Here is a 144,179-nt window from a genome sequence, read left to right as displayed (position 1 = left end):
AGTCTTTTTCACTCCTTTTTTCTCTTGACAACAGAATAAACACGTGAAACAGACGAAACCGACCCCCACACACACATATGCCATCTGATTCTTCTGACACTTGGGTGTACTTGTAACATTCACAAAAACATCAACAGACACATGAAGAATTCTCACTGCTCTCACTTTGCAGGTTTAAATGCAGGCCACACTTTGAGAAGGAACCATAATATTCACATGCAAATGCGATATCATGGGCAACCTTGAACTTACCTAATTTGGAAACTTTCATAACCTGTTTAAAAACCCTCCTCCTCCCAACTGGGGTACCCACAGACCCCAGAGGTATACTTTTTTTATATATATATATATATTTTTTTTATCATATCTCATATGTGCTTTCTTCTATCATTGATATTTTTCATGACTTTCAATAAATCTGTTCATGACTTCATATCAGTTTTCTATTTTAAGTTTTAAAAATATTAATGTATTCCGCCAATGCAGTTTTGAAAGATGGAACAATTCATTGAGTTCCTGTTTTGAGTTTGTGCCATGGGTCCTAATATAAGGTATCACACACTATCGTGGGTCATTTTGAAGGAGCCAGACAAAGATTTCCTCATGTGCTGTCTATCTTCGTTTTGCTTGTGCATTTGATTTAGTTTTTTCGCACTGTACCAAACTCGTACCAAACCATGAGTCCGAAAACATTGTGTAAGGTAAATTTGGTATATTGGGTGACCAATTTTAGCATTTTAATTAAATTTGTTTTTTATCTGTCATGGAGCATACTTTAGAAGCACAGACTGGCTAAAGCTACAGTGCTTGTTTGAATATGCTATGTCATTAATAAGAAGCCTCCGCACATGCAGCTCACCTGCTGTTGCAGTTGTGAAAACGAAATCACAAATGAAAAGGTTTTTATTTTGGGGTGACTATAAAACATACTGAGTGTAGGAGCACTAACCAAGCGGCAGTATTTGACGAGCTGGGAGTAAGTGTAGGCTCGACGGGGAGACAGGATCAGAAAGAGGCGGGGTGGGGAAAGATGGTATGTGTGATGCACTTTAAAATACAAGGACGTCACTCCCGATGGAATTTCAATTACAGGAGGAGCAGTGAGGTCACCAAAAAGGTAATTGGGGCTGTAAATTATTACTAAGGTGGGGGTGAAAAGTTACCCACATACATACAGGATTAAAATCACTGACCAGGTGTTAAATGTTAAAATCTCCAATCATCTTATTATCTTTGGCTTTTCAATACATGTGTGTGCAATACTTATGGCAACCAACCTCATTACGTTCATATAAGGTGATGGTGTAATGTTATTGGCACAGGTGGCCCAGAAAATGGAAGCCTTGTTGTTTTTTTTTTGTCTATGTATGTATATGGCTTAGATATGTCAAACCCCTGTCTTTGTGTATGTTTCTGAGACACCTATAAATCATCTGTGGTAAAAAAAAAATTATACACAGTGAGTGTTGTCAAATGCATGAGAGCTCAAACTGTTGTTTAGTTTGATATTGTAGTAATTTTACGAGCCAGGATGAGGATGATGTAATGGGTGTCTGAGTGAGTGAATGAATGAGATGTCATGTTAGAGTGATACAAAGTAAAGCGCCAACATCAGTTTCACTTCTGTAAAAAGAGAGCGACATAACAAAAGTAACAAAAGTGTTAATGAAAACATATTGTGTGACTCTTGAAGCTCTTACTAATATTACAGAAATCAAACATGAACACGGCAGTATCACACTGTGTCACCATTACAGGTTGTTTCGCTCTTTTACAGCTGTTATCTAAGCACCTTATATATACTGTCAATGCTCAACACCCACCCATAGAGACCCATAATTTAATACCTAAAGAACACTATAAGTATGTATTACAAAATGGAAGGTTAGGTGATGACCATATAAGCATGTATGTAGGTCAGTAAATCAAGAGTGCACAGACAGCACACAGTCTAACATGTCTAAAGATCTCCTACTGTACTGTATACCTAGTACAGTACGGTACAATTCAAAGTCTGTTCTGTTCTGGTCTGCTGTTTTAGAGTGACAGTATAAATAGTAATGTGTTGGATGATTGTTTTCTCTGTAGAGTAATGGCTTTAATCATCACATTATGATTTGAAACTTTCAGTTTCCACCTGTGAGTACACATCTCACCTCATGCTGACTGTGAGAGAGAGTGAAACGGCAAGGTTTTTTTTAAATTCTTTTCCCGTTGTTAGACTCACCAATCATTTGAAAAGACACGACTTTGCCGGTCTAGTTTCAGCGAGGTATGAGTATATTTTTTTTCCCACAGGGCTTTGGATGAATGAATTACTTGATAAATTATATTTTATTTCCATAAATCTCATTCTGGCTGCATCATGCATTTGTTAGTGCCATTAATGTAACATTACCCAGAATGGGTCTGTGACAATACTACTTTGGTTGAAGAAATTAGAGCATTTTTTTTACATTTCCCAGAATATTGTTTACCGCTTTAAAAAAACCCTCATGTGTTATCCCCCAACTATGATTCTGAGAAACAAATCTGAAACCACATTTTCTAAAGACAGGGACTGATCCTGCCAGCAGGGTTCATCACGATCTGGTCCACTGAACAGATTTCAAGGTGATACAGGTTGCTGACGGAAGTTAAGTCAAGGTTTTTCATCTTTAATCAACGGTAAGTTGATGAAATAGTCATGATGTCAGCGGAGCAGTATCTGTGACGTGTCTCTCTGCACGTTAGAACCAGACACCAATCTCTCCCCCCCCCACCGTCAGGCAATGTGTTTTCTGGCTTCCCGCAGTACTACATTACCCAGAAGTCACCAGACAAAACAGCTAATTTAAACACATGCCTTACCCCTGAGTAATGGTGTCAATTCACCAGGGAAAGCCATGTAGTTTGTCAACAAGAGCAACAGGTAGATAGTGAGTTCATCTTAAAAAAAAAGAAAATCCTGTATTTGTTTCTGCTACTGACTGTATTTCTGTTTCTTTAAAAATAGAGTAGGGATGAACACACTGATCTCTGCAGGAATATTTTTGTCTTGTGACTGACAGCCTCTAAAGCATTACTACCTATGGTTACCATGATATGTCACCACATACGCAAACAACTCATAGTGGAAAAAAAAAATGCATACCATTAAAGCCCACGTCCGACACAGAGATTTGCTCACCTGGGGGCAATAGAGAATTGTGACGGTAGTGGTAGTCAACGTGAAGGATGAGATGAAAAACACTCACAGGTGGAGGGATGGAGAGGTTGAAGGGGAAAAGATCCATGCACAGCTTCATGTCCCTACGTTTTGTAACAGCAGTGGGATTCATTAACTCAGTCTAATAAGAACTAATAAAGTTGCTTTGCCATTGTTTGGTATCGATTTTTTTTTTTTTTTGCTCCTCTTGATCACTGTTACGCCAGCCCTTAGAGAGGTGTGTAGATCCATATGTTGGTTCATATGTCTGTCACAGCCTTTGCGGCTTTCATTGGTTTTTCATGGTGAGTTATTGAATGTGACGTGCAAGGCTTTTATTAAGGCACCTGTGTGTTTGGGGAGATCTTGTCTCAATTGACCTGTGGTAAGTTGAAGTTATTAAAACAGTCGCTCCTTGCCTTTTTCTCACCAACCTTGTCCCTTCATTCCCCTACCTCCCTCAGAGCCGCACACCTACTTGATCACTTTCTTTCTGGTTTGACAGTTCCCTCCCACTTGCTCTCATTCTTCATTATTACTCTTCTCTAAGTCTATCTCTCACCCTTCTTCTCTCCTGACTACCCACTACCCACACTCTCCCCTGGGTGTTTTCTAACTCTGTAAACTGCTTTCAACTCATTCTCTATCCACTGTCCTGTCAATTTACCTGTCTTTTGTTGGCTGAACTTGCCACCGCCTTGTAACAAGGGATCGTTTCCCTGGGTCTTGTGACAGCAAAAGTGAACACTTGTCATATTACTTTCGTGACAGAGTGGCTCTTTCGGGCTCAGAAGTGTCTAGGCTTGCTTGTCTTTGTTCTGTTTCCCATGGTATACCTGTCCAACTCCAAAGACTGCACCTGAATTCACAAACACAGACCTGTACACAAAGATCAACTGCATGTTCCCAGAGAGTATCAGCCTCTGGTTAAAATACTTTTAATATATTCATTGCTTTGGAGTTGAATCATCAGCATGACTGGATTGAGAAATCAAAGATTTTCTATGCTTCAAGTACAACTGAAAGACTTAAATTTAAGAGGCTTAGTATGTCATTTGCAGAGACGTGACTCAGCCGTATTGGACTAGCTTTGTATAGAAGACAAAGAAAACAAAAACAACTTTTGGGGGGTTTCAAATTTTCAGGTAAGTTACAGAAATATTCTGAAGGTTTTGAGGAGAATAAAAGCGCAGTGAAACGTAGGCAGCAAAGGGTTAAAAAAAGCCCTAAACAATAGATACATTAAGTAGCAGGAGTGCTATTAAATGGATCCAAATATAGTAGGCAGGCATCATGTTGCCAAAATTATAAATGCTTCTCCATGTGTAAGCAGATATGTAAAGAAACAGAGTGCAGTACTGTTTTAGAGACTGGGGAGAATAAGATTACTCTCACCAAATATATTGTTCTGCTTAAGAGTGAGCTCTAGTGGCAACATGCTGAACCACAAAAATGGCAAAAAAAGAAGTGCCATGCTGTACATCCCCAGCTATGGGCAGTAAAATGCATCATAAGACCACAGCAAAACTGGCTTCATATTGCTCAAAACTGTTGCTTTTGCTCCTAATATACTGTAGCCAGAATCACTTAGTGTTGGTATCAAAGTGTTTTTGCCATTGCCATAATCAAGAATGATATACAATACAATCAAGATGATTGTATGTGTTTATATAAAACAAACTCATCAGCATGCCAAATGCTTGGATCCACATCTATAAAATAAGATATATGCCTTCAATAACTGCTAAAGCTGTTAAGGTTGCTTATGGTGAGAAAAACTACCACCATTCCACACATAAAGGAAAATTCACTGCCTTCCTCAGCACCAAAACAAACACTTCATTCTCTGACTATAAACATAAAAACATCCAGCAACCAGAAAATACTCATTCAAAATGACTTGAAGAGGGATTCTGGTAAAGGAAATGGTACTTTAATGGCTCTTGCAAAGTGCTTAGGAGATCACAATCTTCCAAAACAAAACAATAATCTGCAATGTGGTAGCCTGGAGATTTCACTAATGAGGAGAGATAGGGAGATAAACTATTGACTTATATTACAGTCGCAGCTGAAAGCTCTTTAACTGCTTTTCACTTGGCGAAGACACCAGATTCAATAACTAAGTGCGACATAAGTTATGATGTGAACTCTGCGCTGTTGCCTGTTCGTTTAAAAGACAGACTCAGGAGCAATACTTGATAATGATCAACATAAATTAAATAAGCTTAATGAGAAGTGCAGTTTTATGCATTTTATGTGTCACATTTAGGTGATTACTAAATCAAAATTAAGAGTTTGTTTGAAAAACATCACAAAACACTTTGATTTTGGCTCTCTGTTGCCCCTTTGCTTTGAGAATATGGAGGTTTTCTTTCAGGTGACTGAAGGCAATCCAGCAATAAATCTCCCGCCAATACGATGCTGTATGCATCTTGATTAAAAAGCAAAGCTATTCTATTACACCACCGCTTGTTCACCTTCAGTGGATGGTCCATCCCCACATACAAATCACTGTGGATGCACGGCTCTCGCTCCCCCTGTGTCTCTCCCGACACTGCCTCTGCAAAAACCCTGTTTATTATTCATGTTTATCATCACACCATGTCTTCTGTTTGCTACCAGTTTCATGGATGGACTGGCAGCAATTTAGAGTTGCTACATGAAACCCGGCTTTACCGTCAACACTGAAACGGATCCCACTTAGTTTAACACAGCCAACCACATTGATGTGTGCTCACAGAAAGACACGCGCACACACTTATTCCAACTGCCACTGCAACCACCCACACACCAAACATTCACATACAAACACACACACACACACACACACACACTGTCAGATCATCATTTGGGTTCATGTGTTTTCTCAACACCATGGGCTCTGGCTTCTCAGATGCAGCGATCATTCAACACAGTAGAGGGAAGAGAAATGAGAGTAATACTGCAGTAATTGCAAATCTATTGGGATGGTGGATAATTACCTCACAATGACTTCCTTTCTTATTAAAAACCTATTGAGGGTCTAATATTCTATTCTGGGTGCTGATACTGCATGTGAAGAGATGATAGAAACACAGGCAGATGTGCTCCGTTATCCGTACCCCTTCTTAACTCCATGTTTTCTGAACATACTGTGAGCCACGTATAAGCATTGATTTATAGTTTTATTTACAGCCAGCCGTTGTCAGCTTCCCAAACTTTTTCTTCACTTTCAGACTTCTGTGATCAAAAAACACAGAAGATACAAGGTACTAACTTTTTCAATGAGATGCAGCAGCATGAAAAAGTCAAGGTCTAGTCCAGGATCCAAACATAATCAAAAAGAGCCCTAATAACAAAAGCCAAATGCAGAACAGGAGATATATTTCATCCTGACATTGATGAGGAGAAGTCTGTACACAATGACTAACAGGATGTGACCAGTGCATGAGATCATTAGATCTGATATTTCAAAACAAGGACAAAGAAACAGTCTAACGATTTTGACTAATGAAGATTTTATAAATCTACAATACATTTTCTTAGAGAGTTCTACACTAAAAACTTTCTCAACCTTTCCCAACCTTGGTGTCAGGACCAGACGTGGGGATGCTTGACAAGCAAATAAGGTGTCAAGAAAATTGCTAAAAATAGAAATTTTGCAAACTAAATATTAAGTTCAATTTAAATTGAGTTAATAAAAAAAGTTAGCTTTCAATTAGAAACCATAAAAACATGTTAGAAAAAATAAATAGCTCGAATTATGTTGTATGAGCTTTGAAATGTATGAAGCCTGACCTTCACAAGACTACACATCGACATGAGCCGACATTCAGCAGGGTTGGGTAATGATGGAAGAACATTTCTATTGCAATGCCATTAAGACAGCCATTATTATGATATTAATCCAAATCTTTTTCCAAATAACCTTGACATGTTACAAAGAAATGGGCACAGACTATTCATACAATATTAATACAATACAATATTTAACATGAATGTGAACAAAACTCATTTGAATATTGAATATAAGTGCATCAATTGCCAAATTTGTACTGTGACTGTTAAAAATTGCTAGTAAAATAACAACTTGCCTGTTGAAAACATCTAAATAGTACACAAGAAAGGAAATACTTCTGAAATATAGACTTGGATTCTTTTTTTTACAATAAGTTGATGATCACTTGTTTTTAAGATGTGGAAAAATCCTTTTCATTGACCCCACTGGAAGTTTAATCCATGAGGCAGATCTGTGGTTGTGTGTGCCACAACCTTCTTCCCTTTCAAAAGCTGTCTCCCTACTGTAGTTAGATGTTATCTGTTATTGCAAAGTGTACCAATTAAAATCAGTCAGACAAAAATTTAGAGAAATGAAGAAACAACTCTGTGCGTCAAAAGAACCACTACGCTAGAAGAAACCAGAAATTAAAAAAATAAAGCAAATGATTGTATTTATTTGTCTATGTATTACTTAGATGACCATCTTAGACTCCCATGATGCAATGTAATCCACAGTCATTTTCTGGAAAGAGTGCAGTATTATACTTGGTGAAATACAGTTAGTACCTGTAGAAATGTCACAGTGAATGTTGGGACTTGTGTGGTCAAAATGGTGTCATACTGGACAACATTTGCTACTTACACAGCTTGAAATTGTGACATTTAAATTTGGTGGCGAGCTATTGTATTATATTTATTGAACTGGACAGAGACAGCATTACGATTTTATACTATCGAATCCACATGAATGCTTGTAGGCTCACCGAGGACCAGCCTCTGCCAGGAATCATCAAAACAAAACATATTCTAGGTTGACTACCACCACCACCACCATCATCATCATCATCATCATCATCAGAGAAGATATGGGAGTGATAACAGCATTACGCTTTTCAAAACAAAATAGGGTTGTCAAAGCTATAGCTGTAACCCACGCTTGACCAATCGTGCCACAGCCTGGGAGCTCAAAATAACCAGAGTAAATGGGTTGACCCTGTACGCACCGTGGTTTAATAACAATGCCACCTCTCACTTTTCCTACGTATAATAGGAAGCAAAATATCCCACACACGTCTCTGTTCAGCAGCCTACAGTCATTTCCTATTGAAAGTTATAACTATTCAGTGAAAGTACTTTCACATAGATAATATCAAGCCAAATTAAAACAGGTCATGGTCACTCAGTGAAAGGATGTTTTCACAGTGTGAAGAAATCCTGTTCTGAGTGCTTAAAGCCAGAGCACATCCATGCCCGGACCAGAGCACCAGCATCAGACCTTTAAACCGATCTTCTGATGGGGAATGATTTCATTTTGAATCGCACATATTTATTTCATGATGCCTTAAGCATTCATGTTTCACCTAGCTGATGCAGACCCACAGCCCACATGTCTACCTGCAATTACAATTCACAGCACACCAGCCCATCCAGAACGAAATGAGGGCCTGTAATTCCTAACAAGCATGGCGTCTTACCAGCATCCTCTGATTCTGAGAACTTATCCACCCATCTTTCCTTCATCTGTCTATTTCTGTTCTTTTCTATCTGGTTATCAAACGGCCTAACAGCTAAATCTCTAAAGCCGCAGAATGCTCTCACTCCACAGAGGAGTGTTAAATCCGACCACTCTCCATCACTCCACTGACGGGAAATGAGATAGTGTCATGATGAATGTGGTCGATTCCTATTTTACACTGATGAGCTCAAGGGTGACTGTGGCTTTACTGTTTCCCAGATGTTGAGTATGATGATGTCTGAAAATTGACCTCGTAGCAAATAAAGTGGCAGTGAAAGAGAGAGAAAGGGTTATTTAATAGAACTACAGACAATAAACAATAAACATGACTCTCAAGGTTCAGCTTTTTCCTCTTTTCACAATCTGGAACTTGCTGAGAACATGTGTGAAGAGGCTAAAATTCAAATACTGTCTCTGTCTCATTTTCAGAGTAACACCTAAACACACCTCCACACTCACATATGCATCCAAAAAGAAATAGTGCAATTCTTCCATTTTTGTTTCCACAGAATTTGTATGTGTATCTGTATGAACCTGTACACAGTGGTGGAAGAAAAGCAAAACGGTGGACGGATGAATCAATAGGAGTCACTAACAGAGTGACATGAACAAGATCCCTCTCGCTTCCCGACCAAATACACTTTCAAATGGAAACTGTCCTTTCAACAAAAGGAGGATTTAAACATAAAATGTGTGCATGCTGCTCAGTGCTGGAAATGATTTTGACGGTCCAGATGTCAAAGATATTCTGTTTAATATTGTGGTGTCTATACAATCCCGTGTGGTGAAGAAAGCACGTTAGCAGAGTAGCAACACGATGCATTCAGGCACAGTACAAAGTGTAGGTTACGCGCTCAATTTGGGAGTGTGATATAAACTTGTTTATCAAATCATTTGCCCAATAATCTTATGATGAAGGAAAGATACCCAACGATGTTCTGGAAAGAAAGTATGATATCCTAAAGAAGAATGAGACATGTTCCATTTTGGTGGATTTGTACTAAAACCCACACTGCACCTCCCTGTGTGTGGATTCTCAGAGATAGAAACTGTTTCCTAAAGGTAACTATACCTCAAGGGCCATATAAATCATTTTTGGAAGGCACTGACAAACATCCCACTTTGTTCCTTAAGTATAAGAACTTGTTGGCCAGTTGGCCAGTTGTCTGCAATGGGGCCAATCAAAGAGCACCACTACTGTGGATTGAACTGTGGTCTGTGTGATGATGGGTGAAGGAATCGCACATGTTCTTTGCAGGTGCACGAATCAGTGCGCTACCTTAACTGACTTTAGTAACTTTCCTTTTTGTTCAGGCTGAACTGGAACAAATTTGTACCTTATATTGTCAGAAAACTACTTTAAACCTTGTGAGCGAAAATATGCAGTATGTAAGTCAGGTTATATCTGTGAAAAATTTACTTTTCAGTACAAAATGTACTTAACCTGTGCCTCTGAGTTTTCTGAGTTCACACAACTACACACTCATGAAGAGGTGTGGATAATGATCTACATGCACAACCCTCTCCATTGTAAGAATGTCAACCACAACACTACTGTCTTAGAGAATTTCTAATCGATAAAAAGCCTGGTCTGCTCAGAATACATACATTTCCTCTGCAGAGATGTGGGTACATAGCTTATGGCTCTCTGTGTTAATTATGTACATTAACACACAAACACAGCACATTGTGATTCTAGATATGACAGTCACACATTGCACTGATGTGCTAAAACACACCATCATCTACATTTACAGGCACAGAGACAGACATTTACAGAGGCCATCTGAGAGCCGCCTTCAGTAAATTATTTTATGATTAGAATTCTATTTAGTGAGTCAATATCTGTGAACTTGCTCCCGAAAATGAATTTGTAATGGACATACATGTGCAAACACATTAGTGCAACCATCCTCTTCTCTTTCCCTTGCCAACAACTTGGTTTTCTATTGGAGTGTCATGGCATAAAAAATGCATTGGCAAGCGTACCCTGCAGACCCATCCACCATGACACAACAGCTCGACACTATTCTGAGCAAATCGGCTGCAATCGCATCAGGAGGTGAAGCAACTTTCATTCAACCCATCATCCTTTAATCTTTCTATCGTAATGATCTATACAAATCCTCACGGAACACTGCGGCAGGCTGGACAAGTTTTCAATGACCTGACAAAGTGAAGCGGGGACTTTTTAAGCACAAATCCTCTTAATGCCACTGTTCGCTGTGGAGGAACATTGCTGCCATGTTCTTTGACTCTAACCACTGACTCAATTAACAAGAGAAGGAAGCCACCCTTTTCCTAATGTCAGCCTAAAAACCTTTCCCCAGAAAGCAATTACTGGCAAGTGAGTTTGCCTAATTCCTCGTGACATGTCTGGCTGTGCAAAAAAACACAAGACCACCGAGAGAGAGTTGTGATGAGGGATCAGAGGTTCAGGTTACGATGAGATGAATTGTCTTTTTTTTTCTTCTTCTTTCTCCCTATTCCCATTTCTGTCACTGCGTGGTGACCTTAAGCTATAAGCCAACAGGGGCCAGTGCCTAACTTAGTATTCTGCATTCAACCCTGTCATCCATCACACTTTTAAGGTCAGCTTCTATTTCCAGTCACTCTATCAAAAGATACACCGGTAACATTCATACATGCACAAACTCACGCACGCGCACACACGACCAGAACATGTAAGCATGGTCAGGCACGCACGTAGAAAAAAATAAAATACAAAAGTGTAAAAGCCACATACTCAACCATATAACACCATATAAAATATAGTACATTCACAGTAATAAAATGGTTTAAATTGCTTTCAAAAGACGCCAAGTAAATGAGGAAATGTTCCCATCACATATTGAATATAGCACCTCCACCTTTTTATGTGTTACTGAAAGCATCATCTCTGTGCCTTAAGAGAATAATGAGATGTTTTATCAAGAAGATATTTTGATGAAGAAAAAAAAAAAGGTATGATTCCGTTATATCAAGTCAAAATTAAACTATCCACTGGAGTATTCTTGTAGGATTGAAGACATGGCAGGATATGATACTTATGACACCCCTTCTCAGGTGGTTTCACACCCATTCACACCATAATTCATGTGACTAACAACTCTCAGGATGTCCCTGTGACCTCAAACTACTCTCATGTGGCATCATGGTGGTTAAATGGCTGGGGCTCCCGACAAAACAGCCCAACCGATCAGTCATCTTGGATGAGAAATGAAATGACTTCAATTATACGACGATTCTACCACCTCCAGGCTAGTAGTCACTAAGGGCTTCTTTCACCTTTTGGTTGGACAAATATAAAAACAATAAAAACATAATTCAAAATATTTCATGACATCAGTTTGTGAGGGCTTTTTTTCTGAAATTGTATATATAAAACAATTAATTTATTAGTCAAGAATAGAATCTGTTGTCTTTCCTAAAACTGTTTGATCCCTACCTGTCTTGTATGGGGGTATTTTCCTATCTTAATTCCAGGGTGTGCAGCAAAACTATTTATAAATGTGAGTAGAAAGTTGTGTAACTGTATCACAATCTGTGTGTGTGTAATCAGATTTGTAAATATGTACTGAGATTTGTGAACGTGTACAGGAATCCTCAAAGGTGTGTTCAAAAGCCATTTGCGTGTAATCAGATTATTAAATGTGTAAAAACAAAATCTACAAATCTGTGCTCAATAAAATGTTTAAATGTATTGAGCTTTGTAAATGTGAAGACAAATCTGAAAATGCGTATATAGATCCAAATACATACATATTAATGTTTGAGAAGTATTGGAAATACATTAAATTAATTAGTTACCTCTCAGTCAGGACTCTCAATTGGCTCTTTATACACATGCTTTTTGCTACACTTCTGCAGTGGCAGAGATCTGCAAATTTGTGTGGCAATTTGTGCATGTAGACAGATTTGTCTGTGTGCGTCAATAGCTATACATCCTACATACCACCAGTAGGCGGTAACGTGACATTGCTGCTCTGTCTATCATTTTTCAACCTACTTTAGAAATCAGGAAAATAGCGATTTGATGAATTTACTGTTTATAAGACTAGAAATGAGCCTTGCTGATTATTGGCCTTGAACAGCCTCCAAGTCCAATGGAGCCAAGGTGGTTTTCTTGCCCGGTTTGACATCTGGCACCCCGAGCTGACCCCGCCGTAACCCCCGCTCAGGCCTTTGGACCTGTCAGCACCGACCTCCCTCTCTCTCTATCCACTTCATGTCTTTCCTGATTATACACACATGGATTCTGAACACATATTTGGAGTTTTCTGTACACATTCACAACTCTCGGTACATATTTACAGATACCTTTACACATTTACTAATGTGATTACGCACACACGGATTGAGATACAGTTACACAACTCTTCCTTCACACTTGTTAATAGTTTGGCTCTTGAATAAAGATAGGAAAATACCCCCATAGTCTTGCTATTGTTATCTTATTTTTTGATGGTGAGCTGGTGATGTTCAACTCACAAAAGCTATTGGCGGCAGTGGCTTAGAGGCAGAGTGGGTTGTCCACTAATCAGAAGATCGGTGGTCCAATCCCTGGCTTCCTCCAGTCTGCATGTAAAAGTGTCCTTGGGCAAGATATTGAACTCCAAATATGCACTAGTTATTCCTTCTGATGAGCAGTTGGCACCTTGTATCAGTGTAGGATCGTATGACTGAATATGGAGTGAACCATTTTTTTAAAAATCTGAATTTTTTAATACATTCTCTGAAGTGTCAATTCAACTGACAGTTTAGGTGTCACTTGGGCTCTATTTTGGTATATCTTTATAATGTATGCATCTCAGCATTGTCAGGCTGTGATCTTACATGTATATGGCATACATAGCAGTAAGGGTGCATGGGATTCTTTTGAAATCGCATAATTCAATTTGGAATCAATTTCCAACTAAAAACCAATTATTGATTCAATAAATAAAGGGGACACTAGTTTCCAGTTCTTTCTCCAGTTCACCTTGTGCCAAAACCTTCACTCCTGTCCTTAGTCCATTGAATTGCAATTATAATTGCACTTAAACATAATTGGGTTTGACTAAACTCAATGTCTGACAAAGAAAAGTGAACTCTTTCATTAGAGAGAAACTTTCTTTTTTATTTAAAAGAAAGTCCAAAACGCCATTAATAATTTGGAAGTGTGTTACAGTTTTCTGTACTGACGCAATCACTGGCTAAACAGTAGAAGTTAGTGTATATGTTCTGGAGAAAAGGGGGGGGGCAGAGGGCTCTGTTTTGCTGTTACTAACATAATGTCCTTAGCACTGCAAAACACCCTCTCTGCAACACTATTGTTCCAGGGAAACCCATCATTATCCACAACTCTGTACGGGAACAGATCTTATTGAAACAGACTGCAGACAGAGTCTTTTTCACCACTCAACCAGAGTTACTTGAAGGTTTGTAAATTTGTTATTGTACAGTTCACAATACGGGGTTCACGATCCGATTTTCTCACAATTTTTTTAACAAAATGAGATTGAAGACCAATGACAATAAAATTTCCTAATCAAATTATAGAAACTGTTTTTATTTCTGAAGTAGGGTATTAACTGCGAAACAAGGCATATTTACATTTGTGACATGAAACTGATGTCTTCGCGCCTTCACGATTGATATCACAATTCATTTTTCCTCCCACCGATTTTTATCTTTACATATTTGCATTGCGGTTTAACTATCTCCCAATATATCTTTGCATTCCTAACAGTTATTCAATCCAAAATGTGCGCAAACGCTTACTCCTCTGAAGTAACTTGCGCGTTCCCACACTCTACACCATAGAGGCTGTAGGAGGCTGCACTGTGCTCTCACTGTTGACCTCCGCCTTTTTCATTCCATCAAGATGATGTCATTCATGACTAATCTGTTTTTTGTATGTCAAATCAATTGTGAATCAATATTTTTTCCCACTATTAATAAAGAGGACTACAAAAGTTTCTACTGCAAATATTTCAAGGGGGATGCACTGATACCACTTTTTGCTGTTGCTTCTCCCCAACCTACCTGCTCAATTAACAAGCCGCCACAAAGTGGTATTGAGTGCAGTATTAGAGAAGTTTTATTATTACTAGTGCTGTCAGTTAAACGCGTTAACGGTGTTAACATAAACCCATTTTAACAGCGTCAATTTTTTTATCGCAAGATTGACATTCTTTTTGGCCTAGCACACTTTGTAGTTTTTTTCACATGCTGTTGCAACAACAACTAGTAAAGTTAGAAAAACTATCGGATCTAGCTAGACAAGAAACAAAACAACAGGCACGCCGCACACACTTGTTTAAGAGTAGTAGACGTTACGTTTAGAGTGGATGGCGAGCGCGAGATGCCGAAATGGATGCCAATAATATTCTGAATGGAAAGTTTACTTTTAAAAAGTTGCCAAATGGTTCCATTGACAAGACCAAAGTGATCTGTGTGTTTTGTCGTTGTGAACTGAGCTATCATCGCAGCACGTCCAGTCTGAAATACCACTTGATGGCCAAGCACACAGCTGATGCGAATTCTCCGCCCCCTCGTCAAAGCCAGGCGACAATGGATGATTTCAGACAGAAGCACATGGATACCACAACTAAGAACAAACTTACTGCAGCCATATGGAAGGCTACTGCATGTAGGCCTGTTAACGTTGTGGAGGACGAGGGTCTAGTATTTCTTTCACCCTTTTATTGATGGACAGTGTTACATTGTGTGAGAGATTATTTGCTCCAAGTGTGAATGTTAGTGTGAAATTGAACACTACAGTACATTCAATAAAAACAACATTTGCACAAAGCAAGCCGATCCACATCAGAATTAAAATGAGAGAAAATAATGGGACAAAAAGAAATCAAGGGACATTTAGAATAGATAAAAATGTGCGATTAATTGCGAGTTAACTATGACATTAAAGCGATTAATCGAGATTAAATATTTTAATCGTTTGACAGCACTTATTATTACAATTACATGAGCACGGTATCAGACCCAATACCAGATACTAGTATCTGTGCATCTCTATATTTCATCAAGTTCAATCCAATAACATTTAGATGTAGACCTGAAAACTGCTGACATAAAAATCTTGTGAACACAAATTGGTTTAGTTTTTGTTTCTGAGCATTACTTTGTAGACGCTGCAAAACAGTTCCATGTTTCTCCTTGATATTTACTCGGAAGTGGCAGGGGAAGCTTCATCCTTACTTTGCCTCAATCTTACCCCAGAGACGCCCACAGGATATGCAAACAAAATAAGATGCCCAGATTTCTAGACTCAATCTGCGTGTCCCTGCTGCTGGGGCTTCATCCGTCAAAACGAGCATGCATAGATGCAACAGGGTGAAATAGCTGTTTACTACATCTCAAAAGTAGAGGAGGAGACATCAAAGAAATGACTGCATGTCAGCAGAAAGATTCTCTCAGATGTATGTAATGGATGAAGATGCATTGTTTTGCTGTAATCATTTGATTTTACAACATTTTCAAAATAATATACTGCAATCTATAACTGCATTACACTGTTGTCTGAAGCAAAGCAGGATAAGGCTGGTCTCATTAACAACAAATCAACATGCTTGGAGGCGGAAATGTCCAGATTAGTGCTCCATTACAGAGCATTGTCATCCTGGTTATGTCCCTGTAATAAAACTAGCTATTCAACCTGCTAGCCAAATGTGTGTGTGTGTGTGTGTGTGTGTGTGTGTGTGTGTGTGTGTGTGTGTGTGTGTGTGTCTGTGTGTCTGTGACATAACAGGCGGTACACACAACTGCCATCCATCACCCACACACTGTCAGCAGGGGAGCAAAAGAGTACACACATATATGTGCACGCACACGCACAAACACACACATACACACACACACACACACACACACACACACACACACACACACACACACACACACAGCCCTCAGTGTGTGCTCCAGCTTGGCACATATTAGAGACAAATACACAAACACACACGCAAAAACACACACACACTCACAGTTAGGAGAAAAAAGTTCTCATCATTTCTCAAGAAATTTTCCTCCTCTCAGTCTGAGACCTGATATTTGTTATTTATTACCAGCCACTGACTTCCAACTCTAAAAGCCCTGAAGTTTGAATAATCAATAACAAAATTAATACAGCACATATCCCATTATGTGCAATAGAATAAGAAATAAAGTGGCATTAAGCAAAGAGAAGCTCTGAGCATTATTATTTTTGTCATACTGAGCTGGCAATCCCAAAAGATGAAGCCTGTATTTACTATAAGCAGTGGTGAGTGTTTACTCTCCATCCAGCCATAACATGATAATTTTTCATTTCCCTCCTTTTAATTGGATACACCTTGTCACCTTTTCCCCGCACTGGCTGGTAATTTACTGGAAGGGATCTCTCTTTATTTGGAGGTTTGTTGTTTCCTGTGCTAAAACTTTGCCGCTGAAAAATAAACAGGTAAATAAATTGATATAAGTATCATGCCATTGCTGCCAAAACGTCTCTTGGTAGCACACAGTGGGAGCCATTGTTAGCATTGCGTGGCTCTAATTAGACTCATGAGTTGATTCTTTGTGGTTGTTGTTTTCTAGGAAGCAGACAGGCATGAAAACGTTGGGACGGTAAAAGGTTCCCTTCATACTTCTGCTCAATGACAGGACGTGCTTTGTTTGGGCTTATCAAATGGCCATATAAAGCAAACAGATGCTCAGTTATATTGACAATGCATGTCAGGAAGGGGTGATGTGGAATGGATTACACTGAAATGTCAGGCTCACATGCAGTTTTATCTGAAATGCTGGGATGATAATAGTGTTGTCAGGCAATCAGCTGTGTCTAAACTGTGAGATATTATGGGCATGATTTAATTGATGAGGAAGAACTGAATCTACCTCAGTGGTATAAGGAATAATCTCTCCCTCTGAGAATCTTTATTCTACAGCAGGCCTTCAAGTAATAAGAACACAATGCTAAGAAACGGAGGAGCATCATACTTCAGTTGACAGCACTTGCTGCTTCCAGACAGAAAATCACATTTTCCACTTGTGCTTAGGTCTCATCATCTTCAGATAAAAGGTTAACTCTTGTTACAGTGTGACAAAGTGGAATTTTACCTATACACGCATAAGTGAAGAGCACTGATCCATGGGAGGTGTCATTAAAAATAAAATAAATAAATCTGTGCACACAATTTAATAATTTGTGCTCTCGAATTAATCATTTGTCCACACAAAAAGCTAATGATTCAATATTGTATTATATGTTTTGCCTCCTCAACCTTTGTAGAGGTCAGAAAAGAACAAATCCATATTCAAAGTCTTGAAACTCCCCTTTCCATTGTCAGCAGGTCTAACAGGTCCTTCTTATCAGTGTTAAAGACCTTGGTTTCTTGTTTCCAATTCCTTTTTTCATTATTGTGCCTATTTTTGAGCTAAGCAAAAACATTCTGGGACATGGTTTTCAAATCCATCTGCCTGAAATTGCTTTAGGAAATGAACCGTCTCAACTATCAATGTACCCCCTAAAAGCAGAGTTTCTTCAGTATTAGTCTTGCTATACCAGACGATCAGAGATCTCAGCGCTTATCAATCGTCTGGGGATTTGTAAATGCAAAATAGTTGTTTGTAAGGGGGCAAGAACAGCCGCTAACAAATGCACGCCCCTTACTTCAAGGACACGACTTTCAATGCTCTCTTCCTTTTCTCCTCCACCGTGAAACAAACTGGAGAATATATCGAATTGTCTCTTTGTAACACAGAGAGAGCTTTCAAAACAAAATAGACAAAATAGCAACATTATATGGTACGACAGTGTTTACAAACACACAACTTCCGCATGTTAGCGCTCTACAGACTTTGGATTAGTTCTGCAATACAGGTTTTTTTGAAAAAAAAACTTGTTTTAACAATAACAGCTAAGATATATAACACGGCTTCAGTCTCTATTGAGCAAAGCATTTAGAGACTGGCTTGTTGAATCTACTTCAGTATGCACAGTGTAAATAAAGTCCTGTGTATTGTTTTTAGATCTTTCGGTAAAGGACAAGACAATGTTACAGAGTCATAAAGAGGAATTTTACCCATAAAAAAACATCAATGAAGAGACAGCTGCCTGTTATGACACAAATGTTATTTTCAAATGTGAAATATGATTTCTGATTATGACTTATGTTGTGCATTAAATAATCCCAAGTACTGACAATATCGCACTAATAAAATAACTGTTAAATCTTCCCTTTCCTGCCATAAAAACACAGCCTTCTGTGAAAATGTACCTTATTGCAGTTGAAGGTGAAAGGAGTGCAGTACAGTGCCCTTGCTGAGGATGTAACCGGGCACTCTGACACCTGTCAGAGTTGGCTGTCTGACTTTTAGCCTTGCCGTAGCAACAGTCTCGTTTTAAATGAGCTCATTTGTGGCTACCTATCTACACGGGGGTGGACTGTCAAGAGGCCATGGCAGGGCATCAGAATGTGGTGGATTTCTCTAGCCAGGCTCAGCCTTATCGAGACACAAAAATGATTTGTCCTGTGCAGGTTCATCTTTAAATGCTTTAAATCCTCTAAGCAGTTGTTTAAATTCTGTCCTTATTAGTGCTTGAATAGATTTGCATTTAACAGGGACACTGCACTGCAGCTAAGAACAAACCTGCAGGCCATTTTTGTGGGAGAAAAAAAAATCCCCCAAAAAGTTTCATTTAATTATTTGGATTCTAATTAAAATTTGCAGACGTATTCATCGTCTGATCTGATCGTGAATTCTTCCTGCAATAGTAATGAGTAGTCATGACAACAATCTCTGACAGCCTGGATTCCAGCAGTGCATCCTGGTGGAGTTATGATTGACGACAGGCTCTGGTGCTTCTCTCTCTATCAGTGTTTCTTTGGTGTTTGATGTCTCAGCCCTGCCCCAGGCCCTTCCCCAAGCTCTTGCCTCAAGCAAATCATCTCATCACCCAAGCTGGCCGAACTCAGGCCAAGGGGAGCCTGAAATAAGAACCACTAGATACAAAGATAGATAGATAAAGCCCACTGCTCACAGAGATAATTGTCTTCAGGTGCATGTTTATGTAGAAATATCTAGAATATGTCATTAAACCAGCTGTGGACAAAGAGGAGATGTGCTTTAGGGGTCAGAGCATAAGGGATGAGCTACAGCCACTTGAGTGTTTTGAGGAAAACACAGCATAGTGAAGGTAAATGTTGGCATTATTTCATTGTTTTCCAAAAGATAGTGTGCTCTTTAATCTTTCTTGCCTGGAGGATGGAGTGCACACTCATTTGCTGCCCTCTTGCTGCACACTACAAATATGTGCATGAGCAATAGTAGGTAGGTAGGTAGTAAAAAAAAACAAAAAAACACAACACCTTATTTATATAATACTGTTTTTTTGTTTTGTTTTCCTACTGTACACACACTTATACATTAATAGAAGTATTATTAGATTGTACAATGTACCATTTTATGTCCACCTGATGAGGACAAAGCAAAATGTGCATCACCAAGGAAATACTTTTGGATACTTACCTTGAATCTATAGCCAAGGTTATATCTAAATTATATTTCCCGTGCTTTCAGGCAGACAGACATGAGAGCAGACAGACAGACGGAGCTCTTTACCACACACTGAAAGAGTTGAGATTTTTTGAAGGTCAAGCTTTCTTGCCTTACAGGGAAGTCTTTGTCCGCAATTTCAATAGCAAAGTATTGACTTGACAACATGTGGTTCTGTATTCAGATGGATCATTTCTTCCCCGGGAGCTCTAAGTGGCTCTGGCCAAATGACAGGCAACAGCTTGGCTTATGAATAAACCCCACTATGGTGCATGTGAGAATCTTTGATTATTTTATTTCTAAACACACAACACACTAGATCACTCGCTTGCTTCTTCTTCTCTTCATTTTCTAGTGTTTTATTTGTCAGTATCTCAACCACGTATATATATATATATATATATTTACTGACTACTACAAAACAATGACATACTTGACACTCAAAATATTAGCTTGCCGCTTTTGCCATTTAGTTAATATAGGTTTATACTCTGGAGGGCCCGGAAATGGCAATAAACTTCAAAATGGCATGAAAGGCGAGTTGTCATCATAGGTGGAAATGTTCTTGTATGGCAATTGATCTGATTACTGTGATTTGTCATAATGCCAAGACTGACATTTCATCATCCATTAGGGAACATAAAATTGTAGGGAAGCAGCTTCGTGGAATTTAATTAAAAAACAACAAATACCGCAATCGTTTATGTTTTGGCAGAAGCTCTCAGTATTTGCAGGAGACACAGAGTCAACACAAAGGGAACTGTTTATTGTTGAGAGTCATATGAAACCAGAAAAGGAAAACATTAGTCATATTGCACTCTGGAAATAATTTTGTCTGGGTATATGAAAGATGCCATTACCTATATAAAATAACTTTTTGATTGTGGAATACTGGTAGAAACTAAATTCATTTAAGAAGATGAAACAATTCATTAATCTACGAACAGAAAACATATTTGTTTGGGAGTCATATCTTTGGAAAAAAAAAAACACCATCCACTTACTGGTTACAGCTTCTTGCGCAATGTGCATATTTGTTAAACAATTAAAAGGATAAGGCTGGTGTTATTTTATGTTTTCTTATTACTTAACAAATCTCATGAGCACCGATCTCAATCTCAACAACTGATCCCACTAACAAGTATTACCTGAGGTAACGGCAGCAAAGATATGCAATTAGCAGAACGGGATAAATGCTTTCTAATCGTCATTCATGAAAACAATGACACAAAAACTTCCAATTCTCAGCTGAGTTGAGCTCTTTTCCCATATGAACTCCAGACAAGGTCCACGGGCATTGTCACATGTAGCACACAACAGGAGATTGTCCGTGTCAGACGTGTCCTCACATGTTGAAAATATTCTGATTTAAGCAAGGAATAGCGCTTTAAAGCATGCAAGAGGAGGACTCTTCCATAATGATGACTGTAACCTTTGCAAACCAAGTCCCAAAATGACCACAAACCCCAAAACCAACTGTGCTGGAAGCAGAGAAAGGCGATAGAAGTGGAGGGTGGCGGCTGCTGCGGCACTCTCTGCTCAGGTGATGACTGTCAATAAGGTCAGCTTGGTGTCATTGCCGCATGCTAACTAACCTAAAGGAGAATTTCACTCCCCAAATTATTTGTTTATCGATTACTCACCCCGTGTCTTTAAACTATATATTTTGTACATCTTCAGTAGGAAAACAATGGGATTAAGTGTCATAGACAGGTTAGTGAATTCAGAGACAGACTTGTTGGTTTGGTCTTTCTATGGCATTTGTTGACATTAAGAAAAACACCAGTATTATCTTTTGAACAATTAACTGAAATATATAGGATTTGATATTGAAAATAATCATTGGTTCCACCCAAGTGTGTCTGCTGTCCAAGCATAAGTCCTCTACTGTTGTCCTTGTACAACATTTAGGTATGCATCAGTATGCAGTGTGAAACTCTTCAATTTGTCAATATGTCTGTAGACCAATGTCACCAAGACAAATCTATCACTTATTTCCTCTTGGTGATTAAAGCACATCAATACAGGCTTAGAAATGAGAAGACACTGTACACTCTAATGTGTGTTTGACACCTCCACAGCAGATTTCTCCTTTTGGGTCAGCACCCACATCTTCTTAGTGTTCTATTGTGTTTGGCGTGGGAACTTTACTCAACACAGTAACAGCACAGCCACAATCAGTGTGTAATTCGCACATTTGACACCTATGACTCACTCACAACAAAGAACAATGATCACTTTTGTGATCTGAAGCGAGAGCAAATTACACCCTAGTCAACCTTTATGCTTGCCAGGTTACACCTCGGCACTACAGATATGATTGTTGACCTATGGCTCTCTTAACTCCGCTACAACAAGCACTTAAATGAGAGCGGAAGAAAGTTTCACAAGAAGATTAAATAAATGAAAAATAAAATCCCTTTCTCTCCTTCCTTCTTGCTTTTTGTTTGGCTCCAGTTGAGAGAGCGGACTCACCTGTGTGTGCGTACGCTATTAAACTAGCAAAAGATATTGGCGTTTTGAGCCTGGCCGTTCAATGAATCTCAGCACCAGCCGATGAGTGCTAAAAAACAAACGAGACCGAGCTGCAGCCTTCATGCCCTCTTGTCCCTCTGGCTCACACTGACCAGACCTGAGTGCTGAGAGGTAGCCTGCTAATCCAGCTGACCATAATGCTTTCAATCAGCCCTCTCACTCAGCCTCATTTTCCTCCCTTCCCTCCCCATCGTGGATCCCTCCCCTCCCTTTCTCTCCGTTTCTTTACTTGGCTCCTTCTCTCCTGCCATCACTCCCACTTAAACCCAGTACGCAGGGGGCCTGACCGAGCGGATTGATTTCCAGTAAGGCGGTGTCTGGAGCGCATTCTGGAGCTTTCCGGATGCGTTCATCCTCCTTTATTGCACTCTAATCTCAAGGGGCGACCATGTCTGCTCCTTAGGCTTTGCTGTAGACGCACGCACACGCACACGCACATGCACACACACACACACACACACACACACACACACACACACACACACACACACACAAAATACATAAAAGCTTACACACAGAAGCACAGTCACATACACATCCACGTGGAGCCCACAGTACAGTAATTTTAGCATTTGGCTCTTCCCTCCAAAGGCTCCTGCTTAATAGCTAAGCATTGTTATTGCCTTCTTTGTCTTAATGAATTTTATTGGCCTTTCACAAGCGAGTCAGTCTTATTGAAGAATAAATAGGCATTTCATTTGTAGTAATAAATGCTACCTATATCAGTATTAGTGCTCCAATACAGGAGGCTCATACTCCTGTTGCACAGATTGGGTAACCAAAGTGTGAAAGAGAATGTACTGCATTCATGAACCCTCACCCCTCTCCCCCCGATGCTCTGCCCACACTGTCCACCAGCTGCTGAGGGAAGAGGATCCCTCGCAGTGAAAATCCCTCAGCCTGTGCAGGCACCCAACAAGTCATGCCCAATTAATGCCGGGGTCAAAGTTTTAATACACTAGCCGAACATGGTTGCTATTCAGTCCGGTGTGTCGAGATCAGGACCCTGGATAATGAGATTTCTTTGCACCTGGTTGATTACAACAAGCAGCCAACCACAAACAAAAACAGATCAGGGCTGCAGGATATGCCCACTGATGGGCCTGTTGCTTAGATCGACCCTCACAGCTCCGGACTATTCTTAGCCGCGTTCTGCTTGCCATTTCCTCCTGGGTCAGGGTTTTGGGGGAGTATCACAGAAGTCCTGTGGTTTTTTTTATACACACTCTGAACAACAATTACGAAGAAGGCTAAAAAAGGAGAATTAACCCTTACTTCCCTTATTGAACAAACTGTTGATTGCTGTTGGTAACAGATTCATCGATTCTTCATTTGGACAATTCAATGTTAAAAAAATGGTCCTTACAAGTTCCCAAAAAATGTTTTTGCAATCATCATTGTCAATTATTCTCACCATTATTTTCTCAAATTAATAGATTGATTGTTTGATAAATTAAAAGTATTTGTTGTTTAAATAGTCAAAAATGACCATTGCAGTTTCCCAAAGCCTCTTCAAGTGTCTGAAGTTGTCAAACCAACAGTTGAATCCCAATTTATATATAGAATATATATAGAATATAGTATATTTGTATAGCACAACAAGGCAATTAAAAGTACTTTACATATGACATAAAAAGAATGCAATTAGGGCTGCAACTTCCAATAATTATCATTGATTAATGATAATTGTTGAATGACGCTAATTATTTTCTTAACCAATGGATTAATCTATTAAATATTTGGTCTAAAGGTGCCCAGAGCCCAAGTAAACATATTCATATTGCTTGTGTTGTCCAAATCCAAAGATAAGAAAAGAACACTGAATATTTGGCAGGGTTGTAAAATAAACTATTTAAACAAATTAATAGATTACCAAAATGGTTGTTGATTATTTTTGATCACCGAATAATTAATTGATTGGCTCATGATTTCAGCTCTTATGCACATGAAGGCCTATGCCGTTATCTGATCGGCTGAAGTGTCAAAAATAATAACAGTTAAACAACAATACCTCTTCTCACTACCTGTAAGGCGACTTTAACAAACAAAACCTACACGTGCTGCTGACCAAACTCCAAACCTGGGAGAACAACCTCTTGTTAGGATTCCAAACACATTGTGAAGAGGCTCTCATCTATTGTCGTTGTGTCAGATCGTACGGACCGCGGTTGAATGAAAATGCTGGCAGTGTGACTGGCTGATGGGGTGCCGGTCCCCAGCAGCTCAATAATGATGAGATAGACGTATGACAGCCACTCACAAGAGAGTGTCAGCCTATTTGTCTTTCTGTCTCCACAGAAAGATGGATGACCCTTCAACCTCGTGCCGGTGGAAATATTCACAAAGCTGCCATGTCACGAGAAGCCTATCATCATCCCTCACCCTCATGCCGGTCACCCTTCAAGACTTCACATCTTGTTTAGACTGGTTTTGACGTTTACTGTGTTAACTAGTCTGTGAGCTGCTGGCATCCAATGGATAGCGATTTGTCATGTTGGAATGGGTGTGCTTGTGAGCCAATTAAAACATAATGAAGACTTGTGATTATTACTGATTGAAAAGTTAAAAACTGTTAATGGTGTGACTGTTTTACAAAATTATAAAGAAAATGGTCAGTGTTTATTTCTATTAATTTAAAAAAAATTCCATTTATGATATTGATTTGTAGAAGATAAAAAAGCCATTTAATATATGATTTTATTTTCTCTGATGTTTTCCTGATGATTTTTCAATCTCACTATTTCTTTGTCGAGCCTACTGTTTCTCCTATCTGTAATGCCTCTTTATGAATAGAAGATACTGTACTAAAGGGGAGACCTCACTGGCCAGCTCCCTACCTATTTAACTTAATTAAGCACTGAAGTCTGTATAAGTCTAAAATTCGAGTTGTCTCATTTATTCATACGGCTCCCTGGTAGACAACTGAACAACATCAACTCAAGGCTTTAGGCCTGCACCAAGAATGGACTGACTGTTCATAAACAAATGTATAATGATCATATCCTCCATTACAAATACTCATTAGCCAACACCTCCTATTATTCAAATGTCATCACTACAAGTGAAGGGAATGCCGAACTCTTTTCTCTACTGTGAAAAGGTTACTTAAACCACCGAAAACTACCATGTACAGTAACCTCTCCAATGAGCACTGCTCTGCTTTTTTTAATATTTTAAACTCAAAAATGACCACTATTCATGGACAGCTGGCTTCGCAGACCAGCCACGATCAACTATCCTATGTGATTCAGTCATCCCAGTGAAAAACAGATTTTTAAACTTATCACAAACTCAAAACAATGCCACATGCCAGCTGGATCCAATCCCCACAACCCTGGTTTAAGCATGCTTGCCCTCTTATAGTCTTTCTGATAACCACCATTATACACTCCTCTTTGTCCTCTGGTACAGTGGAAAAGATAGATAGATACATCTTAACTACAGACCCACCTTGATGACAATAATCTCTTTGAACCATTTCCATCAGGTTTCTGCTCCAAACATAGCACAGAAACAGCCTTGGTTAATTTTTGAGAGTGGTGATAGTGAACCAGAACCACGAAGTTGCAAGTTGTTAAACCAATACAAAGAGCTGAAAGCTGCTAAAATATTCTGCAGAGCAACACCTTTGCTGCTGTTAATGTGTTTGGTTTTGTTGGTCGGGAGGGGTTAGCTGATTTCAGGACATTTTAGAGACTTTAGTGATGATAGTGAGCTCTCTGAAATGATAGAAGAGAAATGGGGGCTGACATCCAACAAAAAGGTCCCCAGCTTGACTCCAGGCTACATTGCCATTACAATGTCTGCACTAAACCCTCAGGGCCAACATTTGACCCACTGTTTATATAAAAATATTGATGGCAATGATTTGATAGGAGCCAAAGACAGTTGAACTGAAGTCGGACAGCGTACCTTGTATCTTAAGCATAAACTGCCAAAACACTGCAAGACATGGATACACAAATAGCCCAATTAACTGTACATACCTTTTAAAATGTAATTTTACTAATGAGTTTTCACAATTTAAAATGGACAAGCAAAGAGGACTGACAAGTTAAATCAATATTTAATTATTATCAGTGACAGTACTAGCATCACACATACAATTTACACTTGCTACTTTGGGTTATACATCCGTTGTTAATCAGTAATGATCAATTACTGAACAAGAATATTTAGACATGTCCTGTCTCTCACACACAGACACACACACTCTCTCTGGGGAGTGGCAGAGGTCAGTCACAGATGGGGCACAGAGGACCAGGGCAGGGGGCAGGCCGGAAGATTGGAGGAAATAATTATCTCCATACATTTCAGTTCCTCGTTTCCCTCGGGAAATGCATCACTGATGTTCCCCAGCCTTCATTTCCCAAGATCACATCAGCTGTATAGCCTTTCTACAGCGCGCAATCTTGTCCGAATGAAATTCACACTCATTTAAAGACAATTCACTCCTCCTCAACTTTTCACATGTGCAGCTATTGTCACTACAAGCCTGAACCTCTGACTCAGTCGTGTGATCGGCTTCAAGGACTTGCGGCACAGACTGCTCTGATGGTGCATTACACTCCGATGACTCCCGTGGTTACCTTGGTAACAGCAGGTTGTGCTGGGGAGTTCAGAGAAGGTGCGAATTGGGTTTGTTAATGCAACAGTTGTTAATGAGAAAATGTGTATGGGTGGATGGGTTTCCTTTTCACATCTCTGTGGATGGAGTCTTGAGATGGCCTCATGGCATCAAGTACCATATTCCATACTGTTGCTTCATGAGGACACTGGCATGAACAGTTTATAGTATTTCCATTGCTAGATTTACTGAGGAAATACTACCCTCCCCTGTGGTTAGAATTAAAACCTTCATGAATCATTTAAAAAAGTATCCATCCAATTTGCATTTCAAAAGGATAAACTGTGGCACACTTAAGGGTAAAATTTGTCGATTTTCAACCAAGACTTACAGCACCAAGGCCATTTAATTCCCCTTAAAATTCACAACCCAGTTTATTATGCACACCTCAATCCCTTAACACCAACACTTGAAGAACTATGCAAAAATTGATACTTTAAATTCTTGCACATATCAATAAAAACCTTTAGTCATTAATTTTTACAGGTGTGGATGATTGATGTTTATGGTCAAATTAACTACGGCGTATTACATTTTTAATCTCTATTGGTTAGTGTATGATGAAAATCCATTGTGTTTCTGTCCTCATCCAACTTACTTTTGTGGATGATTTTTTTTTTACACCACTGTGAGCTGAGAGACAGCTTCCACAGAGACCTTTCTTCATTTTTTCAGCTTGGCAAACTATGTATGTAACAGTATAATGTTACTGTGTTTCAAGCCTTCAAGCTGTTGCTTTAGTAATCTATTTTTTTGACTTTTGACTCAATTTTTAACACTTACAAAAATTCTATTCGAGCAAACGAAAACATCAATAACACAAACTGACACTAAAATCTTGATTTTAGTTTTTGTAACAGCCATAAGCTAGGTAACAGCAACTCCAGTGCAGTGTTTTGAATGTTTCTGTATTTTGTTGTGGTGATTTTAATGTTTTGTGGATCCACTGGAGCTACTCCACCATCCTCACAGTGACAGCTTGATGGATGCTGTTGTACAGAATTAATTGGATTTTCTTAAGAGACTATGTGTTATTGTTTGTGCAGCAAGAAGTAAAGTTGTGGGCACAGTGGGCCGTTGTCATCCAGGCCCTCCCAACAACAACAGCAACAACACATATAATAATAAATTAGCTTATTACATTTCGCTGTTGTTGATGCATTTGTATGACTTACAAACCTACGTATTTTGCAGACATTCAGGATTTCTGAGGCAGAAAGTAGGCTGCAAATTAAACCCATTTTTCAAACTCTTATGGCCAAATTTTTTCATCAAGTATGACCTTCAGATGACCAACTAAACATATTGACAGTGAGTAGCTTTAAAAAAGGACCAGTGAAACAAATCATTCTGAAATGTTAGTAGTAGAAAAATGCCAAGAATGTACCACTGGTGCCATCAGGGTTTAAGACACTGCCCATTAAATTGCGACATCTTCAGCTTGAGTCCAGCTGGGGACCTTTGTTGTATGTCCTTCCCCTCTGTCTCCCCTCACTCCTGGGTCCTTTGTCACTTGTCACTTGTCTACTGTAAGCTATCTAATAAAAGGAAAACATCAAAGTCACAGCAAAAAGTCTTGGCCAACTTACTGCTAAAAAAAACCCAAAGAAAAATAACTTACTCATCGACCATTACCACCATAAATGCTGTGTATAATGTAAGTTAAAGCCTCTTTTACACTGAACAAATAAACACACTAACAGACTTATAAAGGAGACAGGTCACTGGCACTTTCTCCAGCACTGACACAGTGCTGTGGAGATAAGTCTGGCTATGTCAGACTACTGGCACTGTCCGATATACAACAACATATTGTTGACGCATTGCTTGCAGCACAAAGGCAAGTAACAAAATGCTGCTCTCTACAGTTTACTAACCCCAAGACCCTATACTGTACACACACAACATCAATACTGAATGGTTCTTCTGAGCAAAACAATGGGTTGCATTCAAACACACAAACCAATTTACAATATCTGTGCATTGTAGCTACAGTATAGTATGGTGAAGGTCGGAGAAATATCATGATTTTTGCAAATAAAATATGGTCAAAGTACAGTTAAAGACAATGGTTACGTTGGTTAATAAAGAGGCAAACATGCAAGGTCTGCAGTGGCACATAACATCGGCATCATGAGGTGGTAATCATCCAATATGAAATTCCTAGGGATAATGAGCTGTAATTTATTGATAAGACACACGTCTACTTTAAGGTTGAACAAATTCTGTAGCTATTATAGAAATTAAGTCTCCCCAAAGCAAGCAGGGAATCAGTATTAAACCTGGTTCAGGAGCCGGGTTATGATGACATGTCAACCCATATACACAACCATTAAACGTGCTTTATTCTGGATCTTTTCTGAGAGGTCTGAGACGACCATTGCTGCCTTCATTGAGCACTTCTTTTTCCTTTTGTACAATTTTCAAAAGGCAATATTACTGCCTCTACACAGTGCCTCTCATATTGATTAGAGCTCAGGAGAATACACTGCCTATTTAAATGCATAAAAAACAAACTTTTACACAAGTGAAAGAACTTCAGATGAATCCTTCCATGCCACTGCCATATGGAAACTCACTCTTAAGAGCCTTTGTGCATGTAAATCATGATACTTTGAAAAAATGGCCCAGTAAAGATGAAAACTATCTTTAGCATGAGAAATGACTGCTTTGACATATTGCTTCACTATATTAGAAGGGTTCTAGGCTACAATGCTGCTTTGAACTCCAGGGAAATTAAATTATCATATGTCCACTTGATTGCTTGCAGTAGGAATTCAAAAGGAACAAGTGACGTGATAGATCTGCTCTCTAATATGAACCTGGGTATCTGAAAGTAAAGAACTATAATTTCTTACAGCTCTTAGTGACAACGAATCTCATTATTCGAACATCAAAGTGATTAAATACTTGAATAATACCACCACATAACGAATCGAAGCAACAGCACCCACCAACAAACTACATTCATTCTTGTGAGAAAAGATGACATCAAGAGTTTTTTGGTAGGTAATAGCAGCGTCTCACACATAAATCTGCAGCAGCTTGTGATTTTCTAATGAGTGTAGACGTCCACGGTCTTCCTATCACCTGCATCTCCACTGTGGTGATGCAACACAAGTGTTTCACAGTAGCTAATCGACTTGTGAGGGAATCTTGGGCATCTCTTCGGGCTGAACGTTGAAGTTCTAGGTAACAGCATGTGACAAGACATCCATCTAGCCGGCAGCCAACATTGTCTCATTTCTAAAGCCCGATTGATTTTTTTTTTTGTACAATTTTTTTCTTTTTCTCTGAAAAGATAAATAGATAAATGCCAGCTGGGGAACGCAATCTCCCACCCAAGTGTTTGATCACAGGCTAACTGGGCAATTCAATAAAAGATTTTGCCCCAGCTGGAGTCTTGCCAGACTTTTGTATTAAAATGCAATCCCTCTGAGTCAGAGGTATTTCTGTCCTTGTTGCTCCAATATCTATCACACATCATACAGCCCATACAGCTAAACCAGCCCTGCTGGAAGATATGAAACTATTGTTGGCAACCTGAAAGGACATCACTGATCACTAACTCAACAGAATATTCATTTTACATTAACATTTACCAGCCTTATTGAATGGATCGTCACTCGTCAGAAGGAAGGCAAACACAAAAATAATTGGTTAGGTTGGTTTAATAAAGTTTCTAAAAGTACAGCTTGGATCTGCTTTCACACTCTGGGGAAATATTGTCTCATTACGCCCGGTGTGGGGAAGGAGGGAGGCAGCAATAAGATAGATTTCATCGGAGGCTCAGGAGAAAATGAAACCTTCCGATGACAGTAGAGCATGTAATGTTTTCATCTGGTTCCACCCATGGAGGAAAATTAAACGAAAATTACTGTTGCATTTTTTTTTTTTTTACTCACTCTGTAAGTCATTGTTTCCTTCACAACAGATACAACGAATGATGGTATTCTGTCTTGATCTTGTACTGTAATACACTTGTCTGACTACTATCCGGACTTCTGCCTTGGTGCAGGACATATGATAACAGTCTTACAGTTTCCATCCTCGTGGCAGTCAATGCAATAAAGTATGAACCTCACTGAGTAGCTAATGTCGGTAATAGTGATTTCAATGGATTACTTTGACCTTTTGAAAACTTTAAATTTGCAACCATCCATTTTAAAGTGTTTCTTTTTTTACTGTCCTTTAGACCAAAAAAAGGGCCAAAACAATCCCAATTGCTGGAGACTGTAAGCTGATTATGAATGATCCAATAGGATTTATTGCTCTGCAAACAATGATTATTTTCATTATCCTCCCTTCTTTTGACCAATAAAAAAGGACTTGCTTGTTTGTTCGTTCTAGGCTACACTAGAAACATGGCTGACTCCTCTAAAAGGCGACCAGTGGCATCTATAGATAAATTCCTTTATTCAGGTGATTATACACTAATAAAAACATATCTGAATATTATGTTCCTGTCTAAATGCCTGAAAGTAGGAACCATAAAGATCAGCCTCAAGATCATAAACCACAAAGCACTGTGCGCTCCTCTGATTTAAATGCCTTCGTCACAGCGGAGTAAAGTGTCCAAAGGGTTGGGGAATTTGTCACTGTGACCGTTTCAGAGATCAGAGCAAGACACAGTTCTTCTTGACAAGATCAGTTTCTCAGGATACAATGAAACCGTGTTTTACCGAGTAATCCTCAATAGAGAAGGGAAAGTCATTATACTCCTAGTGAGCCAAGAAGGGGAAATGTGAAATAATGAGAAGATACCTGCGCAATATCTGGGGAGTTAAGCAATTATATTTTCTGAAATATTCTACCGGAAGAGCTAAAACATCACTGTCATTTCTGAGAATTAACCAAACTTTGGAGCTGCAACATTTAGTCAATTAATTTATTAGTCAATCAACAAAAAATAATTTTTGACTTTCTTTATGTAAAAATGTCAAACCTGCTCGTTTCAGCTTTTATTTATGTTTTTCTTTGTCATACACCACCGTAAACCGAACATCTTCAAATATCACGGTCGGTTATTTGGAAAAGCGAAACATTTGAAGAGGTCACCCTGGGACATCTGGAATTATGTCATAGTATTTTTTGCTTGTTTTTAGAAAACATTTTCTTGACTAATTGAGAAAATAACTGGCAGATAATGAAAAATTCGTCCAAGTTTCCAATTCAAAGTAAGTGAGAAGCCAGTAGATAGAACTTTTTTATGTCTTTCATAGTGAAAACTGAAAGTTACATCTTAAGAAATAAAAGCATCTTCAGTGCTTAAATGGCAAGAGTTATCTACTTCTAACATTGCTTTACTGCAAAACAGATTTATGAACTTGAAGCTGCACTGTGGTTTCTTGTGCACCAATTTTGAGAAATATACAGTATAATTGATTTAGGTTTGAAACACCCTGGAAGAGAAATCAATCTCATACACATCTTAAATAAAACTGAATGCCAGATTAATATTTTTCCTCCTTTTCAAAATGTCCTCTCTCAGTCCATCTCCATTAGCATAGTTTTATTCTGGCATACGCAGATCAAACCAGTCCAAGGCATCATCACATGGCTTCCACTGGCTCCCAATGTTTCCATCTGATCCAACTGAAAGGTTTTTTTTAACCATATTTTGCATATCAATATAGGCGTCCTCAAATTGAAATCCCTTTCTATTTTAGGAGATGGCTTTTTGATGGCTTCTCATTACAGGGATGTTGGCTATGGGTCAAATGAAAATGTCATCACAGGCTCAGCAGAGGCTGTTCAGGGGTATTCCGCTCCAACACAGACAAACGTCCCTTTACAGTTTAACCTCCTTCGCCTGGGAGATGATGAATCATAGAACCCAGCAGAGAGAGCGCATGCTGATGGGAGGGTGAATAAGCGTTTGATGAGGTGCCAGTCAGCCTGTTTGTGACAACCTTACACACTTCCTCCAGCGTTACTCACAAGCCATAATCACTTTAAGCCGGAGAGTTAAGCTGAGGGTTGTCACACTTGCTACTGTAGTTGCCTCCAACAAGTAAAGGAAATCTGGAATGACACATTGCCCCAGAAACTGAACCTGTTTTACATGGTGGTAAAATGATTAGCTGATGACCAGACACAAAATTATTCAGTTTGAACCTCACTGGCCAGTCACTGGTGGGTCAGTAATTACAAATATTGCCTCACCAATACCGGATGAGGCTGATACTGCTAGAAGTGTATAGAATGTCACCCTTGTGATACTTCAGCTGGCATAACAGCCCTTAAATGTATTTTTTAAAGAATTGTGACTAAGATATGTACTAAGTGTGACGCTACACAACAGGAAAGCTGTTTTGTGCTGTGTGTGTATGTTTTAAATTTCATTTTAATAAAACAAAAAGGCCAAAGATGAATTTTCCACCTTGGTAGACAATAAAACGGCATTGTCATTGTCAGCGCTCTCTGGTGGACAACCTACGTAATGGAGACAATAATTGTAAATAAACATATCTTTGGCATTTCTGTACCATCATTTTTGTTGTTATAAGCTGACACATAATATCTGCAAAAGGCTAATGTTGACCGATATTGGCTAGAACCAGATGATTTATCTCTAAATTATAAACTCATGAGCTTTACTCTAACTTCTAGTAGACATCCCAAAGTTTCCAAAAATACCAAATATGTCTCTCTGAATGTGGGGAAAATGTTTCCATTTCATGGAATGGTACGGCTATAAGAATGGTTGAAATTATTCTCATTAGTTGATTAGTCAATTGACAGAAAATCTTCATAATCCGGTTCCACATTTTAAAATGTGAGGATTTGCTGCTTTCATCTGTTTTCTATCACTGTAATTGAAGTATTTTTGGAGTGTAGGCTGAACAGAAGTAATTTGAGGGGGTTAACAATTACCAGTACAAAGCAAAAAAGCCACAAAGTTTGTTGTCTCTTTTTCTGTTCTTTGTAAATTCAGGTTTTTTGACTGTTGTCACACAAAACAAGCAATGTGAAGACATCACAGCTTGGGCTTTGGGAAATTGTGATGGGCATTTTCCCCTATTTTCTTACATATAGACAATACAGCCATGAATGACAATAACTGTTAATTGCAGCCTTAAATACTTGTACGTATGTGATTTTGTTCGTCTGTCAGAGTTTGTTCCTGTGCATTCACTTTACCTCCTATGTGCTTCTCTCTCTGCGCTATACTTTCTGAAATGCTGGTCTTATAAACTCCCCTCACACTTGATGGCATTGAGCTTTTTCAACGAGCTGAACAGGGACACAAATCACTGACATGCACTCGCTCTTTGTCAATAGAGCACTGAATATGAAATTCAGCTTTTTATGTCTCGTCAGCTTCACATTAGCAACATCCAAGTTGAGGTTAAGAGTCACAACATTTCTGTAATTTCCCGTGTCTCCGTGGTAACGCTATTACTTCAACATACACTCCTCCAAGCCCCCATCCTGCTCAATACCATTGTCTGCATCCTCCACGATATAGACATTCAACAGCCAAACGCCACACTTTATCAGACAAAAAGTACAAAGTTTGTATATTTGCTTGATGAGTCATTGCTTTGCCATGTTTGTGCCACGATGTGCAGGAGGTCACAGGCAGCGACGTTGAACGGGAGAGCTAACAGAGCCTGGTTTGCCGCTGCAGAGGCTCAAGCTGCGAAGAGAAAGTCAAGCAGTAACGAGCAACCTGTGGCGTCGTGGTGCAGGAGTCTGCTTCTGGAGAGTCAATTCAGTAATGAGGTTTTTATTCAGACAGAAGCTGTGTCAGGACATCGGCCCCTTCGTGCGGACAAATATCTCTCTGTCTGAATCTGTAAACTATGTTTGTGTTTTTGAATTTGTAGCCTAATGATGAGCAGTCCTGGAAATGAGACGGAGAGGTGGGGGTGTAATGAAGAGGGAGCAAGGTGGGGGCAGGAGTATGCTGTGTGTGTGTGTGTGTGTGTGTGTGTGTGTGTGTGTGTGTGTGTGTGTGTGTGTGTGTGTGCGTGCGTGCGGGGGAGGGTGGCATTCAAGAGAAAGCATGCAGTTGTTCCAATCACTGATTAATTAGATCATCATTCACTTGTACCTCTCATCTTCTCGTGTGTGTGTGTGTGTGTGTGTGTGTGTGTGTTCGTGTTCATCTAGTATTTCTGGAGCTGAGGTCAGCTGGCTGGCGTGGTGCTAGTGTGCTAATGCAGAAGAGGCATTAACCCCAATCTCTCTGGATGAGAGACCGCTTGGCGAGCATCCGTCCCCTGAGACTGGTGGCATGCTTCTGTCTGCCTGCCAATCTTATTTCCCGGATAGCTTGCACACTTATTTCATTTTGGCCTGTTTCACAGCCCCATATTGATTTTTTAAACATCATGTCGACATGAGGATGAAGGGCCCTCTTTTGAACAATCCTGTAATAAGCTTGTTGTGTTTGTCTGCCGCCGGTTGCTTTTCTTCCCATGTAGTCCAAGAAATTCCTTCGTGATCATATGATTTGGGGATTAAAGGAAATTATTAATTAAACAAAATGTGATTTTAAATTTGAGTCTCCTCATTCTTCAGTTTACTTTCCTCTCCCACGTTCTGTTTCTGTGCTTTCAAACTCTTTTATCTCTATTTGTCTAACCTTTCTCTTCCCCAGCTTTTATTTCCCCTGTTGCTTTTCATATCTCATGTGCTTGCTCTGTCTGGCTTTTTGTGTCGAAACCAGCGGATATGAGATGGCGGGGTGGGTATCGGAGACGTCGCTGTCTGTCTGACAGTCCCCGTGGTACATTAGCCGTCCCTTACCATGTATTATTGATTCCCTCTCTCTAATCACTGTCTCCAGTGTTACAGATGAGCCTTTACTGCCAGCAGCGCCTGCACTCCGAGGAGTTTCTGGCAGCCAAAGTCTGAAGCACAACTCTGTAAGATACTGCGGTTCTCGAGTAGCAGCAGCAGCAACAACAACAACAACAACAACAACAACAGGTGAGGTATCCTGAGCTCATGGCTACCACTTAACACTGAAAGGGAAAATCTGGTATTTTTCAACCTGGGTCACATTCTCATTTTCATTGTGGCCACTTAACGGGTCTCTACAACAGAGGTGGTGACTCAGGCTGAACAATATACACTGAACAAAATTATACACGCAACACTTTTGTTTTTGCTTTCTCTATGTACACAAAAGGCCTATTTCTCTTAAATATTGTTCAAAAATCTGTCCAAATCTGTGTTAGTGAGCACTTCTCCTTTGCCGAGATAATCCATCATGTAATAAAAAAAACTATGCCGACAGTACAGAATAGCTTGCGTTTTGGTGTAATTTTCTGCCGTGCTGCTCTATATTGCTGTCGGAGTTTAACAATCTCACACACACACACACACACACACTAATTAGACAACATTAGTTTTGTATGTATGTACGTACGTACGTATGTATGAGGCCAGACTTCCTAGAGAGTGACAAGTCTAATGAGGAGGTTTAAGTTGGTTAAAATGATTCAGCATCCATATTAAGATATTGTAGAATTTAGAGGGTGTACTCAGACTTGAATGAATTAACAGTTGATAAAGATATTAAAATAATTTTGCTTGAAATTTCACTCTGGCTTCTTCTTTACATTTGTACTGAACATAATATCATCTCAATGAAATGTACTAAAACTATGTGTGACACAAAAAAGCCATTTGTTAACTTGGCCGGTATAAAATATGCCTGGCTGGTGGATTCAAAAGATGTTTCTAATATTCTTCCCACATTATGTTTGCAAATGGCGTGGGCAAAATATTAGAAAGACTGCTAAATATAACACAGAGTTATAGTTCCACACCACTGTAAAGTTGAACCTCAATAATAAATCACATTTAGTTAAACTAATACCTCTCTGACGGTGTCAAAAAACTGAGCATTTGGAAAGGTAGAATTTATGCCTGAGCCGCTGTATTGGATTGCATTAGATTTTACAGGTGTACCTGATAAAAAAGCCACTAAGTGTATGTAACCCACACTGCATGGCACTCGTAGGGATCAATTTTTGGTAATATGAAGCCAGAGATTGTTAAAGAATGAACAACTGAGTTGGCGGGCCGCCCTTTTCTGAATGATAGTAGATAAGAGTGGAAACGATTATTTTCATAATAAAATTGATGACAAAACACATCATTCCCAATCCAAGATCAGCTTAACAAGGTCTGTACTGGTGCATTGATATACTGTTCCCACAGATCAGAGCATCTGTAAGTAGACCTATCCACAAATAAATAACCAGGCTCCTGAGGTGTTCGGGGACATGGTGAAACCTCTGGGAGTTTCTGACTCAATAAACAAAAGTGCCCTATCAGAAGTCTTCTTTTGGATAAACAACTTTCGATGTTCAGGGAATCAATATGCGAAACTCAGACCTCAGGACATTGACCCTTTCAGTTGTATACCCAGAAATGATCAGGCACTTATTAAAAAAGTCTTTATGATATTTAAATTGTAAGGTTTTATATTGTCCAGTATGTCTTTTCCTGTTGTCCTGATATAGCTTATGCTATAAAACGCTGTGATATGTGGCATTGGTCCATGTATCTCTCCCTATAAACATGAATGCTTTACAAGTTTCACAAAGAGACAGCTGTAATGAAGCCATGATAGCCGCATGAAGGCCATGTGTGGTATACTTTGCCTGTGCATTTGACTGGGATAAAACGGATGTAGACAGAGATGTGAGATAAAGCCCAGATTTTCTCTGCCCTTTCAACTATTCAGTCAGCGTTTGTTCCCCCCCCCCCACTTATCACTCTTGCTGTCTCGCTGAAGAACAGATTTCTAAATTTTTAAAGAGATGACTACTTTTGTGTGAATCTCTGCTGGGTGCTTTGGCACAGAGTGAAACACTGCACACGACGGGGGGGGTGCAGTATGTGGGAGGAAGAGTAGGGACACTGTGGGAATATGTACAGTACAGGGAGTGCGGGGGGGGGGGCTTACAAAGTGGGTCAATTAACTCATGGCATTGCCGGTCCCTTCTGATGTCATGCTGACATCATCACGCCCCAGCCCCACCCACCATGCACTCAACACACAAGAAAACATGTACATCACTCTGAGTCATACTGCAGCATCGTAGGTCAATACTCCTCTAAAGTTGCTGGAAGAAATGGGGAACTTGTATCTGTAAATTACATTAACCCTCAACCTGAAATTAACAGTTCCACATTTTAATGAAAGCCTCGTCTCTGACAGCAACGTAAGCACTACAAGAATCCAAACCCTGCTAAAGTTTGAGGTGAAATTAAACTTGAGAAAGTGCGTCAGATTTTTGGAAGAAAATGGACCCTTTTCCAACAAATGCTGTGGCATTCAAGCCGAAGCTCAGGGTTACTGCTTTCTTCACACTTCAAAACACAGACGTCACAAAAGAAGTGTTTGTTCACTCTGAACAACAAAAGGGCAAAAATCTGAAAGAGAGTTACATGACTTACATCTGATTCTGACTTGTCCTTGGCTAAATAGCGTTAAAATGGAAGCAAGCATTTGACTGACAAAGGACTGAATAGACACATAAAGAAATAAAAAAAAAAGATTGAAATGAAAAGAGAAAATGCAGAGGATGAAACATGGAAGGTTGACAGTGACTAATGAAGTGCATTTTCTATTGATAATAACTTGAATTCGAATCGATAATAACACTTGAAAGTTGAAGAAATGTATAAAAGGCAGTACAGGTATTCGTGTGAGAAGAAGAGAGTGGCTCTCTGTAGAAGTGTGTGTGTGCGTGTGAGAGAGAGACACAAGATGAACTTGACCAACCGAGCTAAAGCATACGCTATGACTCCATTTAGAGTGCTAGAGAAATAGCTGTGTTGTATATTTTATTTTTACTAAGAAAAATCAGGTGGGTATAGTACATAATTTAAATCTATTTAGTATTAGATCCTTGAATTTCCCCGTTCAGAGTTTCCTTGATGGATGCAGCAGAGGGCAACAACTAATACTTCCTTTCATCACAGATTATTTGGTCTATAAAATGCTGTGAAATAGTGAAAATGGCCATCACAATTGTGTAAAGCCCAAGGTGAAGTCGTTAAATTACATCCTTTTTCCGACCAACAGTCCTCATATTCCTAGGTCAAACCTAAAGACATTTTGTTCACTGTAGCAGAGACAAAAAGTAGTAAATCCTGGTAAGCTGGAAGAAGGAAATTCTCACACTGCTAGTCAACTTTAACACCAAGTGGGGCATCACAGGTCAAAGGAATCTAATTTATCATTTGTATGGAGAGGAGCAACCACTCTTTGAATGTAAATATGGGTATGTGAGTACTGTCTTGCTACAACATACATATCTGCTTTGTAAATCACTTGTCCTGTGTTCTCCTTTGAGAAGACATTTATATTTAATATTTTTTTATGCTGGAATACTGGTAGGTATCTGTCTGCGTAGATGGAGCCTGTATTTCTTATTAAAGCAGTAACGTCAGCGCTCTGGCAGCAAACAGTCACACTGAGCCAGAGAGCCACAGACTCTGAACAACAACCCACATTAGTTTTTGTGCTAAAGTGTCCTTCCTACCGAACTTGCAGACACGAACACACATCTTGACCTGAGCCTTGACTTGTTGAATGAGCAACCAACCAAACATCCGACTGGGAAAAGTGCACCGCTAACATCGGTTTGGAGGCTGTATAGCTAATTAGCTGCTCAGCACATGTAAACATACCTGTAAATGTCACTTTTGTCCTACGGCGTTTCACCGGCACTCAGCTGTCAATCAAATACAGACTGGTACACACCCCTCCAGTCTGCTTACACAATATAAAAGGAGCATTACTCCCCTTTTTTCTTCCATTTAATAATAAAAACAGTATATTTACTGACATTATTTTTTGACTACAAAAGATGACTAAATGTGATTTCAGTTGGACTTTAAAAAAAAGAATCTAAAACTGTCCTTTAATACTTCTAAATGTCCATATACATACTGAGAGTAAAAGGTATTGCTATTACGCGATACGGTTACAGTGTGGTTAAAACTGTATGAGATGGACAGATCCACATTCATTTTTTTCCACTTCTAGCCGAAGCCCTGAACCCGTCAGACACTAACACCAAGATCAGCACAGACTGAGGAGTGATGAGAACAATCCCAAAACTGCACTACATTCAAATCCTAATGCCAACCCATCTCTGATGGCTGAGCACCAGCTTCTGTGGGCACTACTAGACATCTCTGACCAAAATGCGACTACCGGAGTTATCTAGTAAGCACCTTCTATTTGAGGGCAGCTACTGTGTGAAACAGAGTGCAGACAATGATGTCCAAAACAAATTTTATATGTCTGGATCACAAAATTAACTATGATTGCATTTTTTCCCCCTTTATGGTTAATCCATGCCTCTCCCAGGAGTGAACACCTCTTAATGTTTCCCCATGTTACCATTTTGTTGGCATTAATATTAGGAGTACACTGGACTTGACAAATTATGACAAAAAAATCTGCAAAATATATTTTCTCTTATATTTCTTTATCAAATTAAAGAATCATTTTTATTTAGTATAAACTATACAAAACAATTCCTATTTCCTTTTATTTGTAAAAGAAACTGGTGTCTTTGCGCCTTGATACAGCTACTGACGCTATTGACGCAGAACGTCAAAACAAGCAATGTCCAAAGTAGATAGTGCCCTCTGCTGTTTAAAAAGAGTATCACAATGCATTTGTATTGAGATTGAGCTGTCTTGCAAAATGTTTTTGCATTAATATTTAATATTAATCCTGGAAGAGTGCTAGTACTCGTACTTCTTTTTGCCATTCAAATCCTTTTTGTGGCAAGTGACGTATTAAAGCTGCAACAATTAGTCGACAGATCGATTAGTTGCGACTATTTTGACAATCGATTAACTGCTTTAGTCGTTTTTCAAGCAAAAGGACCAAACATTTGTTGGTCCCAGCTTTTCTTTGTATTATCCGTTAGTCGAGGAGACATCATTACAAATGGCTTTTTTAAAATCAATGAATCAATAATAAAATGCATCATCCAATAATGTATACAACAACAATTTTCCTCTAATATTTTCATGTTAATTGTGTCTTGGATCATTTTGTTACGATTCATATGTTTTACTGAATTCAATATTTGTTTGTGTTTTTTTCCAGTCCGGCACTCTAAACCATGCAAGTCACAACCACCTTAGTAATGTGTGTGTGTGTGCATACATCTAATATAGTATTTGTTCATCTCTGTTGACTTGACAATACCTGATGAAGATCTGTGTTAAATTTAAACAATGCTTTGTTAGAATTAAATGAAAATTGAATGTATTTGGAGCTACCACTACAGCGTACTGATCTTTCTGTCTGACTTTTGCCTTCAGCAGCCATCATATGGTCATTTCCCCAACACAAAACCTCCAACTACTGCGGGTAATACTATATAGTGAACAAATTGAAACCCAGCAATCCACCTGAGAGTAGCAGCAGGCAAAGACACGTCAGCTATGCGGCAGATTATTCACTTACACATCGCACAATCACAGTCATTGCTCGAGGCAGACGGCCTCTTCTTATGAAATGTTCGCCGATAAGCAGCAGTTGACCATCAGTGCATGATACAGGCTTAATGTGGCCACTGAGTGAAGCTGAGTGAACAAGAGCTCAGCAGTTTAGATGTGATTGTGATATGAAACAGCAAAGAGTCCCATATCCCACATCTCTGAGTGGAGATTGCTGTACTGCCTGGCTGAATGTCAAGTGTGTGGAGTAAAATGTGATTGTGATCATTCATCTTGAAAGTGACAAAAGCCGTGCCGAGTTTTCAATGAAGCCATTATTCCATAGAAAGCATTATGAGAACAGTCTTGTTTACATCACTGAAGCCAATATACAAAATGCACGGTTGCCAAGGCAACACGTTGGCCTCCATATTGTCCATTAATTAATCATAATGGACACCTGGTTGGGCATTCACCCGCTTATACCATGGTCACTTGCCAAAGAATTGAGATTATTATTTTATATAATTTGTTTTAGTTTGTTTTCCAAGCTAAAACTCCATTTCCCCTGGTAACACCTGTGGGTCCGACTAATACCCGGAACAATCCATAACCTCCCATAAGGTTCTAATGTAATGGAAACGTTTCGACTTCCAGTAAATAGGACGAACCTTAGATACGACTTGGCAACAGGGAGATATTTCTAGAGAGCTAACATTATGCTAGCCGGATTCAAAGTCAATAACTTATATTGACGAATATAATTTGACAATATGTTTAACAAAGGACTGGCTATCTCTCCAGCCATGTCATTATGCCCAATATCAAGATTTACACGAAAGAATTGATAGGGCGTTTGTTTTGTTTTTTTGCAGCATATTTCACCAACATGTAAATATAAGCATCATGAAAACATTCAATTAAAAGTGACAACAGCCAAGATAAAAGCCACTCCAAAGCAGGGACTCACAATTAACTAATGCCAATGCAAATACTGTCCACAGAGGCACAATTAGCAAACCAGCAAACACCAAAACACAGTTCAGCCACAAGCGAAACAACAGCAGATCATCCCTGACAAACAGTCTGTGCTTAGCTTACCTGAGCTAGGTGAAGTTAAACAATGCTCCCAAAGCTACAGACCGCAGGAAAACTCTGGTTTCATGTTATTCCTCATTATTATTCCTCATTATTATTCCTCATTATTATTCCTCGTTATTATTCCTCATTATTATTCCTCATTATTATTCCTCCACAAACACCGTCCTGGAGCGACATCACTTAACTTTTGGCAGGGCAGCTTGCTTATGGGAAGCTACATTGTGGTAGCATTAAATTAGCACAAGCATGCCAATCAAAACCAGTGCCAGTGTTAAACAGTCCACCTGCGTTGGTTATAGCAGTGGTTCTCAACCTGGGAGTCAGGACCCCCCACTAGGGGTCGCCAAAAGCTTCACAAGGGGGTCATGAGGCCTTCCTGATTTTAAGGGGAGAAAGAAATGTTAATGCACAGTTGGCCTATATCTCAGTGTTTTGTTCAGTTTTTGAAGACAATGTACATTAAATAGTTATTTTTAAAGTTTATATTATTTAAGATCTAAACTCTGAAGATCTGAACACAAGCTATATTCACAGAGCCTTCACTCTCTGATAAACAGCCTCGTCCTGCAAGGTTAACAACCAAAGAGCAAACAGAACCATGAGAAGAAAAGACTGAATCTGTCCAAAAAAAAATTTTAATTTAAAAAATAAATATTACGGACAGATAATTGTATATAAAGTTCCTAAAAATATCTGGAAAACTTCTCCTCCTGCAGGTATTGCATTCAGTGTTTAAGTTCATTGTACAGTTTATCAGTTAGTTAGTCATTTAGTTAGGGGTCGTCAGTTTACTCAATGATTGAAAAGAGGTCTCTTAAAGAAAGAGATTGGGAACTATTGGAATATAGGGTGTGTTTGATATATATGCCTGTCTCAATTACATTCTACATACTAATTCTCTTTACATTATTATTATCTAATATATGTACACTGAAACTCACAAACATGAGAGGATGTTGGATTTTGAATTATGCTGTTGATGTACACCGTTGGCCAGCAATGTAGGCTAATATGGTGGGTTTTAAAACTGTGGTTCGGGGACCCACAGGGGGTCCTTCAGTGAGTTGCAGTGGGTCCCCAGCAAAAGAAGGAATATTTTAACTTATATCACATTATTTGGAAGTTGTAATAGGGTTGGCCGTTTTGACTGATTCATTTACAGTGTTCCTTTATTGATCATTGATTGACTGTGAAGAGTTTATTACCATAAAACCGTGGTCCAACATACATCTGTGGGGGCTCGCTGACATGAAAAAGTTTGGGAACCCTTGGGCTAATGTATAAAATGCAGGGGGCAAAATAAATTGCAGATGGTGGAGAGACTCTAGGAGGACTCTAGAAAGAACAAATGAATAAAATATGAAATATTTGGAAAACTATTTGCTATTATTTGTTACATTGGCAGCAGCCTTCTGAAGTCATTGTAACTTACTTTACTGCCAGTAGGTATGTTGATTTCTTGTTGTTGAGAAAACAGCACACTAAGATAAATATTGTACATAAATAGTATTTATGGAATTTATGGGACACAAGCTACGTGCGGCCCAGAGCAACCCCACTTGTCTGTTTGGTTGCAGGTTCTCTATACTGCTTTGTACTGTGCTTAATTAAGGCGCCACATTGTGCAATTTCATCCACAATCTAGCTGTAGTTAGCTGTCAAATAGAAGTGCAGTAACTATTGTGTACTTCACAGATTTTATATTCAGAACACATTATGAGGATTTGAGACGGTGTGTTTTATAGATAAAGTACCCAATAGTATAAAAAGTAGTTAAAATAAAATTAACTTCCAAATTGACCTGCTACAATATTAAGTATTATTAAATGAATAGGCCTGTCTCTTTGACTTAACACAAGTGTCTCTAATTAACAATTAACTGGATCATGTACCTGTATGGCTCACTGCCACACTAAAATGGAAACTAGCATCATTAATGTTTTCGGTTATACCTGAGGTGTTTTAGCCGTGGCAAGTCAAATGTGTATTTTATTAAAGGCATCGAAATAAAAGTTCAAATATTATTAAAGTGGATCAGCCAGGGTGGAAACTCTATCACTAATAAGGTGCACCACTAAACACCAAAGGAGATCCTTCCTCCCAGTAGTCATCAGTCTGTGCTACTATTATTATGATGATGATTATTATTATTATTATTATTATTATTATGCACTTTTATCATAAACCTTCTAACTTCTTATCATATATTAGATATAAAGATAGGCTAAATCCCTTTTTCCAGCACCAGTGAGTCAGTTTGAACAAGACAGTCTAGATATAGGCTGGGAGAGGGTAAAAATGGATCATATCTATCATTCCCTTTCACTATCACAGCGGTTAATTCACACACTGCCATTCATTAATTTAATTACTCCATGGCCGAATGGGCACGACCCATCTCAGGTGCCCTCAGCGTTACTTATTATAGCGCGTGGGGGGTCTTGTGGATTCAGCTCATCTGTTGTATTTGCTCAGTAGCTCACAGAGACCTCTCGGCCCCGACGCAATCTCACCTCATTAACATTTTAGGTGACGAGTCTGTCAAGGCCTTAATTAACAATTCATGAGCAAGGCTTATAGCTATATTAACATTTTACAACCAATAAATCAGCTTTCCTAATCTGCCGTGTGTGTCTGCATGCATATGTGTGTGTGTGTGTGTGTGTGTGTGTGTGTGTGTGTGTGTGTGCATGTGTGCTAGAGTCAGAGGGGAGACTTTGTGTGTGGGTGTGTTATTTGTGCACATCCGCAACAGGCAACTATATCTCTCCCTTTGTCTGCCAGTCTGTCTCCCTGTCTGTCTCTGACCATGACATTTGTTTGTGCTTTCTCTTAATCTTATGTTCTGATCATGACATTACAGTGAATCATACGCATTGTGCTTTTTTCCTCAGCAAAACAAGAAAAAGCCAACCTACAACTTGATCCAGAGGAGGTCATTCACAGTGTTATGCCAATTAATATCCTAAAAAAGACAAATCCGGGTACGAGCCTACAAATGCAAGTGCCACCCATAATGGAAAGGTCGACTAATTAGGGAGCTATTTTCGATCAGTCGACTATTACAAAGTGACAGCGATACAAGTTGGTCTCTGTCAAGACTTCTCCTGTGGGGGGCAAAATGAACGAGAAGGGAGAGGAGAGACGAGGAGACAAGAGGGGTAAATCTGAAATAATGATGGAAGACAATCTGGTGGAGTCGATTCTCTGAGGTATCATCATTTCAGCTTCTTTTACACCTAACACTTATTCAAAAAAGCTCTGAGAGTGTAACAGCATGCAGTGAGACAGAGGAGTCTTCAGCTGTTTCATCTAGCTATATAAAATGTGTATGCGATGTGTTCATGCAATATGGTATGTATCTAAAAGGGACAACTAATCCAGCATCCTCTCATCAGTCGTGATGCACAGGCCCCATAAATCTGTAGAATATAGTGAGGCTTCGGAATAAGATCATCTCTGAATTTACTTCGTCTCAAAAATGCCTTGCAAGGCAGACTGAATAAAATGCAATATGTGATCAAAACACCATGTCTCATACTCTCTGTTTCACTTCGTAGAGCTAAAGGAGAGAAAAGTGAAATTGAAGTAACAATCCCACCGCAGCAACCATAGGCAGCCCCTTGACCCCACTTTGAAGAGTACCTGTTTAGGCAGTGTTTGCGTGCCTTGGCTCTCCCACTGAGTCACCCAGTGTAAGTGCAGCACTATCCTGGTGTAATGCGTGTGGTGCATAGCTGTTGCTTGCCAAATGAAAGCGATCTCTGCAGCACTGCTCACTCTCCCTGGGTTTACAAGGGCATGTTTGCTGTTAGGAAGCCACGATGCCCACAAAATCCACAGTGCACCTACATGAACTTAATTTGATCCCCAGTGTGGCTCTGCAACACAGAACAAAACTGGACCTGAAAGAAAAACCTGTTTTGTGTTGCCCCAGTAGCAGCCTTGAACACCATCAAGGTGCACATGCACATTTATTATAAGTTAACATAAAGATCAAGGTCACTGCTTCAGTGGGAGTACATAGAATTTAAAGGATTCAAAAGCAGTCTGTGGTGAAGGGTGGCCTTGCAAAATGCATGTCTCAGTGACAAATGCATTGTATGCTGCAAAGAATCCACCCTGGTTCAATGCAGGCTATTCCAATTCCAATCAGTCCTCCAACTTCTGCAATGTCGAAAAATAAGAAATCGATCCCAGAGAGGTGAAACGAGGACGTGTCCCCTGGATTTATGACTGAAATCATGGCGTGTGGTTTATTTTTTTTAAGTGAAAGATATGGCCGGGTATTTCCTTTCAATCGTGACTCCTCTTACATCCCATTCAGCATGAATGTCATGGCATATATGAAGTTAATGACTATTTTTAACTTGAGCAGCGCACATAGGTGTGAGGTGTGTTGCTTGATAATGTCATCACGGCAAAGCAAAGTAAGTAAAGAGCGAGGGCTTTAATCCAGCTGCAATTAGAGTAGTGAAAACAGACTGTGTAGCTTTTATAACCAAAGACAGAAATAGAGCTGATACTGATTTAGTCTGAGAGACATGATTCTAATAAAATGTAGAGTGATAAATAAGATACAGTGAATTCAGAGTGCATAACACAGATAATTGACATGAGCATGGCAAAGTGATGGAGAAATGTGACTGGAGAAATTTGGGCACTCATACTGCCTCAGTAATGAAATGTCCTTTTCTCACGCCAACACTTTTGGAAAGGAATTGCCATGACTACAGGAAAGAGTTTTTGCTTCCTTAACTGCTGCTGTGCTGCCCTCTTCTGGTGACTAAACAAACAATGCTCCCATTAACAGTCTACTTTTTTCCTTTCTGAACAGCCTTCAGTTGATGTCGAGGTTTACTGAATTATAATTTGGGTTAACATGGGTTAGAATTATGTGTAAATATAATAAAGTGAGAGGAAATGAACAAAGGAAATCAATAAAGATGTCAATAATCTCATTAAAGGATCATGTGGGTGAGCATATTGCGGGTCTTAATGACATGTCAAGTTTACCCGATGCTCATGTTGGCAAAACACTTAAAATCCAATCCCTGCAAACATCATTCACTTACATAACCTTTTTCAGCATCTCTCACTGGGCGCGACCTGGTGCACACTGCCTGATGAAATAGTGTAGTCTTATTTTAGGAAGGGCTATCTCTGGGTCTGACAGCAATCTAGAAAGAGAGCTTGTTCAATGGTGAGAGGTTATTTTTGGGAGGGGGGAGAGAGAGAGTAGTTGTGTAGATGAGTGTGTGTCTACATGTGGGCTTATACATCTCCTCTTTCCATAATGCTTCTCAGCATCCCTCTGAATCTTTATTCCACGTCGAGAACTTGAATTCTCACCATGTCTTTGTTTAACTCCCTGTCTCCCTTGGTTACGTCTCTCCTTCTGTCTCCCCCTCTGTTTTTCTTTCCCCCCATAATCATTTCTGTGTTAACTGGCAGCATCTGTCTGATCAGAAAAAAGTCATTCAGTATGGCCCATGACAGCAGCCTGGGAAACTGCATGTAAATTGCTTAAGGCCATCTCACGAAAATAAATTTCACAGCACCACTGTGTGTGTGTGAAAACTCTCCTCTTTCTCACACTTTCACACAGCACTAAAGCACTGACAATGAATTCCTGCCTCAAGTGCTGTGAATTGAAGCTCTTGTGTAACTAATGTGCTACTTTCTGTCTCCCTCCACATTAAGATACTGCTCAGTTTGGCTTAAAATGTTAGAATTTGCTCAGCGAATTGCAGCAGAAAAGAACACACTGCACAATGTATCCCCCATTCACCAAGGCAGACAGAATGTAAATTACTACTGTTATCCCTGGCCATGAATATCATCCACGTTACCACTACACACACCTCTTTCAACGCTGGATGTTGCATTCAAAAGACATCATCCTATTACGTTCATCAGTGAGGTGTGAATATTGGCTGTTGGCAGACAAAGAAGTAATCAACTGGTATCCCAACTCCTTTTCTGTTGCAGCATCCTCTGAGTCTCTTATTAATTAATGATTTCATGAGTTCACCAGTGAAGACTTAAAAAGAATAACTTAATTAAAGGACATTACCACATACAAAAACACCTCCTTGGCTATAAAACTTTTACAAAATGCTAGGGGAAGTTTTTCCCCTCAGCTGAAATTTTTTAGGGGGAGGGTGTGGGCCCTAAACGTCATTCCAAGGGAGTTGCAGTGAAACTGGACTTCCCCAAACTTGAGTTATTGGAGTTGGATCAGTCACTGTGGCAATGTGACTTTGGTGTTTGGGACCAGAGTTCAAGATAATAACAGAGCAGCCCTCTTTTTCTATGTTAGGAATATTTATTTTAAGGCGTCTGTAAAGTATGAGTTACAGGAACGGAGAGATGGACTGGCGGTGGACAGTTTTCACACTGTTTTTGAACTTTCATTTCATTTACGGGTCTCCCTCCTCTTATGACTTGTTCCAGGGGTCTGCATACACTGGAGTGGTGCACAGACACAGAAATAGGTAAGGAGATGGTTTTATACTTATATGGCGAAACATTTGAACTTTTCTGCTTCTGTGAAAGTCATAACAACTAGTTGAACACCACCGTTTCTTTAATCCCACTTTTCCTTAAAGTGGAGGCTGTGCGCTTTTGTTGCGCAGTTGCCAACATAAAGGCGATAACGCCCATAGTTCTCATTGATCGGAATGACCTCAGATCGGCGAACATTTAGCCTCTTATGGTCATGTGTAGCCTGTTAACATCCACTGTGCTTTTTATCAGCTTGCGTCTAAATTTGGCTCGTGTTTGCCAGTGTTGCCAAAGGTGATAAGATCCAGATAAACGCTGGAATGCCAGTGATTACTCCAATCAGTGTACAAGAGACCATTAGTCTATTTGCAACCTTTTCCTGATAAACTCAAATAAGCTTGCGGAGAAAAATGATGAACAATCTTACTGAAATACCGCAACCTTCAGGGAAAGCTCAGTGAAGCATTAAGGACCTAATTGAGATGTTTTTATTATTCAAATCATAAAAAATCCTAAATCCTAATCACAAATCCTAAGATATTTGCACTAAAATGTTTCTTAGAGTTTCTTGGTATACATATATATCCATCTTGAAGCTCTTGTTTATTCCTGCCTCTCTTCTCAGGAACTGGTGTGCCTATGTGGTGCGCAGGAACGTGAGTTGCGCCGTGCAGGGGAGTGTGGAGAGCTTCCAGGAGCCCGTAGTGGCCCCATGCCCAGCCTACCAGCCCGACTGCCAGCAACAAGTGACGTGAGCATCCAGGGAGCAAAGGGAACGGGTTGAAGGGGTGCATCATGTTTAGATGTATGAGATAGTTCTGATAGAAATGTTTCTCTGAGCGAGACCTGGAGGCAGAAGATATTCACAGTGGCTGATGAAACTCCACTGGCAGAACCAAAAGCACAGCATTTCTAGCAAGTTAGAAAGCCCACTGAAAAGGCAAAGGGTTACCCAGGAGATGCAGCCTAAAGCTAATGAGAGCTCTCCCTGTAGCTGAATGGAAATAGAAATAGAATGGTTAAAGTCACAAGCTTGTTTTAATAGCCAATAGCAACTAGTGATCACCTGTGGACACACTTACATCAGCACTACTTCCAGTGCAGAACACAGTATATATATAGAGTGTATAACACTGATTATTCCATTATCATAGCACATGTCAGTGGGTGGGATATATCAGGCAGCAAGTTAACATTTTGTCTTAAAGTTAATGTGTTAGAAGCAGCAAAAATGGTGATGGCTAGACGACTGGGTCAGAGCATCTCCAAAACTGCAGCTCTTGTGGGGTGTTCCCGGTCTGCAGTGGTCAGTACTGATCGGTGTATATAGGACATATAGGCCGTTAATCAAAGACAGACGCATAGTCATTGAATTTAATTAGCTCCTGAGATATGTGTGATAACACTTGCCTTTTATAATCCTATCCTCAAAAGAAAACAAATAGAAGCTACACTAATACAGTAGACTGTAAACAATGTTCTTCCTGCCTGTTAACATGCTTGTGGTGTTCAGAATCACAGCAGCCTCCAGTCTATTACAGTATGCAGCAGATGGAAATAAGCATACACCTGGGACACATAGCCTTTCTATTAGAAAATTGGGTCAAAAATTGCACCGATAGCTGTAAGCTAAAGGAGACTTTGGACCTTCCCAGATTATGAAGGGCATGTTCAAAATAAATGGAAAAGTTAGACATTGGCTTTCATTCTGAATATTTACTTCCATTCAGGCAGTTCTCTTTGGCCTTTGTGATTTACCACTTTGTTAACTTGTACTCAGGAACATTTCTTTGGCTCCATGAATTTAAGCTCCACTAAAGCAAATAATGTTCTCCTCCAAAACAGGTCTGGCTCTGACACATTTTTATAAATCTCTCATTTGTGCATTAAATGTGTTAACATGCACTTACAGATGTTTCACAACTGTTTACTTGTCATAAGCAGGTATATGGCTCTCAACATAACATAACGTGATGTCCTATTGTACCTTTTATCATCATAATGCAAAAATAATTGACTTATCAATGACTTTGAAAAGCATGTCAAAAAGACATTGGATTTATGAGCTGTGTTCACTTCTTGGTGGAATTTAAATCCCTGCAGCTAGACAGTAGTGAACAGTGCATACGGTTTATATTCAAAGTGAAAAATACATTTAAAATGTGTCATCCAAATATTTGAAAATTTGTGTTTATTGTGTTTATTTTAAGATGTCACGGTTATAGAATTGACTAAATCTATTCTCTCACACTCTAATAACAAATACTCTAATGATTTGATTAAAGCCCATGTCTAAACAAAAAGAGGTTTTAGATAAACACAACAATCTGTTTCTCTTATGGTGATTAATTGTTGTAAATGGGAGTATCTACACCAGTAATTGGTGAGTAGTCATTGTCATTAATTATGTTCTGGAAGATGTCGTGTTGCAATTTGATATTTTTTCCTTTGAGAGTCATTATTAGTTGTGAAACAACACACGCTGTCTGTGGTTTAGCTTTGTGATCCACTTACAAAAACACATGCGCAAGACCTACTGTGTTGTGGAAAAGATCCTGGAAACAGATCATTCTTGGGTCACAAGAGCACAAATCCAAGTTTCACAGTAAAGCAAGAAGGGCTGGCAGTGAGAATAGATACCATGGGTTTTTCCATTTCTAAGTCATGACATATAGTATTGGCTTCACATTATCTCACATTAGTATGACATTTAAGCGCACAAAGTTGATTACAGCCATAATGTTAAGTGTTAATGTCCTTTTTCCCCTTTGTCTATTTGTCAAGCTAGGACAGTGTTATCAGTGAGGGTGAAAGTTGGGAAATGTGCAAAGATGATTATTTCAGTCATCAACTTTCCAGATGTTCTGCATGACATGACCCCTGCCTTCAGGGAAGTGATGTCATCCATTGTTTCTTTGGGAACTGTTTGCCTTGGCTAGAAAGATGAAACTTTCATGTAATAGGGAACAGAAGAGCAGCTCAAAAAGTGTCCATGTCCAAATAAAAAAAACAGACGTTTTGGTGATTGCAGGTGTCAACTGCTCCAAAAAAGGAAAAAAGAAAAAAGACGATATTATGGGAACAGTTACATTTTTTGGAATGGTAGAATAGCTGTAGTGTGGACAAGCAAAACATGTTGTCAGAAAAAGACAGCAATATTATGCCAAATAATGGTCAGTGTTGCCAATTGTAATTGTAATAAATTTGTTTGAGATTTTAAAAAACGTATTAATTACTCTGCCCTTGATTACAGATACCAAAATCGGTTTCGACCCACATACAAGATTGCCTTCAAGACAGTCACAGAATTACAGTGGAGATGCTGTCCTGGTTACCAAGGTCTCGACTGTAAAGATTTAAAACCACCACCAGACAGACAAACAGTTCAGGGAATACAGCCATACCTCCCACCAAATCCTGGACATACAACCAGACACACACAGCGTAAGACACCATTTTCTTTTCTGCCCTTGTTGTAAATTTATGCTAAATATCTATGTATTTTATTAAAGTTAAATACCACTGAACCGCTAAATTAAGCTATCTTAGTGCTATTCTTCTTAAAGAGGAGAGACACGTTCATTTGTATATATTAATAGAAATCTAATAACTCATTCTCTGATCATAGGGCCAGAACGGAGAGAGACAGGGCACCATGAGGCAAGGCATGGAGGGACTGATAAGGTACATCTTCTGGAAGGTGAAGTTCAGCGCCTGTCTCAGACTGTATTGGATCTCCAGTCAGCTTTGACAGGATTAACTGGCAACCTTCGCACAGACCTGCAGGAAGACACAAAGAAGATGCTGGTGACACTTCTCAACAACATGCAACCGCCAGACAGTGCTACAGCTGCAGGCACAGAGGAGAACCCAGCAGTGCTGGATGGTCACCAAGCTACTAGAGGTGGGATTGCTGGAGACAAGGCTATAGAAAAAATAATGGCCCGGTTGGATGATATCAACAATGCATTGAAAAGCAAGGATGAAGCTTTGGAAGACCTAAAAGGAACAATGACAAGTCATGAGGGGCAGATTCGTGTCCTGATGGATGCCTCTCAATCTCAGACTCCCGCCATTGCAGAGTTTGATGTTATACAGACCTACATTGATGGAAAATTTGAAAAGCTGAAGAAAGAGCTAGATCAGAATGTGGAGGAACAGATGGCCAAGCTACAAAACTCATGCAATGACAAGATCCACACCTTGCAGAAGACCTGTGAAGACAGCCGTGACCAAGGTTTGGTCAGCCTGACCAAACTGGTTGACACCAAAGAGGATGATCTGAGAAAAGAGATCCGAGCACTACGTCTGGACATGGCTGCTGCAGATGGACCTATTCGAACTCAAAGGCAGACAGATCCAACCAAGGCAGAAGAGGATCATAGTGACCACAAAGACCTGTGGCGTGAGATTGACCGTATTGCAGATGCTCACCGGATCCTGAATGCCCGCTTTGACAACGAGCTGGTGCACCTATCTGAGCCTCCACAAGACAATGATTTCAGCCTACTGATTGAAGAGATGGAGGCACGCATTAATATCACAGAACAAAACGCAGAGACTCACTGTTTCTATATTGAAGAGAAGCTGACCCGTACAATTGCAGACGAAGTGGCAGCATTGCGGAAGCTTCTGGATGAGCGTCTGAATAGCATGGAGGACCAGTTTACGACCATGCTGGTGGAAATGAGCAACAGCTCCTTCCCGGGGATGTTTGGAGACTCCATGGATGCCATCCAGACAGAAGTCAACAATAATAAGTTCCTCCTTCAAGGTTTGGATGATAAGGTCAATGCTGTTGGAGAGCTGTGCTCTGCAGGATGTTCAGGCTCAGGAATTTCGGTCGGTGCAGTGAGTTCATCACCCACACCTAAAGTCCTAGAAAACATTTTGAAGGACCTGAGTCGGTATAGGAATGACTTGGATGTTCTTCACACAGATGTCATTACCAACAAAGACAAGCTCAGGTACCTAGAAGAATTTGTTGAAAGGCAGTCAGTTGCAAGTGAGAGACGTGCTACGACGATGGAGGACTTCAAGAAGGGACTCATTAATCTTCAAGATAATGTGCTTGGTCTGGCTGGTGCTGTTACTGGGTTGAGTGACTCCTTAAGCAAATACAATCAGGATATGCACAGAATAAACTCAACATGCTGCCAGGCAGAGCACAGTGGCACTGGGATTCCAGCACAGAATAACTGGGCATCAGTCATTGCAGAGCCCAGTAGTCAGGCAGAAGACACCAGACGTCAGGTGGAGGAGCTGAAGAACAGGCTTGATACACTCAGTACAGAGGTGTCATCTGAATTGAGTCAATGTAAACAAAACACACAGGGTGTTTCTGATGGCATTTCTGCTGTGGATGGACGTGTGACCAGACTTGAAAAAGTGTGTGGAAGGTTAGATGGCGTTTCTGCTAATATCAAAGAGCTGAAAGATGGATTGGAGAGGCATATTGGTGGTCTGCGGGAGTGTGTATACAGGATGAACATCACCTGTGGAAATCATGGCGCAGACATCGTCGCACTGCAGAAGTCATTGCAGAAGTTCCAGGGACAGCTGTCTGCGATGGCCAAACATGTTTTGAAAGACATCAGTCCCAATGGGCCAGGTGAGTTGGTGGTTTGGTGATGGTTTCATGACATTGTTGGCTATCGGTGGTAATATCTTACTTAGAAATGACAGGGATGTTTATCAATATTTATTTAATTATTTTATATAATTAGAAGATCCCTGAATTTTGGGCCAATATTCAAAGGCTTTATCACTACAGAACTTTAGTCCGCCAATACACATTGAATGGATTATGTGCAGCATTGGTATTTGGCTTATAGAACCTGACAATCAAAACCCAAAAGGAAGCAGCAAGCTCAACACAGCAGGGAGTGATAATGATAACTTCCAACCTAAGGGAATGTAGACTCAAAGTCTGCAGGTGAATGCTAGGGTGTAGGTGAGGCTTATGAAACTCTGGGAGGGACAGATAGCTTTCAGGTAGTCTGGCTCACAGGAAGTATGCTGTTGGTATAAGTCTGCCAGAGGGCGATTATTTCAGTCGACATTCTCCTCTCTTTCCGCTATCTTCCGACACTGTTTTGCAAGGGCACCGTCGCTGCATCCTTGGTTTAAACCAGGCGTCTTAAACTCAAATTGGCTCGGGGCCACTGCTGGTATTGCCGTCTCATAGGAGGGCCACTTCAATGTTCGAGTTCTATAAGAAACCTCAATATTCTGAAAATATTTCCAACATCATACTTAATAACAACATGCAAACAGCAGTCTCTATACATTTTTATATCACTATTTTATATAATCTTTGTTGTTCACAGCCAGACAACAAAAGAAGGCCTGTTCTCTTCTTAACAATCCAATTTATTATTTTGCGCCAAACAAAATATATTTTTTTAATCATTTTAATTGTACATAAAAGAGAAGTTTAAATTTATATGAAACACCTAGAAGAAATAAAATAAATGAATGATCTTGCAGGCCGGATTACATATAGTTTTTTGCATCATGTCAAAGGGAGGGGGATTGAGGGCTGCTAAAGGACACCAGGCCAAAAGTTTGAGACCTCTGGTTTAAAGAAAAACAAGCCAGTGTCTTTACACCCTATACCAGAACAATAATGGTTTCATCCAGACCTTTTTCCAGCACTGGCAGTGTTAAAACAAAATGTTGAGATAAGTCTGGCTATGCTAGACTAGCTCTCAGCTTTACAGTGTGGCAGCAGGCATGGCAGCTAAGTGAGTGAGTGCGCAGAATCCTGCTTAAGTACAATATAATGAAAAGAGCGCACTGCATGTATGTTGCAATGAGAAGAGTATGCCATGAGAGCGTAACAGGGGACTGACTGCTTTAACTATGTTGCAAGCTTTGCTTCATTGGTGAATTTGAAGGACAAGTTAAACATTTTGGGAGTTGGATAAGAAGCCCGATACCACACTGCCTATTTAGTATCAAAACAAAATCCGTCAGCACTGAACTAGAAGTTCCGATTAAAAGTGTAAAAGCTCTAGTTATAGTTTATGGGGGGTTATGTGCTGGACTTTTGCTACTTTTGGACACTGCCAGGCTAGCTGTTTCCCCTCATTTCCAGTCTTTTTATTCGAAGCAAAACTAACCAGGTTCTGGCTCTAGACAAGACCACTAAATATTGACAAGACACTGTATGACAGTAATCAAACATAGTTTATGACTTAATTTTATTGTTAAAAGATTCCATGGATTCTCACATAACCGCTGTCAGACACTGAAATAAGCCAAAAAAGCTGGGTAAAAAAAATACTGACTAAACATACTCCTTTGCAGCTTCCTCTTTAACTTCCAACATATGAGTTTATCAAGTCTGATTAACATCTGTGTAAACACAAACTTTTCCTGAAGATAATCCTCCATATAATGCATTTTGCTTGGTTGGCTTACATGGAGGCTTGGAGGGAAGGATCAAATCCCATGAATGGCCACAGGGTATTTCCCGGAGAGGGAGGACACGGGTTCACTGGGCCTCCCGTGCTTGCCTCGAGTGTGTCATTCAATATGTCCCGGCACCGAGGCAGAGGCCCACATTGGAAACTTCCCTGACTTAGATTCATGTTGTCCTAAGAATTCCCCAGTTTTTATATAAGGAATTGGATAGGTAAATAGGATCTTAAATTTGTACATGCCGAGCTCAGCCCCTCCTAACTATGATTTACTCTCACTGTTTAGTGCCTCATTGCTCCCTTATGTAGATGTCAGAACATCCGAGCAGACTGTTCCATCTGTCCCACTCCTTTTATGAACATGTTGACTTGTGAGGTCTTCTTTCTTACACCATGACATTGCTTTTTTTTACTCATACCACAGAACTGCAGACCTCGATCCTATTTCCTAGTCTCTCTCTCTCTCACACACACACAGGCTCATACACAATACACCTCCCTCCCTGTCTTTCTCCTTACACATGTACACATACCAACCTCTAGAGATTCCCGTAGGGTGACCTCAGCCCTGATGTGTGGAGTCTGGTCCTCATTAAGGGCCCTGACTCACTGCTGGAGCCAGTCTTGATGGAGAGGGGAGAAGCAGGCTCCACACCCAGGACCAGATGCTTCGACTACCCTCAGCTGTGATGTCATGACTGGGGCCCCATCTCTGGTGCCTCCCTTTCTTACACCATAGTCCAAAACAATGGTATGATAGGGACTTAGGAGGGTGGATGGATAAATGGTTGTGATGTAGAGAAACAAAGAGTGTGAAGGCATTTGGTATTTCACTCTTTGCCAAATATGGTCGGCTTCTTCCAGACTTTGATTTGATTTCATTAGCGTACATGTAACGTTATACTGTACCTCTGCCAGCGTTAAATCAAACAGAGCCGTGTATACTGCAGCAGGATTGTGAAACATTTTTGTCAGGGCTCTTACTTTATGATTATTAGTTGTTTATAGATCCCAAAAAGAAAACAGTTTCTAGCTTTTATTTATATGAGAGAGCAAAAGTTCGACATTTTGAGAAATATTTATTTATTTTGGTTTTTGTATGGAGTAAACAAACGAGATGCACCTTTCTTGTTAACAAATTGGTTGTAACGGTGCTGGTGGGTGGATTTGGTTATCTTTCGAAAGAGCCAGTCTAGTTAGTTTCTCCTGTTTACTGCCTTTGTGCTAAGCTAAGCTAGCAGGCTGCTGGTGGTAACTTCACATTACGACAGGAGAGTGGTTTCAATCTCATTATCTAACTCTTGGCAAGAAAGTGAATAAACTTATTTCCCAAAATGTTGATAATTTCCTTTAAGGGCAAATATCATCATATTCTGTCACTTCGTGCAGATATCTGTATCCTAAATCCCACGAGAGAGGGAGTTGGACCGTGTGGCTGAGGTAGCATGAAGATTTAATGTTTTCCTCAAGTTTGGCAAAGAGAGAAATAGTCTAAATAGAGATAAAAATTTCCATGAAAAATCCCAGCTCTGTGGGTGTGGTGGTGGTGGTGGTGGTTGAGAGACTACTGAAACGTTTCCTCTCTCTGTTTGAGCTCATATTCTCCACTCAGTCATATGAAGACCCCGAGGAGGCCATGAACAGATGAGATGTTGTAATAACATAACTGAAAGATTAAGTGGAATTGCTTTGCCCTTACTCAATGTGACTGCTGAGAGGAATTGTGTGACTTCAGTTGCAAAATGTTGGCACTGCTTCGCCCAGAGCAGCTGCTGTAGCAAAGGTCTGCCACTACAGCGTGTATGTGTTTGTTTCTGGCTGTTTTCTTTTCCGATAGGGAGTTGTGGTTAAGCAGCAGTGACTCTGTTGCATCATTTAAAAGTCTAACGACAGTGTGTTATGTTGAAATTAGGCAATAGAGTGGGTCCAAAAGTTAGGAAATGTAGAAATATGGAAAATGCTTCTGTTTTCAAAGAGCTTGAGCATGCTGTTCCTAATTCAGATGATGACTAACCAACCTTCTTGCGCTGAATTTTCTAATTCGATTCTCAAGCTGTTTTTTTTTTTTCAAACTCCTCCTGTTTTTTGGAAGTTGTCCCAGTCTGGCTCAAATCACTTCCCTGTCGTTTTTTTCTCTCTCCCTTATCTCTGAATTTCTCTCTTTACTCCCTCGGTGCTCTCTCCTTCTGTCCAGTGTTTTTTCCTCCAATTTGTCCTTCCAAGAATGCCAGAGGACTTCTTTTTCTCCTCTCCCTCCACCCTGTCCTGTAAGTGTCTATTGACAGGCGAGGCCTTCAGAAAAAAAAGTGCTTGTATTAAAGTCAGGATAAAATAAAGGCTTTGATTTCACGGATCAATGCTTTGCAATTGATCATTCTAACTTCATATTGGAGAGACAGGCAGTAAGATTAACTGTCTACCGTGATGAGGGAATACAAGAAAAACAAGATATCAAAGGCTTTTTTGAAGTCAAAGGGTGTCTGTTGAGAAAGAATGGAAAATTGTACCCGACACCGCCACAGACACACACTGTATATATTTAGTCAGCATTTTGAAGGGGTGCTTTAACTGCAGCAGCTTCCCCAGAGAGATTTCTGAAGCTACGAGGTGAGGTGTTTCCATCTTTGACCAGGGAGCCCATCTGGAAGTCTTCAGAGGAGAATGGACCCAGATACACAATGGGAGTCCCTGAGGTCTGCCATGCAGTGCACAATTTGAACCTCCCATCATTAATATCGCTGGAGGAAAATGGGGTGGAGGGTGAAATTGTGTCCATGCGCATAGCAAGAAAAGGAAAAAGAAAAAAATGTCAGAGTGGCAGTGATCCATTATATTATATGTGCGTGTAACCACCACACCCTGCTCTGTGCCCCCTGACACCATTTTCCATCACATGATCAGCTTGTCTGCTGCAATACTCCTTGACGGTTTCAGACACTTTTGATCACTCACACACTGTCACACACCCGAATCTGCGCAAGCAGCAGTGACTAAAGCATCCCTCCCCCTGCAGTGTCTCAATCTGCTTGTAAGCAATAACATCTGGTTTTGGTGATGGTCATGGTTGCACCAGTACTCATGTGCGCCTTTTCTGTGTTTTTTTTTTTTTCTGACTTTGCGGTTGCCCCCTTACTGAGACACAGGCTGAGAGCTCATGGGAAATATGCACTCAGGCAACCGGCGTCCTGAAGGAGGCATAGGGAGGAAATGAAGAAGAGATTTCTGATTATCTCAGTACAACATGATTGCCGGGTTTAATTTATTTTTAATTATACATGCGGTTTCTGAGTAGCTGGTGGTATCCCTGGCAGTAAAAAGGAAGAATTTGGTTGATGGTTGATGATGTTTTATTTGATAAGACCAGAGTGGTTGATTACTTTCATAATCCAGAGTAACAGGCTGCTTTCATTTGGACTGATCACTTCAGTGCAAGACTGAATGTATAATTGAATTAACAGTTGGATTCATTGAAATATTGTTGGCTATGGCAGAATTTACAGTTTATTATTTTTGTTTCAAGATGCTAAGTCATTTAATGGTACCTGGTGGATTTGAGCATGAAGGTTCATTCTTGACATTTATGTGCTTTGATAAAATGATCTTAACTTATGGTCCACTGACCAGCTTCTCTCCAGAGCTTTTAACTACATTCTGCGGCCATCAGCGAATAGAGTTTGAGCAAACTCCATATGGCTGTAATCTAATAAGTGGACTTTGATTTAAGATTAATTTATTACAAGCGCCCTCATTTTCATCGAGAGCATGGCGCATGCTGACAATAGCATCTAGCTATCATACAGCCTCACAGAGCTATTAGCATGGCTGCATACTTTTAGTCTTGTTGTAAATAGAGGTTTTTTGTTAGTTCAAGCAAAACGCTGAAGAGGCATTTGCATCAGCTGATCGGCTATCAGCTGTATTCTCCATGCTTCAGCATCTGTGGCCTTTTATTACAACAGCTGATCAGCTACCAGCGGACCAGTAGCACCCAATCAGATTCACGCAGATGTACAAGTGGCCTTTATAACCTGACACTCACTTTTTCGCTTTCACACTGCTTCCTTCATATCTACACCTCTGCTGCTGTAGCACTAGCACTGTAGCTTTTTTATGTATTGAAGCTTGTTCGGTACCATTGGATTTGATAAGATTTAACATTCATGTATGTTTACAGAATATACCAGATGATATATTTATTTATTCTCTCTGCAGAATCTCTGTTGTTTGTATTCCTTGAGCACTTCCTCAAAGAGCAGATTCTTTTCCGCCAAATCTAACTGTATAATCATTTGGAATAAGTGGTCATTTCCTTAAGTGTCTTTGGCTGAATGACATTACTGTAATCGGGTTACATGCACTCCATTTATGCCCAACCTCGCCCACAAGGTTTAAACAACACTGCAGATACAGATACAGGAAGCATCAAACAAGCCATTTAATGTAGAAACCCACTGAATCTTAAATACGGCATGACACAATGCGTCTGCCACCTGGCTGTGAGAAGGGGCTGACACAAAGCAGGTACTGTAATTATTGTTGTTATTTGTCCCCAGGACACTCTCCCAGCATCTCTAAGCTCAGGCCCAGGTGATATCTGTTCCCTCAAGGGGTCTGGCAAGTGGCCAACTGGTTTCTGTTCAGATGGTTCTCGTTGTCTAAAACTCACACAGACCGCCTGCTTTGCTTTTACGAAGGGTAATAATGGTACTGGAAAAAAAAAAAAGCTCGGAGGTGCAGTGAAAGCCAGGTTTAATTTGGCCTGTCATCAGAATATAAGCTGTAAAAAGGAGAATTCACAAGAGAAGGGAGGGATGTGGTCTGAGTGTGAGAGAGGAAGTAAATAACAAAGTAAATTGGAGGCTTGTGCGATTGCAGTTACAGCATTTTCCATAACCTTGAATTGGATTATAAGAGTTGTTTTGACCAGCGTTTTAATGCTCGATTCTAACACTGATCATATGGTTAGAAAATTAACTGTAAAATTAATGTGTTTCCCATTCTACCACTGTTTTTCTTTTTGCTTTCTAAGGAGTGGCCTTGGCACCAGAGAGGCCTGCTACCATGCCAGAGTCGAGTCCGACCAGAACCAGAATCCAACAAATCCACATCCCTCTCATCCTCCCCCCACCGCCGTCCAACCGCAGGCAGCCGTACAATCCCAGCCAACCAGTGCAGCCCAACACACACACGATCAGGATCAGCCCGCCAAGCCAGCCGTCCAGCCCCCAGCAACCAGGCCACCCCACTATCCCTCTGGTTCCCATAAGGCCAGTGGTGGAGACCGGCGAGGCTGGACCTCCAGGGTACATCCGCAGGGTGACTGTGCGGAGAGGGTCCGAGGACTCGTCTAGCATGCCTGTCAAAGGATTTGCTGGAGCACCAGGTGAGTAGAGCTAATGGTGATGATGACCTTTACTGTTCTAGACCACCTTCACTGTTCTAGACCACCTTCACTGTTCTAGACCACCTTCACTTTGCAGCTGAAAACACACTCAGAAATTATATTTTCTAATCAGTCTGAACATTAATCTGCATTAAATCTCATTTTTGTTTCACTGCACTATTACTTATAAGTAACATATTCACCTTTATAAATATAAAATATGATATATTGACTTTTGTTGTGCACACACCTAAAAGGGGAATACTTATTATACTACACAATATTCCTCATACTGTACTATATGTTTTCCAATAAGCCACAATAAAGGTTTGTTACTCCATAGTTGTCTGCAATCTGATAAAATTACAGTTAAAAGAAAGTTGTTCCAAGTTGTTCTCGAACATCTATTTTGATTGTGAGATGGATCCTTAAACTCCCCAGCATTTTATCATAATTTTAAAAACACAAACAAAACTATTTTGTAGTTACAGCTGCAGAGCAACAACTTTAAATTTTAAAAAACATTTTCCATATTTAAAAAGTACATGTACATCATAATTTTAATATAAATAATACCAAAACTAATTTTATTTCAATATGCTTGTCTCTATTTACATGTCTTGTTACCTAGTAATTATATTACTGTGCCCTGTAATTATTAAATATGTAGTCAGTATTGCCAAACGTCTTGTCCTCTTCCCTTGTATTTGTCTCAGTATATGCAGACAGTAAGAGTCTGCTTATATAAATGAATGCTGAGACAGGAATCTGTCATCACTGCAGTGACAAGAAGGACATTTTATGACTGTGTCATAAATCTGGCATCCTGAAGAACTGAGCCAGCATTACCGCATATGTGACATAATATATGTATGTTTGCCTTTTCAACAGGGCTGTCAGTTCATAGTTACATAAGATATTCTCATCTAAAATAATCAGCAATGACAAAATCTGGAATTCTTTTTAGCCCTTTTCACACATGGAACCCATAACAAAGGTTTAATTATCCATGTACTTTGTTTTGTTTTTTTTTCATCCACACATAACAATGCTACACATAAAAGGCTTTAAACGGAGGCCAACTCAAATTGGACGGAAGAGACAACAGATAGTCACAGAGCCAGTTCTGGATGGAATTAACTGCACTGCGTATAGGATGATTGAGGAAAATATCAAACAACATGACAAAGCCTTTGTTGTAGCCTCCACATGGGCATGTTTTGGCAGCAAAGGAATAGAGAATAGTTTTGCAATACATCTTGTTAGACAAGAATCCGAATGAGAATGTGCAAAAATCCATGCAAATCTTCCGGCTTTAGTATAGAGCCCTCACCACTTTTAACATTATCTTTTGGGTTGGTCTTGTTTCTGTTTTATGGTTGTTGCTTTCGTTTGGAACTCAAACAACACAAATTCAAAAAGCCAAACACAAATTATGTAGTCGAGATTCTAACCTTTTTTGTTTTAATTTATACCATCTATTTAAACCTATCGAACAGTGTGTTGCCATAATGGTCAGATGGAAAACAAACAGACAGACAGACAACTGTCTCTGGCAAGAATATTCGCTAACTCTTGTCCTCAGATGATGATAAAACATGATGTGTTTGTCATCTGTTTCTTTTGCAGGCTATCCTCCTCTGCAGCCTGTGTCTTTTAAGCCTCGACCAACCCGCCGCCAAGGTATTTTAGCAGTTCATTATCAGGTTACATTGCATGCATCTGCAGGCTTTGCCATTCTACTACATCAGTGTAAGAAACTGGAAAGGCTGTGAATAATTTGTAGCCTGAGAGTGCGAGGGAGTGGGAACTGGATGTGTTTAGTTTAAGGAGGTGTGGGCGGACTGTGCAAAGATTTTAGCTCGTCCGCAGGCACTTACCAGAAAGTTTTACCCTGTTACATTTGGTGATGATTAAGAAAATGGCATTACTGAAGTAGATAATGGCTATATTCACTAATGCAAAGATGCACATTTTCTTTTTAGTCACTTACCGACCCAGGAAAGAACACAAAGACTGAATGAATGAATTGATTCTGTATATTCATTTTAAACAACTAGAGACTCAATTAAACATCTATAAAAAATAAAGATGTCAAGCCTGATGCTTGCATCCATGACTGTTAGAATACATAATATTCTATTCTATACTTATTTGTACCTTGTAGTTCCTGTAGCAGCAAAGGTGCCCTGGAACCCGATGTATCAAGCTCCAGTTCAATCACCAGGTAAAATCCATCTTGAAATCTCTCAATTTTAACTGCATTGATTAAAAAGAAATAAATAAATCAATAGTTCAAATATGAGGATTTAGAGGGATATGGATTTAATGTGTTTTTTTCCATTTATTGTATATAAAGTGAGAAACACACTGTAATTCATCTTTGAAATGAGACTTACATGCATGTCTGTTATTTCAGTTTCAGCTGTCAACAGCGCCTTTGCAGATCCCTTCTCCTTCTCTGCCGGCCTAACACAGCAGCTCTCCGGAGACTCTGGCATCATCCGCTTCAACAGAGTTCTAGTCAATGATGGTGGACACTATGATCCCCACACAGGTACGCAACAGCAACAACAACAACAAAGATTATTGTATAGCCTATTTTTACTGTTATCCTGTAAATGTAATTTAAAGCTGCACTAGCCAATATTATGACATAAACAATAGGTCAATGATGTAATGTGAAAAAGGTCAGTTGTAGTAAAGAACAAGAGAATTACCTCCCAACTCTGCAGTTCTCCTCAGCTCTATGGAGTGTTTAGCGTCTTTAAGCTCATTGTTTTGTTTTTACGACCCACAAATTGACAGTCGAGGTTCACTCACATAGCTCTCACAAGTGGGCAGTTGTTTTCAGCAATCTCCACTGTATGGTAGCTGCCCAACACCAGACGTCAGACAATGTTAGGGACTAGCTGGTGAACGTAACACAATACCAGGGAAGTGTTCCTTAGGAGCTGGTTGGGACTGAAACAAAGCTAAAAGGAGAGTGAATATTAGACTTAAAATGAATGCTCACATTGCCTCGTGTTTGCCATTTCAGTTTAATAGGGTGATAAAATCTGTAAATAGCATCTATGGTACCTCTTTATTGTTTGTCGCAGCTTAAATTGTGATAATTATATCAATGGATTGTGATAATTTATTATAATAATTAGCATAATTATGCACAGGCACCAAAAACAAATGTGTTATTAATATCTGAAAATGAATGAATGTATTGAGATCACCTTGAGCTTTAGTCGTGATCTGTAGCAGTGGCTTTCAAACTGGGATCCGGGAACGAACAGGTGACATGAAGAAGTTTAGAGACATGTTGCCTCAACAACAGCTTCAGATACATTTTAAGCCAGCTTTTAAAAACTGACAAATCCAGGCTCGAGTCAAACGGGTTGTAACTTCGAAAGATATCCACTTGACTAATTCAGACCTCAGCTTTTGAATACATTTTTGTACAGACTGTGGCTTTTGTCCCCCCTCTCTTACATTGGAAGCACATTAGGAAGTTCTCACTATTTTTCACTTTTCTAGGACATTTTCCAGGAGTTTGTCTTGACAATATAGCACAGCACTTGCTTAAAAACAGTCATATAAGCTGCAGTTTCGGTCACGTGTGTACATTCATTTGGCCACAGCCCGTCAGTAACAGTTCAAATCAAGTAGAATTTATCTTATTTTACAGAAAACTAATCTTCTAGAAAGTAAAAGTGTAAAATTAACTTCAGTATGTACGTATTATCAACCACCACATCAGGAAAATTGTTGTTCATGCAGAAAGGATCACTGCAAGGTTTTCCAGAACGTGAGGGAACCCAGTTTAAGAAATATTTGAAAAAACGTCAACCTATAAATGTCACTCCTGTAAGCTTTGAGGAACAAATAACCAACATTAGTAAACATCTGACTCTGTTCCACAAACATAACACACTTTATTGATCTTACCGGCACTTTCCCTTCCTCATCTCTACAGGGATCTTCACTGTACCTCTGGATGGCCGATACCTGATTTCAGGTCTGCTGACTGCAAAGGAGGGTGACCGAGTACAAGCCGTTCTATCTGTGTCTAACCGCAGCGTCCAAAGGCTGCAGAGCTCAGCTGGGCCTGTGGCTGGTCAACATGGAGGCTCAGCTGGTGGTAACTGTGGCTGCGGAGGCTCGGTGTCCTTCAGTCTGATCCTGCCCCTGAGGAAAGGAGACCGCGTGGGCCTGGTGAGGACCGGAGGCAAACTGGCCACCACCGAGGCCAGGGAGATCCTCTCCACGTACAGCGCCATCTTCCTGTACGCACCACAGACCAAAAGATAGCTGGAGCTCAGCTGGGCAGTAACGGAAAGGACTAGGTTGTTCCCAGATAGTTGGACTGGAGGAAATGTTGAAGAAGAGTTTTCACTGATTGGCTGTGATGCAGCTGTTTCACCACACAATGCCACAGTGTGAAGATCCTCAGTTATAAATTCAGTTAAGTCGTCATTACATTGTAATTTGTAAGCCCTTTGCCAAATATACCTGAATACAAGAAGCAGAATTTGTTTCTAATATATTTGATTATCAAGTTGCCTTTTTGTACCAACTGTTAAAGTCTTGTGTATATAAGTGTTTATAAATTAACAATAAAATTCATAGAATTTAATTATTTTAACAAAACCATCTCAGACACTCATTATACAGTACGTTGTTTTAAGACAAAAACAGTAATTTTACCTGGTAGAACACAGGAGTTGCTGGTCCACCACTGCCTTGATCCACAGAATTCAACCCTAGTTCAAGGTAACTTTATTTGTACCCACAGGTAGATTTGGTTTGCAGTAAAAGAGGCATTCCTCTTGACAAAAATATAAAAACAACAAACAAGGATAAAGATGAAAGTGCTCCAAGCTCTAAAAATCAGGACTTACAAAGAGAGATCAATAAAAAATAAATAAAAAAAAAAAGTAAAAATGCAGGTAAAAAGAAGAACAATTCTGTGCCATGTTACCACAACTTGTTGATCTGAATGATAGCTGCTGGAACAAAACTATTTTTATACCGCTTCGTTCTTCATCTTGGGCCCATAAACCTCCTTCCAGAAGGAATAAGTCACTGTGCTGAGGGCAGGAGTCGTCATTTAAAAACTGTAACTGCCTACTGTACAGGGATTCTGGGTTAAGATGTGACTCACCAATCATCCTACTATTACTACCATTTAACAGTTTGACTGAGGGAGTTTCCTGTTCTTTAAAGCCATGATAACTGAGGCACTGTTAGACCAGCAACTCCTGTGTTCTGCAAGGTGAAATGAGTCTTGTGGCTTTGAAGAGAGTGATATTAAAAGGTTCAGTAATTTGTTGGAAAGAACTGTCTGACGGCAAAGTAAAGAAGTAAAGAGGTGAAAATATTCTAAATCTAATCGTACACTTAAACCCCTCCCCCCCTCCTTTCATTATTATAGGTGGCTAAAATCTGTTTTGTTGCTGCCCCAATCTACAGCAGTACATTCCTTAGCGTCTGTGCTCCTGTCTGCTTCCCCAAACTGGGGGGCGTGCTGAGCGCCATCTACTGTAGGTAATACACTGACTGGTACCTCATACAACCCCCACTTCATAAAATCTGAACTGATCCTTTAATATCACAAGTTCTACTGGCTCAGAAACGGCAGTCCTAGGCTAGAAGGCAAAAACCCCACATGGGTCATTACATGAAGTGGGTGTGGGTGAAAAATAAAATTCCCTTCTCCTCACTTGTGACTTATAATTCTAAAACTTAAAATATTCCAACAGCAAACTCTTAAGAAGCAGGAGGAGCGTATTTAGCCTTCAGTTCGGCCTCTGTTGACCTTTAAAAAGAGAAAATACTGTTTTATATACAATTTACCAAATAGCAGTCCACTGAATTACTGTCTCTATAACTCTTTAAGGTTTGTGTTATTCAATAAAAGAAACCGAAACATGGAAATGCTTGAGGGATTTTAACTGCAATAAACTCATTCATGAATTTTCACTTAAAAAGCAGGGTAAAAGTTACTCGCCCGTGGTTACTGTTGAACTTTCTGACTCAGACTGGAGCACACACGCAAATGTATTCAGTTAGAAACTTTATTTAATACAAATATGACCACAAGCCACACTTTGTTAGCTTCATTAGGCCTTTTTTTTTCTTCATACAATGTATTTTGTTCTTTAAACATACTTTAAACCACATTTCTATACAAATCAAACACAGCATACACTTAAGGTATTCCTGTTGGTCAGACACAATCAAATAGCAAGCATTACCTCCAAACAGAATGACACAAACATAGTCCCACAAAAGATCATACACTTTATATGAAATAATAAAAACAAAAAAAAAGGCATCAAAGACAGAAGAATGTGATGATCAGCATATATACTGGATCATTTTCCACAGCAGTTGAGTGAGAACAAACAATATTATATACCATGTATCCCAGGATCATAGAGGATGAAGTGTGATTCTTCCACACAAGATGCTTTACTTTCATAGAAAGAATGGAATTCATTTTGTTAATCATAAGATATATCTATTTGACTTCACCAAACTTCGTAGAGAACAAGCAAACAAATCAAAGAAAAACACGCATCTTAAATCATCACAGAACATCTGAGCTACAGAGTGAATGCGGAAACACTTCAGCGAAATAATAACAGGCTGATAGCGACAAATCTGGATGTACGGAATTGTATTGTAAATTGTGCTTTTTTTTTTTCATTAAATGGTTCTGTCTGTCAAGTCTCCCTCTGACTCTTCTGATTTTTAATCCTCACTAACACATATTAGCATGTTACTATTACACTTGTGCTGGAGGTATGATCCATGTCAGTGGAGTGGCACATCTTGCCACAAGTCCTTTCCTAAAAACATACACACATAATGCCAATGAAGCGCTTCAAAAAGGTTTTCTGTACACAGTCAAGTATTTCCTGTTTATCTCTTTCTTCTCCGGGCACCAGAGGCATGGGAAAAGTCTTTCCTCTTTATCACACACACACACACACACACACACACACACACACACACACACACACACACACACACACACACACACACACACACACACACACACACACACACACACACACACACACACACACACACACACACACACACACACACACACACACACACACACACACACACACACACACCGGGTAGCTCTGTTCAGCACCCAAAATAAACATTATTTTGTTTTTATCTCCACATTTACTCATATTGGCATATTTCAGAATAGCTGATTTGTCGGTGGTGTCAGAAGGTCACTCACACAAAAAAGAGGTAAAACTAGAAACTCTTCATCCTGAACTAGTTGCATTCGCTGGTCTATTCCCTATGAAGCCCTTCAGTGAAGTGCATGTGGGTGAGAGGTGTTTTGAGTTGCGTCTCTGGGTGCAGCTTAGACAAAGTGCGTTGGATAAGTCTCAGTAAAGCCACTGAGGGAACATAAGCAAAGGGTGAACAATCTGGTCACCCCCAACAGCAGCAACACGCAGTGATTAGGTATGCAGCACGCACGCACGCACGCACGCACACATACACACACACTTACATCATCCCGTAGTCGTCCTACAGAGGACCTCACAAATTTTTTCTCCAGATCTTCTTCTTTCCACTGTTCCCACTCAAGCGTTATCTTTTACATTTAGACACATATTTTAATACTAAAGCTGCAGATTCTGAGGTTTGCTAAGGAATGTGTATTAACCTTACATGTTTCACTGTAAAATAAGGAATACAGATTGCTGTGAAAATGGGATACCAGACTTAAAAAAAAAAAAAAAGAAAAAGATCGTACAAGGCCGAGCAGTTACTGTTAAGTGCATATTAACCTGTGACCAACCACATTGCATTGGTGATAAATTACTTTTTCAGACAAGCAAAGGCATCACGATAGAAATCAATAACTTAAACATATCAATTATCATAAATAATGACTGCATTGTTAACAAAACACACTTGATTCGCCAGAGCTTGTATAACAGAATAAACATTAAAATAACAGCAAGACAATATACCACGAAGCTGCTTCATTTTGTTTTTAAGTCACATCTAAGTGTGTATCTTCACATACATGTTGGCAATAGTATGTCCCTGGTTGACCTTCAACATTAACAATACCAAATATGACTCATTCGGTACGAACGCCGTAAGCTCTCCAGGGAAAAGGTGGCAATCTGAAATCTGTTCCACCAGCAGTGAACCAATGACCACAGTCGAGAGAGTCAGGGACAATACTGAACACCTACAGTAGCTTTCAACTAACCACTGTGTATGGTTCGTAGGTGGTGTAGCAGTTATTGGTCACTATCACTATATTACTTGATGTTTTAGAACAGAATACAGCCTCCAGATAAAGGCTGGACACCTGCGTATAGGCAAACATAGTAGCCACAGCAAAATATTACCAGCCCATGAGCAGCGGCCAGTGTTAATTGCCTATCCTGTTTTAATTAACAGTGTGCCCCCCCTAGGAACGTTTAATTTAACTTCTTCAGGGCTTTCAGAATCATTTTTAAAGGTGACGGGGAAAAAAAAGTCAATGTCATTTCCTTCTGCACGGCTCAGACTCTAGTGCTGAGGGCTAATGCCTCGTGTCTTTGCTTCAGTCGCTTCCCTGATGACAAATGCAGATCGTCCTGTTTGCTGGAAGTTTCAGAAAGAAAAGATGGTCTCAGATCTTTATCCCCGGACAGTGATGGGGACTAAAGACTGGTCATTGGGTTAGGATGAGGAATGATGACAATCTAGTTGGTGATTAGTCTCTTGTCTCTCTGGGATGACATTTTTCAGGGATTATTCACCAGGATTTACTGTTCAGAAGATAACTCCCACTCATGTCTAATGGGTAATTACAGTTTACGAGCTTTTTTGTGTTTATGGTCATAACCCTGTTACTGTTTCACACTCATTGTAGATTTGAGAGGATGCCTGTCTGTATAGGAAAGTTTGAGTTTCAGTCCATGTGTTTCCTGGAGACGCATTCAAGTGCACAGTCCAATTGCATGTATATGAATACCTGGGTGTCCTTGTCCATGTGTTGGATCAGAGCATTTCATCGGGGTTGATGACTGGTATGGGCTGTCTCCAGTAACAGAAAGAACTGTACTCTGGCATAACAAAGGCCTCGTTCTGCTCTTTACTCAACAGAGGGAACACATGCTCCACCAGCTCACTGAGCCTGCCGTAACTGTGGAGAAAGAGACAAGGTCAGCACTCAGCAACATTAACATTTATTTTAGATTCTGTTTGTGGCCAGGAGACAGATTAAAGTCCAATATTCACTCTCCTTTTAGCTCCGTTTTGTCCTCCACCAACTCCTGAGGGAAATACCTAACTCTTTAGCTGAGACATGCTCCAATGTATTCAACAGCTAGCCGCTAACTTTGTCTGAGAGTAAACCAAAACAAAAGTTGGGGGCTGTAAAACCAAAACAATGACCTTAAAGACGCTAACAAGCTCCAAATGAGCCACATGACAAATGTCTGTAGGTACCTCACTATGACTGAACATTTCAATCTATTGTAGTAGATCATAAAAATATTGATCCCTTTAAGCTAATATTTTTATCTCTTGAGTTTTCTATCAGATATTATCCCCACTTGTAGTATAAATTCTGATTGGACCAATGTCTTATCCTTACTATTGGTAATCTTTACAGTGAGACGGACAGAACCAGTCCGTTAATATACTTACGAGGACTTGTTTCCCTTGGTCTGCTCCTGGATCAGCTCTCCCTTGGGGTTGACTGTGAAGATCCTACACACTGGAACCCCCACCTCCTTATAGGCAAACACATCCTGTGTGAAGACAAATGGTTAAAGTCAATCCGTGATGCGAATGTAAACAAAATGAGTGCAACTGAAATGTAAAACACAGGATATGCAACACTCCTACATTGAAGTTTTCAGATGTTAATGTTTATATGCAAAACACAGGCTATTGTTTTCAATTATGAATGCAAAACTAAAAAAAAATTTAAAAATCATCTTAGGTAAAAGTTTGTGAATACAACTTAAATGTATTTGGTTAAAATTTAGAGACTGGGCCTTTAAAAGCCATTTGAAAACACTCTTGATTATGTAATATTCAGAAAGTAGCTCTCATACACAACACACACTGGTACAAACTGACATAAGCACATTAATGACATTAACCACAAATTTCCTGTTTGTGTTCCACCTAATGCACGTAATGGTAACATTTCTAGACTAAATGTTTTGGTGGGCAAATGCAAGACTGCGTGTGTTTGTGTATGTTATTTTTTTGTTTTCTTTTCTTTGGCGAGCATTAGAGACAGACAGAGGACTGAAAGCTGACACAGTGCTTCATCTGGGTGTTGGTGTTTATGCAGCTGAAGATCGGCTGCTGTGCCCAGCTTGAGCTCCCTTCCACAGACGATGTCACATGGGACCGTACTCCGCCAGTGACCTCAGCTTAAGTTCAGCCCAGTACTGATTTCATATGTTTGTGTCTGCTAATTGATAGCCAAAGTGTCATACCGATCTCACAAAGCATCATGACTGCATCGACTTCTGGAAAACACAGCTCTCTCACAGAAAAATGAGCGCTTTAATGTCTGACATGTTCAAACGCCCATTAACTCACATTAGTCCTATTCCCAAAGGCGGCGTAGAATGGCTGCTTGTTATGCTGGAACAGGTTCTTGATATCTGTAAGGCATTCAATCTTGAAGATCTCTGGTTTCTTCTCAATGACCTCCCTAAAGCAAACAGGCAGTTTGATTAGAATTACACACATATGCATGTTCTTAACATGGGTCAAGTCATAATTTGAGTTGGCCAAATACATGGTTACTTTGTCTCAATATTCTTTCTTTTAATCTTTTTAGTTTCGATTTGAGTTGTTTTCCCCCTGTACACACAGAACAGTAGGGGTATATGTGATATACTGTGCTAAGCATCTAAAAAAAATGCAGTTTGGTCCAAATAGTCCAAATGTGGGGATGGTAGGGATGTTTCTGTTATATGCAAATTACATCAAGAGAGCCATGTAAATAATGCAAATGTTTCAACTTTAAGGCATCTCACAAAAATCCATGCTGTTGGTTGCTATGGTTGCATATTAACCATGATGTACAAAGTAAAGGTCACAGAAAGAAATCCCATTGCCGATGAATGATTAAGACGAAAATACAACAGAGCAACATCTCAACTAATCTAGTAACTAAAGGTTTGTGCTAGCCTTTGACAGAGCACAGGTAAAACTGAGAAAAAACAGTGGCCATGCTACGTGCAGGACTTTGATAATGAGCCTATAAAGCATGATAAGGCTTGTTTTTTTGCTGTTTGAATGTTGTGTGCATACAGCATTTAAGCGAGAGGGTAGGAGATGAGAACAATGATTTACCCAATGCCAACGAGCCACTGACATTTATGTCATCGGAAAGCTACAGATCTAACAATATATGTAGTTTTATAGTTGTTCATTTACTTGACATGAACTGTTGCAGAACTCTATAAAAGACTAACTATGGATCAGTTACATCTACTATGGTAAATCTTGTTACCCAAGACCAATTATTTTAGCATCAATTCTCAGCTCAATTGTGCAATAAATACAAAAACCGTATGTCAGCGTCGCTTAAATTCTTTATGGTCAGAATGTAGACAAATGACAATCTTTGCCTGTAATATTTCTTCCACAGCTCAATGATACAGATATCAATTGCCATTCTCTTAAGTCTACCTAGGTAATAAATAAACATATTAATCACACATCGAAGGCGACGCCTTGAAGGTTTTCCCCCAAAAAAAGAAATAATTCACCAGTGTTCAGAACTGACTGTGTAAACTATTCCTATTCCGGAGGATATGGTACGAGTTTTCTGCAGTTTTAACAACCCTAGCATATGAAAGGTTAATTACAATGAAGGAGGATTTGGAGAGGATTTGAAAACAGAGAAATCTGTGGATATTTAATGAGAAATTAAGTTTGCAGACAAAATAGATTACAGTTTGAAGGAAGACAAATATGGGGTTGGTTTGAAATCAGAATTAACCTTTGGTGATAAGGAGGATTTCATGTATACGACTTTGGGAATAAGAAGTACTTGGCTTTATGATACTGAAAACTGTAGCCATTTATAATGTATATTACTGTACCTGTGGAAGGCTGAGAAGAGGCTGCTGGGAGACAGCATGAGAGGTCCCCGGGGGAGAATGGTGCCTCCATCATTGACCCACTGCAGGTAACCTCTTGTCATGTCCGCCATTCCAATAGCCCTTGCTGAGCAGTACAAGAACTTGTAGCCGTTCCTGCCAATGGGGAGAGTGGGGCTCATTAATGGTTGTTCCAATACAGTTAAATGTTATGACCATCATTAGTAACTACTAAGAATAGCACTTTAATTAGATCAGTTAAATTAATTGCTTTCATAATGCGCAGAAGTCATACCAATTCAATGAAAATTTTACTGAGGAAAGATTATATTCATTATTACTGCTAATGGTCACTATAGCCCATTTCCTCCTATGTGTATTACATTTTCTATTCTCTGCATGACCAAAGCACAAAAGACAGGTCAAGATTAAAGTTTTCAAACTAACAAAAAGGAAATATAATAAGAAAGTGGCCAAACACTGACACAGTCTCATGGTGTTTTTGATTATAGTTGAGTCATCCACCTCAAAGCACCCCACGCAAACACTGGGAGAAAATATCAACTCCACAGAGAGAGAACTGGGAATCAAACCCAGACAGTGCTAACTACTGACCAATCATCAGATTAATCAGTGTTGTTGTGCACTTACTCAGCTACTGAGTGGTAGAGCTTGGCAATGCCCTGGTGGGTCCAGTCCTTCCCCAACTGTGGCAGGATTTGTCCAAACACATCCGACCTAAAACGTTAAACACATACAAAACATTAGTGACATAAAGACAAGAGATATCCCCATCTGCCAAGTACATCACTGTGACACTGGCTACAAAAACCTAGCAGATGTAGAGTAAGAGAAAAAATGTGCCCGAAAGAAAATAAAGCAGATCGGTAGTACAGACGGCTTAAAGAAGGTCACATAAAGCACCACAACTACTTTACCATTTCATCATAAAAAGGAAACATTATGGACTGTTCTCCACTAATGAGGATTACTAGCCCATAGGGGAGGCACTGTCTCAACCTCAGTTTATGGCTGAATGTAAATGGGCTCATTATAGTCCCCGTTACTCAAAGAAAGCCACATGTCACAGGTTGGCCTTAAGGGTCACAGAGATAATAAGCTCCAGTTTGATGTTGACCACCTATGAACCTAAGAGTAGGCGTCAGGAAAGCAGCAGACATCCGGATTTTGTCAAAAGAGATGGAGCTAGCTTTAAGCTAATTAAAAAGCTTAACATAAACAAAACTGGATTTTGGACTTAAAGTATCTTTGTGTAGGATTTAGTGGCATTTAGTGGTAAGGCTGCAGATGTAGGAGAAAATACAATGGCTGCTTAACTCGCGAAAAATGTAAAAAGCCCCATCTGAAAGCGGTGTCTGGTTTATCTATTGTGGTCTAATGTAGAAATATGGCAGTTCAACATGGCAGACTCTGTGAAGAGGGTCTGCTCCCTCTGTAGATAAAAACAGCTCATTCTAAAGGACCGAAAACCCAAAGATTCTTAATTTTCAGGTCATTATACATACCTATAAATATTATATTCAATACACACATTGCTGAAAAAGTTAATGCTGGCTCTGATAGATAGGTATCAGAACACAGTGCATCGCAGTTTGTTGCGTATGGGGCTGCATAACATTATGACCACCAGGGTGCTTGTTTACCTTAATGTACATATCTAATCAATATTTGCTATTTATTAATAATATATTATGAGTATGTACAAGCTCATATGATATGCAACCTAAGAAAATACATCAGAACAGACTCCCATGCACTGGTGGAGAACTAGACACAGTCTGTATAGTTGTAGACGTTAGAAGAGTTTTTCCCTAATTCCACTAAAACCTAGTTTACCACAAATTACAGCGTACATTCATGTGTGAATTGGAGGCACGTACTTGGTGATGGTACCATCAATGTCAGAGATAATGACTTTGTCGTCCCAGTTCCACAGGTAGATGGTGCCCTCGCAGCGGCATGTGCCCTGGTACTGGGTGGTGATGCTAAACGTCACATCATTAGGTCCCTCCTTCAGTTTCAGACTGGCCTGGTAACACAAGGAAAAGAGTGAAGGCATCTGGAGGCACAAACAATTCCATTCACCAACATGTGCTCCAACAGTGTGGGCATTACTCTCCAGTATGGTTTGTTTTGCCACAGTACAACATGTGCAGGTCTTTAGAGCCCCCTACAGACTTTGAGTGGAGCAAACACTATGCAGTTCCTAGATAGCCAGCAGAGGGAGCTCTACACTACAAAATAAACCCTTTCAAGTACAAATCTCATTGAGTACCCTACACTGTTTGTAATCGGACCAATAATCTATTCTTATAATTTTTATTTGAATATTAAACTGTATTCTAATAATATTATAAAAGTTATTGGGCAGGAGAATGCTATATTTTGAAAGAAGTCGGCAGGAAGATTTTGAGGAAGGAAAACATTTCTAAGAATGCACTTACTATCTGATCAGAGGAGAGGCGTAGTGACTTCCTGTAAGTATGTGGGCTGGGGTGGTGCTGACCATCTACTGGCTGCAGTCTCTCCTGACAGGATGCAGCACTCACCTCCTTGGCCTCTTCGTCACTGGATGAGTCTCCTGCTTTAGGCCTAAAAAAGGAAAATAAACAATTATTGTCTTTTTACTGTATATACATAGATTACTTGGCTGTGACCTTTGTACAGTTGTGGTTGTATATGTTTCTTTATTTTTCCGTCCCCATTCAATTATTTGTGCAACTTCTAAACTGTTTAAGGCTTAAAGCTGATTAAATACATTAAATTAAATTTGACTTAAAATACTCAGCATCTGATGACCCTGCCGAGACACCTTTGTTTGTCGACATTATCTGTCTGGTTTTATGAAGCTGTGGATTAGTTTTTTACGATGCCATGCTAGAGTTCAACGTGTCACTGAACTCATTTGACTTGACTTGTGTCTTCAGTATCAATAAAATCCTGCTACCACTTACGGCAAGGACAGTTTCTCCTGAGATATGGAGGGTCCTTCCTCCTCCAGATGAGAGTCCTCCTTAGTTTCAAGCTTAGTCTCCGACTAGAAGAATAAAGAGAAAATATCCGAACATATAAAGTAAGTATAAAAACAAAAGGATGTAAATATGGGAGTTGCATTAATATAATAACATGTGCACACCTGCTTGATTGTACTATCCGCCCTTTTTCGCCAGAACCACCAGCGGCCTGACTTCTTTGGCATTTTCTCCTTCATCCAGGCCTCCTCTGTAGCCTAGAAAAACAAGAATACAAAAACAATTAATGAGCATGTTGCCAATTTAAGATGATCCAACATTACTGACAACACAGAACAGAAAACCAAGATCAGTTACCTTTGGTAAATTCTTCTGAAATGCTTGTAGACTTAGAATCAAGGGTGCAGCTAGTGTCCAATTATAATACCTGAGAACACAGACATTAGTTCAGAGACCATATTAACCATATACTTAATATATCTCTTCCACACTTGTGAAATAAAAATGCTTTACTTACCTATTTCCTATCTTCACTACAAGGTTAGGGTTATCTATAATTGCCGGGTTTTCAGCAAATTCATGATAGGTGATGATATGCTCCATGAACCTTTCTGCAAACACAGGAGGGAGAGGAACATTAATTAAAGACAGCAGATGAAAAGGTCAGTGGTGGTGAGACATAACATCTTACTTAAAGCCACACAGAAAGGTCAGGAAACTTTTTCTTCCATCAGCCACAGAAGCTGTGCCAAACACTTCCAGAAGGGTGTATATGTATGTATGTATGTATGTATGTATGTATGTATGTATGTATGTATATATATATATATATATATATATATATATATATATATATATATATTTAATTTACAGATGCATATGAAGATCAGAGAGAAAGACAGAGTGGTTGAAAAACAAGACAGAAAGTACTGGGATTCATCCCCAGTAAAATAACATGTTTCCTTAAAAGGAAATGTGGGTGCAGGCATTGTTACTGTTAAACGCACAGAGCTGAATATATAAGGAAGTCTATTGGCTGAGGTTAACTTCCTGTCCTGCACAGAAGTACTAAGTGTACTTTCGTGTACATTTTTTATGAGTGCCATTCTGGTGTACCTTTGGATATTTCAGCATTTTCTGTGAGGCCTCCACACAGAGAAAGAGTGACGTCGGGGAGGTCACTTGCTGAGTCAGACAGACACTCTGTCCCGCTGTCAGCCGCTGCACTACCCACCGACTGTGGAGACTGTGAACCAGAGGGCATCTCTGAGTCCATCCAGTGCTTAGTCGCCGCCTCAGACTCACTGGAAGAAACAAAAGAGAAAACTATGTCAAAATACTGGTCCTTAAGGCTTTCAGTGTTATTTTAGGAGAAGAATATTTTTGCTATGCTTATTTTTAAACTAGACCACATTTAGCTTTCCATTTCTATTTAAAACAGGTCAAGCAGTAGCATTAATTAGGTGACTCTTTCATAACTAACCTCTTAGGAAAATACCGTGCAGCAACATCAGGTTCAAGTACATTCAGGTCATCTAGGTAGATATCCTCAGGACCCTGATGCTGGCTCCTCTTTGGGACACCTTCATTCAACAATAGAATCATGTATGAGTTAATGCACAATCATAACTAGTGCTAACCAGGAGATGGCTGAAAAAGTGGCAATATATAAACGTACCTTTCTTCTTCGAGGGTGAATCACTCAGTTGGCTGTTGGAAGGGGTGGAGGTTGCCACGTTGGATGGCAGGACATCCAGGGGCTCTGTGGGGGTTATGGGGCTCACAGAGGTTATAGGGCTGACAGATGCGAGAGGATTTATAGGTGTTACAGTGGTGATAGGGGTGCGTGGCTCGGGCTTGACAATGGTACACACTGAGCAGGAAGCACCATCTTCCTTTTCAATATCAGTCTCATTCTCCATGGCCTCAGAGCTGAGGATGACGCGGAAGTGGGTGCTCTCTGATGGGGTGATGGTCACTGTTTTTAGTAGTTCTGGTCTCTCTTTTTTGGTGACCTGGATATTGGATATCAGGGAAAACAAAAGTTATTAAAACAAGAGCATACAGAAAATAATGTATACCAGTTGAAGTGGAGAGAAGTTTTTACCCTGGTTGTTTCTGGAAACTCTCCCCAGGTCCACTGCATGTGGGACTCAGCTCTAAGCAAACTCTCTGAGGGCCTGACCATCAGTTCAGAGTCACTCTTTGGGGAAAAGGCCTGAGACAAGCCATGACTAAAGGGAAAGATAAACAAATGCAAACAGTCTGTTTAGTTATCTCTTTTACGCTCTCGCCAGTTGCTCTATGTTCATGTCAATACATACCTGTCATCTGCCGGCCAGTCCCCATCAGACAGTGGATAACCATCCAGACTGTGTCTGGCTGCGGGTAATTTGGGGTCAATGTCTCGCATTGTGGTCACTGAAGGTGACCTAAATCCAGGATGAAACATAAATTAATCAGATAAATTAACACAGTTCTATTTAAACAGATCTTAGCTACAGCAGCGATCACTGACTCTGAACCTACCTTGAGACACGTGATGCAACTTCCTCATCAGAGCTCAGGTCCATCTCAAAGATCTCTTCATTTTGCCCAGTGCTGGACATAGCAGCGGTCGTAGCAGCAGGTGCGTTAGCAGCAATAGTATTACCAGTGGTGACTGACATGGGCGGGGTCAGCTCCTCTCTTCGGGGGTCTCCTTTGTGCTTCTTCCTCCGTTTCTTCTTCTTTTTTGTGGCCATGGTGCTGGGAGCAGGAGGCTCGGGTGGGTCTTCTGGGTCAGCAGGGTCATCCTCCAGATCTTTTGCTGCCCTGTGCTCAACCTCTGAGATCCAGAACAGGTGACTCTCGGTGGGGATTGGGGAGGTGGCCAGGTGGGCAGGGACAATCTGCTAAAAGGATCAAGTGAGAGTGTAGGAACTTAAGGATTAAGACATGTTTAATGAGCCCAACTGTGAAGCTTATGACTCAAGTCCAGAACAGACCTGTGGTCACAAAGAAAAAAATCTGAAAGCTTGAGCAATTGACCCTAATTGCACCAGAAAAATTTAACAACTGCATAACAGTGGAGTAATTTCTTCACACAAACATTGCCCAACACATGTACTTTAGGACTGTTGTAGGCGTTAATAACTGTTGTTGGGTTAAGTGGTCATGAGACACCATCTTTCTGGTGTAGTGTGTACAAAAACACTGCACTGAATCACTGAAAGATTTCTTTGAATAAAAAATATATTTGTGAAGGATGACATTGGCTACTACGCTGAAACACAAACTTATCTCATTCTAAAAAAGGTTTTGAGTCTTTGCTTCACAAGCAACACAACAAATTAGAAACCTGGAAACTGTCCATTCAATATCTCACTTTAGCTTTATTAATATTTGTAGTGAATTGGGTGCTTACATTCTGCTGCTCAGATTCCTGAACAAAAAAGGCCTCTCCATTGTCACCAAGCTTCATGTGCAGGTCTACAGGTTCTCCATTCACTTCAATGTCGATCTGGAAGAATTACAAGCAATGTAATAGTACAGTCATTTTAAAGTACCTTTTTATGAAGAAATCAAAATCCTTATCAGCATGTGTATGTATTAATCCATATAAATGTGACGATGCCTTTTTAATTGATTTTAAAGTAAATTAGGTCTTGTTATACTTCTGACATGTGCTGCACAGAGCGACTGTAGCTACTTAGAGCCCCATCTTTCTCCCGGGGCTGTGCAAAAACCTAATAAGTGTATGGCTCCTACGGGGCTCGCATTGTGTGGAGCCTGCCAATGAAACAGGGCCATTCATGTTTGCCAGCTAAACCCCCAGTAGACCCGAGGCCATTCAGAAACTTGACACCACAAAAGCAAAAACCAGGTCACGTCTGGCAGAGACTACAGAGAGGGCAGCAGTCTGCCCAGTCTGACAACCTGAAACCAAATCATCAATATTAATTCTCAAACCAACATCATCTGTTTTGTACAACTCTTGTGGACTGTCATGTTTTATCTTTCCTTTTGCTTCTGTCCTTTACTGCCGGTGTGGTTTCTCAGCAGCCTCAAGATTTAATTTCACTCCGCTCAGGGTTGCTGAGGGAAATTTCAGTATGGCGATTGATGGCTGGGAATTTCAATGCCCAATTAATAATGAGCCAGAATAAATGAGGGTCCTCTTCAACCTTTCACTGTTGGCGACAGGTCACTTGAGTGGCTGAGTTGTGGATTTGCCAACACCATGCTGGATTACTGGAATTAGTGGAGGCAATGCCTGCAGATGCCTCAAAATTAAAGCATAATATTGGGTTGTTTCTCTCTGACAGCACTAGCCAATGTGACTTTTGAGGCTCATGCTTAGTTCTCACCAGAAAAGGGAATAAAAGAGGAACTATTTATGCATAGCTGAGTTTAGTTATAAACCGAAATATTTTTCGAGTCAAACAGTACTTTAAAAACATTTGTGGTTGCCAACTAAAGTGACTAATGTATGGGGACAGATACACTATCCACAGCCAGAATGTAATTAGTATTTGGCTGGCAACTCCAGTTTGATTCCCACTCTGAATTTTTAAAAATATGTGCATGTCAGGAAGACAATTTTGTTGGTAACTTCTAAAAATATATATATATTTAGCAGCAGCCCTCGAGGAATCTGATCTGAACTCAGGGACACATGCATAACTGTTTGTTACACAACAGCCCTTGTTGTGGAGGCCTTCTTCTTCTTCACGTTTCCTCCCCCTCCCACACATTCAAGTTGTAGAGCTGTTGCCATAGGAACCACTCATTCAGTCCCCTCTCCGAGCCCATCAGCATTCTGGGTAGGTGGTGAGACGGTGTCAAACCCCCTGGAAATCATCACCCACTCTGGTCCACAAGCAGGGAAATAAGCTTTTTTCAAGTCAGAGCACACCAATACTGTTCTAATAATAGATGCCACGGACAAGTTCACCATTAATAATGGTGGTGGGGAAATTTTTTTTTTATTTTAGCCATCACTAATTGATGCTAAAGAATATTATTTATATAGGCTGATAACCTCGGGTAACCCAAGTTTCCCTTACAGGAAAGCTTATGTTAACTGATGCTAAAACAGGTTTCTATTACAATCCTTAAAGTAGACCTGCTATTTTTAAAATACATAATATTTAGTGCTCCCATTTACCTACATCAAAACTACTATAGAAACAGCCTTAGCTCCCCCTACCCATCAATTAGGCCATCGCAAAGGTGCTACAGAAATGCTATTATCTCAAGGGAGAAGTGAGTGCTAAAATTAGCATCATTGTTCCTGAACCATGATTAATTAGATCGTCTCTCCAGGCAAGAATATATAGTAACAACTACTATCAATGAGGGAGAAAAGCCCAGAACATGCCATCTGTTCTGCAAACATAACCAAACATTTCGTTGAATGATTCAAAAGATGCTCCATTGAAACCATTAATTCTGGCTGAAATCCCATACATCCGAATGGGTAACTTGACTGGTAAATGGGGCAGCCTATATTCATTAGGGTTGAGCGATTGGACAGATATATTGGCTATCTGCGATTGGCTCAGTCCATCAGCAGTATTTTTTTTTGCAATTTGTTGGGTGATTGTAATTTTATTTTGCTAATTTAATACTCAGTGACAAACGTTCAGTGGCACAGTACTGAGCAACTGCAGATCCAGTGTATTTTCACATCTAACTACAGTGATTTAAGGGTTTAGTTCAACTAGTTTGTCGACAGGGAATATAGTTACAAGGTGATTTGCAGAGGCTCCAAACAACACTAACTCTGGGTAAGATGGGGACACAGCAGGGACAGCCCAGGACAGGAAAGAGACAGGCAAGGAGAGGAGAGGCACAAAGCAGGTAGAGGAATAATATTTTCAGGTCTAACTCTGTTAGATGGTTAGACACCAGAGTTAGTGATTGCACAACAGTGTAAAGATCAATAAAGATGGTTTGGTCAGTTTTATTTTGTTTCCGTCAGGTTGAATGAAGTGTGTTTTAAAATTGCTAACAAGGGGTTAGTTCGGTATAAGAGAGAAACTTTAATTTAGAGGGTGTATGGTTGTATTTTCTGTTTAATGCAGAAAATAGTTGTTTCTCCTTTCCTTTCTTGATATTTGGTGAGTTTATTTTCTTTATCAAAGTTGTGAGAGCTTGTCACACGTAGTGAACTCGCCGCTCATCTCAGCTGAAACTACTGGGGTGGTGATCAGGGGGTGTCAGGGGGCATTCGCACAGCATACAAATATATCGGCAATCGATGAAGGTGGCCGATTGGAAATGTTTTAACATATCACCCAACCCTTATATTCAGTGAGGTAGACAGATGACCCAAACCATGAATTGTGCACGGTTTTCTGCAACTTATGAACATAACAGAAAGCAAAACTTCAAACAAAACCTCTGTAAATATAATTAAATGTTAATGTTTTTTAGTTAATGTGATGTTAACTGCTCAGGTTCATGTTTAAATTGTCTTGAAGACTTATTAAACTGCGGCAATATATCAAAATATTAACTAAAGTACACATAGTGAGAGATAGGGTCTGCTTCTTCAAAGGGGGAAACAAAACATTCTGTAGCTCGCGCACACTTCTTAAAACTTACCACTTTCTCTTTGGAGCGCAGTACACCGAGTTTGCCGAAGCGTACGTGGAATGGTGAGCACTGGTAGCTGCCATCTCTCTGGCGGACGACCACAACATCGATGCAGCCCGATAGCGTGGCCTGATTAATTCCCTTGTACAGTTCTTTGACGGTTACCAGCACCTGACCTGCCAGCTGGCCCACGTAGTTCATAGTGTCCGCCTAGAGGGGGGGGAAGCACAAAATATTTGCTGAGTCAAGGCAAAGACAGGATGAGGGTGTATTGTTCAGCAAGAGTCCAGAAGAGGACACACACACAGCGCAGAGTCTAATAGTGCGCTCTCAGTCTATCCACTGTTGTTTCTTCTTTTAAGTATCTTCTTCTGGACAGTCGTGCTGTCTCATTCTCTTTCATCTCTCAGCTCCCTCTCTGCCTGCCCTGTGGTGTCTGTTATCTCCTGACCTGCATACAGACGGCCAGAGTGCCACTGTTATCCTGTCACTGGCCGCTGTCCCACATGAACAACATCAGAGAAGGGGGGGGCTGATGGCTGGGCTGAAACAATGAGAAGAGACAACCTCACACAGAGTTCCCACTGCTGCCATGGAAGCAACTGACTTCCTGTTTACATTCATAACTCCCTGCTAAGTATATCAAATACAATATGAATAGGCATAGTTCTGTGGCTATAATTATATGGACTTAAACATTTTCTCGAAGCATTTTTTGTCACTAGGGAGATGCTGTTTGACTTTTATAGGCTTTTACGAGCAATCTGTTGAAGCTACTAAATCAGAGAGAAAATTACTCGCAGGGCTGGGCTAATAGTACATAATCACACAAACTATCAGACCTTCCTGTGGCTCCTTTACTGAACTAGATTATTTGCAGCCATTTGGTCACCATGACACAAAGTGCATTCAACTATTAACTTAGCAAACATAATTTTGGTTTGCTTGGGTCAGGGTCTAGTTTAGTGGGGCTTGTAAATACGTTCCACTGTTGACTTCATTGGGTTTCAACTGAAATGCTCCTATCTCACACTGACCTTTTGTTCGGATTCTAGCTATGAGAGCAGTGACTGAGGGGGGCGGGGGGGTAAGAGAATAGGGGCATTTATGCAATGGTGGCATCATGGAATATGGGAAACTGGCATGATTACCAGAGAGAGTAAGCTATTGAAGAAAAAGCAATCAAATATGAAAATATTCAGACTAAACAGAATCATTTCGACACACAGAGAGGCAACCGCCATTAAATAAAACAGTCATCAGTGTTGACTGTTCCAACTATTGCACAGGGGTTAAGGTGACTTGATGTGAGGCCTTCTGTCAACAACAGGAAGCTCTCAATTCTTTCTAAGAGCTTCACCCCAGAATTGTAGAAAAGGACGATAGAAAAATACAACTCATGCCCATGTTAGAGCCAAACTCAAAAAAGGTTGCTATACAATGGAATCTATTATACTAAAGTTAATTTTACTACATCTGCTTGTATGGCAAAAGGAAGTTCTATAAAAGATGTGTTATTAAAAAGCTGGAATATTTAATATACATATTACCAAGTGATCCTTCAGCTGCCCCTGAAGATTTTATTCTAATGAAACTTAAAATTCATAATGAAAGCTGAGCAATCTGGTCAGTGGACCATTTGAATATCTGGAAAACAAACTATCATAGCTAGAAAACCACATCTTCATAATCACTACAGAGGTCATCCTAAAACAAAGGCAGTGTGATTATTACCATTTTCAGCATTGTAAACTCAAGTGAGTGAACATTTTAAATGGATTTGTGTTTTAGTCTACAACAAATAGACAGCTAGATTAAACCAGATCCATAATTTATCAAGACTCAAGTACACTCAATTGACATCAACCAAGCACTTGAAAACTGTAATACATAGAGGGCCAGTGAACTCAAACATGGTCTGGAGAATAAAAAAGCAACACAGCTTAGCAGCAATACAATTTCACTGTGCCTTTGTCGGGGGTAAAATGTCCATATGGCATATTGTTTGTCAATTCTATGTATGTTTGTACATTAACCTGGATTTTCAGTATCTCTGGAAACTAAAAATGGTCTTGTTAACGTCACCTAGATAAGACATGGTATAGATGTGGAGCATTAATTAACTTTCACTTTTATTTTGACACCACTGAATGTCAGATTCAAAGCGCAGAAAGCAGACACATAAAACATCTATGAAGATCGTTATATGATAGGGAATAGTAGGGCTGGGCGATAAGTCGATTTTATTGATTAATTCGAATTTGTAGTTAAACATTTATTTTTAGTTAAAATCGGTTTTCTCTTAAACTTCCACAACACCGGCGCTCTCTTTGGGCTCCCATAGGTCAGAGTGCGCTGACCCCTGCCCCCGCCTGTCCACAGATACACACAACATGGCAGCAAGCAAACTAACCCAAAAAAGGCTCAGTGTCGTTGGTTGTTTGGAACTGGTTTGATTTTGTGGCGTCCGACAGTGAACAAACCACGACCCACTGCAAAGTTTGTTTGAAAGCTGTTGCAACCAAAGGTAGCAGTACGACCAATTTATTCCAGCACCTCAAGCAGAGGCATGCAGCCGAGTGGGAGAAATGTTGCTCTCTGCGAGATAAACAGGACCGCAGCCCACAAACACCCGCTAAAAACAGTCTACAAAAAAAAAACAAAAAAAAACACGATTAAAATCGTAAAACGGGTTTGGTGTGAAAAAATCGGAGATTTTATTTTTAAGCCATATCGCCCAGCCCTAGGGAATAGTCAACATCAAAACCGGAGCTCTTTGGAAAGGTAGCAGTATTCAGTTATCTAGAACACAGTCACGTGTGACTGATATGCTTCACCTGCTGCAGCCCATTGTCTTCTTTCAATGTCAACTCAGAAGTATTAATACACACAACTAGTAGCTTATATCGCCAGACCAAATGAAGCTGGACAAGCTTAGTATTTTGGTTAAGAAATGACTAGCTGACAGGTGATTTGTGCTTCAGGACTAAGCCTGAATATTTCTGAACATCTCAAATACAAACACTATTTCAGTATCACCCTCTTCTTTCACAGTCTAACATATCCCTAAAAAAAAAAAAAAAAAACACTAGTTCTGACTGCAGCCCCAAAACTGACATCACCCATCTGATTCACTGTGGCCAGGTATCAAGCCACTAAGCTTGGCCACACAACAAAACCAATAAGCCAAGCAACCTGCCAAACCAAACAATACATGATGACGAACAGTGTAGTAGGTCCTCCAGCATCAGGCCCAAGCTGAGACTAAATAAGAGACCTGTCAGCACTGACTCACCAGGGACCAAGACGACCTCAGAGACGAGGACTCATCCTGTTCACTGTTGTCTGTGTTGTCCTCTGTGTTGCTTCCCAGGAGGTCCCAGTCCCCCCAGGATCTCTGTCTCTTCATCACTGTTAGTGGAGCACCAGCTCTTACTTTACCCACCTAAGGGAGCATTTTTTTCCGCCCACAGATTGGGACGATAATGCTTCCCTGCCATCCTGAATCCAATCTCAAATATGGCCCACCTAATCACGTTGAAATAACCATCCCAGGGGTAAATACCAGGACACCGCCAACGGCGATTGTGCAATGTTGTCATAAACTTTGTCATCTTTCTTCTGGGGCTATTCTTTGCAGGATATACACTTGTGCTCATCCAGTCAGCTGACAGGACACAAAAGGGTTCAGCCAATGGGAAGGCCTCGTTAAAGTGGCGGTGCATGGCTGATAAGGGACAGCTAATTCCTGTGAACGGCTATGCAATGTTTTTTCCCTGATAAGAGTACAAGCTCAGGAAAAAAAACCAAGCAGTACAGCATGACGTTCTTGCACAGTCAGTCACATGTACGCCTGTACGGTACAATCGTTGCTGCGTGTGCTTGTTGTTGTGAATGAGTAATGGGGGGGGGTGATAACATTGATTGGCTGCAGGAGTCAACCAATGGAATATTCAGTACATTGGACTTCAACATGTTGATCTTTCGTTCTTCATTACCCTTCACCTTGACATGTGATCACAAAAGAAAACATGGGAAAGTTCAGTGAACACTTCAAGGGATCAACTCTCAGGGGATTAGTCTATACTAAAAATCAACACAGCTTCCTGAAATAAGCCCAAGTGCTAATTTTAATCATATCTACATTTAGTACAGACGGAGTGGGTGCACTCAAGATACCGCAGTCCAAACAATGATGAATTCAAACATGTTTTTGTCATCAGGAGGTTCTCAGTGGTCTGACTATTCTCCTGCCTGGTTTAGCTCCGGAGTGAATGCGTAAGATAAACATAATGCATGAGGCTCTTCCAAAAAGGCCTCACTCGGTCCTACGGTCCCATCTGCTAAGCCTTTTGTAAACACTATCAAACAAAACACTGACTCCCACCGAGAGCAAGGCTGTTGGTTCATCCTCCCTGTGTGTTAGGATCTGTTCTGTGTTTGAATATTTGACAAGAGTCCTGCATAAATACATTAATGCTTCCCTTTAAGAAATGTTATGGTAAAAAAAGGAAGAGCATTTCCTTTAATAAATGCATACTGTCCTTGTACAGTTAAGAATTACAAGACCAGGAGTACTGTGGTCCTAGTTAGTCTTACTGAACAATTATGGTCTTCATCTGGAAGGATTCAGTGCATGTTTGTTTTGATGAAGTGAAAAAAGGAATCAGTCCTGTGACCGAGCTGGGCCAACCAGACAGCACAAGGCTCATGTTACACTCTTTCAAGTATGAGGTTACACCAAACTGCACCAAAATGAGTCTACTTGTTATGTGTGTAACATAAACCACGACAACCACAACCCCAGACAAACAGTGTTGACTTTCATTTTTACACATTCGGCAGTAAATGCAGCCTTTTTCATGGGGACGTTGAAATCAAATAAACAATCAAATTTTTTTTTTTTTTTTTTTTTTTTAAAGCTGTAGGATTAAAGTTACATCCCGTGACAAAAAAGAAACCACTGTAAAGTATTTGTTTTTGCTTTTAAGTGAAGGGACATTACAACCATTGTTTACCCAATCACCCTCAGTTGCAGCAAGTGTCGAAAAGGGAAGTCTGGGCAAACGCTTTTCATGTCGGGTAAACTACAAAAAGTCTTGAGACTAAATTCAGACTCACTGTATATAAGCTATAAACAATGCACACTGAGCTGTCACGTTGCTAGGTACGCCCAAGCTAACGGATGCACTAACAGCCCTGCAATAAATCTATTTCAGAGATGTGTTGATTCAAGTCCTTTATGGTCTTGTTATGCATTACACTGGTTAAGTGTTTCTAATATTCAGCCTGGAGAAAACAACACAACGCAACAGCTCCACAAACTATAGCCTCAAGAATTTGAATTCAACACCTCTCAAGTTTCAACAAGAACCAAACAGACATGAAACAAGTTTTAAATGGAAGTTTGTTATTAGACTTCATTAGTTTTAGCTAATAAACCTCCTGTCAACTGAGTAGAAATGAGTTAAACTGTACTGCTCACCGAGGTGTCATAACAGAGCTGGGGGTTACATAAGGACAGTGATACACTGGCTTCAGTGTCAATGATTAAGTGACAGTAACAGTGTGAGACTACACATTTACATAAAATGCCCAGTTGTTATAGTTCTTAACTTAAAACAAAAGCCCACTAAAGTTGTTGGTTCGTGTGTTGTTGTTTTTCAGTACCACCCACAGACAGGTGCTTTATTTGATGAGGTGGCAGCGCTGTTTACGAGCCGAGAAAGACGTGACCTAACCACACAACAAGTAAACTACCTTACATGTCGCACAATTTATTTATTTATTTATTTAGGGGGGGCTAAAAAATGCTAATCTAAGAGATTAAAATCTTGATTGGAAATGCCACCAGTGAACAAGCGACGTTATGACATGAACGGAAACTGCCGGAAATAAACGAACAGAAACCAAAAAAAAAAAAAAAAAAAAAACAACAACTTAAAATGTGAATCATGTTGACTGTGTGTTTAATGATTGTAGAGATATAAGCCGTACACAGAGGAGCAGAGAACAGAGTACAGAGTAAAATAAATGAATGGAGACGAGGCTCCGCTAACGCTCGACTAGCTTCGGTGTTACCGTTAGCTAATAGCAAACGGTGAAACGGTAACAGTCGCTGCTCACGCTACGTCGCCCGGTTTCAATGAAAAGTGGTCACGTTACATTTCACACGTTGATGAATGGATTTCTAAAGCCTCTAGCTGTGTTACTCCGAGTTAAATAAACCCCATTTAGAGCTCAAGATATGTTAGCCAGCTGGCAGGCTAGCTAACATTAGCCGACGGTACAATCAGAAATATGCATTATCACAGGCAGGAGCGAGCGGCCATCAAAAAAAAAAAAAAAAAAAAAAAAAATGGTTTGAAATCAACCCAAATCGCTAACTATTTACCTTTCGGTTACTTCCGCGGGGAGGCTGCCGATGAAGGACGCTGTGGTGTCTTCAGTGAGTCCCCATATTTGTGCCTGTGAAACTCCTCCAAAAAAAGAAAAGCCTCCTGACGTGTCGGTGCCTGGACCACCGTGGCTGACTGGTGCGGCTGGAAACACTGGGAGCCGGAGTTGATGGGACAGGGAGCCGCACGGTGGCGGCGCTCTCGCACAGCTGCTCCTACACCTCCAGTCCAGGGTTAAATTATTGTAGCTTCTTACACAGTTAAGTAAGACTTCGCCCCCCCCCCCTTGAGCAGCTCATCTTAAGAGGATATTTATTGACAGATATTACACACACATACATACAAATAGCGCTACATTATGTGGGTGAGAGGGTAAAAATGTGTTCATTGATTCATTCTTAGGGGACCTTTTGTGGGCCTTACTTTGGGGGTTTGCTGGATGGCACCAGCAATGAAAGCAGGGAAAAAATCAGATGCCACAATTGGAGCAGCTGTTTTCTAATAGGACATAATTAACCCCCCTAAAATAAAACAACCTCTGAGCTTGTAGCAAATCAGATTATTTAACTTTAATGAAGGCAATGCGTTTCTCTCAATCAATGAACTGTTTATGGATGAACCCTTTCTAAAGCAGATGCACTTTTATTAGTGCCTGGAAGAGAAGATACAAGTATTTTCAACTTGTTCATTAGACACACAGCCTCAGACCAAGTGCTGCAGGGCAGTTTATCTGTATGAATTCCTCCCATTGTACCTGAAATACAACATTCCCCCCCCGACTTTCAACACGTTTCCCTGACTGTGTCTGGCACTCCTGTGACTAGTTCTACGGAAAAACCTCCATAAGTATGCCAATTATGCCTGTACTGCTATGAAGGTTGTGTGAGACACCTTGAATGAACCAGTTTCAACTGCCGTGTGTGTTTGCTGTCACACTTAAACTACTCTATCATCAGCGTCTTCCTGCTCCACCTCTCCTACAAACTGTTGTTGTGACTGACACTTGTAGCCTGCAAACATTACATCAAAAAGGTACGTAACATACATGCACACGGTACAATTTAAATAGAATAGCTGCTTATAAATAAGACACCAAGAGGTTTAATCAGTGGAGCAATGACAAATAGCTGGTAGGAAGTTCATGACATGATATTTTTCCTTTATTTTATACATAAACCTCAGGCAAGACTTGGTTTAAGAGGTCAAAGGTTTTTTCCGAATGAAATACTGTAATATTAAAAGAAAAATGTGCTTTTGCATTTTCTGGCCTACATGCTGTTTTTAAAACACAGATTAACGACAGGTCAACCATTTCCCATGATTACACATTACATTTACTGCTGATAGTGGACACAAGTGACAGAAGACATGTCAAGCAACTAAAAGCACACAGTTATCCTCCCTGTATCACATTCATTGTTTGCTTCCTTGACAAGCAATGCCCAAAGCTCTTTAGCCCAGCACATGAAAGAGGCAGGAGGAAGCAGCTGTATTCATCATTTATTTAAACTGCTTTGGAGCACCGGCATGTGCCGGGGTAAAATGCTTTGGAGATAGCCCAGTCGTTAATTTTTTTTCCTGCTTTATTTCATTGCATCGCATCATCCTTTAGCCTTTCTTCCCCTCCTTGTTCTCCTCGTCGTCTGGGTTGTAGACGCTGACGGTGAACTCTCCAGCCTCTGTGCCGTACTTGTTCTTGACCACGAGGGCATATTTGCCAGAGTCAGCCGTGGTGACGGTGGCGATTGTGATGCTGGCAAACTTCCCGTGCTCGAACTTGAGTTTGTAGCGCTCGTCAGACACCAGCTCCCTGTCATTCTTTATCCAGCACACCTCAGGTGCGGGCTCGCCCCAGACATTGCCAGTCAGATTCAGGGACTAAAGAGAAAAAGAAGATTGATGTGTGCCATTATAAAACTGGATTCCACAGAATTCAGAGGAAAGAAACGCTCAGAGGAATGAGACAATGAAAAAGAAAGAGGAAGTTAAGACAATGAGCATCACACAGTGTATTAACACACCAAATATCTAGTTTATTTACCTTGCCCTCCTGGATTGCAACCACATCTGGCAAGCCTCCAACAACACGAGCGCGGTCTAAACAAGACAGACAAGAGTGAGCCAAGACGTAAATGTCAAACCTCAGTCAGTCAACCTGTGGTGCATTTGCCTGTTGACAACATAATATTCACCAACACCGACTTTTGCAAGTGAACCATCCTTCATCAAAATATATCACATTACATTTTTAAACTCTATTCTATGCATGAAAGATTTTTTAAATTAAACTTAAACTTTCATTTCTTCAGTTCCATATTGCAGAAATATAGCAATTTCATCTCCTGGAAAACCATTTCCTATGAATGAGATCCTTATATCGATGACCAAGAGACTCATGTATCTTCAATTCCATTGAGCCCAAGTTTAAAATTCTATTAAAACGGGAATAGCCTATATATCCAGTAAGATGTCACGTCATTTCACAGAGCGATGTCTCATGGGAAAAACCAAAGAATAAATAACCACTTACTTCTCTCTGCAATTGCTGCCGCCCTACGGAAGGAAGGAGACAGATGCTGTCAGAAGCATCTTAAAATGGTATCACAGGCAGAACCTTTTTTTCCCCTAAGCTATACAATGTCAGGAAATGTATTTTAAGTCATTCTAAAAGTGCTCAGAAAGTACATAGAGTCTATTTTAAAGTTTGTGATGACTGTTACTATTTGTTTGTGTGAGCATCCTCTTCAGACAGAAAGACATAATTACACAATGGAAGGATCCTGTCAGATAAGTTTGTTTACTTACTTGAGCCGTTGGAATTCTTCAAATGCCTCTTCCCATGCTGCACCAGATAAAAAAGTTGTTATTATTATTATTATTATTATTATTATTAATAGTTACATAAGAACATAAAAAGCCAAAGTCAAAGGGACCTTTCTGAAAATCTGAAGTATCTTGCTTGTTTGGCTTTAAAAGTTTCACTCACCTTTGCCACTCAGATCAAAGACTCTCTTTACACCGTCCTTGCCATCAAAGATGTCCATGGTGTATTTGCCCTTGTCTTTCTCAGTGGGCTCATTGATCTTAAGCCAAAGCTGCTCTCCTGTGACTCCAGACTTAACTCTCTCTGAGGCAGCAATCTTAGCATCTCTAATGGAGGAGTGGGCAACACAGAGATTAATTAATGCCAGACTATTTACTGAAAGTATACAACGATCAAGTTCACTGAAAACAAAGATTCAAACAGGACAACAGTCATTTCAGTTGATGCTTAAATAACAATCTTATGTAAGTGGAACGATTATTTATGAATGCAATTGATTGTTTCTCACATTGTATTGCTTGACTAATTGGTCTCAGACGTGTAAAACCACTTTAGCCTGCTGAGATATTATACATGCAAAGCTTTGAATGTCTTCTCTGACAAAAAGCAAAACAGTCACCGTTATTGTGAACTTTTTTACTAAAATATGAACTTTAAAGCTGGAATAATTTGGTAATATGCAGATGCCATACTAGTATCTAACACAGTTAACAGTCTTGCTCCATCCATTTTGACTAAATTAGTGAAGAAAACTACAAATAGGTACATAAGAACAATGATATCAATAGAGATGACTTCTTCATATCTATAACACAGCTGGAAAACAATACCAAGTGGTTTGAAACAACATGAAATTTGATATATTTTTTTATCCTGCTGTGTCCATCATCAGTGTAATAATATGGTGGTTTTTTTTGCCCTTTGTGATGTTTAGTCTCGTCTGTTGTCGTAAAGTTCTGATATCTTTCATTTATGCTTGTTGGTGTCTGTTATGCAATTGTTTTTACGAGGTTCTCACATCAGTGATACTGTATCCACCCACTGTGTATGTGCTTCAATGTTTTTTTGTCTGCTTTTTGTATGTCTTGTTTTATTTTAATGAATAACACATAAATCCACCTTTTGGCTAGATCTGACACATTTACATCATATTGTTGATAATCAGTGTGCGTTGTTCCTCATAAATTAATTGAAGTTGTGTTTTTACATGAAAAGACACAGTTTGAAACGGTTGTGTTCATATTGGTGCTAGTGTATTTCATGTCAAGTGCACATGTGTATGCCAGACAGGAGATGAGAAAAGGATGTCAAATTTGAAAGTGATTATGGTTGATTTTACGTACTTGTGGAGCCAACCAACACGTAGCTCCTCGTTGTAATATGTGACCATGGAGTAGAGGATGATGCCATGTTCAGTACTGACGACTTTGATTTCAGAGGAGGATGTGGCTGGAGGAAAAAGAATAAAAGGCGGGTGTTTATCTAATTCCCATGGAAACCACATGGATTAATGGAATATAATGCTGTATGAAATCTTTCAGTCTCTAGCTGTTAGTAGTGCATTCAGTGGAAAGATTGTTTCTGTGGTGGTTTGGTTTGGAACTTAATGACTCACCAATAACCCTGAACAGCTCATTCATTACAGCTTGGTATCCTGGGGTTAAATAAAAAGGGTGAGAGCAGCAATTAATGTCATCTTCACTGGTATTACAGGACTGATTTCCACTTTTCCACTTGATTTTATCACAACATTCATTAAAGAGACTGTACCTGCATCTGTCAGACTGAAGGTGCTCTTATCTTTGCCTCTGTCGTCTCTCAGGAAGACCTCGTAAATACCTGCATCACTCTTGGAGATCTAGAGTTTGAAGTGTAGGCAACTTTAGTATCCTTGAAACAGCAATGAATTCCCTTCTACCTCAAACAGAGGGGAATACAGTATAATTCTTGGGACAGGTAAAAGACAGTAGAACAGCGAGACAGAGACCAACTAAACCGAAAAGGCAAGCTTTTCTCCCGCCTGGAATGCTGCAGGCGTTAATAGGAAAACATGAAAAAGGTAAGACGAGGAGGACACACGGAGACATTATAGGTGTGAACTTATGGCAGCAAAGATAATACTTTGGGTCTTGGCGGCAGGGGAACATCTTCTGCGGGTCGCTTTTTGCCTTCCTTTTCTTTCTGTTTCTCCTGCTTAATAATCCACTGTAAATTAGACAGATAAGCCAGTTAATGCAAATGCAAATGACAGGAGTGGCAGTGAACAGGCTGCCTCTCCTGAGCTCATGCAACTACACCAACCCTCTCTTAATGAGCAATGGTTATACAGTTTCAATATATGCTTGAAACGTCAATATAACTTCACTGGCACATACATTGACCGACAGACCAGATTAATATCCTCAAAAAAAGGACAGCTTTCCAGTTTCAAAATGTTTGAGGTGGCCAGAGGAGTTAAATTGAATACAGTGTTAGAAATTAAATTAAATGAATGAATGAATGAATGAATGAAATGGAAGACACAGAAAAACCATATATTGTATTCTCACTATCTGGGCATAAATGTGCAAACGCACAACCTTTAAGTCTATAATATAAAAAAATGCTTAAAGGTGAAAGCTCCACAATAGAGAGTCAGTTGTATCAAATACGTCTATTCAGATTACCAAGTACGACATGCTGATGTGCTGACTCCAGCAGCACTACAGCGGGACTTGGGAACGTGAATATAGTGTTCCATCATTTATGGTTCTGTGTGTCAGAGAGGGAGGGTTGACAGCGTAGCATCTAGTCTAGGCCTACAATAGAAGCATAGCTGCGTCAGAAGCATCGCTTTTAGCTCCTTGCTCATAGGCTCACGACTTCCTCACAAACTACGGCCTCCATCTAATGGGCTGACCTTTCCGATATTAAAGGTCAGCTCGCTGTCCTTCCTCTCAATTTTCTGAGAATCCTCGTCATCCTCGGCAATCTCAATACTGTCCTTAGACCAGGTGATCTCAGTCTCTGGTTTGACATTTCCTATCTGTGGAGAGAAAGAACCCCTTTGTGATGCTCCATCTTTTAAAACATATTAACCGCAGTGCAGAAACTTACAGCAACTTTCCTTACCTTGCATTTCAACAGCACATTACATTCTTCAGTAACAGTGAAACCAAGGTACTCGACAAAGTGAGGACCTGTGGATGGAATAAAAAAACTGTTATCAAAACGTATTTGTGTAATTAGTGTTAAACCTATGTAATGGAAAAGTAAGATCCATTTATTACCTTGTTTCCTGACCCATTCTGCCCTCTCAAATTCTGATTTCTTTTGAAGCTCCCTGAATTCTGGAAAGATGAAAAAGTAAATGTAAAAGTTAAATACCAGAGTCCTTTCAATAAAATGCCTATTTTGTTTTTACGTGTAGGTTCAGACAGTGCATCACAATGTCAGCTACAACAAGAATAAAAAAAGACAGGACAGTGAAGAAAAGACTGTCTGCTGCTGCCCCTCAGTGGACGTGTACATTAACTGCATCCACCTACTGTAGTGGAGTAAAGCCTTTCAGTGTGTGCCATTAAAAATAATCAGCAGGTTAGACTGATCCCATTTGTGCTGACAAGTCTGTATGCACGACATCAATAAGGATGTAAAAATTGCATTTGAGGTCTTACCATCTCCAATGAGCACCAGACTAGTTGTACCCTTAGCCTTGCCATCCACCAGGTTAAAGGTGAACGTTCCCTCATCAGTGACCTCCAGAGAGTCCATGAACATTTCAATGATGCCGGTGGACTGGTTGAAGTTCATTGTGTATTTCTGGAAGCAAAAAGATATAGAAAACCCCAGATCTATCAGTGGGAAGTGGACACATAGGACAACATGACATAAAGAGACATATTAGGTAATTTAAGTATGATTCCTACCTTTCCCTGAGTCACAATGACATCATTAAAGACATACTCCACTTGGCAGGCAGAAGTGCATTTCTCAACCTGGGTCCAGAATCGCACACGACCCTTCTCAAGCAGCTCCATGGCCATTTCATTCTTAAAGGGAATAACTGGAAAAACACATACCCACTATACATTCATTCTTAAAAGACAAACCTGTGTTTCTAGAGAGTATTTGTTGAGTAAAGTGATAATGATCTATCTAAAACAGTATGTTGATAAGTAAAAAAGAAAAATGTGGTATTAGCAGTATCTGTGAAGTGGAGGGATATTCACCAGGGAACTTGTGGTCATGGCTGATGTCCAGAAGACGCTTCAGACCTGTCAAGTAACAACAACAACAGCAAAATGGGTGATTGTCCTGACCCATCAAACCTTACTGTATTTTTCTTATCTGACTTTGAGTCTTCTGGAAAAGCACATTATTAATGCTGTCAGAAATATTCCATGCCAGCTACAACCTTGGATGTTACAACAACTTTGAAAGACATACAGCACTGAATAATTTGTTCAAAACAAACACACATATACCCCAGAGTTTAACTGGCTTATGCAGCTGTTGAAACAGTGATAACAGGCAGGAGTACACACAGTCCTTCAGGCCCTCCTTACACCTTTAGAGCTGACATCACTCAAACAAATAACAAGTGAATCAAGTTTCAGGCACATAGGAGCAGAGACGCCAAGACTGGGATGACTCACCCTCCTCAGTGAGAGTGTAGCTGGAGGAGATGCCGTCAGTGTTGGTGACCATACAGGAGAAGGTGCCCAGATCCTCCATTGAGGGACTGTTGAAGATAGCTCTGGACCTGGAGATGACGACAAATTGGGGCCACAAGGTATGAAAAAAATGGCAGCAGTGACAAATTTCCGCACAAGCCTGGAACAAGAGCAAGAGCATTTGGTCACTGGAAGTCGCAGGAGAAACTGGGCACATAAAGGATACTTACTTGCCCCCTTCAGTGACAATAGTCAGACGAGAGGTGTCTGTCATAGCCTTGTAATTCTTGGACCAAATAAACTCAGATCCCTCGCTCATCTCAGAGCACTCAAAGATCATAGAGATCACACCATCATCATCGACATCCACATAGATCTCTTTGGTGCCTGAAGAAGGGAGAGTAAATGATTACAGTGTGTGTGCACCACTTGAATTACAGATTTCAGCTCTTAAACTTACATAATTACAGCAGCAAATAATATAAAGACATGACAATTAGTTTAGAGCTTTTTAAAAAGTAATTTATCAGTAATGAAGAACAGACAGTTTCCCCTACTTTTCCAGACTTTCCAGACCTGCGTAGGAACACTGAATGTGTGAGTTACATAACAATCACACTCACCAGGGCGAGTCTGGGCCAGGATTGGACCTAAGACTGCGGATGGCTTTCCAACTCCGGCGAGATTTTGAGCGCGCACACGGAAGACGTAGGATGCACCAGCCTTCAGTCCCGTCACCTGAATCAGCACACGAGGAGTCGAAGGGAGAGATAGTTAAAAGAACACTTTCCTCATTATTTTACATGCATATATCACATGGAGATTCATGCAGGAAGGGTAATATTGTTAAAACTACAATGCAACCATCAGATCTCAGCTACAGATTATTTAGATTTCAAGAAGATCCAATAAAATAATTTCTTCGTCTTCCTCACCTTCATGTATTTCAACTTGTTAACCTTCTCGTGAACAGCCTTCCAGCCTTTCTCTCCAGCAGAAGCCTCCTTGATATCCAAATAGTAGCCATTGACAGCAGTGCGGCCATTAAATGCAGGTGACTCCCACAGGACAACGACGGAGGTGTCACGAACCTCCAGCACATGAAGACCAACAGGAGCACCTTGGAGGATAAATTAGATACTTTGAATAATGTGGGAACCCTTTTGAACCCTCGAACAAACTAGAACTGGCAAAAAGAAAAGAAAATATATTTGACAAAGATTTACAATCCAGTATTTAAAAAGTGAGGAATTCAGTAAAAAAGTAGACATTTAACAGCAATGCAATCCCATTGTATTTTGATATTTCAAATATTTGTACTGCAATAGATGGCAGGTTACATTTTTTAAATATGTTTTTGCTCAAGATGGACGGATAAGGGTGAAGAGAGAGAGGGGATGACATACAGCAAAGAGTCACAGGTTGGACTCAAACCCATGTCTGCTGCAGCAAGGACTCTACTTTGGTACATGGGGCTCTACCAGGTGAGCTACCAAGGCACCCCTTCATTTTAGTATGTTATTTATAAACAGAAATACATTTTTAAATGTATTCTGACGATCCCATGACTTGGCTATCAATCTGAAATGCATTGCTGCCAGTACAAAGTGAGGTAACTGACTGCTGTTATGATTACTTTGGCTCAGTCTCTGTTATTCTCTGTAATTCCTCAATTCAGTGCTTGGTAAATAAAGTGGAAGGGAAAGAACCACATTCCAACAACTGAAAAGCTAGAACCAGGAAATGTTCGGCATTTTGGCTTAAAAAGTAGCTTAAAGGATTAATTCATTGGGGTACCCTGGTTGCTCACTTGGTAGAGCTGGTGCCCCACTTTCCAAGGCTGAGTACTTTCCTCAGTGGCTGTGGGTTCAAATCAGACATTTGGCCCTTTGCTACATGTAATCCCATCTTTCTCTCCCCCTTTCCTGTTTATCTTCAGCTGTCCTATCTTATAAAGGCAATTTTCTGTGCCTTTATTCTGTTTTGGTGGGCATGTTGTCTATCATACCTGGCACAGTAATGGTCCATTCCTTGCACTCCAGAACTGCACTGGCCAGAGAGGCTTTACTCACACCTGCCATGTTCATAGCGCGAACCTGGAACTGGTAGAAGACGTTCTCCTTCAGGTTCTCTGCCTAAAACAAACAAATGCAGATGATGAGAAATTATTAAAATACTTGTTTTGAGTTGGCAAACATAAAATCAAACAACTCTGATGACTGATAACACTGGATACAGGGACTGGTAATCACACATTCATTCAAAGGAAAGCCAAAACAGTTTTATTGGAAATTTGGTCCATGAGTGCTTGAAGTAAAATAACTTACTTTATAGGAGGCAGTAGTCAATGCCTGGTGGTTCATTTCATGCCATTTCCCAACAACGTCTCCCTTCACGGTCCTGTAGTCCACAAAATATCCCCTGATATCAGCTCCTCCATTTTTAGCAGGCGCGGTCCAGGCCAGCACCATGTAGTCTTTTGCAGCCTCAAGCAAGGTCACACCGGTGGGCTTTCCAGGGAGGGCTGCAAAGTAAAATTAATTAAGCTGGTTCAACATTTACTGTGAGAGAAAAAGTGTGTTAAAAAGGATACATTTCTTCTAACCTTGTTTGTTTGTTTGTTTGTGTATGATGCTTTCATGAAAATTTCAGTCCTATATGTAATCTCACAGATGGTGTGGCGTTAACCAAAATATTGTGTAGATCTTAGTTGTCATTAGTGTTAAGCTGTCACACTGATTACAAGTGGTACAGTTGAACATGCTACATGCTTTGGACACACAAGCAACACACATTTTAGGGTCATTGTAATGGATAAAGTACTTACACTCAAGGCCAGAAGCAGCGTAACTTTCACGCTACGAAAATCTCCGAAAGCCAGACGAGACTCTCATTAGGTTCATGCTCTTTAGAACACAATGTTTTAGCCTCTACCTTGGCCATGCACCAAGAGGCCCCCCTGAAGAGTTATCAAATAGCAAAAGAGAACCCGAGCAAAAACAAATTTATACAGCAATCAATACCTACACAGTAAAAGCATTGTAAAACATGATCTAATTTGTTATTTAACATTGAAATGAAAGGATAGGAAACATCAAAATGATGAAGTCCAGCGTTAGTGATGAGTATATAAGGCAAGCACATGCAAATAGGTCAGTCAGCAGTCATATATGAACATGGGCCACTCTCAGTCATGATGATGAGATACAGTATGTGTGAAAAGGTGATATTTGGGCAGCCAACTATATCAGAACAAAATCTTAGAGGATAAATGTGGAGTAAATTGAATTCATTATTCACATTTTTTGTTAGGAAAAGTAAAATAAGTGATGAAAGTTAACAAGGCTCATGAACAAAGATGACTTTAGAGGCTCAGAGGCAAAGAGCAGCGCTGCAGGTAATGTACGTGCATGAGTTGAAATATCTGAATTTAAAGCAGCTCTTTCTAGCAAAAAATAGAAGCACATTCTCAGCAATGATTCCCTGGATAAATAAATGTTTCAAAACAGCTGGGAGGATGGAGCAGAGGGAAAGAGTATGGCTTGAATGCTACAGGCAAAGTCAATACTGGAGATACACTGTGAGGACACTCACAGATGGCAGCTTGCACAACCACAGCATCAGAATTAGGGGAGCTCTGGCTGTATCCAGCAGCGTTGACAGCCTTGACCCTAAACACGTAGTTTGTCCCGGTAGTCAGGCCGTGGCATACAAACCTTGAAAACAGTACAGACAAAAGGTTTTCAAAGGAGTTTCATATTATCATTACACTTTGATTTAATTGTTGCAGGAGTACAAACTAGTAATAGTAATAATCTTAGTTATATCAAGGCTTTTGGTTCTACTTGAAAATCCTTGCTATTTCCTTGATAGCCAAAGTAGCTATCTAACCAACCATGCCTTTTAAATTGAGATTTTAGTTTTTAGATATGAAATAACAAAACAAACAAAGATGATATATAATGATGATATAAAAATATATAGAAACTGCTGTTTGCAGTGTGAAGGGTATTTTTTTCAACTATGCAATTAATTCATCTTTTTAGGCAATAATGTCTTGAAACCCAGAATTAGCTTTAACTGTGCCTACCTGGTCTTCTTGACAGGTTTGTTGTTGCAAGGCACCCAGGCATCGGTGCCTACCTCGCTACATTCAATATAGTAGCCGACCAGGTGTTTGACATCCTTAGAGGCCCCCCAGGAGACAACCACTGAGGTGTCGGTGTTCCTAATGGCCACTGGATTGCCTGGAGCTGAGGGCAGGTCTATTGAGAAAAGGAAGGAAGAAAGAAAGGAAGTAAGATTAATTACAGGGAATTACAGGGAAAAATAAGGGAATAGGCCTGGACAATAAACCCATATATTATGAAATTTGTCCTGATAAAGTGTCTCACCCAGTTTATCTCCGACTGTGATCTCTCCTGTGGATACAGAAGCCTCGCCAACACCAGCAGAGTTGCAGCAGCGCACACGGAAGCTGTAGGATTTACCCTCTGCCAGGTCAAACAGGGCAAAACGGGGAGACTTGACTGGCATACCAGTGTTCACCCTCTGCCAGGTGTCGGTACCTGAAATACACTGTGGTTGACACCATCCAGTGACATATCAGTAAGGCAACAACACAGCATATTCAAGTTGTTTGTTTTATATGTTCAGCAGTCCAAAACATGAAGATATTTAGTTTAATGTCAAAGAAAACAAGCAAATATTTGCGTTTGAGAAACTAGAACCAGTGAATTATTGGCATTTCTGCAAAAAAATAAAAAATTTACTGATTAATATTTTGTCAATCAGTTATCCATTTCTCCCCACCTTCTCAATGTAATACATGACTCCTTCATGACCCCTCTGGCCTGGAGGCTTCCAGGCGAGCACCACGTAGCTCTTGGTTGCCTCAGTAACCACAACATCAGTGGGTTCTCCGGGGACAACTCCCACTGAGGAGGCAAGGGGTGGGCACTTTAACCAGGTGATGCGTACATAAATTATTCACAAGTTGGTAATCATTTGAAACATTTCAATACGAATACCAAAACGATACTATTTTCAATACTGTAGCTTAGATTTTATTTTTTTTATGCCAGATATTAATACTTAACAGTTTTTACATGCTTCTACAAACATTTTGGATAGTAAAGAAAAACTATTGATGTTCAATACCCACCCTACAGGTCAGTATAAAATGCCATGTCACTATTAACTGCTGATAAATTACAGAGTTTGAAGCCGTCTTACCGGTGGAATCCTCCTCTGTGAACTTAATAATCCCAGTCCAAGGAGCTGAGGGGCCAGCTGTTGGGGAAAAATAAAAGAAATACATTAAAAAAGTGCAGTGGTTGACTTTGTTGCACTGTGTCAGCAGGACTGTGGTGTGTTTCTCACCTCGGAGGCGGGCCCTGTCGGATGGATCCATGGCAACCACAGGCTCGGACACACGGGATGGACGGCTGACTCCTGCCTTGTTCAAGGCCCGGACCCTAAAGACGTAGGAACGGCCCTCCACCAGTCCTGTGACAGGGAAGCGAGCGTACTTCACTGGGCTTTCATTACACTGAGCCCAGTGATGAGTGCCCACCTCACACCTGCCAAGAAAACACATAGAAATTAGTTTTGTGTTTGATAATTTAATTATCAATATGAAAAAAGTCTTTCCACTGCAATACTGCCATCGTAAATGTTGATTTAAGGCTCCCTAAACTCATCTAATTCCTGGGGAAATTTGGGGTGGTGCCCCGTGCCAGCAGAATTAGTTATTCTACTAGGAAACAGCATAAATAAGACCAGTTTTACTGTATATCCTGTATGTAGGATTGTATCATACCCAAGGAAACAATTCAACCAACCTGTCGATGTAGTATCCCAGGATGGCGCTGCTGCCCTCCACCGCTGGCTGCTTCCAGGTTACCACCACATAGTCTTTGTTGGCATCATGACAACGCACATCCAGGGGGGCTACGGGAACCCCCTCCACCTCCAAATCAGCATCTGGCATAGCAAGACACACACACACACACACACACACACACACACACACACACACACACACACACACACACACTTGTGAGTAGTGCTGTTTCTAAATCAGGCTGCTCTCCATTACATACTCAGTTTCCATTTTCTGACCTACTTACGCCTTTACAGTACAGCATGTGTGGCAGGACTGTAGCTAGCCATGAGAGATTAGTTAATATCTTGGTAACGTTAAAGGGGGATTCTGAATATTCCCTCTTCTGTATAAACCTACTGATTTGTATGTCAGATTGCACTCTCTGTGGCGACTTTACAGACATGAAGACAGATATAGAAGCAGCATTCCACAGAGGAAACCAAACACCTCAGACAGACCGTTATGTCACTTAAAGACACAGCAGAATTGAACAGTTCCCTAACATGCCTGTGTGCGTGGTGATCTGTAATATGTTGCTCAAAACTGTACAATTTAGCACAGACTTGAGGGTGCTTCATACATTTAAAAAAATCTCAACATTTCCAAAAGATAGCCTCTTTTTGCAACGAACTCAGAAGCTCCAGTTGAAATAACCATTGGGCACCTTACCTCTAACAAACACATAGGCAGAGTAGGTGTCAAAGCCAGATTTGGTGTTGACACGCATGGTGTACATGCCCTCGTCTTCCTTGTTAAGGTGGATAAGGGTGAGAGTCGCACGTTCCCCAGACCAGTGGGTGTGAACCCATTTAGAGGGCTTCAGGGGGACAGCTAATGGGAGAAGTCAAAAACAAAACACATGTGATTGGATACATAAACTGGATTCATTAGAAAGGTAATATACAGTAGTCGTAAAGGAGGATGGTGTACTCATTTCTGTTCTACTTACAGTCTCTGTACCACACAACTTCAGGCTGATATTTTTTCACAGTGGGATAAATGATGACAGTGCAGCCCAGACTTAGTGTCTCGCCTTCACTACCAAAGGCCACTTCAAATTTGTCAATGATGGTTGTTTCAAAGGTAACTCCATGCTCAGAGCAGAAACCATCTGCAGAAGAGAAACAAAATTAAAACACTAAACCTGCATTAATCAACCTCTGAACACAAATTGTAGCAAACAATGGCCTATTATCACCTTGTGAATGTGTCTACAAATCCAGCAGACATTATCATTCATTTGGAGTTGTGTTGTGTTTCCCCTGATGAATGCAAGCCCGTTGTTCACTCTGCTTTTAGCTCTGTTTTTGGTCGCCACCAACTCCTGAGTAAAAATGTCTGGCTTTTGTGTTCATTTTTTCAAATTATTTATATAAAAATGTTGATTAGTGCAGCTTTAATTTCTACTTCTGTTGTTTCATGTCTTATGTATAATTGAGCTGCCTATGTTAAATGTGAACTGTAATATACACATTAAGTTGCCTGACCCTTACTTAATTAATAAATTAAATTATAAACGACTCACGTGGTTTAGGATCAAGTGGGCCTGCTTCGTCACCCTCCTGGAACCCTGCGGAGAAATACATAATTCAGCAAACTTGTATCAATAACAAGAGTCTTCAGTGATACACATTTGACAATAGTAATATAAATAGTAATATATGATACACTGCGAGCACACAAAACGTTCAATTCCTCCAAACATGTTCTACTAAAGCCAGACCCCAAAGACACAATTGTAGGACAGGGTTGTATCTGAAGTGGTGTTAACAACTAACCAAAGGAGACAGTAGCAACAATAATCTGCAAGAAAAAATAGTTACCTACTTTTGACAACAACAGTCGCCACAGAAGAATATTCTCCTTTCACATTGAGGGCAGAGACGCAATACTGAGCAGTGTCGAAGAAATCACAGCTGAAAATAAAACGTGCAGAATTACCAGCATCTCATTTGCAGAATATTTTCAACATAAATCATTCAGTTTTGGGGTAAAGTGTATTTTGGATATATCTCATTAATTCTAACTGAGGCCATGCAGTGTGAGCTTAATGTTTACCTACTTCTTGATCTCCAGGGAGTGCATGTTGTAATTGCTCTCAGCTGTATACTTCTCGGGGTGGCGCTTGGCATCAATGAGCACATTGTTTTTGTACCTTGAAGACAGCAGAAAGACAGCTGGTTTATTTTTACCGTCAGAGTTTTCAGAGTCTTTAATTGCAGAGCAGTGTGTGTGTATGTGAGTGTGTGTGTGTGTGTGTGTGTGTGTGTGTGTGTGTGTGTGTGTGTGTGTATGTGTGTGTGTTCATGTTTCGACTGTGGAAAATAGATTTGGCCGATGACGAGAACTTAGGATGGAAACCTGTCTTTGACACACACATGACTGATCGGTCTCATCAGCTTCTCTTTTTTTTCTCCCTGTGACTCAGAGAAGGTGAGGACCAGTGAGTTTGGGGGATATCTCACCAAGCAATCCTGGGTTTAGGCCACCCAGCCACAGTGCAGTGCAGCTTGAGAGTCTTGCCTTCCCAGACAGTCTGTCCACGGGGCTTGACGATAAACTCTGGAGGGTGTGTCAGGCTGTCTGGGTTCATTTTCTTACGGAACTCAGACCACTCGTCCATCTATAGCAGAAAAGGGAAGCCACATTGTCACATAAAGTACATTTGTAGGCTTCAAGTAGGAAGGAATAAAAAAGGATTTACCTTCTTGCTCAGTTGCAGGCGTTCGGCGGATTCCCTGACATGCACTGTTCTGGTTTTCTTCTCCACTTTAACATGCATGGCCTCCCTAGCCTCCCTCACAAACAGGTTCCTCATGGCCACATAGTTAATCCCCTCCTCCGTAACGTCCTCATCGTGGGACTCCATCAGACCGCGAACAACTTCATGACTGGTGACACAACAAGGTACCAACATGTGAGAGAAGTTTATACTTTTCATATTAACACATACAGACTGTTTCTTGCCACCCTATGAATATTTCTCTAGCCCAACCCCTGGTTATTAACTGTAATAAAAATATACAACATAAATAGTATTGAATACATTGGAAGTTGATTCAATTGTGTTTTGTGGCGTCTTTACTCACTTGGCTCTAAATACCGGAATGACGTAGCCGATAACTTCTTTGTCCGTGTCCATCGCCAGGTAGGTGCGTTTGGCTCTCTTTGGTAGCGGACTCAGTTTAACCACCTCCTGCCCCTTCTCTGTCTTCACAGAGGTCTTCAGGCTTAGAGGTAAGAGACAACAATCACAACACTTGCACTACAAAAAACAACATATCATGTGGTTTTTCAAAATAAAGCTTGCAGAGTATTTCTTATTATCAATAAATCCAATGAAAAGATTTAAATCATATAATCTTACTATTAGTACTGTCTGTTTAGCCAAATTCTGATATATCTTATTCCTCTGTGCCGTAAACCTTCATTGTTGTCCAAAAACAATTAAAAACACATCAATAAGCTACAGTGTTGCACTGGGTGACATGTTTTGTCATTACCACTACTGCTGTAAATATGAACTTGTATTACTCTGCAGCTGAAAACACTCCCCAACAAATACATTATTAATTTCTGTTTAAGTAACATTTGCTACAAACTGCAGTGCTCAGCTGTTTTGGGAATTTACGGAGCCTTTTTAAATAATAAAAGTCTCTATTTGTGAATAAATAGACCCTCTTGTTCACTTGTTCTTTGAACTATGGCACTATAAGCAGATAAAACAAAAGCTACTAACTCAATTCTTAAACTGTAAACTGATTACTAACTATTTAGTCCAAGACCAGGACGAGTCGAGGCCAAGTAAAGACCAAGTCCAAAGAGGTTTGAGTCCAAGTCAGGATTAATGAGAGTCCAAATAATAGAGATAGAGTCAAGGCAGAGACAGAAAAGCCAGGTTTACGATTGCAAGTGACATTGATTGGCCGCCATTGTCAAAGCCAATTCTAGATGTATTTTGAATGAAACCAATACCCATTCCCTGATCAACATGCTTAATCAATGGTTTTGTTTTAAAGGAGGAACTTCAGAAAAAAAGCCATATAGAGACCAATGAGAATTTTAGGCGAGACCAGTGGCCAAGCCCGAGACAAGTCCAAGTGCAACTACCCACGAGTCCAAGACAAGTCACAGACAATAGAAAAAGTGTCGAGAGTCCAGATTCAAGTGCTACAGCACTGCGTTTGAATAGACATTATACACCTGCATGCAATTGATTGAATCAGTTGTAGACCAAGTCATTTAAATGTAACACATACTATAGAAGATATTCAAAGCTGCTAAATAATGATACTCAGCATGAAACATACACATTCATGTGATGCCATGGTCCAGTTACTCAGAAATGGTAGATGTATTTCTGTCCACCCTCTAGGACCCTGGCCCATATTACTATTGCCATATGACTCATTTACCTATCGGCTCCTCAGGCCTCCCTATTGTCAGCTGGGTTTATAAATGGAGCCGGAACTGGTGGATAAACAGCAGGAGGAAAAGGTTCATTTTAAAGCCCCGCTTTCACTCATAATCTCTATCAAGTCTGCCCCAGTCTATCCATTTGGCCTAAAGGAGAAGCGGCAGAACGTGGCTTTGATAAACTCAATTCCACACTGACAAGGCGGGATCAAGTCGATGGAAGGGGCTGAACGCACAGCAGACACAGCCAGATGGAGAGAGTCTCAAAAGATTTCTGCAGAGTCAAGAAGTTTTTGTCTGCTGCTGACTCACCAGGTGTGTTGAAAAGAAGTCTTTGGTTCAGTGTGTAAGAAAGTCAAAGCTATAAAAAGTTTTACTGCTGATAAAAGCAGCATGTGTCTGTCTTAAGATTTAAATAATAAAAGTACCATATGGAAACTTTTTCTGCAATCAATAATTTCTAACAGAAACAAGTTGAAGGGCTAGTTACACATCTTTAAAGGAGAATAACACTAACAATAAACTTGACTAATACATATGCACCATAGCACACGGGTTATTCAGTCCTTCCAGAAAAATGTGTTTGTGAGTTTTTTTGTGATTGTTGCGGGCAAAAATCGGGAACTTGCAAAAACTGCGGTTTGATGAAAAAGAGAGAAAAAAAGTGATTCCCCCAACACCCTGTTCTCACTAGGCTACTACCTTAATGTAAAGAGTCATTTCTTATTACTTCCTATGATAAGCAAGCATACTACATCACAGAAAGTGTTGGGAATATTTAAGTTCTCATCTTGTTTTATTTCAGACCTTAATAAACACATGGCTCAAACTTACAAAACATTGATGAGTCAAACAAGTTCTGTAGCTTTACAAAAGGAATATGCTACAACTTCTGTAAAAATGAATAAATAAAATATGAGACTGATTTGCGGGATTCATCATGGCTTCATCGCGGGGTTTGCAGCTTTTCGTTGATGTTCGCGTCGCCTAATACGTCACTTCATAACGTTCCCATGGTAACAGGGGGAAATTGCTGCTCTTGTGTGAAGTAAACGCAACATTTTTCAACTTTCTGCTAAGATATATGTGACTTTTTTCTGCAACGAAAATGCGGGGATTATGAAATCATGCAAGCCCCGCATATTTTGCGCGGAAATCGGCAATTTATGCGGCGAAAGTGCGGCGTATTTGAAAAAAATGCGTAAATATGCGGACTGATTATTACATATTAAATGTCTGTGGAAGCCAATGTACAACCGTTTACAATTTCATGCCTTCCATACAGTTGCTTTACAGTTGGCCTAATGGCAACAGCTCATGTCCTGCCTACAGAAATAGCTTGGCTGTCCATGAATATGTCTGGCAGCCCTTCAATACAGCTGAAATTCCTTCGCTGACCCTATTTAGAAAGCCAACATGGTTCCAACATGCACACCGAGCCCTGCAGCTTGAAGGACAAACAAACTCTGACCATATTACACTTTGACAAGAGACACACTGGAACATACATACTACATACAGATGTTTTTATAGATGGCACCGCTTTCACTTATACTAGTCTTAGAGTATACTTTGATCAAACCTCATTCCATTTTAAGAATTTCACACAGAAGCGAAATGGGATGGAAATCTGAAGTGTTACCAGTATGGCCACGTATAATTATGAATTATAGGTTTAATACATTGATTTTTAGTAACATGTCCTTGGGTTTGCAAATGTTTATTCCTACAGCAGACCTGTGGCATACATTTCAGGCTGGAAAGGTTAATAAGGAAATCTTTATGTATCTATAACAGTTATTTCCATTATTGATTAATCGAGTAATAGGTCTCTTAAATATTATAAAGCCGTGAAAAAGGCACAGTGCAATCCGCAAGTTGACATCTTCAAATTGTACTGACCAAAAGTCAAAGATATTTTAATTTAACTTCATAGAAAAAACATTGGAGAAGTTGATTCACTAGGGTTTGCATTACTGTATACTGTACAGTAACAGGCTAATATTCGGAGATGCTTATTAGCGTTTGACTCTAAAATGGTGCAAATTACAATGTTTAAACATTATGTGCTCTTTTTGTCAAATGCACAAGAATAATACTATTGCCACATTGATCCAATACTTACAAATAAGCTAAAGATTTGGACTAGACTCCTGAAACAATGAAAATTAACGAAGGCAATGTCACACAGCCCTTGCATAACCTTGCAGCTTGAATATTCAATTATCAGGTCCGTGCATTGAAATGCCTCACTTTGTAAATACACCATTAGCACAGCTTTGAAAACAAACGCTGGTATTAATTAACACCTGAGAGACCTGAGAGACTCTTCTCCTGACTTGTAATTTGCATAAGACTTAACTCGGCCAAAGAGGCTTAAAAAAGGCTGTTCTGCAGCAGTCTCAAGGAGAATGATCTCCTTATAAAAATACAAAAACCCATCATCCTTAAAAGATGACCATCTCTGGGCAGATGAAGACAGACAGCCCCCGCTCTCCATTTAAAACACACTTTGAGCTGCATGTCTTTTTCTCTCCTGCTGCTGAACACACTTCACAGCGGACTCAAAGTAGTGTGTTGAATATTTGAAAGAGGTCTGCTTGAATGCATTCATCAGTTCTGAGGCTACAGAAGTGACAGGTTACATTAAGGAGGACCTTTACAGTTTTCAAATAAGTACTTTGGATCTTGCATCTGCTCCACTCCCATCCTCTTACCGACGACTGGTGGTCTTGGAAGTCGAGAACGCCTGCTGGCTAACAGACGACTTGGTGCTCAGGTAATAGCTGCTCTCATAGTGATGCTGCTGCTGCTGCTGCTGCTGTTGATGATGATGACGATGATGCTGCTGCCGCAGCTGCTTCTGCATCACTTGTAATGATTCTGACATCCTGAGGGCCACTCCGCCAACTTATAATATCAGACTTTCCTTTACTTTACCAGCTCTGTAAATCAATCTCATCGTTATTATTACAGATTGATTTCTGAATTGGGAAGTTAGTTTAGAGCAGGAGATGGTGATTAGGTATTAGGGATGGTGGTTTAGGCACCCAGTTGTTAAGATGGCGTCATGATTTTATGTTTTCAGTGAGCAGTTAAGGCGTTAGCTCTGGTTAAGATCTACTTCTACTGTGCTAAATGAAAGCAGCAGGTAATAAACTGTGGCAGCATCGATGTCTAAACACTCTTCACAATCTTGGTTTTGTGATTTTGTGATTTAAATGACAGTCACCTCTACAGGAGGAATTCTAAAAGTAATATGATATTAAAGAGGTGTTATGTAATCCAGTGGTTGATGGTAAGATGTTGTGTTTGGGAATGTCTTGTCAAAAAAGTATTGATATACTAGTAAAAGTAATACCTGTTACACTCGGTTAGGTGGAGGCTGCAACGAATGATTGTGGTCATTGTAGATTAAGGTTGTTGTCGGCAGTGATTATTCAAATAATCGTTTGGTTTACAAATAGTAAAAAATACCCTTCAAATCTTAATTCCAATGTCAATGTCAACTTATGCAAAATTATATAGTCCAAAAATATTCAGGTGTCACTGAAAACAAGCAAATATACACTTTTGAGGAGGTAGAACAAGTTACTTTTTTTTGTGCCATTTTTGCTTAAAAAGTCAATCAATTGATTCATATTTTCAGCTCTAGTAGGCACTACTTAAGTCACACAGCTTGAAAACATGAGCAGCTCCCACTGGGAACAGGCCCGTCATCATGTTACCACACAACAATAAGGGAATTATTAGATCTGCAGTTTTATAAATGTATTTTCTGATTGTTATGCCTTTGAGCAACACCAGGAACAGTCAGCTTACTGTTTGCCTCTTCATCTGTGAAGAGCTACAAACTGTAAACTGGACTGGAAGCCATGAGGGAACAGAGTTTATTAAGAGAAGATCTCAGTCACAAAAACTTATGCAAATGTTAAATGAACAAATAAGCTCTTTTTTTTTTTAGGATGAAATTTCACTTCAATGACACATGCAGTCTAATCTATAAGGACACAGCAGCAAATTAAAAAAAAACCCTGTTAGCATAAGGGACAATAAAAATATCCGAATTAAAACATATAACAGAAAATGATTAAAGTGGTTAAAAGAAGGCCTCAGGCCTTATGTCTCAGGATTATAAAACACCAAACGACATAAACTAGAACTATTATTCAGTATTAGAGAAAGACTTATTAATTAGGAAAATATTTTTATAGATCACTTACCACAAATAAGAATTCACCAATCCACAATAGTTGTAAATAAGAGAAAAGGTGTGCTATTCCAAAAGTAGCTAAAGCAAGTCCAGATCCAGGCAAAGCAGCAGGGTGAGGGGCAGTGGACAGGACGGCAGTCCACAGAACAAAAATAATGCTGCCACTCGGCAGAATGCACAAGACACCGTCAGGACCTTTTAAGGCTGGGACAGCTTTAAATTTAGACCATGAGACCATGAGAAGGGCCCGGCGAGCTGAGGAGCCTCTGCAGGGCCTGGCCCTCCGCTGTGTGCGCTACCTCAGGGGGAAATGTGGGCATTTTCTGGCGTCTAAGTCGTAGGTCTGGGAATAGAAGGGCTGCAGTGGCTGCTCTGGGGGACTTGAATTATTCCAACGCGGACTACTTGTCCTGTACTTGACGTTCAGACGACGGACAAAAAAGCCTGAACCAAAACCCTGTCAGACACATGTATTCACCGGCCAACTTTAATGGCTGAGCTGCACCGAAATGTGACCTCAACGCGCTTTAGATTCATCATTTCCCCCTAAACCGACAGTTCAGTTCCCCACCTTACTTGTTTAAGACCACTATGCATTCAATCTGTTGTGTAAAATCGTGTACTAGTTAACGCACACCACCACTGAATATTGACATAAGAGAGTTTGCTTTGGGCTCGTTTGTTAGTAGTTGCTGCCACCTGCTGGTGAAACATGTAAACTACAACATTTGTCATTTAGACAAATCGCTCAAACATAAACACATCATCAATACAAGAGCTGTGCTTGTGTGTGAAAATCCTAATTCTTTTTAAACGAATGAATCTGGTCCAATCAGGTCCAATGTAAAATAAATAAACAAATAGGCCTCAAGGAATATTCCAGGCTGTTGGCTACTTCCGGCTCTGCTGTGATTGGCCAGGTTGGGGAGAGAGGAAATAAAACATTGATGGTTCTTCCTCATCAGCCTGTGGATGCTCTGCTAGCTGTGTGCTCAGCTGTTTGGCAGTAACGCTTCATTCTCAAAGGTGGGTGATTGAATTTGCTTGAGTTGTCTCTGCCTCTGAACCCTATAAGCATATTAAAGCCAGTCTAGTTGCTGTTCCTCCTGTGAGTTGGCCTCTGTTGGCTCGCTGAGCTGAGCTAGCTCGGTCTGGTCAGTCAGGTATTTAGGTCAACAGAGCTGAGTAGTGCTCGCTCATAGTAGGTGAGATGTTTTGGTGAGTCCAACCTGTGATTTCTGAGGCACACAACTATGCTACAGCTCGAACATAGCTAATGTGTCTCTCAAATCAATACATTCATCTGGGTTTGTTGTTGTTGTCGGCTGATTTGTGTCCTGCTAACGCTATCATCGTTTGTTGTTGTGAGAGTATGACTCAGAATCACTTCTATTGACCTGGTGTGTGTGTGTGTGTGTGTGTGTGTGTGTGTGTGTGTGTGTGTGTGTGTGTGTGTGTGTGTGGAGAGAGAGAGAGAGAGAGAGAGAGAGAGAGAGAGAGAGAACAATGCAGACACCGAATAACATAAATAAACAGGACAACAAGCTCAACAAACTAGACATAAACTGCTATGTATGTATGTGTTTATGTATAAATATGTATAAACATAAACAACAACAACAGCATTTGTAGACAGTAAGACAGTAGTACAGTGGTGCAGAGTGAGAAAGGATGCTGACATGAATATTTTTGTGCATGAGGAAGACTCATATATGACCATATATATATATATATATATATATATATATATATATATACAATATGCACAGCATGTATAGATGTGTTTTAGTGATGATATTTATGTTTTTGAGTTTTAAACAATTAAACTACATAGTTTACAGGTACAGAGAATACACAGGGTTATTGCACTGAGACACTAGACAGAGATGTAAACCCATTTAATTGAATTGCCAACATTGTGGTTCTCTTAGCAACTTTCCTCTTTGCAGTGATAGGTAAATATCCAATATCCTAAATGAGTACCGCTATATCAGCTGACATCCAGCCGGTTAACCAAACAGTCATCTCAAACTGATGCCCTGTTCCTCTCTGTGTGGATGAGTTTGCTTGACTGAAGCTGGCTTTATATTATCAGGCGCTAGTGCAGCCTTATTTACAATTATATGGATGATGAAACATGTCCAAGGTGAACTCTCGGTCATTAAGTAAGTTTTAAGTGTCATTTGGCTGTATTGAGACCAGTAGAACCATAAAACATGTTAATTGATTAGGACATTTTAATGGGGGAGTCCTGAAATTGTACGTATGACCGAAACAGTCAATTCAGTTTAGTTCAGTTTTAGTTACTCTTTTTATTATAGGTAAATTACAGTACATAAGATTAAATACTGAACACAGTTTGCTAGTAATTTATGGATTCGAGTGTTTCTGCTATCCACTCTTGTTGACTTTCATTTCAAAACAGAAGTTCACTAGTACTTAAGACAGCTTCTTCTAAAATGAACAAATCAATCCTATAACTGCATAAAAAGGACAAAGTTAGCTGGACAAGAAAATGTGTTTTTCTTATTTTATTTATTCTGTACTATAACTGTCATCTTGTTTTCACTTTTTGCCATATTTGATGTTTATGGTGCCATTACAGTCCAGTCAAGCCAGAATAAGGAAGAATATATACAAACATTTGCTGTTATCGAGATATATTTGACGATAGTGATATGTGTATAAGATCATATTGTCACGCTCTAGTTGACAACCTTCGTATCATCTGCATTACAGGAGAGGGGGACCTACCAACCGCAAACATGTCAAGCAAAAGGGCCAAGGGAAAGAACACCAAGAAGCGTCCTCAGCGTGCCACCTCCAATGTGTTCGCTATGTTTGACCAGTCTCAAATTCAGGAGTTCAAGGAGGCCTTCAACATGATTGACCAAAACAGAGATGGTTTTATTGACAAAGAAGACCTTCATGACATGCTGGCCTCATTAGGTAAACCTTACAGTATATTTAAATACATTTAGACATAAAATAGTAAGTGCTATTATGTTCTCTGCGCGAGTATTGGTTGAGTGTCATTAACTCTGGTTATTTCCCAGGTAAGAACCCCACAGAAGAGTACCTGGAGGCAATGATGAATGAAGCACCAGGCCCAATCAACTTCACAATGTTTCTGACCATGTTTGGAGAGAAGCTGAACGGCACTGATCCCGAGGACGTGATCCGTAACGCTTTTGCCTGCTTTGACGAAGAGGGCACTGGTGAGTTTTGGAGTTTTCTGTATATTTTGAACATGCACTGGACCTTGTGATGCCAGACTCGGTGCTTTTAGGACAAGTTTTAGTTTTTATTAAAAGTATTCTTGAACAAAACAGTTGAATCCTCAAAGGCAGCCAAATAAATGGGATCACTTTTCTCTGTTCTGAATTCAATATCATTATTTTCATTATTATTTAATCCGACAACTTCTAAAATCATTCAATTGTGAAAATGTATTAAAACTTTTTTTTGTTAAATGTATTTATTTAAATAATCGATTTGCTATTTGTTTACTCACACAGATGTATGAATAGGTTGGGTTGGAGGGATAATAGGTATTCAGAAACAGAAAATGTTGGAATATTTGTATTACTGTTGTATTTTTATTTCTGATATAAAAAGAGAAAATGGTGAAGAATGTCAAAGAACTAAAAGTTATGTAAATAATCATTATGTATAACACAGAAAGTTGGCTAATTTAGAGAAATTGTAACAAGCAAGCTGTTAACATTTTGTCTTGATAAGTGAGTTAAATGGTTGTTTCCAATATTTTTTTTTTCTGTAAATCAACTAGATGAATCGACTAATTTAAGTTAATTTTGGTGTGCTTGTTTTAATGGTAATAGCCTCAACCTGGTATGCTTGATGTTCCTCCTTTACCTCCCTTTCTATATTGGAATTAATAATCCAATCTTTTCCCACAGGTATGATCCAGGAGGAGTACCTGCGGGAGCTGCTCACTACGATGGGAGACAGGTTTACGGATGAAGAAGTGGACGAGCTCTTCCGAGAGGCGCCCATCGACAAGAAAGGCAACTTCAACTATGTAGCATTCACACGCATACTAAAGCACGGCGCCAAAGACAAAGACGATTAGCGACAGAGGCGACTCTGGAGAAGGTTTATTCTGTACTTTACGTGTATCTTTAATGGGTCTCCACTTAGAACAGCTATATCCTGTTATGTGGCTCATGATAAGCTTCACTGTGGTAAAGCTCACTGAAGGTCATTTGTTTAAGCTGCTTGTTGGACCATACCTGGACCCCCCCCTCTACCCCCCTCAACCCAACTCCTCAACCCTACAGTACTCTGAAAGCTCATTTGCACATCTGTGAAAACACCACTAAATGGTCTGTATAAGCTAGTAAAGATGTATGAAAAGACCCCCATAGATAAAGCTGGAAATAAACTGCAACAAGGAGTCTGTTACTGCGACTGGTTTGGTTTTACTGAATCATTTGTATTTTGTAGGAAATTAAAGAGATGAAATCACCAACGCTCCATTCATTTTTCAGGTTTTATTTTAAAACAAAGCAAAATTGGTTTGATGTGTTGGTCTTAGTGAGGTTTTAAAGCAATACCAATTCCACAGTTCACACTAGTTTTAAAGCTACACAATTACACAGGATCAGTCACTGGATTTAACAAAAGGTGCTGACTCTCAATGTGGAATAATGAATATACACTATATGGCCAAAAGTATGTGGACTGTATTGTAATTCTTAGGGTCATTTTTAATGTCATGGCCTAGGGTTGAAACCATTAAAAAAAAAAAAAAACCCATTTAACTTTATAAGAAAAGTAACATAACATTTTCCTGATGCCATCACATTGACATGGTGACATTGTGGCAACAGCTGATTTTCTGAGGACATTTTCCTCTTACAACATGAAAATGACCCCTGTGCACAAATGGCGGTTCATGGCACAGAGCCATAACATAACATCCAGCACCTTTGGGATGAATTGGAACTCCAGCTGTGAACTTATGGGCCTGACCTCACTGACGATCCCTGGAGCCAGGTTCCAAAAAGAAAAGCCTTCCCAGGAGAGTTGATGAGAATCTAATACTTGGTAATGTTTGGGTGTCCACATACTTTTGACCATGTGTGTACATATGGAACACTCCACAGTTGGTACATCACAAGGAGCAAGAAAAACAAAACAAATTTTCTGAGATACTGGGTGATGAACATTAACTTGATACACATTTGGCCATGTTTGGATGCTGTAAGGGGATCTACATAATTTACCACAATTCAAAGCACCTCTGATCCTTTCACAGTGTGACTGTGGTTACATTGAGGAGCACTTCACATCTGTCTTAAACCCAGAGAACGTAGCACAGATGTCCCCAGCATCAGTGCCGATAACCAGCCTCCTTCTGTTCACAGGGTTCTCTGTGATGAGGGCTCTCTCATACACATCACACCAACAATAAATAGACAAGGAGCTGCCCCACACCTGAAGTTTTCTGTACACTTTGCAGTTGCTCACAGAGCAATGTATAGGACATGATATGGGAGACTGTAGCTCTACTCCGCCAGGGCAAGATTTTTCGACTGGATCTTTGATAGGTGGTCTGATATACACGCCTCGATCTTGTCACACTGGGCCAGGAAATCCTATTGACGGGAAATAAGCACATTTATATATGTCAGTATCCTCGGTGATTTTCAATGAAAACTTTTTGGTGACACTGGAAAAAAGGAGTTTACCTGTACTGTCTTAACAAGTCCCTTTTTCTTGATTCGGCAGTCATTGAAATTATCAGGAAGACTCTGTTAAAAGAAGTAGTTTGTTATGACACATTAAAAAAAACATGCACACAAAAATAAACACCTGAAAATAGATTACCAAAGCATCGATCTGCTCCAGGATCTTCATGAACTGTTCGGCTGCTATTTTCACTCTGTGGTCTAGTTTACCCAACGCCTCCGCCTGGAGGTCTTTGGCTAGGAAGCCCTGCGTAAGAAATGGGTGATAATTAAAGATTTTTTTTACAGAAAACCACAAATGCAGGATCATTCTGCATCTTAAAAACAGATAACTGATTGCTTACATTCTTGAGTCCAGTCAGCTCCCCGTCAACCTTCTCCAGTTTTTTAGCCGTCTGCTCCACAGACTTCTCGATATCTTTCAGCTTCTTCAGCTCGGCTTCTTCCTCAGGACTGTTCTGTTTGTAGATTATCGTCAGTATTTGATTACACATACGGTCATACATCAGAGACATCACATATGTGCCTTACCCGCTTTCCAATCATCATGAGTTTGCAGCCTTCTTTTAGTCCATAGCTGGACAGACTCTCCTCCATCTCCTTCAGTGATTTTCCTGGAAAGCCATGTGGATAAGTCAAGGTTAGAGCCTGATACAGACTATTCTATGTAAGTGAAAGAAAAGCGAGACCTACAATCTACCTTTAAAGATGATTTTCTGTGAGTTTTGTGGAACCCCGGTGGCTTGAGTGAGAGCATCCGACAGGTCTTTGACAGTAGGGCCCTTGCCATCATCCTGGCTGGTTAATGTGATGCTGTGCTTAGTGGATCCTGGAGAGGAAGAAAGAAATTATAGCAGCAACATGAGTAACATCTAAATGATGCTTTGAATCTGTCAAGCTGAATGCAGCTAAACTGAATCACAAGTTAGTAAATGACACATAATGGCAAAGTATTGGAGCATTCTCTGTATATTACAGAAAAACTGCTTTACAGTAATCTCTAATTCTAATTAAAGATCTAAGAAAAGACACACACACACACACACATATAAAAAATGACTGAGATTTCAGATTTACAAAAAAAAGACAGCTTGTATTAAATCAGATTGCAGTATATTAATTCGAGCACAATGTTTTAGTGTGTATTCAGGAATAAACTATTCAAGTGAAATAACTTAAAGTTCGCTGTTAAAGTGAGTTACTCGCAAATGTTTGGTAAGAGCTAGCTACACTAGCCAGACATTTCGTAGCTACTCGGACGATGGTTAGTAAATTGAACATTTTTATGTCCATCTATCATCTGATAATAAGCATGTAACATCATATAAAATCGTATTACCGTATGCAACTGTCACTGTTATCGTTTGCTCTGACATTTTGCTTTTTAATGTCCTTTAATCACAGCATAAATCACACTGCTAACTGTAGCTGATTGCTAACTACTTCCGGGGCAGACAGGAAACAGTTCTCCTAAAGGTTTTATTTGTTACTTTATTTATTTATTTTTTATTAACAACTCTTATATATTGTTAACAATAACACACACGGAATATGCACACACAAAACCGATCATACAAGTGATATAACATGAAATTATCTCAAAAAAAAAAAAAAAAAGCGCATATAATGTATCGAACATATTCAAAACCTTTTCGCGCATTTATTTAGTTTTTCCACAAAAAAAGTGTGTTGACATATTTAAACAAATATCGGCAAACGTACACAAAATGTTTTTTTTTTCATGACGTAAAATACTTGAATTTGTCCGTCAATGTTCAATAAAGTTTTTCACCTGGCTCTGTGGCGCAATGGATAGCGCATTGGACTTCTAGTCAAACACTTGAGGAGTGATTCAAAGGTTGTGGGTTCGAGTCCCACCAGAGTCGGATTTTTAAAAGAACTTCTGTTGACTTCACCCCCAGTCCTCAAAACTGCACATTGAACGACATACGTGCAGATTTCAAACTAGGTCCCTGTGCACGTCTTTAGTTTATAATACCGTAACCGGAGGAGCCATGTTCCTCTGATGTAAACAGGTTTACACTGACATATGTTACAGATGTCTCAAGGGACGTAGATTCACCGAATTAGGGTGGAAGAAACTTTTTAGCAACCTAGAAGGAATTAACACTCTAACTAAAAGTTTAAAACTAGATATTTTATGAGCTGATTCCTGCATATTGAATACATGTTTATTTGATTACTTGTTAACTGGTAAATAAATAATAAATGTAGGATTAAATATTACAAAATTACTAAAAAAGCAATAATAAAATATAATTTCAAACCAGATGGTTTAAAACAGCATTTAGGTGTTTTTGTGAAGAACTACTATGCTTTTCAATGGTGGCAGCGTGTTGGAAAAAAGGCCAAGACTATTCCTCAATAGTTTTGCAGGAGGACACTGAAAGACTGCATAATTCAGCTGTTGCTATTGTGTTTGTATACATACTAATATTTTTGTGTGTACTGATTTCATTTCAGTGTATTCATTTATTCAAACAACTGCCTTTGTATTACTGTGACATTATTGCTTTATCATAATATTGTTGATTAGAATGGTAGTTTAGTTTTTCTCAAAGTACAAAGAGGAATTATATTTAAAAGAAGAAGGAAACATGAATGTGGGCACTAAATTGTAACAAATAGTTCTTTCAAACTTCACTTAAATCCACAAATATTAACATCATGGTGGTGCTAGAGGAAAAGTCATGGGATCACCAAAGTCATTAAGACAGCAACACTACACACATACTACATTTTGTTGATGTTGACATATTTCACCAGCTGGTGGCGCTATTGGAAATTCATCCTGTTGGCATCCATTTGCACCAAATTTCATGACAATCCATCCAATCCTTGTCAAGATTAGAACCTGAGCAATATGGGATTTTCGAGAACGATACCCATTTTTGAGGGAAGTAATTCACTCATCACATATCCCATATGAGGTACTCAGAAGGCTGCTCTCTTAAACAAATAACTTTATTTAACAATATTTGAGTTAAATATCGGATTGGATTGTAAATCACAGCGCACTCTGCTGGATAAACCTTGCAGTGACACCAATATATTAACACAAGCATTTGATTCTGCATTATATACCCTAAAATCATATTGGTGCATATATCGGATAACATAAAGGCTGATACCAATACAGTACTAATATGTCTGCAATAGTCCACCACGGCTCTAATAAGGATATTTCATTAAAACCCAAACATGGTGCTAGGGGCAAAGTCAGGGAACCCACCCTCCCTGGGTAACTTGAATGTCTGTGCAAAGTTTCATGGCAATTGACTCAAAAACTGTTGAGATGTTTCAGTCGGACAGACCAACATCGCCATCTCTAGAGCCATCGTAGCCGGACTAAAAACATGTGGCTGAAGTAGTGTTTCATCTAGAATGTTAACTGTCATGTTAGAATGGAATGAAGAATGGAATCATATTAAATAGAGAGAACTCCCTGTCTGGAAACATTATTACCACAAACCTGTTGTAGTGAGAGCACAAGAGTTAGAGAGAGAGAGAGTATATCAACAAAACAACCAACAATGATCGAAAGAGAACGAATTTTCCTCCGTACTGAAATGGGTCAGTTTCATCAAACCTTGATGAAACTGACCACGGAGGAGAGAAAGAGGGAGGTCAGACGACAAATGCATGTCGAGCTGAGAGTAATGGAGATGGAGCGCAGAGAAAGAGTCGCTCTGGAGACCATGCTGAAGATGAGGCAGGAGGCCAATCAGAGAGAGGAGGAGGAGGGGGAGGAGGAGGAGGAGGAGGAGGAGAGGGCGAGTGAATTAGAGGCCCTGGAGAAAACAAAACAAGACAAACTGGAGAAAGAGAGTCTTCAGTGGTCGAAGGAGGAGGAGCAGGTCAAATGGCCCAAGTTCACCATAGATGATCTGAAAAAAGAGCAACAGAGGAGGCGAGAGGAGGCTGAGCTCTGTCGTCTGCCAGAGGTGGGAGACCACGCCAGCCCAGAGTGCCTGACCCTTGACCTGAAGGCCAAGGAGCCATTGAAAAAGAGAACTCTGCACAACAACTGGGTTGGAGAGCAGAAAATGGACAGTGAGCCTGTCAAAGAGAGGTGCCACAGAAACAGTGCCACCTATCGCCTCTTTGCTGCAAAACCAGGCCCCAAGCCTATAGGTTTGTGTAATATTCCTTCATCCTGCTTATTTAATACTAGATAGAGCCCTAAAGTGGTGATTATTATACTATAAATAAGTAATTATGAAATAAATCTCTCAATTTGACTTAATGATTGCTGTCTGGTGTCACCACAACCTCGCTTTTTATCCAATCACATGCCCCTCTCGCAAGCAAGGAAGCTCAACAACTGATACCAAAATTAGATTTACTTAGTTTCTGTTCGATAGAGCAGTGAAACTTTTTAAATTCTACATTGACCTTGTTATATTTGAATTTGTGCTTTTGTGCTCATCAAATTGTATTTTTCTTCTCTCGTTTTAAGAAAAACACAAGGAGACCCTGCAGCGGCTGCCTGACCGAATCACATTCGGATACTGGGTGGATAAGTACCTGGACCACAGAGAGAGGAAGGTTGAGAAGCGTACGATCAAAGCAGAGGAGCAATACGCAAAATGGACCACCTTCAAGGCGAGCAGTGCCAGGCAGTTGTCCCTGCAGCATGACTATTACACTGGAGGATTTGTTTCAGACAGGAACAGAATCCTGAAATCCCTTTTTTAAAACGTACTTATTGTTTCTTTGTTATTGTGATTTTTCGTAATAAAACTGTGTTGATGTTAACATATTAAGCTTTTGTCTTGCATAATTTTAATACCATTGATAGTAGTCCACCTCCTAATAAAGTGCATAACTCTGCCTTCTCTTGGCCAGCACTTCAATTCACAGGAGGAGGAAGAAATAAAAACCAACAAAGAAAGAAGGATGAGACAGTACTCAGTAAATCAATAATTTAAGCTTAAATTAAAACATCATTTATTTTGCATGTTTCCAATAACGTGCAGACATTTGAACAGATTCTTGAGAACTCAAACAAGATGGTAATGGCCAAACAACACACAAAACTAGAATAAACATAAAACAAAATAAATAATTACTAGGTAATACTGTTCAGACGAGACAGAGTGCGCGGGGGGGGGGGACAAAAGGGAGGAAAGGGGAGTAATGTTTTAAAAAAAGGTTCAGTATGTTACAAGGCCACATGCTAGCACAGTAGTGGTAACAATACACGACCCAACACAGCTTCAAAATAGTGTTCTCAGGGAAAATGGTTTTGCATGTATAAATGTTACTCTACATATAAAAGTGTTTTTAGTTGAAGTGCAGTTGTTATAATCCATTCCTTGTTTATGTGGCGGGGATCTGTGGCAGGCCAAACTCGTCCACCAAAACACCATCCTGCAAACGAAAGAAGAAAACATTTGACTGCAATCACGAGCAAACAGACCTTTAGACACACACTTAGATTTGTACAAGTGTTTTTATTCTTTCAGTTGGTGGACGTTAAACAGGATGGATTCTGTCAGAGCAAACAGCTTAAAACAGCTCTAGTTGCACGCGTTTGAGCCCATTTACTACAAAAAAAACTTCACATTGGTGTCAGTTTTAATGGAAGCTGTAGGCGTATGGGTATTAGTAATCAATCACAGTCAACAGCATGCTGCCACTTTGTCAGACTTACTGTATTGATACATGCAATTACAACTAAAAGAGCCTGTTAAGGATAGATTAATTCAAATGGTGTTCTGTTGTGCAATCATTTTGGGAAGCTCAAAGACAAATCCTGATTTTTATACTGTATGTCTACCAACTAGAGTGACATCTGCGCCTTGAGAAGCAGATGACAAACGGTATGCATGCACACTGGTTGCACAATGCCCTGGTGAAATCCCAAAAGGATCTGCAGTTCTGAATCTAATATGTTGGAGCTTCCGTGGATGTGTTTTCAGGGTAATTTTAGGATGAAAATACGATGATGAAAGAGGTTAACGCTGTTGGATCCTTCGCTGTTGGAAACGAGTGGCTGCCTGGAAGGGCGGGAAAACCTAAAAACCTATGTTATGGTTTGACATTAAGTTGTAACTGTAAAATAAAACCACATCATTATTTCACTGTAATCCTACAATCTGGACCTCGAGTGTGACGTTGTGTTGCAGCGATCTCTGTATCTGATCTGAAGACTGTTACCTTGTTTGTCTTGCTGTCGCTGGGGATTCCCTCGGGGATAGACGGAGCAGCTGAGGCCTCGTCCAGGTAGGAGCTGTCATCATCCAGCAGCAGTTCATCACCCAGTGCGTCCAGCTCTGAAACCAGTTACACAGTCACTGTGACACTGTAGGCACTTATTTTGTTTCTGTAAAATACTTTGTGTAATTCGATTATGATTACTGACACACGATTGTTTAATATCAAATCTTTGTGCCTTCAATTTTAAGTGCAACTAGAACAATGTAGCAGTACCTGTTTCACTTTCGTTCACTATTTAACAGCCTAACTTAGAGATTTCTTTACTTCGTTAGTTGCTTAGAACTGCCTGAACAGTTAGTTTTGGTCTCTGTGGTGAAAATATTTAATATATTAACACACAAGGAATATCAGTGACAACATAAAATCATGCTATATATATGGTTGTCTCTAACTCCCTGTTTGACTTGTTAAGAGCTGAGAGCTTTAAGTTTGCACTTATTTCTGTGTTTGAAATGTTGATGATTGTCATTCAGGTATACCTGCTTCAAGATCATCCTCATCTATCTCTGGAGTGCCGTAGCTGCGGCTCAGGGCCTCTTGCACCTCGTTGGCGTCCTCCATCATGTCCTCCAGTTGGTCTTGTAAATCCTGAAAATAAATGTAATCACTTTTAATGTCCGATATCTAACTGGAACAACTGGAATATTGATTTTTACTTGCAACCAACATTAAACTGTTAATTTAAACAAATTCACCTGTTTTTATTTATTTGGTGTTAGAAGAATTTAAGAACAAATAATCATGTAACCATGGAGGACACTGTAAATGAGCAAGACCTGGTAAATTTACTCATCAGGCCACATTTAAACATATATGTATGTGTGTTTGTTTTAATAGTCTTTAGTCTTCTCATTATTTTACTGTTGGTTGTTGAAATCAGACAACATTCGACTGAAGCTGGACTAAGGAACCTGACAATTAGCAACAAGCAGCAACAGTTTTAGAAATGTAAATTACAGAAGAAAATATACAAAAAAAGTTATTTATTTATACCAGCAGGACAAGAGAGGTAAAACATCTAAAAAGGTGGTTATTCTAACATTATTTGGACAAAATCCTCACTCGCTGTACGTCTAAACACACTTAGAAGTAATGGTGGTTGTACAAATAGAGAAGTTCAGTTCAGTCTAAACAATCAATATATAATTAACAACAGAAACAGTGTAGTGGTGTATGACAAACATACGTCAATCTGATCGAGTTTGACGTCCTTGTAAGCCCTTTTCATTTCCTTTGCACCAATCTTCATGGCCTCCACCTGAGAACAGAAGATACATTGCAGATATAAAATATATATTTAGTCAGTGGTAAAAAGGGACTCTATCTACACAAGCTATTCTGGTAAAGACACATACCGATAGGAATCCAGTCAGCTCTGAATCTGGAGACCAGCACTATGTTCAGATTTCAAGACTTGACTCAGTGTCAGCTACTCCTAGGAACTATTTTGTTTGCTAGTTGACTGAACAAAATGAAAACTCATGTAGAAAAAAAAAAATCACATCTTAGGTACATAAGACAGCATGACGAGAAGCTAGTCGTACATGTTCAGTGTGACTAAACGCAGTAGTTTAAAAAAACCAACTTAAAAACAACCTCACGCCAACCCAAACTACTTCTTGTTGTGTGACTCTTACTGTTGTTTTGGTGTCCTTTAATGTCTGAATTGTGTAGTTTGCCTGCTCCATGTTAAAAGACTGCTGAGCCAGCTGCTCTCTTTGACCTTCATACCTGTGTAAAAACAAAATAAAGTTGGATTTAAAGCATTTGTGTTATGCACATAATCTTTTTTCTCAATAGAAACCAATACTGGATCACTGAGGTTGATAATTGAATGTTGAATGGCTAATATGCGTATACATATGTTTGATAAGGATACTTTTAAATTTGATTGTCCCTGAACTGGCAAGACATGGACTAAATGAGACATTTAACAATTGAAACTATGTAATGGTGACACAGTTTCTAACTGAGCACGCCATTAAAGGACCAGTGTGTAGGATTCAGTGCAATCTAGTGTAACCAAAAGGTAAGGTAATAAAAACATTCTTATTTTCAGGTGATGAAAACATAGTTATGAATTCAATTTCTGCCTATAGCAGCTCCTAAATGTTACACACTGGACCTTTAACACATCTGGCATTTCTGTACAGATACATTATGATACAGTACTTATCGATATACCAGTCAGGGCTCTATATCTCTGCCAAGTGTCAAAATCACACAGCGTAGGACTCACATTCTCTTCTGCTTCAGGACTCTCATCGCCTTCTGTTTCACCATGTTCTGCATTAAAACAAGCAAACAAATAAATAAAACTGCTACATCTGTGCCACCTAACATAACTCCTATGGTTGCCATGTTACCTTCGAGGGCCCATCCCTCATCTTCTTCATCTGATCCTTGTACTTCATGAGTTCGGCGTCTAGTCTGCTGATCTTCTTCTCTATGGACTCTGCCCTCGCATCCACCTGAGAGAGGAAGGGATACACAGGGAGATGTGATGTGTGTGTGTGTGTGTGTGTGTGTGTGTGTGTGTGTGTGTGTGTGAGGTAAACACAGAGGGAGGGTTGTGGTTATAAGATGCATTTTTTTTTTTTTTTATCGCAATGTGAGCCAGGAGGAGACATGAGAGACGCTGTTGTTGTTGTTGTTGTTGTTGTGTAAAATAGCCGTAGCTTGATAGCTTGCCAGCAGCAGGGGTTGGCTGCCCTTTTGTGACTATGCTAGCTCAGTTAACGGTACCGCTAGGTCACATAATAGTGACATAAACAACATTTACACACCTCCGCCTGACAGTACTCACATTGCCGATACAGTCCGACAGGTTGGGAGGAGGCGCTTTCGGCTTCCCGCGTCCAAATATTCGGTTCATTTTCGTGTTATGGCCGCGGAGCTGTTAGAAAATACAAAAAAAAAAAAAGCATTAAACGCTTTCTTCATTTGGAGACACCCGGAAGCAACGGTTCAGACGCAAAAGGCTCCCATTGGTTGGCGTAAACAGTTGTAACCAATGAGGGTTTGAATACGCGCCTGCCCCCGTGTGGAGAGCAACGGGATTGCAGCCTCAGTGGAAACCTATTGTGCCCTGTCTTTGTTACACCTCCACCCTGCAGATATGATGGTATTAAATGGGTCTTTTTTCTTTTTTTGTTTTTTGTTTGACCTACCAGACTCCTGACGTGCAGATTAATATTGCCTGATTGATTCACAATGTGCAGTATAATCCTACTTAGATGCAGTTTGATTGCTACCACTTTATAGTAAGGCATCCTTTGTAAAGGTGGCAACTAATGGCTTAACTAAAGATGAATAAATCATGTTTTACTGAGCAGTTATAAGTGGTGGAAGGAGTGTTCAGATCTTTAGCTTAAGTAAAAGTACCAATACAACAATGTAAAAAGTCATGCATTTAAAATCGAATTTAAGTACAAATGGATTATTAGCCAAAACGTTTGGGAACCACTGATTTAATCTTAATCCTAATAATCCTAATAATGCATTATATTTTATATACTTATCATAGTTTCTTATTGTAAAGTACATTTTTTTCCTTTGTTATTTAGTTAATTATAAGTGTAAGGTTAGATAAATTAGAAATAATAAACTAAACAACAATAAAAATTACTTTAGTACTAGTAAATATACTTAGTTTCTTTTTCACCATGGATTAATTGGTACCACTTTATAATAAGGATTTATCAATTTTCTGTATTGTGTCTGCGAATTTCTGGGTTTTGAGGGTTTTGCATTCTATACAGTTACACACAAATTAAACATGGTGGTTCCTGACAGCTAATTCTGGTACATTTTATGCTAAAACTTTAAATTACAATAAAGAGATTTAGTATTTCTTTCCATAAAATTCCATCATTTCTTACAAAGAAAAAAAAATCAATGAAAAGAGAAATTAATGAATAAAATGAATGATTTAATTCATGTTACACTTCGGGGAAGAGGTTATGAGCTCTGTATTTTTAAGATCCTAGCTATGCCCTCCATATAATCCCTGTATGGTTATATGGCATTAATACAAACAACTTTTGGGTTGCCAGGTTGTGAAAAATCTCTCTGTCTGGTGTTCATCCTCTTCCTACATGACACTTGACCAAAATCTATTTATTAACATCATATTAAGATTTATAACTGCAGTCACGATGACTTATAAAGTGAGAAACCTATTAGCTGCATGACACCAGGCAAAAATATTTTTCACATCCTGGCAACTCCAAAACTTCTTCTCATTAATGTCTTCTAACAGGTCTATAAAGCATTACTTATTGAGATTTAGTCACCATGAATAATGATCTTAGTTACTACTCTTTATAATGAAAAGTGGTCCAGATTAATCACCAGCTGATACTCAAATAAATAATAGCAGATAATACAAATACACATTATAATGTAAACATTTACACTTCACACGCAACAAAACAGCAAGTGATGAGTGACAGTTTTTCCTTTGAGCAGTGAAGCCTATTAGAGCCTTATTAGACATAAGAGCCTGTTATGGAACCTGGCTACACGTAATGGCTTATTAATAACCACTAACCTGGAGAGACGGAGACAGAGAGTGAAAAAAAATGCTGTAATTTTGGTCATTATGGCTGACAGCTTCATCAGTGCACACAAGGGCTGATTGATTTAATTTGCCTCTCAAATCTCTGAAAATCCCTGTGCATCATTAGGCCTGTCAGCTGCTGGAAAGAGGTGCTGCAGCTTCCTCAATGCGAAAAACCTCTGCCCTTTGTAATTAAAAATACAATAGAGATAAAAAAAATCATTGGTCACCACAGCACCACTGAACGTCAATACAGTCAGTTTACACCATTAGCAGTGTATGTGCACGCAACTGGGTTTGTCGGCAGCTGGCTGCAGCCTGTGAGGGATCATTCGTCACTGCACTACTAAATCTCAGTAATTCCTCCAAACTAAAATACAACATATAGATTAATACAAGTGACTGTTACAGCAATAATTCATCTGACTTTTTTCTGGTCTGCCTAGTTTGGTTATGATTGATTTTGGAGCTTGCGGACAGCAGAAACAATTTGTGAGCACAACACTGACATATCATCATCTTTTATAGCGAACTTGTTGAACAGTTGCTTATTTACACATCCAGCAGTTACTAAGCAACATTATCATTCAAGTTTCTGGCCACCTGGTGACTGAAACTCCAATATTCACACTCTTTTTACCTTTGTTTTTGGTCTCTACCAACTCTGAGGGACCTGCGGGAAATATCTGGTCCTTTAGTTGAAGCCGCAGGACGGCCGGATTAATCCATTATGGGGGCCACAGGGAAAAAACAAGTTATGAGTCCCTACTGTCCTCCCTGCATCTGTATATTGTGCATGTATTAGTTAGTAATTGGTTGATCAAGCACACATTCATTGACTAAAATGCACCAGGTAGGTCCCATATATACCAAAGTAATAAAGACCTTAAAATCCTCTTCTGCATCCTGTGCCCCCACCTCCTAAATTCTCACACCTCTGTTCACACCTGAACAATGAAATTGGTAAATCCAAAAGTAGGGAAGCACAGCAGCAGAAATAAGCTCCTCCTGGCTGAATCTACAGTCACTGCAAATACCTCTGCAAGACCACCAACACAAAATGCTTCACAATTAGTAGACCAAGCCTTGGACTTCTGCTTTTCAGTCAGTGCACTCACCATGGAAACACTAACTTTGAGTCTGAGTTGAATAGAATTAATACAGGTTTGAAAGAAGAAAAAAAACATTCATCCTGACGTGGATGGTAATGTCATGGCTGTTCTGTGATGTTATTTCAAAGATATTTATTTGCTATATTTTTCATCAGTTAACCCACCTGGATATCATTAAGGACAGAAAGAAACCCCTCTTATATAGCGTTTCCTTTAAATGAAGCAATCTCACATTTTACAGCTTTATTGTGACTTAGTTGCACATGTATTAAGCATGTTTTGACATTCAAAGCTTAAAGATACAGCAAAGCATCCAACAGTGATGCAACAATGCAGCAGCACATTATACAGATATGGTAGTCAGACCTGAATTGGGCCAATAATGTGTTTATGAATACAATCATGTCTATCGAGTAAGTTACAGTATTAGAGGAATAGTTAAGAAACACATACTGAAAGCGCAGTTTTAACTGAATGGTTGCAGCACATTGTTGCCAGTTAGATTCCAACCAGCAACCTTTGTTGCATGTCATAAACCTCTCACTCCCCATTTACTGTCTGCCTCTTTACCTGTCCTACCAACTGAAGGCAAAAAAATGCCCCAAATAATCGTATAATCTTAAAAAACACATATTGTAACAAAGCTAAGCTAGTGGGATGTACACCTGTATTATATATTTTTTTAGATTATGCTACAATAACTTTCAGCAGTAAGCTTATACCAGGATATACTTTCGTACTCTTAGACTCAAAGTCTTCACACAAATGTATGTGGCTAATTGCTGATCTTTTAGAGCAAGCAAGATAGCTAAAGATAAGGCACAAAACAAGGCACAAAAACACATTTTCTACTATAACTACGTTATCATTATCGGATCTAGACAGATACATATATTAATGGTTAGTTTTACATTAAGAAAAACCCTCACAAGCCTTTGATTTGATAAATTCTGATTGATCTGGTGACTCCTATAAAAACTACAATAAGGAAACCAAGACAGAAAATCACTCACAATCAAATCAAACCTAATTTTCATGAGGATAAATGTTGCCAAGCTAAAAGTATAACATGTTGTGCAGAGGTTTACAGTATAAACATTAAATTGCACTAACCACCAAAAGCCCTGTTGTGTGGATACAGTATCTCATTATCATGTCAGCTGTTGCCTTGGAGCCCTCTGCCCAGTTTTCACATGTACCAGTATTTCAGACAAGGTGAGAATGTGTCAGGTTGACAACAGTATGTACAACGTTCGACATCTCCTCGATGAGACGTCACAGCTGAAAGTGTTTAAAAGTATGGAGCAGTGTCAGATAATAATAGTTTCTTAAAGCACAAAGTTCAGCTTTAAAGAACAGTAACCGCTAATGTTTCAACACTGACAGTCAACCATCTCATCAAGGAGAAAATACTATTCAGTATCTTCTTGTTGTGAATTATACAGAGGATGATCCCTGAGAGGTTATTCAATATTCTACATGGGTTTTCTGCTAAAGTGAGACTCTTTAAAGATGTCGACTATTCACAAATTTACAATACGACAAAGCACCAAACTACAATCCACATAAAACACAGTCAGTTTAAAACAAAGCTCATAATGCATTTTGTTCCCAAAAGAATCAGGGACATTTACTTCTTTTCATTCTGTGCACAAAATACCAGTTGATCTTTTTATGCATTGGAGAACTATATTAATCACTTTAATGTGAAAGCCTAAAATTTACAGGTCAGGTAAACAAAATGTGAATAAAATACTTTTGGTTTGTCACACCTGGACATAATTTTCTGACAGTGTGAAAAATAATATTATAGTAATTTTAATACTTCAAGCTTCAATTTCTTCAGAGGGGATTTTATACACGGCAAAATACTATACAATGATTTAGTATCTTACTGGGCTGTGATCCTGGAGGCATCTTTGCACTTCGACAATCACTGTCTCATAGTGACTTTAATCTAAACTTCATTTTAAAGGAGTCCAGTGTTTTTCTATGTTTTTCTACATTTTTCTATGTGTCAACAAATCCCACAAAGATGGAAAACATGTCCATCTCTCAGTTCTTTCTGACTTCTCTAGCCTGTCTCAAGCCCATTCATTTCATTCTTTAAAAACAGGTCTTATAGACTGAAGAGCGTTTGTGAAGCTCAGTGTGGTTTGGCCCTCTCCATCTTGGCAGTCCTGACACTACCGGCTCCAAAAATGTGTTATTTTTTCAAATGGTACAGTTGCCTTGAACGGGGAAATTAGCTATAGAGATCAAAAACGTTTTTGCAGCTGTACATTTTTTTATTTCTGCTGTAAAGTAAAGGCATTTTAAAATGGGGCCCTATGGAGATTGATCACTTCTGTAACCTCAAGTGGCCATTTAAGAAACTGCAGTTTTTGTTACTTGTTTGTTGTCTTTTGTAAGCCACAGACGTTGCCGCTTGGTCACATATATATAGTTTCATTTTTATTATTTTTATTTTTATCAGACCGCACTGGGCAATGTTTAAAATTTTACTCTTACAAGAGAAATTGGTGGTGTATTTATTAGGGACTATTTTCAGCAGCGGATTGATACACATTTGGTGGTCTTGTGTGTATATCCAGCAGCAGGATGGTGTATATGGGATGAACTCAAAATAATTGTTCATTATAATGTTGGACGTGTCACCCAGTGCAACAGTGTGGCTCACTGATGTTTTTAACGTTTTTTGGACAGTGAGGGAATAGCCTAAATTCTTTGATGGTTTTAGGCTTTTTGTGGGATTTGTTGACGATAAGAAAAATGTAGAATATCCCCAGTTTATTCTTTAAATGTACATGCTTCTGGATTCTCTGACCAGCATTCTGGGTAAATAAATAACTATCCCTCTCTTTAGCCTTCCCCTTAGATGGCAGTGGTGATTTGAGTCAATCCCAGCTCATTGGAGTCCTCCCAGCCCTGATAGGGCATAGAGGACATGTCCATGGCTAGTCATACGGGCCTGGCCTGCCTCATATCTCCCCGGCCTTCTGTGGGACACGAGTGGTCCCGCAAGGTGCTCCTCACCCGGCTCACCCCCTGGCAGTCTCTGTGTCCTTGGGCACCGGGGCAGCAGAAGTCCCTGAAGCACCTCTTGAAGTTCTCATCCAGGAAGGCGTAGAGGATGGGGTTGAGGCTGCTGTTGGTGTAGCCCAGCGCAACGCAGAAGAAGTAGGCGGCCATGACGGCGGTGGTCTCAGGCACGTTGCCCGACAGCGCCTTGACTAAGATGAAGATGTGGATGGGCGTCCAGCACACCACGAAGACGGCGACTACCACAAGCACCAGACGAGTGATCCGCCGCAGGTTGCGGTCCTTCTCGCGTGAGCCCGACAGCAGGCGCACGCTCTTCAGCCGCATGACCATCAGTGTGTAGCAGACGGTGATGATGATGACGGGTGCCACAAAGGCAAAGATGAAGACACAGATCTTCATAAGGGTGTCCCAGTAGATGTAGGGTTCTGGGAACTGTAGGGCACACTCTGTAGTGCCTGTTAAAACAGAGTTAGTCATATTTAATTGAGAAGAAAACAACAACAACAAGACTTAGGTACTAACGGCTCTGTGAGGTTGCTTTGAGCTAAATGCTAATTCCTGATACTGCTGATGTTTACCTGTTGTTTTCACCTTGGTTAGGTGCGTTAAGATTTGCTAAATAGCACAAAACACAAAGCAGAGCTCTAGATGGAAAGTTGATGACATTTAATTCTGTCCTTCTATTATTTAGCATTTCTAAGCAGTATAGCAAACATTTAAATGTTATACTTTCAAATGGTTTATGATGCACTATAATGTAGTTGAACACAGCTGAAGTATTAATTTTGTAAAATGATAACTGTGTTATTATCATATTTTAGATATGAGTTGAGTTGGGTTCAACTCAAATTGTTTGAGGAAACCGATTGCCTTAAACCATTTAAATTTATTACCTCCAAGGTTTAAGCAGGAAAAAATATTTGAGTTAAGTACAAGTAACTCGTAATAAATCATATAAAGTCAGCGTAAAGAAAATGAGTCAATGGAACAAACTGGAATTAAATCACCAATACTTAAAATACTGCACAAATTTAAGTGCACTCAAAACAACAACTTATTTTTGAGTTGGGTTTAATTCATGGGAATGAGTGGGAGGATTCAGTTATGTTAGCTTACTTCTTTTATTAAGTTGTGTTGTTAGGCTCTACAGTCTGTTTATACATCAGCCTCCACTTATTGGTTCCTAAGGGAGGAGTTGTAGTTGTTAACAAAGACATCAATAAATGCTTATATCTTACAAATACATTATAGTGTGATATAAACCATGTATTCAATGTTTATATACTACTTATTACAACCACGTGGGGACATCAATCCACCCAACAGTTCTCAAGACATTTAACTAACAACATCATGGTGGCGCTAGAGGAACAGACAGGAGATTATCAAAGTCAATATGGTTCATCCTCTGGGAACCATGAATGTCTATTATTATATCTATTATAATAGAACTATAATATCAGATCCTGTGATGCAGTGAGGTTATCCCCACGGAGAGGTAGATTCATCACCTAGTCTAACAGCTCTGACTTAAGTGCACTGTGCTTTATTGAATGAAGGCTCATTGTGAACACGAACCATCTATTAGACCAGTGGTTCCCAACCTTTTTCCTTGAAGCCCCCCCTTGCCTGTGTCCAAGACAAGTCAGGCCCCCCCAACCACAACCCCTACCCGCATACACGCACTAAATAGGTAATAAACAGCTTAAAGAATTTAAATGTGGACCAAAAATATGTTTCAATTTGGATTATATTATTTTGGTAACCTCACAACCTTAGCAGACAAAGTTGTGCGCACCCCCTGTGATCCCTGGCGCCCCCCCCAGGTTGGGAGCCACTGTATTAGACTGAAAAAAAATTGAATCTTCCTAGCTCTCTTCTCAGGACACATTATGTCTGTCGTGGCTTCATCTAGTCAAGTAGCTGTAATGTAGGCTCTCATCAAGCCTACAGAACATCCTCTTCATGGAATTTGAAGGATGCTTTCATCAGCCAATTGAGATAATTCAATGCAAGGATTTTCGGACTGCAGTGGGGTTTCAAGTTTAAAATTGCCTATAAGAGTCCATTTGGAGCTGACAGAAGGAATTTTGTCTCTATAGCAGACATGGACGTTGAATAAACCAGACAAATATAAGAAAGAAAGACCTGTGATACTGTTAAACATCAAAGGTTAAAAGAGTGCAGAGCAGAGTGAATGTATGCAAGGTCAAGGTACCGTTATTGGTCTTTGTGCTGCCAAGTATCATGGCAGGGATCCCAGCAGCGGACGACAGCACCCAGATGATCACATTGATGATCTTGGCCTTGACGGGTGTGCGGAAATCCAAGGCCTTGATGGGGTGACACACTGCCACATAGCGGTCCACGCTCATCATGGTCAACGTGAAGATGCTGGTGAACATGTTGTAGTAATCGATGGAGATGAAGACTTTGCATGCCACCTCGCCAAACGGCCAGGAGCTGAGCAGGTAGTCGGTGCTCTGGAAGGGCATGGTGGTGGTGACCAGAGCGTCAGCCACAGCCAGGTTGAAGATGTAGATGTTGGTGGCTGTTTTCATTTTGGTGTATCTATTGGTCGGAGGAGGGAGAAGAAAACATGAAGAGGTTGAATGGATTTGATTGTCATTTGTCTCCCATTTTTTCTTGGTTAAATCCTTTAAAAGAAGAGCAAATGAAATGAGAAATGGAAATTAAATCGCTTTCAGAAGGATTAGTTACGAAGGTGATCAGCTCTTTCTCTAAATAAACAGATTACACAGATTAACTTTAGCAGCCAAAATACTGTACATACACACAAATGGAACAAAAAGAAGAAAAATAATTCCCACTTTCTCCACTTCCATTATCTCTTGCCTAATTCAAGGCTTTAAGATGTAATCTATCAAGGTTGATCTCACATCCAGTGTTTAAAATGAAAAGACCTTTATGAGGCTTTAAGCCGAATCTTACATGAAATGGGACACATGAGCTTTTCAGAGGAAATATTGACATTGCAATCATTGCAAACCTTGTTACAATCTATAACACATGTCGTCAGTATGGTGAAGAAAATATTAACTCAGGATTCAGGGGTCAGTTTTCCAATTAAAAAAACACATTTTAACACATGCACATGCACGGAAAACACCACGAAGAGGCGCAAACAACGAAACAACAAGAAATACACATTTAATTATACTTATATTTTCCACCATATCACAGATTCCCCCCCAGCAGCTGAACAAACACTAATAGTTTTCGCTGTTATTAACTTATGGTCACAAATTAATACGCACTGAATTTCCTATTGCTTTATGAGCCCTATGCATTCAGGTACGCACGATATTTCACACACTTGGCGAGATGTCCGGCATTGCTTTTGACATCATATGAATAGCTGACACATTTTCAAAGCTGAAAACTCACCTTATGATGACATACATCACCAAACAGTTGCCCGCCAAGCCCACCACAAACACCACGGAGTACACCGCGACTATAATGGGGATGATGGGCGACATGGGCTCGGGCTCAGCGTCCCAGGTCCCGTTGGGTGTGTAGTTGAAGACGTCCGATAAGCCGGGTTGCCAGGTGAAGTTTGGGATGCACTCCTCAGGATGTCCCGAGGGACACCTGTCCTCTTTGTAGATGTGCACCACGCTGCTCTCCATGGTGCTGAACGCTGCACCGGCCGGGCTGCTGCTACTGCTGCTGGGCGTAAACTGACCGCTCAACTTACACAGATAATCGGCGGAGACAGCTTTCCCGGCGACAGCTACAAGAAAGAAAACAAAACAGCATTTATCTCTATTAGCACAGACATGGCTGTAGTGGGGGGAGAAAAAAACGGGAGCGCAACAGTCCGCGCTCAAGGACATCAATACGCAAGTGTAACAACACCTTACCTGTTTTTCTGCCTCCAAAAAAGTTCATTCAAATACAACAACACTGATGAGGAGTTCCTCAGGGGACGCTCAGCCACAGATTGAAATCCGGATGCTGGAAATATGGCAGAAGCAAAAGGTGTCTGTGTAGTTGTGGACGAGCAGAAAATGCACTGCCTTTGCCACCGCTGCGTCCCCGAAGGTGCGCACTGGAAGCCCGCACTGCTCATTCAGTGACATCAGAGACTGAACCAACACATATGACAGTATCCAGCCAGCAGAAAGGCGCTGACCATATGCATCTCGGTCAGCTTATACATTTATACAAATACATTTACTACATACATTAAAGCTTTACTTAGATTTCCCCTTTTTTTGTGTGTGTGTGCATTATTTCTGGTCTAACGCACCATTAATGGCTCTATGACCATTAAAACATCTGCTTGTCAGCAATATTAACCTTAAATAATCTTACATTTTCTAAAGTTACATATTCTAAAACATCATGTGCACATCTTTCTGAAAATGTTTCCCATTAATGCTGCCCTAAGATGTTCCATAGTAACTCCTGTGAGAACTACCACTGCAATATAAACATGCAGAGTCCTATCAGATGCTCAAGAGGCATGAAGTAAGAAGGACACTTGACAGCAACCCTCAGATGATTGCATCTGTACCTGCCAGCAGCACCCGATTAAAAGCAATTTGTAAAATAACATGAATAGAAATGGGCACTCGAGGCCTTCAAATAACAACTGCTTATTACCTCACCAGCATGATTTTGACTCCATTCTGATCAGAATTTGTTTAGAAGAGAAGGGTGTTGTTTTTTATTGCAGCTCTCTGGGCTCATAAGTTACACCTCCCTCATGTGCGTTTTCCTTCAAACATTACCAATTATCACTACAACAACACAAAATGTAGCAGCACTGAGAGCTCAAAAAGAAAAGAAAATCAAGCTCTAAATAAAGAATACACCCCATGTAGACAGAAATCATAGGCTATTGCTCTCTAACCAGTCTCCCTTGTTCTTTCTCACCCAGAAGATAGGAGACAGATTTCAACCAGCACGTAATTAAGTGGGTGCTGTTTCCTTTCCCTCCTTTCATGCACTAACACTCGTTGCTTAGAGACCCATCATGGCCAGGTGTTGCTTGAGTGACAAAGCCTTTTTGTAGGTGTGTTGCCATTGTTGAGGGGCTGTACATGCTTGACTTTGTTTTTCAGTATAAATATTTGATACATCTTCATTGAGGTTCTGCTTCAAACTTGAACCGGCAATCATAAAAAGGTGAATCACATCTTTCCTCATATGCAGTGGAGGGAAAAATGCAGTATTTACCCTAACGCTAATAGCGTAGTATCAAAGGTCTGTTTGCGCACAGATACAATCTGCTACTCTTCCTCTGACACTTGAGACAGGCCGTTTTATTTGAGTTCCAGAGGAGGAGAGGAAATGTTTGTTATGTAACCTCCAGTCGATGAGGTCGAGGTCAAATTAATTCCTATTTGAATTTTACTGCCCGAGGTGCTGTCTGTTCAGTAAAATGCTTTAATTAATGGTTTCATGATGAAGACCGGCATTCAAAACTAAAATATTAGAGCTTGATCATTTCAGATTTGGAGGGAAAATGTGTTACCATGTGAAAAAACTAAGCTTTTTGTTTGGAGTTTTCCCAAATGATTATACAGAAAGCCAGAGGTTTCAAGTGTGCTTCACCAGATGATTACTGTCTCAATTTGGCATGTTTCATTTATCTCACTTTGAAAATTGTCACGGCTTGTCATTCACTGAAATATTGCATCGACAAGCGAAAGAGCCATATCAATTTCTTCGCAGGTTTTGAGATAAAAGAGGCTCTCTCTCCCACAGTAGCAAAATGTGGATTTCATAGACAGAAACCCTTCCCCATTTGCAGTGCAATACTCATTTGATCCCACTACTATATTATTGATTAAACTTCAAAATATCTGCCTTCTCTCCCACGCTTAGCCAGACCTGTTACACAAGGAAGAGATGCTGCCTGCTGAGTACAAAGGTACAAATTTGCACCTGATTTAAGCCTATAGGTCATCGCCTTGTATGAGAAATAATGAAAAAAAGACATTGAACTTACACATGCCTGTTTCTGTGAGAGCAAATGAATGAATGAACAGCAGAAAACTTGGCATAGACAGCAACAGTGAAACAAGAGGGAAAAAAGAACAGATTTATATTTTAAGTTCAGTTTATGGCCTTTCTGCAGGCTGAATTTACTGGTATTGTCTAATGTCCAGAGCAATGCTATATAAAATGTTTGTTATCAGACAGTTTTTGCTGAAAACAGCAGAAATTAACTTGATGAGAGCGATAGGAGTGAACCAAAACCGTAAAGCTGCGAGTCGTAAAAACCAAAACAATGTGCTGAGAAAAGCTGTGCTCCATAGAGTAGAGGGGAACTGCTGAGTCAGGTGTTAAGTCAGAAAAAATATCGCAATTAATAGGCCCGGCCTAATATTGGCATGGGGTTATTGTTCGGGTTGTTCCGATACTGCTACTGAAAATGCCTCCAATACAGCCAGGATGGAGGCATTTACAGTAGCGGTATGCTGGCGAAAATGTGAGTCTCTGCACCGATCCAGCAACAACATCCCATTTGCCATTTTTTTCCCCCCCAGGATGCCCTACCCTCTTAGACTGGCTTACCCTGATATTCTCCCCCTAACCCTAACCAATCTCTCTGCTCATGCCTAAACCTAAAAGCTCAAATAGCTCAAACCAATAAAGGCAACAAGTACTAGCCAGTCAGAGTCCGACTAGGGCTATCTGCCACGAAACAAAGTTCAGGTATCAGAATCGGTATCAGGAAGGGAAGAATTGTATTGGTAACATCTCTATTTGTTGCGATTTATTCAATCGTGGCATCTCAGTGCTAGCAAGCTAAGTAGCTTATGGACTATGGATATATCAACATGAAGAGAGCGCACAAAACAGGAGGAAAAGACAGAAGAAAACCTGTGGAGCAAGAGAGGAAGCAGGACAAGAGGAGGAGAGATGATGAGGGGAGTGAAAAGCAGAAGAGAAGGAGAAAAATGTGCGTGAGAAAGGGCTAGGAGGAAAGGAAGGGAAAATCGGTGAGAAGAAGAGCGAGGAAGAGAGTGAAGGAGAAGAATAAAGGAGAGAATAGGAAATGAGATGTGAAAATGTGTTGAGAAGAAAGGAGTGAAGAACAGAGGAGTAAAGGAGATCAGAGGTCCCAGGAGTAGGAGAGAATAATATTGGCATTTAATAGGTTTTGTTAAGTTTATCATCAGAAATCTTAATACTTTTTTCATTTAATATTTTCTTTTTTCAGGGGATGAAATATGAGTGGAGCTGAGAGAGTGAGAGAAATGAAATCAAATAAAGTACCATAAGATAATATATGCATATCCAACTATGCTATTCCCTAAAGAAATCTAATTTGAGAAATGTTCTTTTGTTAGCCTTAATATTCAATTCAGAGTACTGAAGACATTTACTTGGCATTGTTGGGGATCTGTGCTTTGCCGTTAAAGCAGCCCAGATTATTATGGCAGAGATTCATTATTCATTATGTCAGCTGTACGTTATTTCAGTGAACTCAACTCCAGCATAGTTGAATAAAAATGGATTTCAAGATTAGTAATGATGTTTATGTAACTTAAACTTAAAAATAGTCATCAGACAATTTGTGCCTCATTTTAGGTGGTAGGAGTGAAAATTAGTCATCCTCAAAATTTGTTGTGTTCTGGTTTCAGAATGATGAAGACAATTGGAGAGCAATTAGATAGAAAATATGATGTGGGCTCTACAGGATGATTTTCTTTTCCTGGACAACTATCATGTTATTTTAGGCATTATGTTATCTCAAATGGCTTGAAAAATTGTACATAGAGTGGCTGTAAATGGGGAAAAAAACCTCCCTGGGGGAACATGGCCCCGGACCCCCTTAGGTTTGGGTTAGGCCCCAGGTTTCTGGCTCTGCCCCTGTAAATATTGACTGATGCAGCTTTAAAGTGACAGTTCAGGATCACTTTACAAAATGGTCTCAGAACCAGATATTCAGATCTTCATCGACAGATGGGCTTTGTTCTGTTAACATATGTTCTATGATATAGCAATGAATCTTTACGGCTGAAAAGAAAAGCTGAATCCAAATGTACAGAGAACAGAGCACTAGCAGAGTCGCAGACTTAACAGGTGCATTCCTTTTTCACAAGTGAAGTCTACAAGACTTTCTGTGGACTATTTTGCTAGGAAGATTAGCCATAGTTCCTAGCAAAATGGATGTGACAATGTATAAGAAATTAATAATGATAACTACTAGTACTATTACTATTACTACTACTAGGTTACTAATAATAACACAAACAGAACAGCTATTATGGTCATGTATTGACTTACAGTGTCTTCCTGAAAATAACTCTCAATAACTTTGAGATCAACTTAAAATTGGAGTTAAATGAATTGTATGTGTACACATACTGGGCCAATAAAGCTGATTTTGATTCTGACACTGATTCTGATTAGACCGTATTAGTATTTTGGTCCCAGTCAATAGTATTCATTGTGACAGCAGTCCAGAAAATCCAGTAATTCTGTCCCTTATAGTAAAAACATTGCCTGATGTACCAAGGTAATGTGATGTTCAGCCACCCATTTCCACACTCCCTCTCTGGAGCAACGATCGGAGCAAGCGGGTGGGCGTGTCAGTGGCTGTGTGGAAACTGCAGTGTTAGGGAGGGTGGAGGTGTGTGTGTGTGGGTGTGAATGCATTTTTTAAATATCTGAGTTGAATGTTTTCAGGCTAAAACAAGGTGCTACGTCACACCTTGAAGGTAAGACTCTTTTCATTATATGACTAAATCTGATATATAATTTATTTATTAATTTCAAAGAGATATTTTCCCAAGCGTTTGGACCCATGTATACCCAATAAATAAAATTGAATAGAATATATTTTTTTTTATTTACAAACTATTCCCCTCTGTTCTCCACACTGACACTGGGTTTTAGTGATATGTTCCTAATGGTGAGCTCTGGTGTAATGGACTTCTATAACTGCAGATTACACTCACCAAATCCTTATGCAATCATGGTAGAGCTCATAATAGTATCTCATTACACAAAGATTTATATTCATCACAGCACTTTGTTTAAATCTCCTGAGAAGGTGAAAAAAGAAGAAAAGATGGGTTGAATGGCCTTTGTTCGTTACAGTCCATTGAATACAACATATCTTAAAAACATCTACTTTTGATGAACCAAGAAGAAAAGGCTTATTTTAAACTAAGTAGTACAATTTATCTGAAAAATATTTTTTTAAATTTGCATAATTTGAAATACAGATAGTTTGCAAATTTACCCCATGCGCTTTAAACTAAAATGTCTCAAAAATTGTTAATTGGCATCATAATAGAACAAAATCCACAGCTGATGTCCCCCATTAGATGCTGCAGCAATTTACTGGCTCAGGAACTAAGTAAGATTTTATAAATCTGCTGCCAAGAGTACAAAACACGGGTAGATACTCTCAGGTAAAGCACCCAGAAGTTTAGAATAATAGATCACAAGTGACCAATATCCTGCATTGTGTAGTCTTGTGTGCCAGATGCCAATTCTTGCACAAAAATGATCTATAAACATTTGCATGTCATAAACACCTTAGCTGTATAATTACACCGTACATGTTTGTGAGTCCCATGTGTGAAAGCGGCTTTGTATGCAGATGTTGTTCTGCCTCACAAAGATCATCACCTTCATATACAGGTATCCAGATGGCATGGTCACTTTAGGAGGGCCTGTGTCTGCTCTGGATGAAAATGACTTGATTTGTGAAAATGTGATTGGCATGTGTTGTTTTGTCCCCAGTTTGGCTCTGACATTGTATTTCTGCACTAAGGATGACAGTTTGGAACAAAGTGTTCTTTCCTTTTGGTCGTGGCTTGTTTGGACAAACAGCAGCAGTACTGACACTACAGCACTGAGGACCATACAAATTTTGTCAAAGTCTGGAAGTTATTGAAAGAGCAGTACACAGCGTGCATATATTCATTTAGATACTGTTGCAGCAAGCAATGGGAAACACTTTCTGCCTCTTGCCACCTTTCAATTCAAATTCAAATGGATTTATTGGCATGATGTAACACTGTACGTAACCATTCTCCCCTCATCGTCTTTTTGTCAGACAAAAAAAAGCACAAACTTTAAACCATTTAAGTCTCTAGAATAACATGGCCTGTAAGATGTGCTAACAATGGTTTAAAACAATCGCTTTTATCTTACAATTTTCATACACTCATAATATTCTGTATCTAAAAAGCATATTTTAGATTTTTTGTCTCTGTGTGTGGGACCCTCTATAAGGATCTAATTGTTAAAAGATGAAAACAATTCAGCAGGTGTATTGGGTGTAGGAGGGTGATGTGCATGTGTTTGCATATGTCATCTGATGGTTGCTATGGCGCTCATTTCAATACATGGTGACATATCAGTGCCATCTAAAGGTGACGTTGCTGACTGCAACTAACTGAACACCGCTCACGTCTATATTTTACAACCTGGGACTGAGAACAGGCTGTGAAGCGTGTAAACTATGATGGTTGCAAAGCTCTAGTTTGATTTGTCCGTTCAGTGAAAACATGGCGGTTCATCATGGCGGACTCCATGGAGGGCAACCGCAGGCATCTGTTGATAAAAACGGCTTATTTTAAGGTAATGAAAACACACACACACACTGGACCTTTAAAGCTGCATTAATCTGAATTTTTTGGTCACTTGGGCAATCCACAACAAGCTAAAGACACACAAGATTAACATATTATGATTTAGGATTTATCAGGGGTCGTGTTTCTGGCCACCTGGTAAATGTAAGTCAAATATTCAATCTCGTTCTAGCTCAGTTTTGAGCTAGAACAACTCCTGAGAAAATATCTGGCTCTTTAGCTGCTAAATGCTCCACTACAATCACCAGGTATAACGTTCTGTCTGCACTGTCTGTTAGTGAGTAGGTAATAGTGTACAGTGGGTTTGCCAGAGCTTTTTTGATGAAAATATTTACCTGCTGCTGGAAATGAAAACAGTAAAGTTGTGGGTAACTGCAGAGTTTGGTGATAAATCTGTGGGTTTGTCACTATGAGAGACCCCTTTCACAGTACATGTAATCATTTGACCCATTGTTCATATTAAAATATTGACTAGTGCAGCTTTAATGAGAGATTTTGAGAAATCCAAATGGCTAGATATTAAGATATATTACATTACATTCATTTATTTTTCTTTTATTAATTGTGGAGCTTTTGCTTAAGGATCTAAATAATCCGTTCATGAAATT

The 144,179-nt window shown here is 39.8% G+C and overlaps 7 protein-coding genes and 1 non-coding gene across 15 annotated transcripts; 3 read left to right on the top strand and 5 right to left on the bottom strand.

Moving 5' to 3' along the window:
* Positions 1–49,136: 49,136 nt before the first annotated feature.
* On the top strand, positions 49,137–68,952 carry emilin2a (elastin microfibril interfacer 2a). The gene is made up of 9 exons (XM_051409798.1): positions 49,137–49,412; positions 50,048–50,173; positions 52,676–52,866; positions 53,051–55,033; positions 61,876–62,229; positions 63,859–63,912; positions 64,397–64,456; positions 64,649–64,786; positions 66,197–68,952. The coding sequence occupies exons 1-9, from the start codon at positions 49,267–49,269 to the stop codon at positions 66,529–66,531; spliced, it is 3,387 nt and encodes a 1,128-aa protein (XP_051265758.1). The 5' UTR covers positions 49,137–49,266; the 3' UTR covers positions 66,532–68,952.
* On the bottom strand, positions 68,284–90,525 carry lpin2 (lipin 2). 6 transcript variants are annotated; one of them, XM_051414011.1, is made up of 21 exons: positions 90,306–90,525; positions 84,363–84,455; positions 83,921–84,121; positions 80,736–80,831; positions 79,859–80,223; positions 79,654–79,761; positions 79,437–79,563; positions 79,008–79,344; positions 78,813–78,912; positions 78,446–78,633; positions 77,847–77,940; positions 77,687–77,756; positions 77,494–77,586; positions 77,312–77,394; positions 76,802–76,949; positions 76,238–76,386; positions 74,988–75,074; positions 74,340–74,492; positions 72,823–72,937; positions 71,911–72,014; positions 68,284–71,404 (listed from the first exon to the last, which is right to left on the bottom strand). In XM_051414011.1, the coding sequence occupies exons 2-21, from the start codon at positions 84,366–84,368 to the stop codon at positions 71,260–71,262; spliced, it is 2,769 nt and encodes a 922-aa protein (XP_051269971.1). In that variant the 5' UTR covers positions 84,369–84,455; positions 90,306–90,525; the 3' UTR covers positions 68,284–71,259. The 6 variants fall into 6 exon arrangements, with proteins under 6 accessions (XP_051269971.1, XP_051269188.1, XP_051267539.1 ...); XM_051413228.1 differs by lacking the exon at positions 90,306–90,525 and adding an exon at positions 87,207–87,555; XM_051411579.1 differs by lacking the exons at positions 84,363–84,455; positions 90,306–90,525 and adding an exon at positions 87,207–87,555 and having other exon boundaries at positions 68,284–70,860; positions 71,234–71,404.
* A 922-nt stretch (positions 90,526–91,447) lies between these two features.
* Positions 91,448–112,461, bottom strand: myom1a (myomesin 1a (skelemin)). Of its 3 annotated transcripts, XM_051406979.1 has the most exons (38): positions 112,315–112,461; positions 110,809–111,036; positions 106,765–106,905; positions 106,380–106,566; positions 106,141–106,298; positions 105,738–105,830; positions 105,503–105,591; positions 105,201–105,245; positions 104,625–104,786; positions 104,345–104,506; positions 103,632–103,773; positions 103,171–103,370; positions 103,024–103,080; positions 102,601–102,725; positions 102,183–102,366; positions 101,879–102,053; positions 101,383–101,504; positions 100,116–100,312; positions 99,797–99,923; positions 98,724–98,908; positions 98,412–98,526; positions 98,019–98,175; positions 97,771–97,877; positions 97,345–97,389; positions 97,042–97,178; positions 96,790–96,934; positions 96,403–96,462; positions 96,245–96,312; positions 96,033–96,158; positions 95,255–95,338; positions 94,904–94,991; positions 94,749–94,787; positions 94,477–94,582; positions 93,296–93,459; positions 93,115–93,151; positions 92,840–92,862; positions 92,351–92,406; positions 91,448–92,187 (listed from the first exon to the last, which is right to left on the bottom strand). In XM_051406979.1, exons 2-38 carry the CDS (start codon positions 110,979–110,981, stop codon positions 91,918–91,920), a joined length of 4,551 nt encoding a protein of 1,516 aa, XP_051262939.1. In that variant the 5' UTR covers positions 110,982–111,036; positions 112,315–112,461; the 3' UTR covers positions 91,448–91,917. The 3 variants fall into 3 exon arrangements, with proteins under 3 accessions (XP_051262939.1, XP_051263724.1, XP_051264567.1); XM_051407764.1 differs by lacking the exon at positions 95,255–95,338; XM_051408607.1 differs by lacking the exon at positions 110,809–111,036 and having other exon boundaries at positions 112,315–112,460.
* A 718-nt stretch (positions 112,462–113,179) lies between these two features.
* Positions 113,180–116,796, top strand: myl12.2 (myosin, light chain 12, genome duplicate 2). The gene is made up of 4 exons (XM_051417113.1): positions 113,180–113,330; positions 115,044–115,253; positions 115,361–115,522; positions 116,225–116,796. Exons 2-4 carry the CDS (start codon positions 115,070–115,072, stop codon positions 116,395–116,397), a joined length of 519 nt encoding a protein of 172 aa, XP_051273073.1. The 5' UTR covers positions 113,180–113,330; positions 115,044–115,069; the 3' UTR covers positions 116,398–116,796.
* A 7-nt stretch (positions 116,797–116,803) lies between these two features.
* bag1 (BCL2 associated athanogene 1) lies at positions 116,804–119,470 on the bottom strand. The gene is made up of 7 exons (XM_051416011.1): positions 119,358–119,470; positions 118,719–118,847; positions 118,550–118,632; positions 118,363–118,476; positions 118,158–118,265; positions 118,019–118,081; positions 116,804–117,925 (listed from the first exon to the last, which is right to left on the bottom strand). Exons 1-7 carry the CDS (start codon positions 119,392–119,394, stop codon positions 117,836–117,838), a joined length of 624 nt encoding a protein of 207 aa, XP_051271971.1. The 5' UTR covers positions 119,395–119,470; the 3' UTR covers positions 116,804–117,835.
* Positions 119,471–119,812: 342 nt separating this feature from the next.
* On the top strand, positions 119,813–119,904 carry trnar-ucu (transfer RNA arginine (anticodon UCU)). Its single transcript is given in 2 exon segments — positions 119,813–119,849; positions 119,869–119,904. It is a non-coding gene; the product is annotated as a tRNA-Arg (tRNA).
* Positions 119,905–122,965: 3,061 nt separating this feature from the next.
* On the bottom strand, positions 122,966–127,235 carry chmp5a (charged multivesicular body protein 5a). Its single transcript, XM_051408409.1, has 8 exons — positions 127,068–127,235; positions 126,628–126,732; positions 126,501–126,547; positions 125,899–125,992; positions 125,448–125,519; positions 124,741–124,849; positions 124,202–124,317; positions 122,966–123,412 (listed from the first exon to the last, which is right to left on the bottom strand). Exons 1-8 carry the CDS (start codon positions 127,134–127,136, stop codon positions 123,362–123,364), a joined length of 663 nt encoding a protein of 220 aa, XP_051264369.1. The 5' UTR covers positions 127,137–127,235; the 3' UTR covers positions 122,966–123,361.
* Positions 127,236–130,162: 2,927 nt separating this feature from the next.
* oprk1 (opioid receptor, kappa 1) lies at positions 130,163–137,012 on the bottom strand. The gene is made up of 4 exons (XM_051408754.1): positions 136,867–137,012; positions 136,388–136,736; positions 135,198–135,550; positions 130,163–133,434 (listed from the first exon to the last, which is right to left on the bottom strand). The coding sequence occupies exons 1-4, from the start codon at positions 136,892–136,894 to the stop codon at positions 132,896–132,898; spliced, it is 1,269 nt and encodes a 422-aa protein (XP_051264714.1). The 5' UTR covers positions 136,895–137,012; the 3' UTR covers positions 130,163–132,895.
* Between the last annotated feature and the right edge of the window lie 7,167 nt (positions 137,013–144,179).

Source organism: Dicentrarchus labrax, unplaced genomic scaffold, assembly GCF_905237075.1.
Source record: "Dicentrarchus labrax unplaced genomic scaffold, dlabrax2021, whole genome shotgun sequence".
Taxonomy (NCBI): domain Eukaryota; kingdom Metazoa; phylum Chordata; class Actinopteri; family Moronidae; genus Dicentrarchus; species Dicentrarchus labrax.
The sequence above is the reverse complement of the archived record's forward strand: the minus strand, read 5'-3'. Positions and strand labels throughout refer to the sequence as shown.

Coding starts and splice junctions, on each gene's coding strand:
- emilin2a (XM_051409798.1), top strand. CDS start 49,267: ATGAGTTACAGGAACGGAGAGATGGACTGGCGGTGGACAGTTTTCACA. Junction 49,413..50,047: donor GTGCACAGACACAGAAATAG/GTAAGGAGATGG, acceptor CTCTCTTCTCAG/GAACTGGTGTGCCTATGTGG. Junction 55,034..61,875: donor CATCAGTCCCAATGGGCCAG/GTGAGTTGGTGG, acceptor TTGCTTTCTAAG/GAGTGGCCTTGGCACCAGAG.
- lpin2 (XM_051410857.1), bottom strand. CDS start 87,320: ATGAAGAGACAGAGATCCTGGGGGGACTGGGACCTCCTGGGAAGCAAC. Junction 75,075..76,237: donor ATTGATGGTACCATCACCAA/GTACGTGCCTCC, acceptor TTAACGTTTTAG/GTCGGATGTGTTTGGACAAA. Junction 72,938..74,339: donor CTCTTCTCAGCCTTCCACAG/GTACAGTAATAT, acceptor TGTTTGCTTTAG/GGAGGTCATTGAGAAGAAAC.
- myom1a (XM_051406979.1), bottom strand. CDS start 110,981: ATGTCAGAATCATTACAAGTGATGCAGAAGCAGCTGCGGCAGCAGCAT. Junction 104,787..105,200: donor CCCACTTGATCCTAAACCAC/GTGAGTCGTTTA, acceptor TCTCTTCTGCAG/ATGGTTTCTGCTCTGAGCAT. Junction 98,176..98,411: donor CCTGGCCCAGACTCGCCCTG/GTGAGTGTGATT, acceptor TCCCTTCTTCAG/GCACCAAAGAGATCTATGTG.
- myl12.2 (XM_051417113.1), top strand. CDS start 115,070: ATGTCAAGCAAAAGGGCCAAGGGAAAGAACACCAAGAAGCGTCCTCAG. Junction 115,254..115,360: donor TGACATGCTGGCCTCATTAG/GTAAACCTTACA, acceptor GTTATTTCCCAG/GTAAGAACCCCACAGAAGAG. Junction 115,523..116,224: donor CTTTGACGAAGAGGGCACTG/GTGAGTTTTGGA, acceptor CTTTTCCCACAG/GTATGATCCAGGAGGAGTAC.
- bag1 (XM_051416011.1), bottom strand. CDS start 119,394: ATGTCAGAGCAAACGATAACAGTGACAGTTGCATACG. Junction 118,848..119,357: donor AACAGTGACAGTTGCATACG/GTAATACGATTT, acceptor CTTCCTCTCCAG/GATCCACTAAGCACAGCATC. Junction 118,633..118,718: donor ACAGAAAATCATCTTTAAAG/GTAGATTGTAGG, acceptor ATGGCTTTCCAG/GAAAATCACTGAAGGAGATG.
- chmp5a (XM_051408409.1), bottom strand. CDS start 127,136: ATGAACCGAATATTTGGACGCGGGAAGCCGAAAGCGCCTCCTCCCAAC. Junction 126,733..127,067: donor TGTCGGACTGTATCGGCAAT/GTGAGTACTGTC, acceptor TTCCTCTCTCAG/GTGGATGCGAGGGCAGAGTC. Junction 126,548..126,627: donor TGAGGGATGGGCCCTCGAAG/GTAACATGGCAA, acceptor GTTTTAATGCAG/AACATGGTGAAACAGAAGGC.
- oprk1 (XM_051408754.1), bottom strand. CDS start 136,894: ATGAACTTTTTTGGAGGCAGAAAAACAG. Junction 136,737..136,866: donor TTTTGGAGGCAGAAAAACAG/GTAAGGTGTTGT, acceptor TCTTTCTTGTAG/CTGTCGCCGGGAAAGCTGTC. Junction 135,551..136,387: donor GTGATGTATGTCATCATAAG/GTGAGTTTTCAG, acceptor TCCGACCAATAG/ATACACCAAAATGAAAACAG.